Below are 144,179 nucleotides of genomic sequence, written 5' to 3'. Positions count from 1 at the left end.
TATATAAGTGCCCATAACACTATATATTTAGGTAAAACAACATTGTGTTATACCTTAGGTTTGAAGAACTTCGCAAATGCCTCAATACTACCCTAAAGAGAACAACTCTATGACAAAGATTTTAGCTTGTGCAAAATCATAAAAACGGAATTTAGCAGTACCTATCTGAAACAAAGAACAGCAGAATGAGGGTAGGTATAAAATGGTGCCTAAACAGAGAGAGACTGGGTTGTTCAAACATTTTAATAGGAAATAAATAAATAAACACAGTTGCTGTTTTTTCTTAGTGCAGTAGTAACCATAGAAACCAAACCCAGGGGTTATTTTCATTCACAAGCCATTTTCTGCAGCAAAGCAAGGAATTCTCTGAACAAATTGATGATTTTGATCCTGCAAAGTGCAGCTGCAGATCAGTTTGTTCTTGTTCCAAACGCACCATGCAGGACACATGCTAGCTCTGCATAGCTATCAAATGGCCCATGAAGGAGGAAAAAAAAGGAAGTAAAATGGTCTCCAGGTTACCAGTGTAGGAGCAGAGCTGTGAGGGTGTTCCCCAAGTCATGGAGTGCGGGGGTAGATGGCATCCTGGGGGTGGTGGAACTGCCCAGCACCATCTAGGTGCCAGAGAAAATCCTGCCCCTGCTGATGACAGCACAAACTTGCAGCTCACATTGGTCTTACACGAACTGGTGACTGCCACTCACGAAAAACATACACTGCCTTCAGGGACAGCAGAGGCTGGTGGTCATGGTCAGCACTGTCAAAGGCCAGAGGTCATGTAGGGCTGTCACTCAGAGCAATGAGGTCATGTCTTCCTCAAAAATGGGGAGTTCTAGATCACAATCCTTCATGCAGATGGAAGCAAATTACTCCAAAGAGAAAAGCTTTACTCCTGAGGGAGGAAACCTTCCTAGATCGTCAGCCTATAAGAGAAGTGAGAGTGTTGAAGGGAAGATGTAGAGATATGAGGCACACTGAATATTAGCTTTCCTAACCAGAATTAGCACTTCCATCTTAAAATAAAAGAAAAAAATAGGTAAAAAGAAGACAAACAGGTGCAATGTATTTCTGTACTTTGAGCCCTTGTTACTGAAGTAGCATTATGGAGTCAAAGAATGAAAAGCAGACAGAAAGTGGCATAACCCGGCACTTAAAAGCTGAAGATCACAGTCACATAAACAAACCAGAATGCCTTCTCTTGATCTATGCCATCTTCTTTTGTTCGTGCACTCTTTGTGACTATAAAAGAAGAGATGCTTTAGGGGTATACAGTGTGAGTGTCTGGAAATCATCAGTCACTTACCATTTTCAAAATAGAAAGCATTTTCCTTCATAATTTGAAAAGCTATTTACTTTTTTTTTATTGAAAAAGGGGAATGAGGAAATGCAATGCATAGTGCAAATGTAAGCTCATATGCTTACATTTCCTCTCCCTCTTGGCTAACTTGGCAGAATACAAAAAAAAAAAAAAAAAGAATAAGGTTGGGTTAGGTTGGTTGTAACCAACCTAAGAAGTAACCTCGCCCTATTTTTCAATCGAGAACCACCCAAACTTTGCCTAGAAAATGCTGACCTGTTCTCTAAAGATTGCTCAGCACAAAGGATGACCTAAAGTGCTCTGACATGCTAAAATACAGAGCTGGTTTGTAACAATTTATTCACCTTGTAGGAAAAATATCGTTGCAGTTAAACATACTGAATTATTAAACAAGAAATCTGAGCATATATTTGTGGTTTGAATTTATTTTTTTTCTATTTCTTTGGGAAAAACAGTTCAAAGTTTATGATCTTCAGCGTGGCTGTTATAAAAGAAGGGTAATATTTCTTCTCATTCTTGAAAAAGAAATAAATGTTATGGTTTAGCATAACCATAAGTAAGCTGTGCACCATAATGGAGTTTTACATTCTTCTGTAGTACATACACTAAACAATGTGTTTAAAAACATGTTGAATGGAAACTTTTCTTTGCTCTGCTAGCTGAAATTAAATGCTCATTTGTATCCATACACAGTCATGCAATGTCAAAATAAATTTCAAAAGGAAAAACCAATGTAAATCATACTCCAGTATATGGAAATTCCATCATTCTTACCACTCACTTGTTTATGTACCAGTTCCAAGAACTAAGGTTTTCTGGGATATCAATAGGATAACGAGATACTGCATGTTTATTCAATCATATATTGGTAATGCTGTTTATCAAAAAGTCCATAATTACCAGGAAATCTAGAAGTAACTAAAAACATGAGCTATTTAAAGTGATCTCCATGCCACACAGAATCATAGAATCATACAATAGTTAGGGTTGGAAAGGATCCTAAGATCATCTAGTTCCAATACCCCTGCCATGGGTAGGGACACCTCACACTAAACCATCTCACCCAAGGCCTCGTCCAATCTTGCCTCCACCAGGAATGGAGCATTCACAACCTCCCTGGGCAGCCTATTCCAGTGCCTCACCACCCTAACAGGAAAGAATTTCCTCCTTATATCCAATCTAAACTTCCCGTTTAAGTTTTAACCCGTTACCCCTTCTCCTGTCGCTACAGTTCCTAATGAAGAGTGCCTCTCCAGCATCCCTATAGGCCCCCTTCAGATACAAGCAATTTAATCCCTATTGCATACAGGCTGAGTTTCTTTGCCTTTTTTAATACAGTTCTGCATGTGTCAAAATACATCTTGTATGTGGAAAATAAATTCTCATCACAGGTTCATGAGAATACCAGCATATCTTAAGTCTATACCTCAAGTTGAATCTTATACACAAAATATATGGAAAACTGTGGGTTTGGCCATGAACCATGCAATTCTTTAGTTAGAATTACCTGAGTTTGCCATGAAATAAGTTAGAATTATGTAGTGCCAACTAATTTTAATATTGTAGAAGCTCACAATTAATTAGCTGAAAATCTCCTTTTATGAAACATAAATCCTCCTAGTAGTCTGTTTTATATTGCTAATAAAACATTGTTCCATCCATTTCTTTTTGATCTCTTTAAAGATGTAAAGCTGTACATTAGATGATAAAATATATTGACAAGTTTTGTCATAAAACCTACAGTCATCATTATTGACTGAGGCTTTAACTGATACTTTCATTACATTTCTATAAGATTATATTCAGAACTACAGTCCTGTATCCAGTGATTTATTCTATGCTCTTTGGTTATCTGAAAAACACTACTTTCAATAAGCCCCTGAATGTCGTTACTTGTTAACTACTAGCGTCAATGACTGAGTATATTCTAACATCTAGGAATTAGATGATTGTAATATTGGTGGATTTTTTAAGATAAATACAGAGATTTAATACAATTTTATAAGTCATTTAAAATGCATTTATGATACATAATAGAAAAAGTAAGTTATAATTGAATATGCTTTGAAAGTTTATGAAGTTATACTTTTTCTCAGGAATAGAGAAGACATTTCTTGTCTATATCTATTTATAGATCATTCTTTGTCCTTTTTGTCATATTCATTGTGCTGATAGTGATGCACATATACTTTAATAGCAATGATTGGCAATTTCCTTTTTCTCTGAAAACTGTTGTTAAGTTGCTAAAAAAATGACTTCTTTAAACTGAAAGTCTCACAAAACCATTGACTTCTTTAAGAGGAAGTGTGTAATGGGAAGAGATTATTTGGCAGTCACAACACTCTGTAATATGAATGGATAGCAAATGGAACCAAATATATTGTAATCCCAGGGACATCTAGAAAAATAAGATCCAAACATTTAAGGCAGTCCAAAACCCAAGCATACAGCAGTCCTTGCTTATACAGATATAATAGGAAACAACACTACCTATCCAATACATCCTGTGAATATGTCTTGACAAGGTGATAAATCTATATTTAGGATACTTGGTAGCGTATAAAAAAAGTTTAACAGTCACATGATAGAGAGGACAGCGTCCATCCAAACTGTTTTTTACAGCTTCAGATTCAATCAAAACTTTTTGAGAGGGTAACCTTGCCCCTTATAATGTCTACATGTCTGTTGGACTCACTAAGGCACCAGATATTACTTGCCACTCTGCAAGCATGTAAACAACTGAACTGTATGTGCTTTGGCTAGCCTAGCAGATATGTAATGTTGCCTCATAAGAGATCCACATTTAGTGTATGTTTCAGCAGGGTCTTGTACCCCACAGATTTGATATGAACAATCGTGGAATCAGAGAGGGACAATTAGAGTGTGATAACATGCTTCAGTAACCCTAGCTAAGCTAGTCTAGCTCCAGTGAAGACAGCTATGTCTAAGATAACATGGGAGAAACGCAGGATGATATAGCAACAGAGTAAATGATCTAAAACATACCGACTATTACAACTCAAGTGGCTTATGTCCAGTGTGATGTTAGAATATAGCCTTCATCTTATACCTTGATGGGACAATTCAATCCTAAAATGCCACTTAAGTCGTTATACGAATTATTTTTTGGGTGGATGCAGCTGAATTTGAGACAAATCTCAGCTACTCAGAAAGAAAAAATTTCTTTATATTTTAAAATATACTTAAATTCTACATCTTTGAACTTAAATGCAGAACAGCAGACCATTTCAGTTTATAAAATACACAGCATCTCTCCTGAGGTCATAGGCTAAATGCCAACTAACTTCAGCAGAACCAAGATTTTACCAATTTTGTCCCAAAATTTACCCTTAGCTTTGTGCATAGCTGATATCTTTAAGGGAAAACTCTTGACTTGGGAAATTTAATTGCAAAATTCCCATAAATATCAATAAATCTAATATTTAATCCTAAAGGCTCAAGCAGAAAAAGCTGGGTGACACATCAGTGAATGCCACATCAAATCCAGACTTTGGCAGATGTGTTGTTTAGTTGGAGACTATACAGAAGTGAAGGCTATTAGGGAAAAAAAAAAAGAAGTATTCATTATTTCAAACAACAGACAATCTATAGCAGATTAGTGGTAAATGTATTGAACATTCCTTTTTCCCTAGAATAGCACATTACTTTCATAATAGTATACCTTCACCTGTCCTGTAACTAGGAGTCCTTTACCCATTTATGGGAAGAAAGGTGTACTTAGAACAGCCTAGACAGTACATTTTGATTAGAATGTAACATTGCAAATTAATATCTATCTGCCTTTTATATGAGATTTGGAAGATACACTGAGCAGGTCTCTCATCATAAAATAGCTATAGCAGTGAGTACTTTCTCCCATAAGGAATGGATAATATGTTTCCCATTTAACATATTAAAAAATATTACCTGAGAAATAGCTGGAAAAATGTAGTACTTACTAGAAAGGCATATAGCTAGATGAAACATTGAACAAGGCCTTTGACAGAGGAGGGGTAGCTCTGATGAGATCATTGTAAACCCTGGTCCTTCAAAATCGTGGCAAAACCCTAATTCTTTTTTAAAAAATGAAGATTTCACATCAATCTCTATAAGCAAAGCAGGGCTAGAAAATAGCTCTCTAAAAATAACCTAGGGGAATGAGAGACAAATAGAACCTAGACCTTGTGCCCAGTCTGCTAAACTCACACGAACTGTGGAGGAAGGGACAGTGTTCTTGTCATGAACATTTATTTGCTGATAGGGGGATGGAATATCTTTGTCTTTGATCAACCTTGTAAAGGAGTTAAGCAAATACGTATACTTTCAGAAGCTTCTTGTTTGCTTGTCTTTTCATTGCCTCTGCAGTTATCTAGGGTTGTCTTGCACTGTCAGTTCAGAACATATTTCACTGTGTAATGTCTTCAGTATTATATTTGACTTGAACTCAGATTTTTTAATATACTGCATGATATAGCTGCTAAGCTAACAGACAATTTTTTTCAGGAGCTACACACTTAGATTTGTAGTTGGCGTTATTTAAACTTACTATTTTTGGTTAATGCTGTGCATTCCAGCAGATTTTAGTAGGATTCTTTTTTGTTTCTCTATTTGATCTTTATTTCTTATGACTTGCACTACAGATATAGGAATAAATGACTGAAATTTTGATCCCTACATTTGTAGGGATCATTATGCTTCCTTGTTTTCTATTCTGCTGGTGAGCTATAGTTTATCTTAATTTCCAAGTAGAGATTTAGGGAAATGCTGTTATTGTAATGTTTAAACTGTAGACAAATGAGTACAGCCCTTTATTATTTAATCCAACTGTTTAATTCTCACATAACACACTGAAAAAACAAACCAAACCACCCCCAAAACCTTTTGCGTTGGTTCTGAAAAACACTGAACTGAATATATTGCTTGTTATCTAATACGATAAGATATCCCCTAGCGGTATTAAAATCTGTAGCCTTACAACTTGCATTACTTTTAAAACAGATGTTTGAACTTCTTGATGCACACAAGTGTATGTAGAGTCACACCATTTTAAATCTAATTAGTGTTTAATAAGCCATTGGAAATGTTGTCATTCAGCTCTTACAAATTAATCCTGATCTCTTAACACATGCTGATATTTTGAAACTGTAATTATTCTGAAACAAAAAAGAGGCCTGAGTTAGTCTGAATTAACATAAACATCTCCCATGATTATTTTATGTGCTTCCAGCAGAGAGGTGTTAATAGTCTACTCATGACTTGATAGGAAAAACTCTGTAACAGGACTGAAAATTGTTCTGCATGATGGTCAGCATTTCTCACTAAGCCACAATACATCTCAACAGAAGAAAGAACTATAGACCTTTCAGAATGACAGTCTGGGCTACAGTGATGTACCTTTTTTGCTAGCAAATTGTATGCAAACTAAACCTGGAATCTACTAATAAACCTGAGTTCTTTCCAGCTCACACACAGCAGTTAAGGCTCTGTGCAGGAAATAATTGTCAATTCTGTCAGTGATGCATGTGTCAGAAGAGAATCCAGTCAGTTTCCCAGAGCTGGACTGGCAACATGCTACTAATAGCAGTAAATACATATATTCATTCACAGAGACACGTACATATGGACACACACACTCTCTTACAAATATTTATATGTATACATGCATGTGTACGTATATATATGTGCCTGTATAAAAAGCACACGTGTATTTTCACACTAAAAACAGTTGGGATACAACTGCTAGGCACCTGTGACTCCTTTTCTTTAAAGATTAGCTGCGAACAAAGCACAAAGCTTGCTCTTGTACAAAAGCCTTGTTCTCATCAGATTTGGAAAGTGCAAGGACTTCATAGTCCTACTTTCACAACCCTGATTTCATCTAAATCAGTGGGGGAAAACTGATAGAAAGGAGGATAGTAAAATTAAAAAACTCAATACTCACCATCAACAGTAAAAAAAATATTCTTTTCAATATGTACTGCACTGAGATCAGCAACCTGGATGGAAGCTAACATTTTTTTCTTTTCTTTTTTTTTTTTGTTTTGTTTTGTTTTGTTTTTTTTATATATTGTGTAATGCACATATTCTTTATGGTGCCAAAATTATCAAGAGCTGATAGGAAAATTTAGTTAAGAAAGAAATTTCAAATTTAAAATGCAGAAACAGGAACTTGTAGTACAAAAAAAATAAAATAAAATCTTTTTCTATGTTTCAACTGAGGCTTCCTTGCAAGGGATTGAGTCTGGAAAAGGTAAGGAATGCTATGTGGTGCCTAGTTTCAAATAACAAATAAAAGCTTGCCCAAATTCAATGGCAAACAGCATGAGCAAACTTTATCTGCTCACAGTAAATGACTTTAGTAGCTCACAGAAACTTCAAAGAATTTTGATACTTTGATGAGAAAAATCTTAAGACCAACAAAACACAAAAATATATTTTCAACAAAATTTGCTTTTTTAATTAAAAATTGATTGCTATCGAAATAACTGCATACTATTTTATCCTCTTCCATTGCCTTTTTAATGAGGTGAAATTCAGGATGAAAAGACTTGGAGCAACGAAACCCCCATGTCAGAAGATCAGAAATAGATGGTAAGAGACTCTGAATATGAAGACTCAAAGGAGGCCAGATATAAAGAACAAATGAATACTAGTCAAAAACAACCAGCCCATTCAAACTGCATTGAATAGTGAGTAATGACTGACAGATTCAACCAGGGTATAACCACAGCTGCCAGTAGTTCTTGACTTTCTTATCACTCTTGAATGGTCTTACAAATGGGTCTAGACGATAAAAAGATTTTTAAAGATAAGTAATGCTAGAATGTACAGTTGCTGAACTGTATGAACTAGTGGAGACCTTAGAAAATGTGTCAGATCCTCTATTTAAGGTTTTCCAATGTAGTTTCAATTAGTATCACCTGAATGGAATTGTATCTGCAGAGTAACTCAATTTTCAGCCAAGAATGTTCAACAGAAAAAAGCAATCCCTTTGAATTTCTAGATGATAATATGAAAGCTGCTTACAGCACAGATAGAACTGAGGTAATACTGAACCAAGATTTGCTTAACCTTTTGGTTAACACATACCACTACTGCACATCAAAAACTGTGAACAGAATCTGACACACTAATTTGGAATTGGAGCACTTCCATGGAAACCCCTATAAACAGAAGACAAGATTTCTGGTTCGGAACTACCAGTGTATTTGCTAAACTTCATATACAGGCCAGGCCTTGCACACGAGTAATATGAAAAGGAGTAGTTGATTCGGGAGCCCCTCTCCACAGTGTTTTTTATACACTTTTTATACTTATACTGAAGACACATCTACTGGTTTCACCACTTTGTTGGAGAAAAACCTCACCTAGTTGACCACTGTGTAAGCTCAAGTGATAACAGAAACAGTAAATATAGTCCATGAATAAAAGGCATGTATTGTATAGTTCATATAGGAAGGGATTCTATAGGTGCGTAGTGAATAAGAGACTAGGGACAACTTCTTTGCCTCAGTCTTCACTGGCAAAGGCTCTGACAACACCACCCAAGTCTTGGAAGGCAGATGCAGCGACTGTGAGGACGAAGACCCTAGTCTCACTGTAGGAGAGGAACTGGTTCGAGACCATCTTAAAAATCTGAACGTGCACAAGTCCATGGGTCCTGATGAAATCCATCCGTGGGTACTGAAGGAGCTGGCGAACAAAGTTGCTAAGCCACTGGCCATCATATTTGAAAAATCATGGCAGTCAGGTGAAGTTCCCAACAACTGGAAAAAGGGCAATATAAGCCCCATTTTCAAGAAGGGGAAAATTACAGACAAGTCAGTCTCACCTCTGTGCCTGGCAAAACCTTGGAGGAGATTCTCCTGGAAGGCATGCTAAGGCACATGAAAAACAACCAGGTGCTTGGTGACAACCAGCATGGCTTCACTAAGGGGAAATCCTGCCTGACCAATTTGGTGCCCTTCTATGATGGGGCTACAGAACTGATGGATAAGGGCAAAGCAGCTGATGTCATCTACCTGGACTTGTGCGAAGCATTCGATGCTGTCCCAGATGACATCTTTGTCTCTAAATTGGAGAGACATCAATTTGATGGATGGACCACTCGGTGGATAAAGAACTGGCTGGATGGCCGCACACAAAGAGTTGTGGTCAATGGCTCAATGTCTGGCTGGAGACCAGTAACAAGTGGTGTCCCTCAGGGATTGGTGTTGGGACCAGTCTTGTTCAACATCTTTGTCAGTAACAGGGACAGTGGGATTGAGTGTGCCTTCAGCAAGTTTGCCGATGACACTAAGCTGTGTGGTTCGGTTGATACGCTGGAGGGAAGGAATGCCATCCAGAGGGACCTTGACACGCTTGTGAGGTGGGCTGATGCCAACCTCATGAAGTTTAACTATGCCAAGTGCAAGGTCCTACAACTGGGTTGGAGCAGTCCCAGGCACAGCTACAGGCTGGGCAGAGAAGAGATTCAGAGCAGCCCTGTGGAGAAGGACTTGAGGGTGTTGGTCTATGAGAAAATGAACATGAGCTTGCTTCAGTGTGTGCCTGCAGCCCAGAAAGCCAACCGTATCCTGTGCTTCATCAAAAGGAGCATGACCAGCAAGTCGAAGGAGGTGATCCTGCCCCTTTATTCTGCTCTCGTGAGACCTCACTTGGAGTATTGTGTGCAGTTCTGGTATCCAGGGAGGTTGTGAATGCTCCATCCCTGGTGGTGTTCAAGGCCAGGTTGGACGAAGCCTTGGGTGGCACAGTTTAGTGTGAAGTGTCCCTGCCCATGGCACGGGGGTTGGAACTAGATGATCTTAAGGTCCTTTCCAACCCTAACTATTCTATGATTCTACAATTCTTCCATTTGTCATAAACAAACCCAAAGACATTTTTGTTACTTTCATGGATCACTGCTTTCATGATGTGGAAAATAAATCATGCCCATCCTCTTCCGTATCTTGTATAGCTCTAGGTATTATCAACTACAGAAGTGTTATGTGCTTCTGATTAGCACATGTAAGACTTCGTATGGAGTATTCTGAAGCTCTTGGAAGTGGCAGCAAAAAAATCCCTGTTGTAGGAACATATAAAAAAGACCTCATACCCTTGCTATGTATCATTATGTTTGGACGTTTCACTGTAATGGCAGGAAGAGTATGAAGTCTCATTGTCATTACACTGACATGGATACTTATTTAGTTTGTAATCAATTGCATAAAATGGACTTACATACATGCTCCATTTCAATATTTCTATATTTCTAATATTCCTATATTTCCCCTTCCAGGATCTGAAGGGGGCTACAGGGATGCCAAGGAGGGACTGTTCAGTAGGGACTGCAGTAATAGGACAAGGGGTAACGGGTTCAAATTTAAACAAGGGAAGTTTAGATTGGATATAAGGAGGAAATTCTTTCCTGTTAGGGTGGTGAGGCAGTGGAATAGGTTGCCCAAGGAGGTTGTGAACGCTCCATTCCTGGTTGTGTTCAAGGCCAGGTCAGACAGAGGCTTGGGTGGCATGGTTTAGTGTGAGGTGTCCCTCCCCATGGCAGGGGGGCATTGGAACTTGATGATCTTAAGGTCCTTTCCAACCCAAACTGTTCTATGATTCTATGATATCCCTCTTTCTCAGTTAGAGGTCTTTGGTTTCTTCTGAAAAGCTAAGTTAGAGAAATATGCAGCCTTTTTTTCTCTCCTATTTCCTTATTCCCTTATTTCTTGAAATAAAATGTTGTTGTATCAGGAAACAGATGTGAAGTGTTAAAAAATGAAAATATTTTTTAAATATTTGGCAGTAGACAAAGAAGTTTATAGTTTTTACTACTGTTTTGAGAGACATTTAAAGAGGAGCTCTGACATCTAGAAATTTGGAGCAAATCAAAGTGATACTTGGGTAGACTGAGCAGCTGAGAAAAGAGAATGGAGAACTTCTAAATTTGAAGTGATTGGTTCAGATACACCTGTATCAGTACTGAGCTGAAGTTACTGAAGCTCATTGACATCTATGAAATGAGCAACAGTTCCATTTTATTTCCCAGCATACCAGAATAATACTTTCCAGCCAAAACAAAAATTGAAAAAAAAAAAAAAAAAGTAATCTGTTTGCAAAACCATCTTAAATCCTACAACAGTTGTTTTTAGAATATTGGCATCCTGTGCAATGCCAATTTGAAGCCAAATTGGCCTGAGCCAAAATGAAGTCAAAAAGAAGCTTGATCACTTCATCTGCATTAGGGCTACTGACAAGATTAGTTGGTAAAGGTCATGTGGCTGTTATCTGGGACTGCACTATCCTGTAATGATCTCTAAATTAAGGTAAAAGCATACAATAGATCATTTTTTATGATCAATGAAATTTACTTTAAATACATGTAAATATCAGCATCTGTTTTCATCATGATTGTCATTACGTTCACTCATTCATGGCAGCACTGATCATAAACATAATTATGTGGTAATGCTCCATTATGTCTCAAGTGAACACTCAGAGTAGCCCTGTACCATGCAGTGCTTGCAGAAAACTGGTTTTCTGGTTGCATCTGATTCTGAACCAAACAAGCTTCTCAGCTTTTTATTCAGCAGAAACTAGTTAACGGGAACTTTGGGTGAAAACATATTATTTCTCACTGTACACTGTAAATAGGAATTGCAACAGTAGATGTGCTTCATTCATGTAGATGCTAGTAGAAATCCTACTGTAACATTTGGAGTCACCTTAGTCTCGCATTCAAATTCAGAATTGGTGTAGGGGAGAGCATCTTAATAAGAAGTGTATAAACCCTTCTGAATCAACCCTTTGGAAAAAAACATTATATTACTCATGCCTTTACAGTAGTTTTGCATGCCATTACAGTGAAGTATAGCATCACAGGGTAGCTTAGTCATGGCACTCTTCAAGGCCCAGTTCTGAAAATAATCTGATTTAATATTCTCTTCTAAGAGAGAGGTATAAAAAGGTAAGAGCACTGATGACATTTTTGTTCTGAAAAGTTTAGAGAAACATCAACCATAGAGTGAAAAATGAGGTTATTTATACAGATTAACTAGATGATTGTGAAGGTTATAATAACAGAAACATGATAAACTTTGTCAGGACAAAGTTCAATATCATGAATTTGAAGCTAATGAAAATAATTTCTCCTTCAACCAAGGGACTTGTAGCACAGGAAAATTTGTATGGACTAGCTAATCAGAAGATGACCCTGATTCCCACCATAAACCACTAACAGAAAGATAAAATCCTCTAATACACCAATAGGGACTTTTCTAATAAGCAAATAAATTAGAGGAATGGTTGTACTATTGCATGAATTACTGGCATTTTTATGTCTTAAAAGTTCTGCTCACTTCTCCTGTTGAAAAAATTAAAAATTAAACAATTTCATGTTTGCTTACAGAAAAAAACCTGAAGAATTATGCCTGTACTCCACTTATGGGACTTAACTAGCCCTGCAAAACAAAACCTAACTTTCCTTATTGAACAGTATACCAGGATTAAAGAGTCAAAATGGAAAAAATGTGTTTCATCTGGAAAAAAAAAAAGGAAAGAACACTGTTCAATAGTGGTTTTGCATGTAAACATATAGGCCAAAAAATTAAATAAAATATGGAGGTAGAAATGTGACAGTTGCTCTGAATGTTCAGCAGAATGTCCCTAACTGTCAGAAGAATGACATCTGGTGTACTTTTACAAAAGAAGTAGTACAGGCAAAACCCCTTAATGACTTGTAAGATGGAAGCTGATCCATTTATGAAAAGGAGGATTAAATGGCAGGGCTCCATGTGAAAGCAAGGACTTGGATTCAGTGACCCTGGAGGTCTTTACCAGTCCCACATTCCTATAAATCATAAGTCCTCTAATCCTATAAAACTTGTGCACACAGTGGGTAGTGCCTGTGGAAGCATACAAAGCTGCTTATGTGATAGAGGAGGTGACAGAAAACGAAGCCCTAAGTTAGTATTTTACTGAAAAACTCTGTTAACAAGATCAAGTATTAACCTCTTAACAATCTTCTTTTACGAGGTACATCCCCTATGTGAAGGATAGATATACGTTCATCCATAACCTTCACCTGCTCACTTTTCTTTCTGCAGATAAGCAGAATTGTGAGTGAGGCTATAGAACATTTTAAGCTTCTTGAACTGGTAATTGTCTGCATCCCTTCAGGGATCTTGTCCAAAGCTCTGGGTTTGACAGTTTGAAAGGTGCACAGTGTATTGAGATTTGATAAGCATTTTAAAAGTGAACATTGATCCAGTATTTTAAGCAATTGTCCCATTTATCTAGAATGACCTACATGTACCTATGGATGGATGATGGCACCTCATGGCATGACTATTAAGGAAAAAAAAAAAAACTTCTTAAAAGAAACTGAAGATAATTAATAACAATCATGATTTTATACTGCGTGGGTTCCCAGGCAATCGCTAATTGAAAAAGAAGTTAATCTTATAGAAGAATCTTTTCCTCAGCATTTTATTGGGTTTGAACTCTAAAACTGCACAATACATAGAATGATTAATGGCATGTCTCGGTTGAAGAGGGAAAAAAAGACACTTCTTCAGTCTCAGGATGATTAATTCATAAGCAGGATTCCCTAGCTGTCCCCTCACACAAAATTCTATTCTGTAATTAACCTACTGCTTAATTAACAGAGATTAGCAAATATGTCTCAGTTAAAAATTCATCTGATGAGTTTAGCCTTTTATTTCCTTTTTACAAATTGTATCAGAAGAGTCTGGGAAACATTTAAAGATGTATTTTTTTAGTTAACATTTACAGACATCTTTAGTAAATAATTGTTGTTTTGTGGTTGATGATATTTAAGTTGTTATTAGTAGTTCATATTACTTAGGTGTCTGTTTTAACCAGGATATTCATTGTTAATACATAGGTCACCATGTTGTACATAGCCAAAAGCAACAGACTGGTAATTTGGGGCATTTACCTAGCTGTAATATTCATAGTTCATAATATGACCTGTCTGACTAGATCACCAATTAAATGAACAGAAGGAAAATATTAAATAACAATCACAGTAGGAAATAATTCTGAGCAATTAACTGACAATTAATTTGAAAGTTAAGCTAAAAAGTTTGTGACTTGCTAGAATACTAGCACACACTAAATATGCATGCACTTTGTTATTCCTTGAAAGTGGATGTGGGTTCATAAACATGGCAGAAATGAAACTTGCTTTTCACTTTAAATTGGTCAGGAATCTGAAGTTTTGTTTTTTTTACCCTTGAGCTCAGTAATTTATATTTTCACTGCACCCAAAGCCCATGGAAGTGTTTGGAGAAGCTTTCACTCACCAGTATCCTTTGGATCGTACTATTAATATTAGAAAGTGCCATCCTTCTGATTTAGAGGCAATGTAATGACATATTCTAGCAATACAGACCTCAGTAATAGTAAATAGATACATGATTTCAAATAGGCTGGACTTTGATCCTGTATTTATTTTCTCACTTCCAAAGTTGTGGCTGAAAACTCACTCTCTTTCCAAGTGGTGAGTCAGTCAGCAAGTGTTCAGGACTACATGGGAATGTGTTTCATGCCTAAAGATATCGAGGTGTAACTCTACACACACATGGGGTCAGTTCTTGCCTCCCACTTAAAGGTTATGGTATGAACCCAGACTAAACCCAAAAGTAGTCAGTGCTGGTAAACACCCTGTTATACAAATAGCCAAGGCAACCTTAGTTGCAGCACTTTATTACCTGCAGGAATCAAGACTATTTCTGCAGTGAACACCTACTTACTCACAGAGTTATGCTGAGGAAACAGTTCCCTCTGTTCGAGGGTTAGCTACTATGAAGAAGGTTGGAAGGTTTCTGGAAGCAGAAAGAGCAGGGAAAAATTAATGTGATTCAAGCCTAGCAGGGATGGCATTCAAGTGACAGAAAACAGTGAAGCCTTAGGTTTCTGGTTTTGGTTCTGGAAGTGGCTGGGGTTTTCTTGTTAAATGGTTTTCCAATACATCTACACACCCAAGGGAGATAGCTAGAAACTCCACACCACTTGGCTCACAACTAAGTGTATTTATTCTAAAGCTGCAGCACATGTTCAGCAAGAGAGGTGAACATTATCAGACCTCTGAACTATTATGAGAGAAACCACAAATTTGTCCAGTGAAGTGAGTGAGAAACCAAGAAGTGGAGATGCCAGGCATTTCTCACTTGTTCACAATATTCTTAGGGGAAGAAGCTGGAAGCACATTGCCCATCCAGGTCATACAGTTAATGAAAAAAGGGCATGTAGCCTGGGTATCACTCCATGAGGAAGCTTAGTACTTTCCCTTGGTTGTAAAGGGGACGTTTTATCCATATAGAATTTTTCACTTTTGGAATATATGTGACAAATGTTTTAGAAACCATATGGGGTAAAATACACTGAAGGCAAGCAGCAAAAGTGCCTTTAAGAGTGAAAAGTCTTCAATTAATGTTTTGTTGATGAAGGAATGCAAGATAAACCCTCTTCTTTCAGTTGGCTTGGATTCTCATGCATTGCAAGAATTAGAAAAATTGTAAACTTTGGGGTGGTCTAAAAGTCATCAGTTAAATATTTCGGTAGGCACTGAGAGCAGACATACTGAGAAATATGTGTGTGGTCTGATTTTTTAAGGAACAGTCATGCTGTAATCTGAGTTTTCTGAATTATAATTTCTTTTTGCTTAGTTGCCTTATGACTCATCCTTTTTGACAGGAGATTGAAGTTATACAAAGCATGAATCATAGACTTTTCTGTCCTATAGTATTTGTCAGAACTTTCAGCTACAGTGTGCTTGCCCTGGAAAAACAAACAAACAAACAAACAAACAAACAAACAAAAACCCAACACACAAACAAACAAACCCCACCAAAAATACAGTCTTTTAAATTGATTACTGCTGTGGTTGCTAATTATATAGCTCCTGAGACAGAAATACTTATGTTTGTGTTTGCCTGTCAAAAGTTTTTTTGTTGCAAAAGGAGAGATACTTCTTAGCTTGTCTGCTCTAGAGAGCTACCAAATGTCCAGTGTTCTGGGAGAGGGATCACTGTGTACACGCAGAGCAACTTAAAAGCAGGTGTTTCAGGAGCTTGATTTTTCCATATATTTTACTCACCACATTGCACTGTAAGTCAAATATACCAGAACGCATGATCAATCATACAGTATCAGTTTCCTCACCTCTACAGCCCCAACTCCAGCAATGTTCTATGTACAAGTTCCCCATGACTATTCGTCAGTTGTTTCTCCTTGATACATCTAAAATCCAGAGACGCTAAAAGCTTTTGCTGATAGTTTTCCCTGTGCACCCTCGCATGTGCTGGGCATGCACTGGTATAAGAATTCCCCTTTCTCTGGGAAGAGCCCTTCTTTCCCTTTGTGTTTGTTCTAGGTGCCACAAGTCAAGCACAACTTTACACTCCAGGTAGGTTCAAGGAAAAGGATCAGGATACCTGAAGGCTCATTGTGCAACCCCTTAAACATATCTGCATCCCCTACATTTCCCTGCTAGTCTCACAGGCTGCTGCTTGTGAGATCTGAGATCTTATTCCCTATTCTTTTGTGCAGATAGGCATCTTCCTGATTCAAGTGAAAGGCTGTGAATCTTTTTTCCTTACCTAAATGTATGTTCTTTCTCATGCTTAGAAGCGGTGTTGTTGCTGCTAACTGATTAATTCTCCCTCAAGCATGACCAAGATTCACGCAGTAAGGTTACCCACAGGGTCTGAACCAGTATGCACCTGTACAGTTTGGACCCTCTTGAGTTTCGCTTTCCCTGTCATAAAAGATAGGGTTGTTTCATCTGACACCTCTGTGGTTTGAGAACTCAGTAACAGGATAGAATCCAATTCACTTCTTTCTACTTTAGTTATTCTTTCACCTTGGTGAGGAATCTGCAGCCTATAAGCAATCCTGGTGAGTCCCCTTAATCGTGTCCCATGTACATGGATTAAAATGCTATCATTAAAATAATATAAAATGATCATAAAAATGTAATAGCATCAAATTTCCTTAAGAAGAGGAAAAAATGACCTCAGGTCTGTTACTGCCAACATGTTAAATATGAAGCTGTTTGAGAAATGATCCAATTCCCCTGCTGTATCTAGGGAGGAGAGAAAGGGCAAGCCATTGAGATCTAAGAGTGCAGAGTCATGAAACCTCATCTTAGGTAAGCACTTTTTTGAAACCTAATGTTCTGATGCTCTTGAACCTGTTTTGCGTATACCTCAATCCAGATATTCCCTCACATTTAACTGACTCCCTGATCAGTTCCTTGATCCCATTTTACACCTGCAAAATTTCCCTTCTGTTATGCAAAGGCTGGGCTTACAGCTTGATGATTTAAAGATGCAGTGTTCTGTACTGAACTCCTCAGCTTTTGGCAGAACTAGCTGTCCTGGGTTCAGCAGTAGCAGTCATTTTTCTCCTTCTGAATATCTGGTGCAATGCTGTGGTTTTTACTTTTGGCCTGGGAACAACGCTGATAACACCAATGTTTTTAGTTGCTGCTCAGTAATGTTTACTCTGACCAAGGACTTTCAGGGTCTCATGCTCTGCCAGGGAGGAGGGGAAGTCAGGAGGAATCAGAGACAGGACACCTGACTGAAAGTAGCCGAAGAGGTAATCCATAGCACGGTACGTCATGCCTGCTCTATAAACTGGAGGCATTTACCCAGAAGGGCTAGATCACTGCTCAGGTCGGGCTGGGTATCGGTCGGCAGGTGGTGAGCAGTTGTATTCTCTTCCCTTGTTATTTCCCTTATCACTATTACTATTGGTGGTAGCAGCAGTGATTTGTGTTATACCTTAGTTACTGGACTGTTCTTACCTCAACCCGTGGGAGTTACATTCTTATGATTCTCCTCCCTGTCCCACTGGGAATGGGTGGGAGGAAGTGGGGGGGAGTGAGAGAGAGACTGTGTAGCTGAGTTTAAGCCATGACACTAGCTCAGTAGCTTTGTTTTGTGTCTGTATAACTAGTCCATAGCAGTTGCTGAGCACAGTACTGGGATCTCACACTGCATTAGAAATGCACTTTGCAGTAGGTGACAATTAAAAGGGAGTCCTAAATGTATATTCCCAGTCCAAGATCACCTCCTAGATCATCCAAAGGTTCTCTCAGGACACTTATGCCGCCACAGGAATACTAAACTCCTTTCTTTATCTCAGAACCCTAATGTGTGATATTCTGCATATTGCCATGCATGGTGTCTTAAAAGGCTTGCAGAAATTTCCTACATCTGACATTCAGCCACAAGCCACAGGAGAAACTAGAAAAAGAAACAGACTGATAATAAGAGAAGGAAACAGAAAGGGAGAGAATTTAAAATCTGCATTGTTCAATCAGATACATTTATGTAATTTTGCCAAGAAAGATTTCGCTGAATTTAATAAGAAAATCATACTAGACTTCCGAGTTTTTGAGATTCTTTGGAAGTTACATATAAAGCCAGACTCATTGGAATTAATTTAAAATGTGGAAGCAAATTTGTAAGAGATTAATAAGTTTTTAGTTGATACTAATTACATTAATGAGTTTGTAAGTAGCTCCTTTCTGGAAGAGAAATAAATATTCCTAAAAAAGTATTTTCCTTTCAAGAGATCTTATATAAATGAACTCAGTTAGTTGAAGAAGATAAAAGTGATGGAACATTACTAGTAGGGGTTTTATATTCAAAACCATTTCAAACATAAATTCTTTACAGCAGGAAGTAACCCTTAGACATTTTGAGCTGATTTTTTTGAGTCTTGCACATAGTCTAAACAATACCAGAAGACAAGCATGAAGTAGATATCTTTTTCCTGATCCAAATTAAACAAGACAGTTCTGTAAACCTTCTATGAAAGCAGAAAATAAGGACAATTTTGTGGTAAGTAATAAAAAAAAAAAATAAATCTGTATTTATTTGTGTGGTTTGGGCTGGAAATCAATACACTCCTGCTTTTCCTAGAAGATACGTTGCTAATCCAAAAGAGCATGGGTGACCAATGATACTGTTTGCCTATCAATTGTATATGTAAAAATAGAGCTATACAAAGTTACACATTTTAAAATAAACTTAATACTTTCAACTACAATTAATTATAATACTTTTTATGATATAATTAAAATTAATACTTTCTCATTACAGAAGACATGCAAAATACAAATTGTTTTTTGTCCTTCAGTCTTGATTCTTGTGTGTGTTGAAACAATCTTGAAGTCCTATCCAACACATATACTGAATTTTATTTGCACTCTACTCATGGTTCAAGATGTATGTATAACCTCTGAAATTCTTGCTGTTGGAAGGAGAGCTATGAGGAGTGGATGGGACTAAAATTATTACACAGTATCACAGTATGTTAGAGATTGGAAGGGACCTCAAAAGATCATCTAGTCCAATCCCCATGCCAGAGCAGGAACACCTAGATAAGGTTACACAGGAACGTGTCCAGGCGGGTTTTGAATGTCTCCAAAGAAGGAGACTCCACAACCTCCCTGGGCAGCCTGTTCCAGTGTTCCGTCACCCTCACTGAGAAGAAGTTTCTTCTCAAGTTTAAGTGGAACCTCTTGTGTTCCAGTTTGTACCCATTTCCCCTTGTCCTATCACTGTTTGCCACTGAGAAGAGCCTGGCTCCATCCTCGTGATACTCCCCCTTTATATATTTATATACACTAATAAGGTCACCCCTCAGTCTCCTCTTCTCCAAACTATAGAGACCCAGCTCCCTCAGTCTTTCCTTATAAGGGAGATGCTCCAATCCCTTAATCATCTTAGTTGCCCTGCGCTGGACTCTCTCCAGCAGGTCCCTGTCCTTCTTAAACTGAGGGGCCCAGAAGTGGACACAGTATTCCAGATGAGGTCTCACCAGGGCTGAGTAGAGGGGAAGGAGGACCTCTCTCGACCTACTAACCACCCCCTTTCTAATACACCCCAGGATGCCATTGGCCTTCTTGGCCACAAGGGCACAGTGTCGGCTCATGGTCACCCTGTCGTCCACTAGGACCCCCAGGTCCCTCTCCCCTACACTGCTCTCTAACAGGTCGTTCCCCAACCTATACTGGAACCTGGGGTTGTTCCTGCCCAGATGCAGGACTCTACACTTTCCCTTGTTATATTTCATCAAGTTATTCCCCACCCAACTCTCCAGCCTGTCCAGGTCCCTCTGGATGGCAGCACAGCCTTCTGGCGTGTCGGCCACTCCTCCCAGCTTAGTGTCATCAGCAAACTTGCTGATAGTACACTCAATTCCCTCATCTAAATCATTGATGAATATATTAAATAATATTGGTCCCAGTACCGACCCTTGAGGCACTCCACTAGATACAGGCCTCCAACTAGACTCCGCCCCATAGACTACAACTCTCTGGCTTCTCTCCTTCAGCCAGTTCACAGTCCACCTCACTACCCGATCATCCAGACCACACTTCCTCAATTTAGCTGCAAGGATGCTGTGGGAGACTGTGTCAAACGCTTTGCTGAAGTCAAGGTAGACCACATCCACCGCTCTGCCATCATCCATCCACCGTGTTATTTCCTCATAAAAGGCTGCGAGATTGGTCAAGCATGACTTCCCCTTGGTGAAGCCATGTTGACTGCCCCTCATAACCCTCTTATCCTTGATATGCCTTAAGATGGCACCAAGGATAAGGTGTTCCATCACTTTCCCAGGAATGGAGGCGAGGCTAACCGGTCTATAGTTACCCGGGTCCTCTTTCTTGCCCTTTTTGAAGACAGGAGTGACATTTGCTTTCCTCCAGTCCTCAGGCACCTCTCCCATTTCCCAAGACTTGGTAAAGATGATGGAGAGCGGTCTAGCAATGACCTCCGCCAGTTCCCTCAGCACCCGCAGGTGCATCCCATCTGGACCCATGGATTTATGGATGTCCAGATTGCTCAACTGGCCTTTCACACAGTATCACAGTAGGTTAGAGATTGGAAGGGACCTCAAAAGATCATCTAGTCCAATCCCCCTGCCGGAGCAGGAACACCTAGATAAGGTTACACAGGAACGTGTCCAGGCGGGTCTTGAATGTCTCCAAAGAAGGAGATTCCACAACCTCCCTGGGCAGCCTGTTCCAGTGTTCCGTCACCCTCACTGAGAAGAAGTTTCTTCTCAGGTTTAAGTGGAACCTCTTGTGCTCCAATTTGTACCCATTACCCCTTGTCCTTTCATTGTTTGCCACTGAGAAGAGCCTGGCTCCATCCTCGTGACACTCCCCCTTTATATATTTATATACACTAATAAGGTCACCCCTCAATCTCCTCTTCTCCAAACTATAGAGACCCAGCTCCCTCAGTCTTTCCTCATAAGGGAGATGCTCCACTCCCTTAATCATCTTAGTTGCCCTGCGCTGGACTCTCTCCAGCAGGTCCCTGTCCTTTTTAAACTGAGGGGCCCAGAACTGGACACAATATTCCAGATGAGGTCTCACCAGGGCAGAGTAGAGGGGAAGGAGGACCTCTCTCGACCTACTAACCACCCCCCTTCTAATACAACCCAGGATGCCATTGGCCTTCTTGGCCACAAGGGCACAGTGTCGGCTCATGGTCACCCTGTCGTCCACTAGGACCCCCAGGTCCCTCTCCCCTACACTGCTCTCTAACAGGTCGTTCCCCAGCCTATACTGGAACCTGGGGTTGTTCCTGCCCAGATGCAGGACTCTACACTTTCCCTTGTTATATTTCATCAAGTTATTCCCCGCCCAGCTCTCCAGCCTGTCCAGGTCCCTCTGGATGGCAGCACAGCCTTCTGGCGTGTCGGCCACTCCTCCCAGCTTAGTGTCATCAGCAAACTTGCTGATAGTACACTCAATTCCCTCATCTAAATCGTTGATGAATATATTAAATAATACTGGTCCCAGTACCGACCCTTGAGGCACTCCACTAGATACAGGCCTCCAACTAGACTCCGCCCCATAGACTACAACTCTCTGGCTTCTCTCCTTCAGCCAGTTCACAGTCCACCTCACTACCCGATCATCCAGACCACACTTCCTCAATTTAGCCGCAAGGATGCTGTGGGAGACCGTGTCAAACGCTTTGCTGAAGTCAAGGTAGACCACATCCACCGCTCTACCATCATCCATCCACCGTGTTATTTCCTCATAAAAGGCTACAAGATTGGTCAAGCACGACTTCCCCTTGGTGAAGCCATGTTGACTGCCCCTCATAACCCTCTTATCCTTGATATGCCTTAAGATGGCACCAAGGATAAGGTGTTCCATCACTTTCCCAGGAACGGAGGTGAGGCTGACCGGTCTATAGTTACCCGGGTCCTCCTTCTTGCCCTTTTTGAAGACAGGAGTGACATTTGCTTTCCTCCAGTCCTCAGGCACCTCTCCCGTTTCCCAAGACTTGGTAAAGATGATGGAGAGCGGTCTAGCAATGACCTCAGCCAGTTCCCTCAGCACCCGCGGGTGCATCCCATCTGGACCCATGGATTTATGGATATCCAGATTGCTCAACTGGTCTTTAACCCATTCCTCATCGACTAAGGCAGACCGCTCCGTTGACCTATCTTCATCCGGGGTCTCAGCGGTACAGGGCTCTTCAGGACTGCCTCCAGCAGAGTAGACAGAGACAAAGAAGTCATTCAGTAACTCTGCCATCTCTGTATCTTCTGTCACCAGGGCACCAGTCCCGTTCATCAGCGGGCCTACATTGCCTCTGGTGTTATTTTTACGTGCCATGTATTTGAAAAAGCTCTTTCTGCTGTCCTTGACCCCTCTCGCCAGCTTTAATTCCAAGGAGGCCTTAGCCATCCTAGCAGCTTTCCTACATCCTCTAGCAGCAGCCTTATATTCTTCCCAAGTGGCCAGCCCTTCTTTCCATGACCTGTAAACTCTCCTCTTCCACTTGAGCATACCGAGCAATTCCCTATTTAACCACGCAGGTCTCCTGACCCTCTTCCTCGACTTCCTACGTGTCGGGATGCTCCGATCTTGAGCTCGGAAAAAGCAGTCCTTGAACGTCAACCAACTATCTTGGGCCCCTTTCCCTTCAAGCAGCCTAGCCCACTGGATTTCCCCTAGCAATCGCTTGAAGAGGCCAAAGTTTGCCCTGCTAAAGTCCAGGGTTGCGATTCTACTTGCTATTCTACTGACCCTACCACACAAGATCCTGAATTCTACCATCTCGTGGTCGCTGCAACCAAGGCAGCCCTCAACCTTCACTCCTTCAACCAGACCCTCCTTGTTAGTGAGGATGAGATCCAGCAGTGCACCTCTCCTGGTTGGCTCATCCACCATTTGCATGAGGAAGTTATCATCCATACACTGGAGGAACCTCCTGGACTGCGGCTGGGTTGCCGAGTAGTCCTTCCAGCAAACATCAGGGAAGTTAAAATCCCCCACGACGACCACGGCCTGTGACCGTGAGGCCGCTGTCAGCTGCCTGTAGAAGGCCTCGTCAACTTCCTCACCCTGATCCGGTGGCCTGTAACAGACCCCCACAACAGTATCGCCCCTGCCAGCCTGCCCCTTAATTCTCACCCACAGACTCTCGACTCGCTCATCATCTGTCCCCGGACAGAACTCAACGCATTGTAGCTGCTCTCGCACGTAAAGAGCAACCCCACCACCCCGCCTGGCTGGCCTGTCTTTCCTGAAAAGAACATAGCCCTCCATGACTATATTCCAGTCATGTGAGCTGTCCCACCACGTCTCTGTAATTGCCACCAGATCCCTTTCAGTACTTCAAAATCCCAGGATTTCAACCATTATCTCCTCAATCCCAATCTATAAGGGTACACTCTGCTATTCTGTCCTGCAGAACCTTTGTCCAGTAATGGTGACACTCAGACTAGGTAAAGATGGAGTAGCAGATAAAAGTGTAATGGAGGATGAAGTGGAGATTACTGGAGATTAAGTATCACACTGATGTCTTTAGTGGTAAGCATGGATAACAGGGTAGGAAGTGCTCCCAAACAGAGTCCGGAAAGATGATTCTCATGATGGACTTACTTAATTCAGCAGGCTTTGTTTAGGAGTAGGAGCAGAGAAATAAGGTAAGGTGGAGACAGAGCTAACAAGGTCAATGCTTTGATCATCATTGTAGAAACTGGCAAGCCTTCACAGCCTGCTTGTGCACTAGACTAGAAAAGCTCCTGCAAACCAGAGACCTTGATCCAGAAGATCTCCTAGCTAGAGCTCTGGGTTTAGGTAGCATGGTATGCTAGTAAAGAGAATATATTTTTGTATGTTTTTGTCATGGTTTAAGCCCAGCCGGCAACCCAGAACCATGCAGCTGCTCACTCACTCCCACCCCTTCCTCCCACTGGGGGAGGGATGTGGAGGAGAATCGAAAGAATGTAACTCCCACAGGTTGAGATAAGAACAGTCCAGTAACTAAGGTATAACACAAATCACTGTTGCTGCCACCAATAATGATAAGGGGAATAACAAGGGAAGAGAATACAGCCACTCACCACCCACAGATCGATACCTAGCCAGACCCGAGCAGTGATCTAGCCTTTCCAAGTAACTGCCCCCAGTTTATATAGTGGGCACGATGTGCTGTGGTATGGAATATGTCTTTGGCTAGTTTGAGTCAGGTGTCCTGTCTCTGCTTCTTCCCAGTTTCTCTTTGTCCCTGGCAGAACATGAGACCCAGAAAGTCCTTGGTCAGAGTAAACATTACTGAGCAGCAGCTAAAAACATCGGTGTTAGCAACGCTGTTCCCAGGCCGACAGTGAACACTACAGCACTACACCAGCTACCAAGAAGGAGAAAAATGACTGTTATTGCTGAACCCAAGCCAGTGTTCCCACTGACTTCATTAATAATTGGTTTACTTCACATAGAATGGTAAGCTGGTTTTATATTGTTGTCCTGGAGCTTTTAAGTTACATGCAGCAAAATATAATTATCAGCCCACAAAATTTGATTAATCATTTAGTGTCATCATTTGGCTCTAACCTAGGAAGTGTAAGAGGGAAAGAAAGTTAATTTCTTTTTATCTGGCTTTCCAAATCAAACCTGTTTGCTTTAAAATCTTCAAAAAAGGGTGACTGAGTAGCCTTTGTTCAATGCACTGTGTATATACCGTATTGTATTTGTTATACAGTTCAAAGTTCACTTATGTGTAATCATCTGGACTACAGGTAATGTCTGGCTGAAGTTAATGTTATTTTTAAGTATTCCTATTCTGAGATATTTTCTTTCAGGTATGACAAAGTTCCAAACCAAGACGTTATTATAATATGGCTAAAGCAAAAATAATAAATAGGTAATGCACTTTTGTACTTAAATATTGACATTAGAATCACTCACTAAAATATATGAGGCTTCAGAATGTACTGACTATATTCCTATTAACAGCAGAAATAGAACTAACCGACTTTATGACTACATTCAACTACCATATGTGACAGAATCAAGAGAAGTTTGGAAATCTGGAACATATACCTGTTATATAGTAGACTTCATCCTGCAACATTCCATAGATATTGTCTGGAGGATTCATTGCCTTTTGATTTAAAGCAATGGGTTCTTGGAAGTATATTGACAGCTTGTGAAAGTATTGAAAATTCAGCTTAGAGAGGAACACAAGGGTCAGGCACATAGTTGGTTACTACCTTTACTTTCAGCAAGTCCACTCATAAGCTCTATCTGCTATTCAGTTATGTGCGCACTGGGGCTCTTGAAAGACTATATATATAAATATTGGTGTGAGAATTGGCCAGATATCTCATATGCAAGTTCTTGTTTTGAAAATGGGTAAAAGTTTAAGCAAACTGTCATATGAAATCCAGTGAGAAACTGATAATGAAAAATAATAGTACACTTGGTGTTTTTTTTAAAAGAAGATGAATTGTCTTCTTAAATATCATGCAAAGGACCCAAAGAACTGGAAAAACCTTATCAGAAACCTATTTATGAGGAATGCTATCTCATAGTATTAGTTGGACTATGTCCATTTTGAGACACAGGAGATCTGCTAAAAACATCCCCAAACATTTAGAAGCTTTTTACACATTTTTATTCTAATAGGATTCCATATTGAAAATCTGAGAACCTTTCTTAGTTATTTATGCAACATAAAAACATATAAACGCCTCTTGTTCTATGTGTCACATTTCTCAAAATATCTTACGTTTTTGCTTAAGTAAATCATATGGTATATCAGAAAACAAAGTTTTGTAATAGAGATATTTTTTGCTTGAAGAATGAGTTCTTTGGCAAAAGCCAACAGTGTCATATTCTTCCAAGTGATGAAGATGAGGCAAGGGGTAGAGGAATATTTCACTGTGGCCATTTTTACTAATTGTAAAATTTTAGTTTAAGGGAGGCTGCCAGAATTCATGTATTGAGGCTCAATATAATTAATCAAATAGACACATCAAAGAGCAAACAAAGACTTTCAAGGTCTTGGGTCCAAAGAAAGTGCTCTGGATACAATGAATAAAACAGGGTTTGTTTACTTACAGAAGTAATTTCAAGATAGTGCCCGCAATACCCTTCTAAGGCACATATTTGGATTGTGCTGTACGATTCATATTGAGCTATAGATTACATTTATCGGACCCAGGTTCTTGCCATCTCTGCAAAGTCACATTGTCTGTATTTCACCTGTTCTGCTACTTGTCTGGGATCAATTCACTCCCTATGCTCAGAAAGCTGGTATATGTCTCCACGTTTTTCATCTTCAGCATTCTGCATTGTCTGTCCTTCCCTGGCTTTCCTAGCTGGCAAAGTAATGAGAACACAGACACATTTCCTGCACATAGAAAGCAATCAAATTTCCATCTTTTCATGAAAATAACTGGGAAAGGCTTTCTTACAGATGTCCACTTCAGTCTGAAGGATTCATGCCACAGAAATAAAGGAGCAAGTCTCCAAACACTGCCCCTGTTTTGCTATAACTTTGTGCTGTTACTCTTGTGCCCAGAAAGTGGGTAGAATACAATACTCTTTCCTCTGCTCAAGTTAGCTTGCAATTGCACCACTTTTTAGACTGGGGTGCTAGCCTTCCAATTTGCATTTTATTTTTCAGCATATTGATAACAGCTGTTTGCTGAGTCTCAGAAAGAGTACATATTTTTCTCAGAAACTACAACCAGAGCAGCAGTGAGAATGTCAAACAGATGTAATAGATCTTTGTTTAACACTCCCACCAGAAATTTTAGGAATCTTAAATTATTTGGGTTATTAATTTACTTAATGGCTTTGGTGTTCTAATATTGGGTCAACAAATATTTGTCTTGCAGGAAATACTGAGAGCAGGATAATTATCTTCAACCCCTAAATTTTAAATAATCTTAAATTGTGTGCAAAAAATATCACTGCTTTATTGCATAACAGCATGCATTTTGACAGTAATGCTGTTCCAGTTCAAACTACTGATGAGTGGATGAGAGTGTTCTTAAAGGACCTATTCACTATTGGTGCATTTAAGGCAACTTTTTTTTTTTCTCTTTCACGGATACACCAAAAATTATTTATGCATTGTGTTTTAGAGCATTTATAAAAAAATGACATAAGACGGGAATGACTTAAAAGGAACAGGTTTTCAGACTCTTAAAGCTGTTTAAAATGGATATGCACATAGACCTTGCTTGCAAAAAGGGATTCTGGGAGTTATAAAACTAGAGCTGTGTAAGCTTGGGACTACCTGCTCTTGTATCAGGTTCAGCAAACTGACAAGGAACCTGCCAAACTTGTCAAGCGCACCGTGCCTCAAAAGCAGTTAGAAAGTATGTTTTAATTGCCTGCAAGAGCATGTAGATATTTCACTACATTACCAAAACAAGTATTCTTACTCTACTGTAAAATTACACAAAAAATGTCTCTCCTTATCCCACTTTTGCTTGCTTTCTCATTCATTATCCTGCACACATATACACAAATATAAATACCATGTTCAAACTACACAAAAAGATGTTATGGAAAGCAACCTATCTTAAGATGATAAACCACATTAGAACCATCTTAGAAAAAAACAAAATTTAAAGGTTTTGTACAAATTATAGTGTGCTGGAAATTCACATTCATTTAAATGTTTGAGTTAAAGATACAAATGCTTGCCCTTCCTTGGCTTACATAGCAAGAGATGGGGCTGCGAGTTCTGCTCTAGAGCCTACTACCCTGATGGAATGCCTCAGAGTGTCAGTGACACAACGACACTACAGTAACAAACTCTTAAATTCCTGTAGATGGAGATGAATAGAATCATAGAATCGTAGAATAGTTAGGGTTGGAAAAGACCTTAAGATTATTGAGTTCCAACCCCCATGCTATGGGCAGGGACACCTCGCTCTAAACCATATCTCCCAAGGCCTCATCCAAACTGGCCTTGAACACTGCCAGGGATGAAGCATTCACAACCTCCCTGGACAACCTATTCCAGTGCCTCACCACCCTAACAGGAAAGAATTTCCTCCTTATATCCAATCTAAACTTCCTCTGTTTAAGTTTTAACCCATTACCCCTTGTCCTACCACTACAGTCCCTAATGAAGAGTCCATCCCCAGCATCCCTATATGCCCCCTTCAGATACTGGAAGGCTGCTACGAGGTCTCCACGCAGCCTTCTCTTCTCCAGGCTGAACAGCCCCAACTTTCTCAGCCGATCTTCATATGGGAGGTGCTCCAGTCCCCTGATCATTCTCGTGACCCTCCTCTGGACTTGTTCCAACAGATCCATGTCCTTTTTATGTTGAGGATATCAGAACTGTACACGATACTGAATAGATGACTGATAGTGAGTGATATGACTATCCAATGCTCCAAGTCTGTAAATGTCATCCCTGGGAGACAGAGAATATTTTATCTCTTTAGTCACACATGTTATGAACCTGTGCTAGGTGGGCTTGAATATTTAAAATAGCTAGGAGATAACAAGTATAGCTGTTGCTGTAGGTATTTTTGTATGGCGGTAGTAAAGCTTAATTTAGTAATTTAAATGAGTAAGTAAACTTTTTTGAACACAGCAGAAGCATAAATTATTTGCGAAAACTTCTCATATTCAACAGTTGTACACAAAAAGTCACTTACCTCGGATGTAGGTCTTTTGGCACTTCTGTGAAAATTTGAACATGCAAATATATATTAATCCTTCAAGACATGAATCTATTTAGAATTAATGTTCAAGTGGCCATTTTGTTATTCTTACTTTGCTCAAAAGTTCATCAGAGTAAAAAAAAGTATTAAAATATTAACCTTTTTTAAGATAAACCTCAGCAACTGCTTTACACCACTTCAGTAATAACAGGTAAATTAAGGTGATGGAGTATTATAATTTCTATATGGATTACAAAAAATGTTTCTCAAAGAGTAAGTCAATTTATTTGGGAAGAGTCCTTCTAGAGTTTGCAAGAGGTTATTGAGAATTGTTTCTAAAAAAAAAGGCTGCATGAACTCGTAAGTCCATTATGATTTAAGTCTGTTGGGTCCTGGAGCTATCATGTGAGCAAAATAATGTACCTTTCACGAAGTGCAGCACCAAAAGGAAGTGAATTAGACAGAACAAAAGGGTTTGGGGATTCTGAAAGGCAATTCTTATTTGTGACTGAATGGATTGTGTTGATAAAACCAATTCACTTAGCATTTGGTATACCTTTGCTTTTCTTCGAGAATGGAAATTGGGCAATTTATGAAAATCCCAGACTGAAAAAAACCATGAAAGTCAATGACAGTTTTGCCTCTACCTTCGTTTGTACCATCTTTCACCACATATAATTTCATCAGGTGTAGGAAGAAAAATCAGCGGATCTTACAAATTTTTATTATGGAGCTACAGGCAGTATAATGTAACACAGAAGTTGCCTCCTAAAAATGGATATTGTTGATGTAATATGCCACCTGAAAAGCCAGCTTTTGACAGATGTATCTTGGATCATACTTTTTCTAGTTGCCATGTCAGTAATTTCTCTGATAATAGTTCACCGTATAATATAAATAGAAATATTGATTAGAATATTGGCATTCAGTAATAACATAAATAACGGTAAACTTGCCCTTTCCCTAATTTCCCTTCCTCATTAGTGCAGAAATATTTTTCATATTGCTGTCATTGCTAGAAGCTATTTCTTATAACACACCAGCTCTCACCAACTTTACATGTTGCTCAGTTGCTTGGAAATTTGTACATTTTCCTCTACAGAAAATGACTTTGTAAGGTTGTTAGAAAACCAGTGCTTGAAGAACATAATTGAAGTATCATGTGAATGTTCCATGAAAACCAAAATCTCTCCTTTTATTGGTATGATTAGAGAAGGACCAAAACCTGAATTTTATGTAACAAAACCTTGTGATAAAACTGGAAAAGGTCATTGGAAATATGAAAGCAGAAATGATTTACTCGTGATAAATATTACACTTGAAGAGCTTGTCTGTTTTTATCTACATGTAAAAATATGTATTTGTAGGTGCAGTTGTAAGAAATTTATTGAAAATTTTCCTAAAGCTGCTTTATCTATTTACATGTATGTGATATTTTATATTTTTTCAAGGTTTTAGAATGGTGTACACTAGAGGTGATTTTGTAAAACATTATTCTGTAGTAAACGAAAGTGGAAAACCAACTTTATAAAACAAGAACTTACAGCAAATATTAAGCCCCAGATTTAATTCAGCATTAAAATTTGAAATAAATCACTGATAAGTCAAAATTGGAGTATAGGTTATAGTATATAATCTATATAAAATTGGAGTATAGTATACAGGTTGAGCTGCAAGATAAAGCTATGATCAAATTTACTCCAGTAAATTAATTGGTGTAATCCTTGATAAACTGGAAAAAAAAAAAGAAGTTTTAAAAGAAAACAGAACATTCTTTCTTGTTAAAGCATGTTATGAAAACATGGAAAGCCCTCTTTCCTCTTTTCTTTTTTTTTTTTTTTTTTAACAAAATATTCTTGAGGGAACTAAGATTTTGAATTCCTTGTACATCTGTGAAGTCAGTAACTTACAGATAATTCCTGGCCCTACTGAAAGCAATGAGAGCTTTCGGCTGGTGTGATCCTGGAAGTAAGACCAGGATTTCTTTCTTTTCCCATGCACTGTTTTTTTTAAGCAACTGAATATACATCCTTTGAGTTTTTATTTTTCTGCAAAAAAAAGAATGTGTTGGTGACACTGAAAATAAAATACTAATGAAGCAGATTAAAAAGCTATCAAGCAAGTCATTTGACTGGCATACATTCTGTAAAAAATAACATTAAAATCCACCCATACTGTTTTCTGTGAACTCTTTTAGTTATAGTTTCGCTGTTCTGATTTTCACTGTACAACCCTTTAGACTCTTTGAACAAGATGTTCTTTTCTTAATATGGAAGGATATAGTAACACAAGTCGCATTGTCAATTACCCTTCTGAAATAGACCCATCGGAAATAATTTTGTAATTCTGTGGCTAACAGAGAGATTTCTTAAGGATTTTCCTCATTCTTTGAACTTTCTAAAGCTTTGATCCAGTGAGGATTTGCACCCTATAAGGGGGTGATTTTCTAGTAATTAAAGTACAAAATGTCTGAAATATCCATTCCCTGTAGCTTAAGCAAAAACCTGTTTATACTGCATAATTATTTCCTAATAAAATTGTTTACTTGTCAAAACATGGGCCAGAAGAGGGAAAAAGTAAGGGCACAAAGGCAGAAGCACAAGAAAAGAAATTTTAAGTGCAAAGAAGATACTAGAGTGAATTATATTCTGCTAGAAAAGGTTTCTTTTACGCTGTGGGCTATTCTACTTTCCTTGATCCTAACCGAAGAATAGTTAATATTTATTTAAATACTTCCATATCATCTTTTAACACTTTCTATGTATTGTCATAGAACTACTGCTACATGCATATTTGCTCGTCTGCAAATTCAGATGTACAGGTTACTTTTGCAGGGAGTAAATTTCATCTCCAAAAATTATGCATCGCCTGCATGTTCCACTGAATAGTGGGAAGTTACATTTCACATTACCTGCTTGACAGCATGTATGCATTTTTCAGGAAACAGATTGTTCTCACAAGAGCAGCCAGTACCTGAGCCTTAGGCATTTTCAAAATATGCTTCCTGAAACTTACAGTTGGGATTTTGAGAAGAAATACATGCCTGAAGAACACAAACTCCACTCATTCTGTAGGCCTATGTTCCTAATTTCCTATGCATTCTCAAAGATCTGTACATCAAATTTTCACCATTAGGCACCACAGTTATCTGACAAGCTTAAAAAAACAAACAAAAATGTGATAAAAGACCTACAAATCTTGAGAAAAAAGTGTTGTTTTTCGTTGTACTTATTTTGAGAAAAAAGCAATGTTTTTTGTTGAGCTTAGTTTGTTTATATTTCATCGTGGTTGAAACACACCCATTTATTGGAGTTTCTAGCACATCTCACACAGTGCTTAATATAATGTTATAAAAAGAAAGGACTAGTCAGAATAAAGTGGATTCATTGACATAACATTTCAGGGTTTTTTGCCACAAATGAAGTCCCAAACCTATATCAAGTACTTTTCATCAACATTTGAGTTTTCTATAAAGTTTGTTGTTTTAATGAACTCCAGGGACATATGACACAGTTTTATATATCTGAAGAACATTTGCTTGCCCCAGATTTGCTATAGCTCCACATTGCAAAAAAATTTTCTGGCATCTTTTGTCTGAAATTTAGTGCAGCAGTTTATATGAATTATTTATTTAAAAAAGGTCTTCTGAAATCAGTAAACCTTGTGTAAATTTATCCTCTGCTAAAATACATTCTCTAAAGAAATTTCTTCTGAAGTACAATGATATGTTAGAATTTGAATTTTATAAAAAACTTCTCTTGACCTGTAAGAATGATGAAAAAAGGGATGAGTATTTTTTCCTGTTGTGATGACAGGTTTACATGACAATCATTTTATGGGTGGAACAAATGGATAATGTTGCACAAAGTATGTTGATGTCAATGTAAAAATGTATTTATTTTTCTCCCTTCTTTTTTATTTTTCTTTGTTTTCTCAACCATAAAACTTTCTTGTTTTTCTTGTGTATTGGATATTCAAGAGCTTTTCTGGATGCCAGTATAAATATCTTGTTCTTTTTAAAAATGAAAAAAACGATGCTTTGTTTTGATGAAACAATGACTTGCAAAAGAGAGAATAAATATTGATAAGGGTAGGTCTGCTGCACAGGGAAAAGTCAAAACCCCACGTTTCATTGAGAAAGATGAATGAAAAACTGTGTTTGGTGAAAGTCTTATGTTCATTGATTTAAGGGTGAGGAAATGTTAGCCATGCTAATTCCAATTCTGCCATGGGATCAGGATGTTGAAGAAGTGTTGAAGAGATTCAGAGTAAAACTGACACTAAACACAGTTTCTTCAAAGTGTGAAAAGGGAGAAACATTATTTTCTAAAGTTTTAGAGTAGTTATGCAAGGATCATAGACTTACACCACCATTTGGTAACACATTTTGGAAATGCAGACAAAATGTATAAGCTGCTAACTCTTGAAGAAGTGGTAACGTACAGTGAACATTTAATGAACTGTTATGTGAAAGATTTCACCCTTTTATCACGTGGCATTAAATAAGTAAAAATAACCCTTTGCATATAATGGCCATTCTGTCCTTCAGAAGGGACATGGATGTTACCAGTTCTAATAAGTTTTCCTTATTTTGTGAGTGGTAGAGGAGCTGACAAAAAGAGGTGCCATGCTTGACCTCAAGCTCGCCAACAGGGAGGAGCTGGTGGGGAATGATGCTCCAAGGCAGCCTTGGCTGCGGTGATCATGAAATGGAGGAGTTCAAGATCTTCAGGCCAGTGAGAGGGGCGCACACCAAGCTCACTGCCTTGCATTACAAGAGAGGAGACTGGCCTCTTCAGGAACCTGCTCAGTAAGGTTCCATGAGATAAAGCCCTAGAGGGCAGGAAAAGGCAAGACTGATGGTTGGTATTCAAGGAACACCTTCTCCAAGTTCAGGGATGTTGTGTCCTGACAAGAAGGAAATGGGGAAAGAAGGCCAGGAGGCTTCCATGGATGGATAAAGAACTGCTGAGAAGACTCAGAAGGCAAAAATAAGCTTCTAAAATGTGGAAGCGAAGATGGGAGGCCTGGGAAGAATACAAGGATGTTGTCTGGGAAGCTGGGCATCTGGTCAGGAAAGCTAAGGCCCAGTTAGAACTGAGTTTGGCAATGGATGTGAAAGATAACACGAAGGGCTTCTGTGGTATGTTGCAAGCAAAAGACAGACTAGGGATAATGTGGGCCCTCTCTGGAAGCTGTCAGGAGAGCTGGCTAGCCTGGACATAGAGAAGGCTGAGGCTCTCAATGGCTTCTTTGTCTTCATCAGCAAGTGCTCTGACCATGCCACTCAAGTCTTGGAAGACTAATTGAGGGACTGTGAGAATGAAGACAATAGGACCACTGTAGGAGAGAACCAGGTTTGAGATCATCTTAGGAACCTGAATGTGCACAAGTCCATGGGACCTGATGAAATCCATACTGATTTGGTATGGTCCTGAAGGAGCTGGCAAATGAAGTTGCTAAGCCACTGGCCATCATATCTGAAAAATCATGGCAGTCAGGTGAAGTTCCCGACGACTGGAAAAAGGGAAATATAACCCCCATTTTCAAGAAGGGGAAAATGGATGACCCAGGGAACTACAGACCAGTCAGTCTCTCCTCCTTGCCTGGCAAAATCTTGGAGCAGATTCTCCTGGAAAACATGCTAAGGTACATGAAAAGCAACAAAGTGGTTGGTGCCAGCCAGCATGGCTTCACTAAGGGGAAATCCTGTCTCACCAATGTGGTGGCTTACTATGATGGGGCTATGGAACTCATGGATAAGGGCAAAGCAGTCAATGTCATCTACCTGGACTTGTGCAGTGTTCAACACTGTCCCACACGACATTTTTGTCTCTAAATTGGAGGGACATCAATTTGATAGATGGACCTCTCGGATAACGATTTGGCTGGATGGCCGTATGCAAAGAGTTCTGGTTAACAGCTCACTCTCCCGTGGGAGACCAGAAACAAGTAGGGTCTCTCAGGGGCTGGTATAGGGACCAATCTTGTCCAACATTTTTGTCAGCAACATGGACAGTGGGATTGAGTGCGCCCTCAACAAGTTTGCAATGACACTAAGCTATGTGGTTCGGTTGTGTCATTTAAGCCCAGCCAGTAACTCAGAACCACGCAACTGCTTGCTCACTCCTCCCCCTTCTGCCTCCTGCCACTCCCAGAAGGATGGGGAGGAGAATCAAAAGAATGTAACTCCCACGGGTTGAGATAAGAACAGTCCAGTAACTAAGGTATAACACAAATCACTACTGCTACCATCAATAATAATAATGATAAGAGAAATAACAAGGGAAGAGAATACAACTGCTCACCACCCACTGACTGATACCCAGCCAGATCTGAGCAGTGATATAGCCCTTCTGGGTAACTACCGCGAGTTTATACCCTGGGCATGACGTGATGTGGTATGGGATACTTCTTTGGTCAGTTTGGGGCAGGTGTCCTGTCTCTGCTTCCTCCTGGCTTCCCCTCCTCCCTGGCAGAGCATGAGACCCTGAAAGTCCTTGGTCAGAGTAAACATTACTGAGCAACATCTAAAAATATTGGTGTTATCAGCGCTGTTCCCAGGCCGACAGTGAAAACCACAGCACTGCACCAGCTACTAAGAAGGGGCAAAATGACTGCTACTGGTAAGCCCAGGATAGGTTGATACGCTCAAGGGAAGGAATGCCATCCACCTTGACAGGCTTGAGAAGTGGGCTGATGCCAACCTTATGAAGTTTAACCATGACAAGTGCAAGGTCCTACACTTGGGTTGGGGCAATCCCAGGCACAGCTACAGATTGAGCGGAGAAGTGATTCAGAGCTGCCCCTGTAGAGAGGGACTTGGGGGTGTTGGTTGGTCAGAAACTGAACATGAGCCAGCTGCATGTGCTTACAGCCTAGAAAGCCAACTGTATCCTGGGCTGCATCAAAAGAAGCAGTGACCAAAATCGTGGCCAGCAAGTCAAAGGAGATGATCCTGCCCCTCTACTCTCATGAGACCCCACTTGGAGTATTGTGTGCGGTTCTGGTGTCCTCAACATTAGAAGGACGTGGAGCTATTGAAGCTAGTCCAGAGGAGGGCCATGAGGATGATAAGGGGGCTGGAGCATCTCTCGTATGAAAACAGGCTTAGAAAGTTGGGGCTGTTCAGCCTGGAGAACAGAAGGCTGTGTGGAGACTTCATGGTAACTTTCCAGTATCTGAAGGAAGGCAATAAGAATGCTGGAGAAGGACTCTTCACCAAGGATTGTAACAAGAAGATAAGAGGTGATGGGTTTATACTTAAACAGGGGAAGTTCAGGTTAGGTATAAGTAGTTCTTGACTCTGAGAGTGATGAGACACTGGAACAGGCTGCTCAAAGAAATGGTAAATGCTTCATCCCTGGCAGTGTTCAAGGCCGCGCTGTACAGAGCCATGGGCTACATGGTCTAGGGTTAGGCATGCCTACCCATGGCAGGGGGTGTTAGAACTAGATGATCTTAAGGTCCTTTCCAACCCTAACTATTCTATGATTCTATGATTTTAAGTGAGGAAATAAACCAAATTAATAGGTTCCCTAAGAAAACAATAATTTTTACAAGGATACAACAGTAGCATAATTACATTGACATAAAAATATACCCCAAAGTGCCTTTTTGTATTGATTATTTTTAGTTCTATTTTCAAATCAAACAAAAATCACTTCTTCTATAAGCCTATTTTTCCTGAAAAATTATCAATTAGTATTAAAATAAGTGTGCATTAAGACAAGAAACCACGTGTTCATATTTGTGATGCTGAAATGAAGTCCCTTCTCTCATCCTGGAAATCTTCCATCTGATTTTATGTTCTACAAGAATATTTAATCTGCTTCATGTTCCTGCTTAACTTATAACGAGTTTGTCAAGCTTCCACAAAACCAGCCCTGCTTTGCATTCTTGTTTTCCATTCAACAATATTGTGACTAGAACCTTTAGCTTAAACTATTGGTTAACAGTTTGCTTTTCATGATTTATGTGCATGATTTAGCACATGGAAAAGTACTTTTTGGGAACCTTACTGGTTCTGAAGTATACTCAATTTTTCTAGGGTAACATAGCTTTAAAAATGGCAAAGGTGTATATGCCTAAGTGTGGGTGTGTAAAGAATCATACTGAACTTCTCATATATCATTCAAGAAGTATTTTAACTTTGTCTTCAGAAGCCAGTATCAGAGCTCTGACTTCTATTTTAGTTATAAAAGCTTCTCAAGTTCTGGCAAACTTTTGAACTTTCAAGTGCTGGCATATGAGTGATATTCATCTACTCAAACCTTTTGATGGAGCTCATATTCATTTATCTTCTTTTTATTTCAAAGCAATAGTGAACAATTAAATCTGGTCTATTACCTTACATGTAATTTGGCACAATCTGATAGTTTTAAACATCCCAGGGTGATACACATTTCGTGTTTCTGGATATCCACTTCCTAAGCCCTGTGAAAATTTGAATTTGCAATGCTTGGTTGCCTAATTTAATAGGGTTTCCCTGAGGAACAAATATCTTTCTGGGTTTCCATTTTGGCCCTGAGATTACTCAAATTTGCTTTCATTTCTGAAGTAGGAGCAGCTTTCCACAGGAAAGGTGCCTCTGGCTGAAGCCTCTTTCATCTCATCCCACAGTTTCTATATGCCAGCAATTAAAACCTCTTCAGGTAATGTACTTTTAAATCTTGGGGCTTTATCCGTAGCAATAAACACTTTTGCTGCTTAAAGGGACTGTTCTTACTTGTCAAGATGGTGCCAAAGGCCTATTAGCCAAAAGCATCTCCTTGAGAATTTTTGGGGAGAACATGAGGGTAATTTCCAATATTGATATCTTATATCTTAATTTCCCAGCGTCTGCAGAATTACTGCTTTTGAATGCAGTGCTCCAAATTTTTTCCTACAAAACCTCTGGTAGGAATCAAATAAGCTATAAGATATGCACCTATACAGCTTTTTCTATGAGGTACCAGATTTTCCTCATCTTTAATACTGCACAAAGATTCTTTTGCAGATTCTCTGATTTTCCACTGCATATTTCATGGGTTTCCCAGCCTCTTTAGTTTTATATGCTGCATCTATAACACCACTTATGCTTATGAACCATCAGGCAATAGGTAGTGAAAGACATATAACACAGGGTAAGTGAGAAGAGTTCAATATTTCAGAATTTTATCTGAATATATTAAAATAATTTTTCTTTGTACTGTAGGAAAGCTCTGTTTGAGTTTAATATCAACTATGTTGCATCTACTTATTTTTTAAATTTAATTTATTTTAGTGAGGAATCTTTCTATTTATTATCTTTTTAAGTTAAGAAGCATTGATCTACAAAATTTTAGTATAGGTGTCATTAAACTGGAACAAAAATGATCCAAGTGTTATTAGGTAAGTTCATTGATTCAACATGCATTTGTTTCAAGGCTTACATATACTGTACATTTAAATATGATTCTTCCACCTCCTTATTACCTTTAAAATGGCTCCTTCATTATGGGTGCTTACATTTAAAAGGAAACATTGTACCTTAGCATTATTAATTAATTTTAAAATCGTAGTTCAAATGCATCATAGCTTAGTATTAGACGCCATATCAAATATTCAGCCAAAAAAATATTCTTTACATCAGAAATGTACAAAGAGAATCTTGAGATTCTGAATCTGGGTTTGAACAAAACCTGATAGGTTTCATGGTAATTTTCTTGAACAATAATCCTTTCACATCTTCCATGGATTGTGCCATCACTCCCATGGAATATTATCTGACAGACCTGGAGACTGAAATTGGCTTGGGACTTTCACCTAAAAATAGATTTTAACCTGATACCTGGGGTGCTTTCAAGATAAGTAGACTGTGTGTTTTAAATTCCTTCACGCAGTGGAAGGAACTGGAGCCCAGGCTGTCCACCTTGCATGAGCATCTTGCTATTAGTGTGTTGGATAAAAGGGTGCAATGACAACAGTCTGAAAGAAATATCTCCTCTGTTTTCCAAGATTCAATAACTAACTTCACAAGTTAACAAAGGACATGGGAATCAGCCCTTAAAAAGGGAAGATGTTTCACTACATGACTGAGTAAGATACCACCCTGGAATAAGATATCTAGTCCCTGAAATGAAGTTGGCCAGTATTTCTTATCGACAATCACAGACAACTTGTTTTGGCTAAAGGTAACATAGCTTCTCACTAGTAAGAAAAAAAATATCCTTTATGTATACATATAACATAGGTCTGCTTCTTTGTTTTGGCTAAAGGTAACATAGCTTCTCATTAGCAAGAAAAAAGCTATCCTTTATGTATACATATAACATAGGTCTGCTTCTTTGAAGTATATCACATGTGGTTGCTCAGAGCAGAAAAATACTCTGTATCTTAAGCACACACTACTTCACAGTATCACAGTATGTTAGAGATTGGAAGGGACCTCAAAAGATCATCTAGTCCAATCCCCCTGCCGGAGCAGGAACACCTAGATAAGGTTACACAGGAACGTGTCCAGGCGGGTTTTGAATGTCTCCAGAGGAGACTCCACAACCTCCCTGGGCAGCCTGTTCCAGCGTTCTGTCACCCACACTGAGAAGAAGTTTCTTCTCAAGTTAAGTGGAACCTCTTGTGTTCCAGTTTGTACCCATTGCCCCTTGTCCTATCACTGTTTGCCACTGAGAAGAGCCTGGCTCCATCCTCGTGATACTCCCCCTTTATATATTTATATACACTAATAAGGTCACCCCTCAGTCTCCTCTTCTCCAAACTATAGAGACCCAGCTCCCTCAGTCTTTCCTCATAAGGGAGATGCTCCACTCCCTTAATCATCTTAGTTGCCCTGTGCTGGACTCTCTCCAGCAGGTCCCTGTCCTTCTTAGACTGAGGGGCCCAGAAGTGGACACAATATTCCAGATGAGGTCTCACCAGGGCAGAGTAGAGGGGAAGGAGGACCTCTCTCGACCTACTAACCACCCCCCTTCTAATACAACCCAGGATGCCATTGGCCTTCTTGGCCACAAGGGCACAGTGTCGGCTCATGGTCACCCTGTTGTCCACTAGGACCCCCAGGTCCCTCTCCCCTACACTGCTCTCTAACAGGTCGTTCCCCAACCTATACTGGAACCTGGGGTTGTTCCTGCCCAGATGCAGGACTCTACACTTTCCCTTGTTATATTTCACCAAGTTATTCCCCGCCCAAATCTCCAGCCTGTCCAGGTCTCGCTGGATGGCAGCACAGCCTTCTGGCGTGTCAGCCACCCCTCCCAGCTTAATGTCATCAGCAGACTTGCTGATAGTACTCTCAATTCCCTCACCTAAATCGTTGATGAATATATTAAATAATACTGGTCCCAGTACCGACCCTTGAGGCACTCCACTAGATACAGGCCTCCAACTAGACTCTGCCCCATAGACTACAACTCTCTGGCTTCTCTCCTTCAGCCAGTTCACGGTCCACCTCACTGCCCGATCATCCAGACCACACTTCCTCAATTTAGCTGCGAGGATGCTGTGGGAGACTGTGTCAAACGCTTTGCTGAAGTCAAGGTAGACCACGTCCACCGCTCTACCATCATCCATCCACCGTGTTATTTCCTCATAAAAGGCTACGAGATTGGTCAAGCATGACTTCCCCTTGGTGAAACCATGTTGACTGCCCCTCATAACCCTCTTATCCTTGATATGCCTTAAGATGGCACCAAGGGTAAGGTGTTCCATCACTTTCCCAGGAATGGAGGTGAGGCTGACCGGTCTATAGTTACCCGGGTCCTCCTTCTTGCCCTTTTTGAAGACAGGAGTGACATTTGCTTTCCTCCAGTCCTCAGGCACCTCTCCCATTTCCCAAGACTTGGTAAAGATGATGGAGAGCGGTCTAGCAATGACCTCAGCCAGTTCCCTCAGCACCCGCGGGTGCATCCCATCTGGACCCATGGATTTATGGATGTCCAGATTGCTCAACTGGTCTCTAACCCATTCCTCATCAACTAAGGCAGACCGCTCCGTTGACCTGTCTTCATCTGAGGTCTCAGCGGTACAGGGCTCTTCAGGACTGCCTCCGGCAGAGTAGACAGAGACAAAGAAGGCATTCAGTAACTCTGCCATCTCTGTATCTTCTGTCACCAGGGCACCCGTCCCGTTCATCAGTGGGCCTACATTGCCTCTGGTGTTAGTTTTATCTGCCATGTATTTGAAAAAGCTCTTTCTGCTGTCCTTGACCCCTCTCGCCAGCTTTAATTCCAAGGAGGCCTTAGTCATCCTAGCAGCTTTCCTACATCCTCTAGCAGCAGCCTTATATTCCTCCCAAGTGGCCAGCCCTTCCTTCCATGACCTGTAAACTCTCCTCTTCCACTTGAGCATACCCAGCAATTCCCTATTTAGCCACGCAGGTCTCCTGACCCTCTTCCTTGACTTCCTACGTGTTGGGATGCTCTGATCTTGAGCTCGGAAAAAGCAGTCCTTGAACGTCAACCAACTATCTTGGGCCCCTTTACCTTCAAGCAGCCTAGCCCATGGGATTTCCCCTAGCAATTGCTTGAAGAGGCCAAAGTTTGCCCTGCTAAAGTCCAGGGTTGCAATTCTACTTGCTATTCTACTGGCCCTACCACACAAGATCCTGAATTCCACCATCTCGTGGTCGCTGCAACCAAGGCAGCCCTCAACCTTCACTCCTTCAACCAGACCCTCCTTGTTAGTGAGGATGAGATCCAGCAGCGCACCTCTCCTGGTTGGCTCATCCACCATTTGCATGAGGAAGTTATCATCCATACACTGGAAGAACCTCCTGGACTGCAGCTGGGTTGCTGAGTAGTCCTTCCAGCAAACATCAGGGAAGTTAAAATCCCCCACGACGACCACGGCCTGTGACTGTGAGGCCGCTCTCAGCTGCCTATAGAAGGCCTCGTCAACTTCCTCACCCTGATCCGGTGGCCTGTAACAGACCCCCACAACAGTATCGCCCTGCCAGCCTGCCCCTTAATTCTCAGCCACAGACTCTCAACTCGCTCATCATCTGTCCCCGGACAGAACTCAACGCATTGTAGCTGCTCTCGCACATAAAGAGCAACCCCACCACCCCGCCTGGCTGGCCTGTCTTTCCTGAAAAGGACATAGCCCTCCATGACTATATTCCAGTCATGTGAGCTGTCCCACCACGTCTCTGTAATTGCCACCAGATCATAATCTCCTGACTTAACACAGGTTTCTAGCTCCTCCTGCTTGTTTCCCATGCTGCGCGCATTGGTGTGCAGACATTTCAGGGAGTGAGCTGAGCACACCGATTTCACCCTAGGATTACAGGAGGCCTCCCAGTCTTCATCAATTCCGGAGCGCTGTCCCACTGAGGCAAGCCCAGCTACAACCCCATCCCCCTTCGAATCTAGTTTAAAGCTCTCCAAATGAGCCCTGCTAATTCGTGCCCCAGCATCCTTTTGCCTCTGTGCGATAAACCTTTCCCACAGGCCATTGTCCAGACTGGTGCCCTATAAAACCAGCTGTTATCAAAGAATCCAAAGCCCTGCCTGCAGCACCAGCCTCGAAGCCAATCGTTTATGGACTGAATTTTCCAATTCAGTCCCACATCATCAATGAAAGATGGAAGGAGTGAGGAGAAGATCACTCGAGGCCCAGAGTCTTTCACCATCCGCCCCAAGGCCCTGTACTCTTTCTTCATCCCCCTCAGACTGCGGGAAGCAGCTTCCCCCTCACCTGTCTGGAAGACCAGCAGCGGGTAGTAGTCTGTCGGGTGCACCAGGTTGGGGAGCCCCTGATCCGGGGTCCAGGCAGGCTACATACTTCCCTATGATGAGAGTCAACTCTGCATATCGGACCCTCTGTTCCTTTCAGAATGGAATCCCCTACTACAGTGACCCTTCTTTCTTTCTTATTAGTGGCAGTCTTGAGGTGTGAAGTCGACCACTTTTTCCTATGTGGCCTTGTAGGCGGGCCTTGCACCACATCCTCACCTACCTCTCCTTCAAGATCCAGGGCCTCAGACCTATTATGGAGGGACACCTGGGGAAGCAGGGCAGGAAAGGAGGAGGGCTGCCCATGACGCCGAACCGGAACTCGCTTCCAACCCTCATCATCTTTTTGGTCCCCTACCTCTGGGCGACAGCTACAGGGCAGGGGCTGTCTCGGGCCATCCCCTTCTGTCTGAGAGGGCAGGGGGTCCATCCCCTTTTGGGGGGTATCTCCCTGGAGCCATTCCAACTGGCCCGCCAGGGAGTTACTCCAGCAGTCGATCTCCCTTTCACACTCCCTGATGATCCTCAGCATCTCAACCTCCTCCTTAAGTTTAGCCACCAAGCTAAGCAGATCTTCTACCTGCTCACACCTCACACAGGTGGAATGCTGTCCTCCCTCCCCCGGCAGTAGCAGGCTCTGGCACTCCCTGCATCCAGAGACCTGAACAGCCACTGTTAGGACCGGGGTCTCTGTCTGAGTTGCTACAGTCCTCTTACTGCTAGCTCTCTTTCTGTAGACGACCATATTGGTCAGCAAAACGACCTACCTGTTCTTCCCTATACCTGGTGGGCAGTCGCTGCCCTCTCAAAGGCTCTTTAAAGTCAAGGGGCAGGGGGGTGGTCGCCGTCACCGTGGGAACGCCCCCCACCACGTCAGCCGCTCTCTCGCAAGGGCTGCTGGGACTTCAGGAATCAGGAAATGTCGGGAAATGTCGGGAATCGCGATGCCTCTGTGCTATCCCCTCTGATTTTCCTAATATCAGTAGAACTTTGCGGTCGCTGTAACGTGCCGCCTGCGGCTCTAGCTGGGCTAGCTCCAATCAGCTTTCACCACTTTCAGAAAGCATCATTTGCTAAACTTAGCCTTCAGTGTTCTTACACTACATATAACCTTCAGGAGACTTGGTGTTATATTCAGGGGTTATCATCTCTACAATACACAGTTACACATCTATGACTGTTCAAGTTCTAATGGCTCTGTGGCTAAAAATATGGTTTTATGCATAGCCAGTCATATGGCACAGTTTATCTTTGGCAACAAAAGTGTGGACTTTTTTGCTGGTTTTGTTTTTCCTTGTACAGAGGAAATGTGGACTTCAGTAAAGCATTTTTCCACTCTGTGCTGCATAAGTTATTGCTTAGAACAATGTTAGTTGTTTCAATAATTATAAAATGAGTTAAAATTTAGTTTTGGGAGTTCAATAGTGATATTACTCATGACACAGTTCATCCTAGATAAGGTTTTCATTGCTGGCCCTCTCAAAAATTAGGAGCGCTCCTTCTCTGATATTATGAAATATCATTGGTAGAGAGAAAGAGGCACAAACAGTAAGAACTGGATGAGAAGAATTTCATGACTAGTTGACTATGATTAAAGTCTTTCTATCCTATACTTTTTGCCCAGCCTTGTGGAATCTGGAATCTGCTGGCAAACATACACTAAAAAGTAAAAACTATATTGCCAAAAGTCACCTTTTAAAAAATGGTTTGTTTTATTTCCACCGGCAATATAAACTGTGAAAGACTAATCTGGTAGAAAAGATCAAAGTATGCAAGAAGTACTTTGCCAAATCAAAGTGATACAATACTCAGTTCATTGTTTATGAAAAGGTATGACCCATATAACCATGCTGAGTTGCAATTTCTAGGTAAGTAAAAAGAAGGCTGGTATCCAGTTAAAAAAGTGGAAGATTTTTTTTCAATAATGGGTTCATAAACTTTAAATGGGATTAATTTGGATTACACATTAGTTCCATGCATTTTCCAAGGTTCTATTATCACAATCAGTGTAAAGTTCTGAGGGAATTACATGGTAAATCTGCTAATTATGTGCCTTTTTAATCCTTTACAGAGGTGAAGTTTCAACAGAATGCCATTAAACAGATGAGATAAAAATAAGCCAATTTTTAAGGTATTTATTTTTCATTGGAATTTATTTTTTCTGAACTACTCTGATATCTGAATTCATACCCAAGTGACATTTCTAACTCTTTTTTTCTGATGCCAATTATGTATTTGAAAGGGCCCAACTTCATTCTAGTTTATATCTGCATGTGAATAACTTCTTTGATTTAACCTGAGTTGTTGCAGATTTATTCTGGCAGAGGAAAAAATTGCTGTGTCCAATATACTAGTTTGCTTTGTGTGCTTAAAGTTTGAGTGCCATTTCAAGCAGATAATAGAGTTTATATATTTATTCTTTTTTCCTGGTTCAAGGATCTGTAAACGCCCTGAAAATCTAATATGCACTCTTTCTTTTCTTGGTCAAAATTTCTTTTCTCATGTGTGAATCGAATTGAGCTTGTGTTTAACTCTGAATCACAATAAACTCCCTCTGGTGTCAGAAACCTTTTGTTCACACTTACATAGACATAAAGTAAGTGAAATTCCACTTAATCAAATGAAGTTCTGTGATACCTCACCCATAATAACAAGAGGTGAATATGTTTTGGTTGGAGATCAGACTGATTACCATAGGATACAGCTGTGCTTGGATTCAGACAAAACCAATTAGATGCAATCCGAAATTGATACTTGGGGATACCTAAGTCCATAAAATTTTCAGTAAGAATGTCATTCACTTTGGGTTTTCAGTTACCCACATGTAACTACCTAACGTTATTGGTAATGCCTGGGGGTATTTTACCTGGAATCCGATCAGTGGTTATAACTTTGAAACATGGGATGTAATATCTGCAGCTCCTCATGGATGTCTCAGATCTCCTTGTCATATTAAAAGTAAATATCAGTGTGTAGGAAAGAGCATCAGGCCATGTGTTTGTATCTGGCAACATTTTACATTTGGAAAGAAAAAATGCCAAAGGAAAATCTGCTGTAGACTGAACACAGTAGTGTAGCAAAAGTAAGATGCACCTTAGAAAGCATTTAACATTTTTATTAAAAGTGTATGGGGTGGGAAATAGCTACAGTTAGACTTGAAGATTTAAAATGGCCATTTAAGATGTGTAGATGGAGATGGACTGCAGATAATATGGGTAATAACACTGTGAAGAATTTATTTTTAACCATTTTCATAGCTAATATATTCTCTATTCAAGTAGCAAGTGTATATTGGACCTGAGTGTGCTTTCCACTGTGGTGACATGCAGTAACTAACTCTGCTTGATTAATCTTGGGTTCTACCAGCATAAAACTGATGCAAAACCATAGTCAGGACCATTTCGTCCTCTGGCTGTAAGCCAAATATGCATTTGGTTTTTCTTGTGAGAATTCCAGTAGGATTATTAAAAAAAAAAAAAGGGGGGGGAGGGGGAGAGAAGAAACAAGAAAAAAAAACTAAATACCACTCACACACATAATGCACTACAGAAATCAATCAAAACCCCTTGGCACATTCTCATCTTCCCTCTGTTCAGTATGTTTTCAGAAATAAAACCTCATCAGTAAAATCATTGTTTGTTTTAGTCTGTTGACTGTATTCTTGCATTCCTGAATTAATGCTCCAGTAGTCCAGCTGCTTAAAGACTTTTGAGATGTTAGATAGCTTACAACAAAGAGAGAATATACAAAATAACCAAGCAGCAATATAAAAGGTGAAATAAATAATCAGATTTAGTCTTAAACGTACCTCTTAAGGAGTAGTCTGGTTAAATTGTTGTAGGGCAGAGAGCAGGGCACACAGCAAGCTCACTACTCTGGACTTCAGAACAGACTTTGGCCTCTTTAGGGATCTGCTTGGTAAAGTTCCATGGGACAAAGCCCTGGGGAGAAGAGGGGCCCAAGAAAAGTGGTTAATATTCAGGGATCACCTCCTTGAAGCTCAGGGGCAACACATCCCACCAAAGAGGAAGTCAGGCAAAAAAACTAGGAGGCCTGCATGGATGAAAAAGGTGCTCCTGAACAAACTCCAACATAGAAAGGAATCCTGTAAAGGGTAGAAGCAATTACAGATAACCTGGGAGAAGTACAGAGAAACTGAGCAGGCAGGGATCAGGTTAGGAAAGCCAAACCCTTGACAGGATTAAATCTGTTCAGGGACATCCAGATTTAGGTATGGCAGTGATAAAAGGAAGAAGGAAAATGTAGGACCTTATTGGAAGGAAAAAAGAGACCAACATATGAAGAAGGCTGAGATAATCAATGACTCTTTTACCCTGTTCTTCACTCACAAGTGCTCCAGCCACACTGCCCATGTCACAGAAGGCAAATGTAGGGACTGGGAGAATGAATAACCACCTGCTGTAGGAGAAGATCAGGTTCAAGAACATTTAAAGAACCTGAAGGTGCACAAGTCCATGGGATACTTGATAAGATCATCTGCAGGTGTTGAGGGAACTGGTAAATGAAGTGGCTGAGCCACTATCCATCATATTTGAGTTGTGGCAGTCTGCTGAAGTTCCAACTGACTGGAAATGGGGAAACATAAATCGCAGTTTTAAAAAGGGCAAAAAAGGAAGATCCGGAGTACTACAGGCTGGCCAGCCTCACCTTGGTGCCTGGAAAGATCATGAAACAAATCCTCCTTGAAGCTATGTTAAGACACATGGCAAATAAGGAGGTGACTGGTGACAGCCAACACAGCTTCACTAAGGGCAAATCGTGCCTGAAAAATGTGGTGGTCTATTACAACAAGGTTTGAGTTGGAAGAGCAATCGATGTTATCTACCTGGACTTGTGTAAAGCGTCTGGTATTGCACCAAATTACAGATTTATATCTAAACTGGAGAGAGGTGAATTTGATGGATGGACCACTCAGTGGATAAGGAGCTGGCTGGGCAGTTGCACTCAGAGTTGTGGTCAACAGCTCAATGTCCAAGTGGAGACCAGTAACAGGGGTCTGTACTGGAACCTCATGAAGTCCAACAAGGCCAAGTGCAATGTCATGCACCTTGGTGGGGACAATCCTAAGCACAAATACAAGCTGGGTGGAGAAGTGATGAGAAGCTGATGAGCAGCTCCACATTATGCAGCAGAGTGCTCTTGCAGTCCAGAAAGCCAACTGTATCCTAGACTGCATCAACAGAAGCATGTCCAGGAGGTTGAGTGATGTGATTCTCCCCCTCTAATCCACTCTTGTGAGTACTCCCACTTGAACTACTTTGTTCAGTTCTTGGGTTCCCAACATAAGAATGACTTGGACCTGTTGGAGCGAGTCCAGAGGAGGACCACAAAGATGATCAGAGTGCTGGAGTGCCTCTCCTATGAAGACAGGCTGAAAGAGTTGGGCTTGTTCAGCCTGGAGAAGAGAACGCTCAGGGGAGAACGTATAATAGTCATCCAGTACCTAGAAGGTGTCTAAAAGAAAGCTGGAGAGGGATGTTTTACAAGGGCATATAGGGATAGGACAAAGGTTAGTGTCTTTAAACTTAAATAGGTTAGATCTAAATTAGATGTTAGGAAGAAATTCTTTACTGTGAGGGTAATGAGGCATTGTAACAGGTTTCCCAGAGAAGCTGTGGATGCCCCATCCCTTGAAAGGCTCAAGGCCAGGTTGGATGAGGCTTCGAGAAACCTGGTCTAGTTCAAGGTGTCTCAGCCCACTGCGGGGTGTTGTAACTAGATGACCTTTAAAGTCCCTTCCAACCCAAACCATTCTGTGATTTGGAACTCTGTAAGCAGGACTCAGTGTGATTTATGAATACAGAGCGTTTCACAGCTAATACACTGATACATGCAATACATGTTTGCAATTAAGTGCACGGGCTAGGTACTAGCATACTCATCACTGCTGATTGTTAGTCAGGAAATGAGGTATTAGTCACGTTGAGCTTTCTTATGAGCTGAACCTTATCTTGCCTGGTTTGATCCTTGAGTTCCATTTCTTAATTAATTTTCATGATGGTGTTTGTTTCTCCAGACCCCAAGTTGCTAACTGTTGTCAACTCTTTAATTTCAGGTTTTGTTCCTAAATTTCTGATCTCATGTGGCATTCATTTACAGACTCTTGCAGGTCAATACTACTCTTCAGAAAAGCTAAATGAAGGTCACATAGCTGTGCCACACAAAGCTGGGCTGTGCATCATATCCAGGGGTTACATAGAAAACTGCCAGCATCTTTGCTTTCAGTGATTATGGGCAAGATTCATCCCATCTACTTTCAGCCAACTTAAGTAAAAAATAAATTAGGTGGAGGGAACAGGCCAGGTGGGATGAATCACATCCAGCCGTTCCTTTGTCATTTCACCTCCTGCAAAAGGAGCTTAAGTTAGTAGTTTTGGCCAAAAAAAATCTATGTGTGCTGTGGGTGGGGGAGGGCAAGGGTGACTATTATCTCCCTACTTGATCAAAAAGATGTTGTTGTCCCGATAGGGATATAGAATTCCAGGAAACTGCAAACAGCTGCGTTACTACCTGTGATAATTTGAAAGAGAACAAACAATTTATAAAAGATTTTACATGAAATCACCAAGAAGGCAGATTTCAGTTTATTCTGAATACTTCTTTTTTTGTCTTTCTCTCATGCCTACAGATCTGCCTTTTAAAAAGACTTGAAAAAAAAATGTGATCAAATACTTTGCTTAATCCATACTCATTTGTGAGGTTCAGGAAAGCACAGGCCAGTACTTTTTCTGAGTATAAAAGCAGATGACAAAAAGTGAATGATATGTAAAGAATTAAATCATCAGAGTGAAAAAATGTCATCTCATTTACTCAAAAAAGCTAATTGAATCAAAAGAACCTCTACAAACAAACATTTATAAAGTTGTTTGATAGATTTCATTTCAAATCAAGGATTAATTCTGTGAACCGGATTAGAAAGACTCCTTTGCAAATAGATGTCATTCACTTCATAAAATTGGATTTATTTGCAGGTGTTGGCTAATTATAAGTAAAGAATGGCTCTTTGCACTGCAGACCAAAAAAAATATAATTTACTCTAATCCATATTCAAACTCAAATTACTCATGACAACAGTGCACAGAGTTAAACCACTATGCAATAGTGCTGCAATCTGCCCTGTCCTGTAGAGACCTGACTTTAAGATCAAACAGGAATTTTGCTTTGTAGACTGATGGAGGCTGGAAGTCTGTTGAGATCTAATAAAAACATTTTTCTCTGGGAGGTTTCTGTTCATGTGCAAAGTCTAACACCCACTGTGAGCTAATTCAGTGGCGTGAAGGAGTAGCTTCATATACACAGAGACTGCTGCTTGGTGAGCACTGATGCTGGAACATTGCAAAGGAGGTATCACCTTACTACATTACAGGATATAACAGAAGCTTTTTTTAAGAAGGAGCATAATTACACATAACTGATCTAAAGAAAAAAAAAGGAAGAAGAAATACATGGAAAGCATTTAGGCACAGGAAAAAAAATCTCCATTCAGTGTTACAATATACATTTCTCATGCTTCCAAGATGTGGAAAGGTCCTATCGTGATGAGACACAGCAATCTGTAAATAAGTTTTCTCTAGAAACAATGCTAAGTTTATTCAAAGGAAACAAAGTCTTACCAAAGCTGCGCATGTTGTAATGTGATATAGCAAGCTATTCTTGGAGTGTGTCTAATAATTCTCCTCAACCAGGTTATGTGACAGAAGAAAGGGGTATAGATATGCAACTTCCCATTTTCTCATCTATCCCTTTTCTTCTCCTGAAACATGGCACTGCTCCTACCACTCCTAACAATAATAAAATGTAGGCAAGGATAAGGATGAATGTCAAAGTCTGAATGCCCAGTTAACACTCTCACAATTGGCAACTATACCTGGCAGTAGCAAACAGCTACACTTTCTGGTTTATTTTCTTGCTCTTGGCTCCTTTATTTCTCTGTTTTAGGTAAGTCAAACCCTGATTAGCTCTCTTTTCTCCCCTGTTCCTCATTCTTTTCTCAGTTCTTCACTCTGCATTCAGGAGGATCCAAAACAATGGTCCAAGTACTGTGTCCAGAGGGGATAAAAAGAAGTATTCCTTCATTCTGACTTTACTTGCCCACTATTTGCTTTTCTAAAAACAACCCTGTTTAAAAAGGAAAGAACTCTGTCTTACCTATCAAAAGGGTTGCTCAAGAGAGTCCTAGCCAGCTCCATGCTTCTGCAGTTTCTGCACACAAGACATTATTTCAGCTATCCCACTTCCAGCACTTTCTTCTTTTCTTCCCACACACTATAAGTGCACATGTGCCATCCTCTGGCAGGAAGGCCAGGCTGGGAATGCTGGCTGGGGTAGAAAGGAAAGTCTCAGAACAAACCATTTATGTTGCGAATCAAAGAACTGTTGAATCCAGTGAGTATTAGCGAAATTATCTATTTTTCAGATTTTTAAAGTACTGTAAAATTACTTCAAAGTTTTTGTCTTCAAAAATCTCACTTCTGTATAGCAAATAATGCAGTAAAATCTTCCTAAAACCTTTACCTGAAAAACTGGTTAAGGTTTGAATAGGAAAATTGCCCACTGAAACTAATTGGTCTAATTTGCTGGCTGCGAGTTACTACTAATGATAACACCTTCTGCCAAAAGGGTGAAAAATGTTTGGACTTCATATGTTTCTTTTCCCTTATTTCCAGAGTTCACCCCATACTAGGGAATTCAGTTTCTTTTCTACATTTTTTTTAGAACTTGAGTTTTGCTATAAATGTGCTCTAGCTTTTACAGTATACCCATATTTCTGAGCTGGAAGTTGATATGATGTGTTCTAATATAGCTCTTTAAATAAAAATTAAATTTGAGAGTAACCCAGTTGCCTGAGGCTACTGTGCACAACAGCTAAACAAGAGACTGAAGCAGATCCCTGGGCTTTGAATAATTTTGCTGTAAAAATTTTCTGTCTATTACAGTGAAAAATATTTAGAAAAAGTGAAGAGATTATTTTTTTATCTATTCTTTGTGTTTCCATTTAATCTCTATAACACTCACAAGAAAAACATATATTAGGGAAATTTAATTTCTCCTGTGATTCCTGTAAGAACTAAGTTCCATTTCAAGGTTTAATTTTCATACTTTTGGTTAATATGCTATACTTTTCATCACCAGAGTTGCTATGGGCATGAAGCTGCAAGGGTATTTTAAAAATTTGGATTTTTGGAACTGCCTGTTGGCAAACAACCACTTGAGTTTCAGGAAACCAAGTTTTGGTTCCCAATTCTGTTGTTTTGTTGGACAGACTTGATCAATTCATTTCACCTCTTTCTGTGCCCTAATTCCACACTCTGAACCTCAATTGTAATGAGACTGAGACAACAGAAGGTTTATTAAGATTAACATGTCTTGTTATTTGATTAGCTATAGCTTTGGCTACTTCAAGCATAAGGTTTCTCCCTTCCTGAAGGGTATCCTCTTTTTGCTAATGTTTTGGCTTGTGATTCAAAGACCTAACTGGACATAAGAAATGGTCAGGTGTTTACTGACCAAACCAAACAAAAAAATATTAAGTCCCGCAGCTAAGATACTTTTTTGTTCATTTCTTCCTTTTTCAGTTTTGTAAAAATGTAAAGTAAAATATTATTCCCAATATCATGCCATAGAAGATTGCCTGAAAATGTAAACAAGAAAGGATAGATATGTTAACTAGAGTGCTAAAATGACTTGTTACAAAGCAATGAGAGGTTTATGACATTTGTCAAAGCTCCATCTCCCAAGTGTACATTGGTGTCAGTGATTAGGTAGAATGGTTAGTAACTGTAAGAATACTCTTAAACTGATAAAGTAAATAATGTTCAATATTAGAGATCATATAGTATACATTCTGAGTAATCTGTTCACAGAAATAGTTACCTAAGGAAAAAAGATCATCATAGAATCATAGAACAGTTTGGGATGAAAGAGGCTTTTAGCGGTCATTTAATCCAACCCCCCTGCCATGGCCAAGGACATCTTTAACTAGATAAGGTTTCTCAAAACCCCAGCCAACCTGACTTTGAACACTTCCAGTGATGGGGCATCCACAACTGATAGGACAACTTGTTCCAGTGTCTCATCACCCTCATCATAAAAAATGTCTTCCTTATATCCAATCTAAATCTACCTTCTTTAATTTGCTCTTTGTCCTTTCTACGTCTTTCTTATAAGCCCCCTTTAGATATTGAAAGGCCACAGTAAAGTCTCCCTGGAGCCACCTTTTCTCCAGGCTTGACAAGACCAACTCTCTCAGCCTTATTTCACAGGAGAGGGCTCTGAACCCTTTCACAGCCCTCCCCTGGATATGCTCTAAGAGGTTCATATCTTTCTTGTACAGGTGATCTTAGAGGTGTGTGCAGCACTCTATGTGAGGTCTAATGAGGGCAGAGTAGAGAAGGAAGAATCTCTTCCCTGGACCTGTTGAGCATGCTTCTTTTTGTGAGGCATAGGATACTAGTAGCTTTCTGGTCTGTGAGCGCACATTGTCAGCTCATATCTATTTTTTTCATTCACCAGTATCCCTAAGTCCTTCTCTACCAGGCTGCTCTCAATCAGTTCATTCCGCAGTCTGTGCTATGATATGGGGGATTGCCCTGACCCAAGTGCAGGACCTCAGCATGTGGTCATTTGCAACCTTGATAAGGGTACACTCAATTTTGCTAGCTATGGCATAGATGAAGATTTTAAATAATATTCATTCTAAAATGGACCCATGAAAGACACCACTTATTACTGGTTTCCATTTGAATATTGAGCCACTGACTGTAACTCTTTGTATGTGACTATCCAGTTATTTTCTTATCCTTCTAATAGTCCATCCATCAAATCCATCTCTCATCTAGAGGTAAAAAATTTGTGGGAGACTGTATCAGAGGTCTTACAGAAGTCCAGGGAGATGACAACTGTACCTCTTCCCTTGTCCACTAAAGCAGTCACTCCATCAGAGAAGGCCACTGTAGTGCTAACCAGACATTGCCTTTAGTGAATCCCTGTTGGCTTTCTCTAATCACCTGTTCCTTGTGTTCTGTATGCTTCACCATAAATTCCAGGATGAACTGTTCCATGATCTTACTTGTCACAGGCTGCCTGGTCAGTAGTTCCTAGGGTTCTCTTCATTACCCCTTTTAAAAATGGTTGTGATACTCTTTTCTCTAAGTCACTGGGGACTTTGCCTGACTGCCATGACTTTTCAACTATGATGCAAACCATCTCAGTGACTGCATCTGCCAATTTGCTTGAGATCCTTGGATGCACCTTGTTGGGTCCAATGGACTTGTGGAAGTTCAGGTTTCTCAGATCATCCTGAACCTGCTTTTTGTCTATAATGGGAGGGACTTCATTCCTTCAGTCACTGCCTTGAAGTTCAGGGACTTGGAAGATGTTGGAAGAGTGACTGCCAGTTAAAGCTGAAACAAAAAATAATTGTTAAATGCCAGTTCATGTTGCTGTATAATGGATAGAGAGGGTTACACTAAGTCGCATGTCACATTAACATTTGGGAAAATATGTATGTTGATTCAAGTTTGTCACTGGTCACCTCAGCATTGCTTCTCATCAGCAGAGACTGCATATATCCTTAGATAGTTATCATTTCCCCTATGGGCACAAAAAAACTCCACAAATGATCCTCACCTAAGATAAATAAATAAGGCTTTCATCTTTGCCCTAGCATATTCAGCAGTGCAATTATATAGCACTTCAACCAAATACAGGAAATGCGAGCAGCCTGTGTTCTTGGCAATATGTAAGTTAGGAGAAAAAAAAATAAAATAAAATAGCAAGCTTCCTCCTTTTGTATAGTAAAGACAAAAGGGGCATAATAAGCTGTCTAAGGGAGAAGCTTGGATTGCATTTTATGTTGAAGTAATGGTTGCCCTGCAAACACGCATGTAGCCTTCAACAGAACAGTTAAATGTCTATTATTTGTTCTTTGCAATCTTCTTATCTATTTCAGGTGAACAGGCTTTTTACTCAAGGTCCAAAATTCTGCTGTTGATGAATTCTTAAAAATGCTTCACTTAATGATTTTCTCTTATTAGCTGTCCTTCCTGGCAACTTTGTGTAAGAGGGTTCTGGACCTGGGTAGCATAACATCATCAGTATTGAACATAGCATTAGCTTCCTAACTTTAACATGATCAGGATGTTATGATCAGTTAGAGGGCAGTCATCTGGTCTACTGGTATACTGGTCTGCTAATGGGTGTCTGAATTAAAATTTTCTAGAGTAAATATCCTTATATGCTGTTGTAGTATTTTACCTGAAGCTCTCCGATTCAAGCCTTCAACCTTGTTAGGTCCTACATTCAATGAGTATTGTTAATGAAACCAATCAGATTTGAAAAAGCATGAAGTGGACCACAGAATTAAATATACTGTATTGGGGAAAAAGTGTCTGTTTGGAATATGCTGTAAAATCTTGTTTCTACATACACTTAGCCATGATTTTTTTTATATACTACTACATGAATTGTAAGAACAGACAGCTAATACATCAATTACCAAATACTTACATTCTCAGTATGAGGATCTGATTGCCCTGATGTAGCTTGGCCCTTTCAAGCTAAAAGCAAGTTTTTATTAGGCCAAGGAGTTTCTTTGAAAAAGAAATCTCATTGTATCTGTACCTGTGGATACATAGATGGTGTTATAATCAGTTGAGTGATGCAAATGCATATAGGACACTCATGGTAAAAGAAATGGAATAAAGAGAGAAAGAATAATAATTTGCAACTACTAGCTCTGCATGACCTTGAAAATGGAAGATCACAAAGGATTCAAATATATGGTGCAACATAGAAATGATTTAAAATACTCTTAAAAGAAACAGCTGTAGCAAGATGAGAAGAAAACAGATAATTGACACCAGATGTCCCTCTCAGACAGTGATGAAAGAGTAATTACAGAGGGAGAGATAGCATCCTGCAGAGAGCAGATGAGCTTTACCAGCAGCTCTACAAGAATGCACAGAGACAAACATGACAACTTTCACCACCTCCTATGACATAAAAACAGACGTGAAGAAAAAAAAAATTACCTTATGCATGCAAAAGAAGATAGAGAAAGTCATGAAGCCTGTAAGAGGAAAAATACCTGGGACAGATGGCATCACTAGTGATATCATAAAAGTTGGAGGAAACCCAGAAGCTCATCCAGAAAAGCTAATCAACTTGAACTACAGTGAGCAAAGTGTCAAAGGACTGGAATTATACTATAATCACTCTTCCGCATTGTAAAAATGCCAAAGGTGCTAAGAGACATACAGCCTTCTTATAGACTTCCAGCCATTTCTTATGTTGTGGAGCACATTAGCTGAGCAATTGACTTTTGTAACAGCTACAGTTCAACTACCCAAAAATAGATAAGAACACTTTATAAAGCGTATTTCATGTTAGTCTAGTAAACTACTAAATGCACATCATTTCAAGAGACAGGTAATGACTCTGACAGTCTCTATCTATATGCCTAAGTAATGATATAGCAATATGTGAAAAATAAATTCCCCCAAATCAAACCCTAACAAAATGACATTTCTCTACATACACTCCCTAGGGATAGGATGAGAGGGATCATGAACTGTATGTGACAGATGTTAGTCAGAGTGCTTAAAGCTCTACTGGGAAGCAATTACATTTTAGTGATGAGGGTGGCTTCAGAATCTACACAGAGCAGAAACTTATGAGCAAAAAGTAACCTCTGAATATGTGAATATGCCTGCACATCCCTTCAGAATAAATGTTAATATTGATAGGAACATTTTCAATCTATAATAGACATTTTCCAAAGTATGTGTCTAATATTAATATTAATTTTTTTAGCATTTTTAGTGACTTTAGACAACTTGTTCAGAACGTGTCTGATCAGGTTTGTTCAGTACCTGAACTTCAATTAAGATCCGTAATCACTGGGCACCTAACAATATGTCTTTAACAAACTAATATGTGTTTCAGAGCTGCTGAACAACACTGTTCCTTTTGTTTATGTATCTGTACTTTGTATTACTTTTTGGATATCAGAGAAATTATATTTTTAAATTAACTTTTACTTTATGTTGGTTTTCATTCTCTAATTTGATTCTAGTTTGCTACTGTTGTATTAGTCCAACAAACCAAATTAGTTTTGAAGAACCTTTTCATGACAAAGGTGCTCTTTTATTTCCTAGGGAAAGTTTTAACCAATTTTTTCTAATCAGCTAATGTAAGTTGGAACACAGTAAGGTGAAAGCACGCTGGAGTTTTTTATTCTACTGTTAAAATGCTTCCTGAAGAACTCTAATTAGATAGGTCTTTGGTAACACTATAATTCTAAGGTATTCTAGGGGTTTTGTAAGAATATTCATTGATGGGACAGTGAGTGAAAAATTTAAATGTAAACTCTGGTTAACTTCCTAGCAGGTTATAAATATGGGAACTTTTTCCTCATGGGACAGTGGAAACATTATTAAATTACTTGAAAGGAATGATTCAGTCATTACTAAGATTGCATTTATGATTTAATATAAAAATATTGGATTTAGAAGCATATCTTCATCAGCTGACAAGAGCTGTACAGTGCTCTTATCAGTACGAATAGTGTCTTTGTTGGTAGATCAAGGCATAATTACATCTATTCAATGAGCTTTCAGTCAGAGCTGTGGTGAAGTACACTAGTTCTTATTCTCTCAAAAAAAAATAAAACACTGGTAAAATAATTTGGATGTCAGCCTAAGAATTATGCTTTTTCAAACACTTGTACATGCAAAAATTCTTCCGTGCACTCAAGAAAAGCTCTATAGTATTGGAGTATTTATGATTTCCAACAGTGGAATTTTCAGAGGGAAAATTAAAAACCTACAAAAACTGTTTGCAACAAGGGCATAAATGTTTTATATAGTGAGCTCATGTTCTTCAAATTGCTTTAGGCATGGATTTTAAATAAGCAGGTTTCCACTCTTCAATAGCACCATTGAGTGTACTTCATCAAGACAACTGGCAGTCCAAACAAAGAACATTATCAAACATGTGTGAAATGGTAATTATGCAACCATCATTAGTCAAATCAGCAGCTGTTAGAAGAAAACTCTAAGTGACAGATGGAAACATTCTTTTTCTTTTCCTTCCTCTGTTGCCATCTCCCTCCCTCTCTCTGCCTAGATGAGACCTTTTGAAACTGAAACTTCCTGGGAAAGTGGGTCATTAAAGATAAAGATGAATCGCTTTCTCTTAACTTATGTTCAACAGTGTTTTGTGAATTTGTCAAAAACAGGTAAATAATGAACAACATTACCCTCTGATGGACTCTGTTTCGCTCTCTTGAAAGTAAATATGTATTAAATAATTCAGTTTCTGATTTTGTGGGGATAAAGACAAAATTAATTTAAAAAGTAGAATCAAGCTGTATTTTTAATAGCATTATCTGATTTTATAAAAGACTTGCCGAAGTAAAACTCTCTTCTTAGATGACCGTCTAGCTAAGTTACAATGTATATTTCTTTTAAATCATGTAACATATTCCTTTTTTAGAGGTAATAATAATTTCAATGGGACCAGTTACATGTAAGCACACATTTAAGTGTTTTGCTAGACCAGGGTGTACAGTTCTGGTGTCCTCAACATAAAAAGGACATGGATCTGTTGGAACAAGTCCAGAGGAGGGCCACAAGAATGATCAGGGGACTGGAGCACCTCCCATATGAAGATTGGCTGAGAAAGTTGGGGCTGTTCAGCCTGGAGAAGGCTGAGTGGAGACCTCCTAGTAGCCTTCCAGTATCTGAAGGGGGCATATAGGAATGCTGGGGAGGGACTCTTCATTAGGGACTGTAGTGATAGGACAAGGGGTAATGGGTTAAAACATAAACAGGGGAAGTTTAGATTGGATATAAGGAGGAAATTCTTTCCTGTTAGGGTGGTGAGGCAGTGGAATAGGTTGCCCAAGGAGGTTGTGAATGCTCCATCCCTGGCAGTGTTCAAGGCCAGTTTGGATGAGGCCTTGGGTAATATGGTTTAGAGCGAGGTGTCCCTGCCCATGTCAGGGGGGTTGGAACTTGATGATCTTAAGGTCCTTTCCAACCCTAACTATTCTATGATTATGTGATTCTATGATTCTGTAATAATATTGATTTGCTTTTAGCTACTAAGTGGATGGGAGAAACCATGGGACTTGACTAAATCAGAGCCAGAAAATCATAAATTTAAAGCAAGTATTTCCAAATTTTGTTGTCCCCAGAAGGATTGAAACAGAAATATCAAAATAAATTTTGAAATGCTGTCCTTGGTACTTTCTTGACCTTTCATAATTATTAGATTTCCAAGAATCCAAAGGAAAAGAAATAAGTTCAAAATGACTGAGGGCTTTTATAACATGTGCTCCCTTTCCCAAAACCAGTAACCTGCAGATAGGCTCCAAGAGATTTGAAGATTTGGGTATACCAAAACTAAAACCTCAAACTAACAGCTTGTTTTCCAGAACAGTTTTTTATCAGAACTAGTTTCCAGTACTTAAACTTGAGTTCCCCCATTATGAAAAATCAATGTTAACAGTGGTTGCCAGTATAAACTAAATTTCTGGGTTTCTCTCTTTCTCCCATTTATCCATATCTGACACCACTTCAAGTAGTGTCATAAAATTATGAAATATATTAATTTTCTTTATTATTATTATTCACAAGCTGCGTTATAGAATGAAGCAAATGATGCTCAGGAGAAATATTAAGTAAATAGTACTTAGATTAAAACTGCCACTGGAAATGTTTACTTTTGGTTCAGAGGACACACCTCTTATGTGCAACACTGAGCCAAACTAGGGTAATAGACCTAGCTTACCTCTGAAGTCAGCCTTGCTATTTCCAGCCTTACTAAACTTGACTCAGTAATTGAAGTTAACAGTGTAATTTCAGCCTTACTGAAGTTCATGGCAAAGTTTTTAATTGATTCCAGTAGGTAAGTACTTCACACTGCTTAGCAAGCATGGCTTGAAGTCTCTGTGTGAGAAAAGTCAGAACCTAAAGAAGTTATGAGCAAATCACTTTTCTAAGTTTTTTACTCTTTTTTAAGCTTCTTTTCAATGTCCAACACATGTTGTAGTCCAAAAGCAGCAAGGCCGAAACTGACTCAGAATAGGTAATGAAATAATGTCTCTTGTTTGCATCATGCCTATTTGAAAAAAATATGAGCCACACACAGATATACTGTATGAAGAAGACAAATAAAATAGATTCAGTTTCAGTTCTCCATGCTGATGAGCACTAGAAATGTTTAAAATCGGGACCATTTTTAAAGGGTTCACTGTGAATGTTCATTTTGCGTTGGTCTAGTTTATTATATATATCCTTCTTCTCAAAAGTAATTCTTTGCATAAAAACTCATCATAAAATCTCTGTATAGTTATTTGTATGTGTCCTGTGGGTAGACACAAATGCACAACTGCAGATTTATATGCTGAATGTGGATTATTTTCCCTTTTTCAGCCTTTACATTTATTTGGGAATTTAATGTATTGATAGATAATTGATTTTTAGTTATTTTTAAACATATTCTTTCTAATCCACTCTTAAAGTTGTTTGTGAGGGTTTTATTGAAAAGTAACATGAATGATTATTTATTCAATTTTTAAACTATCCACAGCATGCAATGGTTTTAGATTTCAATAACTGATTTCTAATGCTTCTTTTGTGTTACTTGCTGATTCCTAGAAGCTGTGTCTTGCTTTAAGAACAAAAATCATCTAATGGTCTGACACTATTTTAGATATATAAATTTAATGTTGAATTAATTCATTTTTCTGATACTCTTAAGAGGCTACTCTTTGAGACTTGAAAAAAAACCCAAAAAAACTACTAATTCAGGAGCTTAAAAAAAGGAATATATTCCATTGCAAATTATAATTGTTGCCTGACTTTTTTTTCTTTTTTAAACATATAAATATGCCAGCATACAAGTAAACATTTTCTAAGATGCCCTGGAATATTAGATTATATAATGTTTCAGGTAACATGACTGATCTCTGTATTATTGCAGCATAACAATGTTTATCCTAATTCTTAATTCATGTTTAATGAAGAAGTAGACCAGTTGCACAACTTGCGTGAATACTTGGCTGATTTGATTGATGGCTATCAAGAGAGTTGCTATTATTTTTGTAATTTGAACCTCAAAGAACTGCTTAACACTGTGTAAGAAATCGGGGTGTCAGGACAGAAACTAGTGTTGACATAACAATCTATCTTCTGTCCTCATTTACCTACTCAAATTTTGAAGCAACCTGATAATAATACGAAATTATTATAATTTTGATTTGTATTATTTCAGTTAGTCTCCTAGTTAATTAGCTAGAACTTTAGCGTGATTTAATTCTTAGTTTTTTGCCACACATTTTTTATGTTCCAAAGTATAAAGTGGCAGTAAGCACCTTCATGAAGATGTAGGTGTCTTGTCAATGAATCAGCTCAATATTTCATTTCTCCATTATAAGGTTACACTCAAAATCTTTTATATCTGCCCTTTCACAAATTTATTTTGGAGTCAGGTCTGCTGTCTTACACAGCAAGAGCTCTTTATGCTAGATTTATATTTAGTTCCTTTGGGGTGTAGAATGTCAAGTAAACTTAACACATGACGGGCTGTTTAGGTCATGGTCTTGTTGCAAAAAATGCTCTTTGAATTATTTTTGACAGTGTTATAAGCCGTCTTATATTAAAGCCATTGATGAAGCATGCCTCATTAATTGAGAGAACATCTATTGCCCTTCATGTAAAAGCCTCAAAATAAGAATTCAGATCTTTCCTTCCTGCACAGGCATGAAGATGCTTGTCTTTCTAACAAGTGTTGCTCCAAAAACATATGATTTATACCTTTTCAAAACTTTCTGAGAACTATATCTCATTAAAAAATAAAAATAAAAATATATAACTTTATTCATTAAGAAGAAAAACTGGGAAGAAACCTGACAATTATTCATCAGATTAAAAAGAAAGGCTGAAACACAGTTTGTGCCTTCGGAACGTGTTTGTCCTGTCAAATAAAGTGTGCAGGCCCAGCTTCAGAAGGCAAGTCCAAGCCTTATCTTCCTGTGGAACAGGACAAACAGGTTACAGACGCAGGTTAGCTGATTCTCCTAGATCCCAATCAAGGCTGGGAAGAGAGCAGGAGTAAGTGCACTCTCTCTAAATATCAAGGGAAGATAAGGATGTTCAAAGGACTTTAAAATTCTTTCTATTTCTTCTGTCACAAGGCTTATTAACACATTAAACTTACCAGTTACAAAAAAGGAACTAGCATGTCTGAATTTCTTTGAACCTGTCCAATTTGCGCATGCTAAAGTTTTCTAGTAGTATAGAATATAAGCATAACTGCTTCCAAGGAAACTTGGAAAATTTGTTTATCAAAGTCAAGTTTCAAATAGGTATGTTGACAGTGTTACAATAGAACTACAAATAGTAGTAACTTGTCATAATTATTCCTGATGCAATGCAAGGCATACAGGCAGTAGGACAATAGGAAGTTGAGAGAAGAAAGAAAGGAAGTCCCTTTTACTTATGTCACTTTTTGGAGTGGTGTTTTTTTTTTCCAAAAGTTGTGGTTTACATGTCGATTTGGAGCATTTTTACAGGGGGGCATTAGGAGTCCTTTCCTGACAAAATGGTGTGTCAAGCTGATATCTCTGCATGGGACTGAGTGACTAAAGGGCATGACATGCAAGTGTAAAGAAGATGTTCCATGACTGCTGTGCTTCAGATATATCTGGTAAAAGTCACAGGAGGGAATCAATACAAGAAAAAATAAAACCACATTTTTTTCCATAAGCACTGTTTCAGGCCACCTTGGTTTATTACCCCTTTCCACTGCTTTTCGTGATCCATCCTGGTCCAGACACTCTCACCAAAGAATCATGCTAATGTAGTTATCCCTAGGCATTTCTAAAATTTCAAAACTTAGCACATTTTATGTGTGAAGATCAGTCTTGAGTTTGCACCCAGTCTTCAAAAGTTAGGTTCACTTTTAAAAGGTTTAAATGAAGACTACACCCCCCCTAAGCATTTGAAAGATCAGTATAGTTAGAAAATGAAATATTAGGTTTTCTCAGTAGTGATTTTGGATAGCCTTCTTAAGAATTAAGAAGAAATACAGCATAATATATTGAAATATAGTATAATATAAATATAATCTCTAAGGATGAGGAAATGTATAAGAAAGTACTATCAGTTTAATAAGTCATTTAAAAAAATATTTGAAATATAAAAACAAAACAATTTTTTCTCACTGATTTTTAATAAAACATGCAATAACATAAACCCAGAGGAATAGCTAGTAAGCCTCTCTCACTTGTAAATGCAATCAAAAACCTCATATTCCAGTAAGTTAAATTGGATTGCATAGAAACAACAAATAGTGACACTAATAATGACTGAATTTCTATATTAATAAAAACTTGTGACTTCATAAATATCAGCGTCCTAATCCGTATACAGTGTATGTTAGTTTTCAATAATTTCAGTGATTATGTCCACATCTCCAGTATATACTTAGATTTGTAAGTAAAAATAAACAGAAAAGCTGCAAATATTTATTTGAACTGAAAGGATTGTGAAAATATAACATTTATTTATAGTGAAGGAGTTGAACTGATTATACTGCACATTTTGCTTCTTCAGATAGGCATTCAGTTGTTTTTGCATCTTGTATTTGAGACAGGAGGTAACAGAAAACATATTTGTTTTTAGTGAATCTATATGCAAGTAATCCCACAATTCTTTTCACATCTAAGAGTGGTATATTTGAAATGAAACTTTATACACAAAAGCATATTATAAGTGTTAACATTTTCAGTGAAAGTAAAAAGGATTGTCTGGTTGAAAACAAAAGTCTTCAGTATTACGGAATAAATGTAAGACCATATATCAGTCATTTAATATAAAAGTAGGTGAAATAAAACAGAATGGTAAAACTGGAAAACAAAAAAATCTGGGTTAACATGTAATGCAGGGCAAAAAGTTGCTATTTATACAAGTTATCTGTAGATCCTTTTTTATTTGTAGTATTTGTTTAGTGTGATTAATGTAAAATAAGGCTTGAAGGCCTTTCCCAGGCTTTTAAAAAAATGAGGCGGGAGGCTATGGTTATCAATAGCTACTTAACAACTAATGGGAATAGGTTTTACACTGAATTTTGACTGAATGGCAGATCTGTCTTCCTCCATGCTTTCCAAAATATCTCACTAAACTAAAACAAATAGATGACAAAGTGATGTGCTGAAGAGGCACTCAAAGCCTGCCCTGAAATCTGCTGTTTTGCTGGGTTTTGAAATATGGAGTTTCCCATTTAAAGACTGCTCAAGTGGAAGGTGTTGTCAAAAGGTATTACAGTTTCAAATGATCAAAATGTGGAGGGATGGCACTGAGTACTGAAACCTTTACAGAATCACAGAATTATAGACTGGTTTGGGTTGGAAGGCACCTTAAAAACCATTTAGCTGCAATCCCCCTGCCATCGGCATGGACACCCTCCACTAGATCAGGTTGCTCAAAGCCCCATCCAGCCTGAGCTTTGAGACAATTGTTTCTGTAAGGAACTCAGCGTTTCTATGCTCACTGAGAGGGAAAGTATTTTAGAAACAAGTATAACTGGTGGTTTTCCTTTTCACATTAATTGAGACTAACTTCTCATCTGGGCAAGCCTGGAGAAAGTAAACAGACGGTAATCAAATTATTTCTTTATTTTTTTTCGGTATGTTTTCCTTTAAGGAATTGGTACATTTTGTTCGTACTTCAAGAGGATGATCACCTGGCAGAAAACAATCCTATTGCCTCACGAAGGAAGTGCAGCAAGGATTTAGGGTGTCCAGATCACACACTCTCATTCAAAATGTATGTACATGAAGGCAGCTTGTGGCTTTTGTAAAACAAGTTAAACTTCGGAACGAAATATAAATTGAAGGCTGGTGGAGTCAGAGGCTGATATTATTAAAATGGATGTTTAGTACTGGAGTGGGTTTGGGTTTTTCTTCAGTATTTGAGTAACGTAAGTATTTTTATATCTATGAAGAATACGGTTGTAGTGTCTTACTACTCAGAAGAAGCACTTACAGATGTAACAAAATACTATAAGCCAAGACAATTTTCTGATAAACACTATGGAAACAGACCACGGAAAATAAAAAACAGTAGCTCTTCATAGAGTGTTTGCTTGAACTCTGGTAGCTTCACCTCTGTAATGGAGTACTCATCAAATATATTAAAAGAATTTCATGGAAAGCATTCTTTTTCCTCATAGATGGCTGCAAATCCATTTTGCTTTAATGTCAAAGACAGATGAGATTAACAATTTCGAACCAACAGTAAATGCTGGCATGATGTTATTGTGAAGTTTTTATTCAAGATAAAAAACAGTATGCAAGCAAGGAATGCTTTTTCATTAAATGCCCCTGTCTTTAACCAGGATAGTTCAAACTAAAAAAATAACAATTGGTGGTGAGTATAGGGAACTAGTATCACTCTGAACATTGATTTTTCTATCACTTTCTTTTTGTGATATTCACTTCCAAGTTTCCAGCTATTAAGCAATGTCCAGTTGTTATCCTGGCTTACCACAACGTTTTAACTTGCTTAATGCATAAAATAGAGTTCTAGAGCTGTATTAGACTTGATGGAAGAAACAAGTGCTTCTGAGTGACCACAGTTTTAGCTCCATTACGAGCACAAGAAAAAACAGAGAAGTTCTTCTGATTCAGTGTCTAAATTTATACATTTTTAATCTGGGGGCATACTTAATGGAATATACAAATATAAAAAACCTGTTGGGTTTGGACTGACTGATGAAAAGGCAGGGTAGGTCTATGAATATGATAAAGTCCTTGAGTTTGATCATTTAAGTGTCTCATAGACACTTGGCACATCAAATTCTTAATAAAAAAACAGAACAGAATTAAGTGGGAAAGTGCTATTCCACATTTAATTGGAAACTAATGCTTTATAGTGTTGGCTTAGTGAAAAATAAGAGACAAATGTATGGATTAACTAGCAGGTAAATGCTCCCATGACCCTGTAATGAACACATTGCAGTCCTAAGCCTGGTCTCTTACAGACATCAAGAATATCTGCAGGTCAGCTTTCAGTCACTAATTCAAAGTGAGGATGCTCAATTGTGTATGTATGTATTGAAATGTATTCAGATGAAAAATACATCTGAGAGACAGGGTTCTTTACATGATGCAGTACTGCAGAAACTAACTGAGGAATACTGTATTGCTTGTAAATTATTCACTCAAACGTAGTCAATATGACATAGTGTTGCAACAGCCATTGTGCTGATACCCCACAAGTCATTGAAGAAGTATTGTACTTAAGATAGGAAATGGTAACTAAACATACTGTTTACAGCTACTGAAAAAAAACCCCAGGTACTGTCCAAAGCTATCTAGTTCAATTAAATTTTAACAGAAGAAAAACATTTTGTTTGGTGTTTACCTGAAAAAAATACTTTTCTCTGTAATGGCTGAATGGCATCTCTTATTGAAAAGAATAAGGTTCTTACTGAACCAAAAATAAAGTAGAATATTGGAAAAGAATTACATTTTTAATTATTCTCCTCCAGGAAATTATGCATTATGTAAATTTGTTAGAGAAACTTGCTTAAACTTTCTTGCAGATATTAAACTTTCCTGTATTTCCACCACACTAAGTGTAACTACATTTTATGATGCTAACAGTATGTCTAAACCACAGAAGATCACATTGTAAATTTTTCTTACTCATATGACATCCTATACATTACATAAGAGTTACTTTTCATCAGTATGTCATCTACTCTCCTTAACTTGTTTGGAGGAGATATCTTTCTGCCATTCCACCATTAAAATGCAATTCCTTACATGACTGAAAATCTGCTTTTGAAATATACCAGATGGAGCTTGTTCTGTACCCATGACTCTCTGTCTTCCCATCTATATTAACACTCAAAGCTTATGTGATGCTCATAATATCATTTGAATATCTGCATTAATCCTCCTAGCTTTGTAATGACATTTACAAGAAAATCATATCACTCCTAGTTTCAGTGCTGAAACTAAGATCTTTCCCTCTCATAAGGCCCCACAGGAAGCCAAGATTAGAAATTAGTAAAAATATTGTTTCCCATCTACTGCCAGTCTTTCAGATGCAAGAACATCCAAGTCTATAAATGCTATAGAGCTAACTAAAACAATTAGGAGCTCTCAAAGTTATACTTTCTTTGATCTGGTATAGCCCTTCAAAGCTGCATTTTTTAATAAAACAAATTTATATGAAAACACAAAAATCTGCCTTGAACACGTAGGCACTAATTAGGCATTCTGATGGAGAAAATTTCACCTTAATGCAAAGCTCAGCCTCAGGTTTGGCTAGTCCAGGAGCTCTGTATGAAAACATTTGATGAACCAGCAGCCACTGATATGACTAGGGGTAATTTCTGGTCATGGTAGAACCAAGGAATTTGAGGCTTTCATTACTTTGCGGTGACAAGGTATTAATTTGAAGATAATGTCAGCAGAGGATATCTAAATACAGGAATTTGTTTTGCTTTATTTTAGCTCTCAGCTTTGCAACAGAATGGTTAAATTATATCAGATGAAAGTTGAAGTTAGATTGCTAACCTACTGAATATTTTATTTCTTTTGTGACATTCTTGATGTCCTCTTTTTCTTATATGTACTTAGAACATCAAATATTTACAATTCTGAAAAAGTATTTCAATTTACATTTCCTGAGGTGTTGGGATTTCCTCTTCATTTTTACTGCTTTAGCAAGACAGACTTTTTAAAATATTCCTTCTAATAATATATATCTCATCTGTGAGGACAAAAAACTTGAACAACAGTGGCAGGTTGGCTATTCATTATCAAAGCAGAGTTCCGACATGACTGATCAAATACAATGTTAGTCTATATGTAGCAATGATGTAATGTGTCACATTGTATTAATATACCATAAAGTAAGCAATCGTTTCGTGTGATACATGTGGAAAAAAATGTGATTGCCTCAGCCTCAGATTGTATGGTGAACGTAATACTAAATACATCAGAATTTCCAAATTGGCTACACATCAACTAATCTAATACATCTGTGAGATCAGCATATACTCATTTCCTCTATCTTATACCCCACACAGTCAGAAAAATTAGACAGGTACTTGCAAGATAATACTTTCAAAAGACCTGATCGCAGAATCAAAGGATTGGGAACAAAATCCCCTTGATTACCATAGGTTTTAGTTCTAACATTAGAAATTGAAAATTACTGCCTACAACCACATACTACAAGCCATTTGTTATTTGCTTTGTACACAGATCAAGCTCTATACACAGAGAAAAACAACCGAACTTACAGCTATAGAAATAACTTTATATCATTAGTTACATAACATCAGCTTGTTTATATGTTGTGGTGCACCTTCATTCTATTAGTTCACTAATTTTTTTTGTAAGGGGTTTTCTAGTTTATAACTCTTGCAGATGAAATCACTTAACTCCTTAACTTGAATGTGAACACAGTTCCTCACCTGATGCTTTGTAATTCCCTTCTCTTTACTCCTGTAGTTTTTTTCTTGATGAAAAAGAAAAAGCAAACAAACTATTTTCTAAATATATTCTGAAATTTACGCTGACATTATATAACAGATATTTTTCTGGGTTTAGCCATCCAACAAAAAGCACAAAAAGAGTGAGACAATATGTGTTGTCAAAACAGGTTTAAAAAAAAAAACAAACCAAAAAAACCACCCTCCCAAAAAAAAAAATGACCACAAAAAAAGGCAAACCAAACTAAACCAAAGACCCAAAACAAAACCAAACAACAAAAAAAAAACCCACACAAACCAAAACAAAACAAAAAACACCCTTAGAAGCGGAGCAAAAGAGAAACAAGCAAATATGAGAAACAAGCAAATGGTTAGTAAAACAGAGTATAGAAGTTATCTCATGAAAATGCATCAGTACCTTTATAGAGTCATAGAATAGTTAGGATTGGAAAGGACCTTAAGCTCATCTAGTTCCAACCCCCCTGCCATGGGCAGGGACACCTGTATACACCTTACTCTGTATAAGTTATACATCATTGTTTTTGTCTAGTACAAAAGAAAACCCCTCTCAGAAAAGTGTTCAATATTGTATGAAAGACAAGAGACAAAAGTGCCCATTAATGTGTGCTCATATGATCTCCATACTGTAAAGTGAACACGGAAATTCAAATACATTCTCTTCTTGGAAAAGGGAAGACAAAGATGGTTGAAAACGTTCTAGATATTGTCTGTTAGTCACAGCCTATGCCCTTTTTGCTAACCTGTCTTGCCCTAGTACTTAATTCTGTTCTAGCTCAGTTTGCAACATAGAAACTTGCAGAAAATAAATATACCAAGGTCATGATCTCTGGAGGGCTGTCTGTTGGCTGGATGACTGTGACGCTTAAGGAATACTAATGTTGTTTCTTCCCTCAACGCCATTTTTTTTTCACACAATTCTTTGTTTACTTCTTCACCAACTGTTGGTGTTGAGAGTGCAGGCACTGAAAACGGTGATCTAGACAACTGCCATAAAAGTGTATAAAAGAGGAATTACATTTGGGTTCCTTTTGGTTTCCATCTGGTGTTTAGATTTTCAGGATAGACCAGGGATTTTTCCATTTGCAGAAAGTGGTACTTCAGAAAATGGTTTTGTACAGTATTTATGAATTACATTACCTTCAGCTTATTTGTGCAAATCTTTCTCTTGTTATTGTTGTTAGAATTGGCAAGTTGAATTCTTTTCTTTAAATATTCATGAGAAGTTACTACTAAAAAATGTCCAGGCACCTTCAATGCAGCCAGAGCTTCCACAGTTGTCCTGGTTTCATTGAGCTGAAACATCACAAACCCAAAGACAGTGAGGGAAGTTCTAAGGCACTCTCACACACATCCATCCATGAAGCACTAGTGTGAAACTGAAATAGGTATGAAAAGCGAGTTCAAGGTTACAGCCCGTTTTTCCTTGAGCAAAGTACTGGAGAACTCCTTCTGTCCTGGTCATTCCCTGATCCTACCCCACAGGTAAGCTGTATATCATTCTTCATACTTCTAGAAAGTGACCCTTATACTGTACCGGAAAAATCTTTTTGATGATTTTGCATATATGATCCAACAGACAATACGAAGCTCATTAAAATGAGAGCTATCATGGATGTATGTAGGAGAATTAGAAAACAGAAATAATAGACGCATTTTCTTCACTGTGATTTCTCTTACCATTTTCTTCATACAGTATACTGCTCTCTTTTTTTTTTTTTTTTTTTTCCTTTGTCCTTCAGAATGTACTTGGAAAACAGGAATGAAACATTCTTGTAGTGATTATCTGGTAACCAGATAAAATAGCTGATAAAAGTTATTTAAAATATCTTCTGATCTCCTGCATCTCTGTTCTTGAGATCAAATGTAATATTCCTCAGAGTACCATGCTTTTAGAATCTTGAACACTTCTTCTCATAAAAAGCCCTTAATGTGGATATCGGATGCCCTCAAGGTGCTTTTATTTGTGCATGAGGAAATGAAAGCATCCAAAATCAGAGAGAGCAAAGATTAAACTGTGACCTTCAGAGTTGTCATTTGATTGCCACTTCTGTTTGCCCAACTGGAGAAGGATGCAGTGGCAGTGATTTTTCTAATATGTTTTTCTTTCCTTCTGTTCATCTCTGTTAGATGTGTTGGTTACCGTAAATACAGAATCTGTTTGTACTTATGATTTTGTTGCCTTCATTTCAGGGGAATTAATGATCTGGTGTTGAGAGATTTTAACAGCTAAGTATCTGTTTTCAATACCCCTCACTGGTTTGCTGTGGAAGAATGTACACCAGGTCAAATATAATCTGTTGTGTACTGATCTGAATTAGGACTTCCGTAAATATTATTATACACTGCGAAGCAATTTAAATTGTGAGTGATACATGAAAACATTTTTTCTTGTAAATAAAAGATATATTTCTCATAATTACATCTGTCAGAAATTTACAGTTCTATATTAATAAGCACTTAATTATTCTGAAACAAGAGAAGCAAAATTTGCATTTTATGAGCAAAAAGCCTTAGAGTTACTGGACCAGATTATGAACCTTTTGCTAATACTGCAAAGTACTTATTTCTAAAAATTGATAGGTCTTCTCACCTGAGTAGGTGCACACAGAGGTAGAACCTATGTTGTTTAAGTAATGTCAGTCTGCCCCTGCAATTTTAAAGGTTGTTATACAGCTAATGAAGACTATCAAGTCATGATGTGACAGAAGTCTTTTGCTCTGCAGATGACACTAACTTGCCAAAAGGGACTTGATTAATTATGTCATTGTGAAATAACACATTGTGAGCCCATACCAGGCAAATTATTCTTCACGGAGCACTGACAGTGTGTCTCTCTTCCACCTATGTAATTTATGCTAAGTGTAACAGTGACTGGAAACACACAACCCCTGAAAATTAAAGATACAAAACAACAAACACAAAGCAAGCGTGACTGCAAGCTGGAAACCGTTTCTGATGGGTTGTAATTATAATCACATGTCAATCCTTCAGGCTAGATCACAGCCTCTAGAAGAAAAAACATATCATGAAAAATCCAGAGCAAAACTTCATTGTCTGTCACCCAAACATGCTTCGACCTATCTGATTGCCATTCTTTCCTTTCTCATATATTTGACACACACAGTAGTGCATACCTTGCAGCAGTCTATGTTGCAATGTATGATATGCCTGCACGGGTTTTCAACAGCCTTCTATTGTAAAGCTCCCACTTTAAAAATAATGTATAATGGTAACTCCTGTAATTTCATAAGTAATAACGTAAGTTTCTGTAATTCGACATTAAAAAAAAAACAAGCATAAAATCCCAGGAAATATATTGTTACGATATCTTATTATCATCTATTATTCTATCAAGCCAGAATGGCCTGACAAATGCAACAAAGAGGGAAGCCCAATATATTCAAAGCTGCTAAACTAACATTAAAGCCTCTAGAAACTAGAAAGAATCAGACATTCCTTATTTCCCTATTAGGAAACATTTTTTTTAAGGTGTCCAAAGCAGGAGTAGACCCTTGGGGTGAAGCTAAAAAGTACTAAAGTATTTTGGTAATGAATTGTTTTCCTTCAAGAAATGTGTCTGTATACCCAGAATTATACTGTTACTAGTCATAGGTAATTATTTGCTCATGGTGAGGTGTCTGGAATATCTCAGATCTTAAGACACTGGCAAAATTCTTTGACATGAAAATTAAAGAACTACACTGCATGTAAAACCTTTCTGAACTCATCTCAATGAGTCCCCTAGACTGTTTTGTGTTCTAGTGATAACATTGTTCTAACTTTGAGGTCTTCCTAGAAGGTGTAATTGCCCATAGTATTACTAAGAAGGAGAATCCAATGGAAATATTTGAGTGGATTAAATAACTACGCTTAGTATTAAAAACCAAACAAGCAGTGAACAAAGGCAAATTTGAGAGAAATGTAAATGAAATGCATGTCTAACCACTGCATAGAGATGAATTTCATGAACTATTCAACCCTTGCAGAGAAATGACTCTGTTCTAGAGATTACAACACGGCAGTGGACTTATACTCCTGTGCTCATTATGCTTAGGTTACAGTCTCCAGTTAATATATCACTGGAGATAAAGTGTGTAATATTATCAGTTGAAGATCACATTAGCACAACTATGTTTTTGCTAATGTAGACTGTTCCCAGAAATCCAGAGAAATTATCCCAGGAAAAGCACAAGGATTAAGTGCTATGTGTGTATAGTATGCAGGTTTTTCTTAACTGATATAGCAGTGTTGGCAAAGTTTGGCATTAAAACCCCACCTCACCTATTTTTAACCTTGTGGAGGACAACCGTTAATGGGGCTGAAATTTCCTACATTTTTTTCCCTGCAGGAATTTCAACACATATGATTCATAATAAAAATGGATAAATAAAAGAAATAACTCTATTTAAAGCTATGCATGATTTCCTGGAACTGCCATGGTCTGGCAGCTGAAATTCTTCAAAGGCATGAACCTCTCTGAATAATAATCCAGAGTCTTCTTTTAGTAAGAAAGTGTTTTTGTCAAGGACTGAGAATCCGAGAACTGTGGTCTATGCATACACATGATAATTGTGTTTTACTGTGCTTTAAGTGAAAACGACTGCCTCAGAAACAATGTTAGCCTAAGAATACAACAAGAAAGATGGCTAGAGAGAAATTTTCACATGGCTGAAGTTAAGGAGAATTTCTTTTCAGATGTTAGACGTGTATTTGGAGCAAGTGTGGACATCCTTTTTTTTTTTTTTTTTTTCAGAACTATGTAGCAAAGTTTTCCTGCAGACTTTTTGTCATTGTATGTGGAGTTACGGATGTGGCCATGTACTGGTCTGACCCACAAGAAGAAATTAATTGCTTTTAATTTTGTTTAAGAAGGTCACTGATAAGAAGTTATGTCTGTGATTATGTGACCAGGTCATGCAAGAGTGTGCTACTCAAGAATAGCTAAAAGTAATTACCAAATTTCTGCTCATATACTTTCTCCATGTTTCTCTCTTTTCTGTCAGCTCAGGGGCTGCGATTTGAAAGTAGGAAGACAACATCTGGAGGAACAGGATAAGACATCCAGTTTCTGTATTCTTAGAAAGGATATCTTAGCTGCCTCTAGAAGGTATGGAAATGGAGATCCCCTGTGTATATGTGTATGCATTTCTCAAGAAGGGACTTGTATTTGCAAGCTGCACAAAAGGCACCTTTGATGGCACCTTTGACTCATATTTTTTTTTTAAGAGAGAAAGCCAAAAAGACTTTTAGCACAAGTTCAATAAAGCAATCAAGATTTTGTGAAGAAGAAAAGGGAGTCACAGAAATAACAAGTTATTCACAAAGATGCCATGAATCTCGGGGAAAAACTATTCTGTTTACATGCTTTAAATCCATTTAACATCAGAACTTGATTTCTTGATTTATGAATAGCACATAATTAACAAGCAATCAGTGAACAATATTTTCAAGATTAATATCTGCAATGAAACAGATAAACCACACCACAGGACTCTTACAAAATGTTAGTAAACACAGTTTTCTAAGTACACTTCTAGATGAGTCTCGTCAGGCTTTAATCCTACAGACACACTCAAAGTTGTGCATTCCCTCCACACACACACAGCCCCACGGCAAGTACGGGTCACAGGCCCCCATCCCTTCTCTAGGGTGGGCAGGTTGTTCCATTTATTCTGCTTTCAAGGAATACACGTTCTCTCCAGCCTGTCATGCACCCCTGCTTCTCTCCAGATTACAATAATACAAGTGTTGGTAAGAAAGCCACTGTACCCTCAAGCACTGCAAGGGTGGATGTCCCATAGGCTGCTCCACACTGTTGTCAGCTGACGGTCATCTTCATATACTTTCATTATTGATAACTTCTTGAGAGGGATATCAGCTCTGGGGCAAAATCCTCAGTTGGTGAGAGTTTTAGGTGCTGCAGCCAGGATGAGGGGCTGTCCTCCTTTTCCTGACATACTGGCTGCCATTTCCCAGTTCCTGCCACCCAGTGGAGGTGACAATGGGCAATGCCTGATGCTGTGTGAGTCTCCTGGGCTGCTTGCATAGCCATTGGGAAATTGTGGGCATTAGAGAAAGACCAGAGGAAAGGGGCAAGAACAGGTCATTTTGAGTGAAACTGTCCACTCCCAAGGCAGAGGAAAAACAGTATCAGGAAAAGAATGAGTCCATAAACCTTCAAATTTTTATTTGCCAAGCAGGCTACTCCCCTGCTATGGGTTTTCATTATCATCTCCATCCTTGCCATGAGACATCAGTTGATAATACTGTAAATATAAGTAAATATGCTGTTAAACTTGAGTAATGTTGGTAGGAACTCAACTGCTTACAACTTGTCTTTTGGGACAGGGTGCAAATGCTTGCCATGTGCATTTGGTAAGAGATATATGCTGTCAGCATGACAGTGATATTTTAAAAAAGGAATAATAAATATAATCTCATTATTAATGCTGCATGACTATCCTGATTTGCAGCAACATTAATTAAAATTGCTGTGTAAGTTACAAAGCTTTAAAGCCCATCTCTTATGCACTGTCATGAAGTAAACATAGGCCATTTACAAAAGAAGCGTACTCTGATTTGGGAGTTTCATCATAGATACTGCAGGCAGATGGAGGCCATAGCTAGAAAGAATTTTCACAGCCTCTCTTTCCAATTACTTTCAAATCTTAGATAACAGGAACAACAAAAGGAAGACACAGAAACTGTCCACATTAGTTACAAGGCTGGATTAACTCTGTCTCTCTGATGTACCTTATCGTAAAGTTTTTAAAATAATATCTTTTTAGTAAGACATGTCACCCCCCCCCAAAAAAAAAAAAGACAGCTGGCAATCTCTGTCTTTTTATAATACAGGATTTTATATTTTTTTAAATAATCTAGTTTTATTTAAATAAGTTAGTATGTATAATTGTCTGTTCCTGGGAGTTTTCTGCCTTTAACTGAAAAAAAGATCCACACATGTGAATATCCTTGTTTCAGCTGTAATTGTTGTTTTTCTTCCTAGCAGCTGATGCAGTGCTGTGTTTCAGCTTTAGTCTGGAAACAATGCTGATAACACACTGATGTTTTTAGTTGTTGTTAAGTAATCTTAGTCCAATCAAGGACTTTTCAGTCCCATGCTATGCCAGTGAGGAGGGGCATGGGAAGCTGGGAGGAGGCACAGACAGGGCACCTGACCAAGCTAGCCAAAGGCATATTCCATACCATAGCATATCATGCCCAGTATATAAACTGGGGAGTGGTGAACAATTGTATTGTGCAGCACTTGGGATTTCTGGGCTTTCATTACATTTGTTTGTTTGTTTGCTTTTTTGTTTGTTTCCTATTATTATTACTGCTATTAATTGGTATCTTTCTGATATCACTATATTGTACTTTTAGTTGTTGAATTTTTTTCATCCCAACCTGTGGGTTTTACATTCTTTTGATTCTCCTCCCCATCCTTCCTGAAGTGGGGTGAAGTGGGGTTGACTGAGTGGCTGTGTGATACTTAGTTACCAGCTGTGTTTAAGCCATGACAAACAAATAGAGAATTGGTGATGAAATCACATACAAAAAAAAAGTTGAATAGCCTGTTCACAGTGACAAAGCAACAAGATGTTTGCTGTTTCCATCTACTGGCTAATATGTCACAAACATAGGGATATATTCTGGATAATGTAACAAATGTATAAATTATACATAATAAATGTGTCATGCTAATAAGGCACTATAAAATATTTTCACTTCACTATCTTTAATAAATATTAAAACAAATCAAGCAAATTGAAATATCCCAAGAAATTACACATCAGTGCAAGGATGCATTACCAACTCATCTTATGATAATTACATCTAGTGACAACAAAAGTGCTGAGAGAAACTTCACATTAATTACAAGTTTTTTACATGTTTTCAAGAATCCATTTCCAGCTTGCTTCGAATCATAAGAGTAAGCTAATACATAAGCTGTTATTTTTTAAATGTCAGTTGACTCTTGTTGAAAAGGAAACTTTATAAAATAAAATTAAGCACAAGAAATCATTAGGAAATGCATAATGACCATTATGCCTGGCAGATTATAATACTAACTGTTTTCCATGCTGCTTCTTTGAAACATGGTCAACAGATTCTGCAATTAAAGACCTTCGAAGAAAAGTTCAAGCTTTTGTCTGTTACTTCAGATGCTGAATAAGAAAAAAAGAAGAGACATAAAAGGGTCTGTCTGGGTTATTTTCCTACGGTACTGTAAATTTGTTTTATAGAAACTACAATATAGTCTTGTTTGAGTAGTGCAGCTCACTTTTACATAAGTAAACACAATTCTATTATGTCAGTCTCCATAAATCATCTGGATAACTTTTCTTCTATCTAACAAATTCCATTTGGATTTTTTATATTTTCTCAGGGAAACAGAGGCTGTTTAAACAGGCTTGCCTTTTTTTTTACCTTTTGGTTATAGTTCTCTTGCCTTAAATCTACACAAAAGTTGCCTCTTATTCATTAGTGTCCTTGTAGTCTTTGCCCCTTCATTCATTTATTCAGGTAATAGTTTTGTTCTCTTTGTATATGGCATCAGGTTTTTTGGCTTGTTCTTCTTGCTGGTCGATGAGAAAATGAACATGAGCCGGCAGTGTGTGCTTGCAGCCCAGAAAGCCAACCGTATCCTGGGCTGCATCAAAAGGAGTGTGACCAGTAGGTCGAAGGAGGTGATCCTGCCCCTTTATTCTGCTCTCGTGAGACCTCACTTGGAGTATTGTGTACAGTTCTGGTGTCCTCAACATGAAAAGGACATGGAACTCTTGGAACAAGTCCAGAGGAGGGCCATGAGGATGATCAGGGGACTGGAGCACCTCCCGTATGAAGATAGGCTGAGAAAGTTGGGGCTGTTCAGCCTGGAGAAGAGAAGTCTGCATGGAGACCTCATAGCAGCCTTCCAGTATTTGAAGGGGGCTTATAAGGATACTCGGGAGGGACTCTTCATTAGGGACTGTAGGGACAGGACAAGGGGTAACGGATTAAAACTTAAACAGAGGAAGTTTAGATTGAATATAAGGAAGAAATTCTTTACTGTGAGGGTGGTGAGGCACTGGAATGGCTGCCCAGGGAGGTTGTGAATGCTCCATCCCTGGCAGTGTTCAAGGCCATGTTGGCTGAGACCTTGGGTGATGTGGTTTAGTGCAAAGTGTCCCTGCCCATGGCAGTGGGGGTGGAACTTGATGATCTTAAGGTCCTTTCCAACCCTAACTATTCTATGATTCTATGATTCTATGTAGCAAGTATACTTATGATTTCATAGTCTATACCAAGGCCATTTGTAGACATACAGTAACATCTCACAGTCATATAAATAGATCATACATACATCTCAAAGTCTTTTGTATTCATTCCAAGACCTCCTGGGAAGCCCTCTTTGGCACATGCATCTGTCAGTTTAATACTGTAGAATTGCACAGGTTTGTTTGCAGATACTTTTCTTGAATTAAGAAAGTCTCCTGTTCTCTCCAAAAGCTTTCTAGCAGTTGCATGATGGTTGCAAAATGTCTTTCTGCCAGCCCAAAGTTCCTCCAGGGGTACATGCTCAGTACAGTTTCCTAAGGAAGAGCATTTTATCTTCTCCTGCGTCTGCCAGACCCAAGGTGTGCCAGCTGTGACGATTGCAGATCATATGAAGCTGAACTGCAAAATGGTGTCTTGGAGTGCCCTTACTGTTCTGATGTTCTCAGCACTGGTCTTCTGGGACCATCAGTGTAAATCCTGCAGCTGTGTGCGGTGTGGGATCCTCTGTGCTGACTTCTTTGGTTTACATGTTTTCACTCCTTTCTAATGTACACATAGCCACATTGAAATATACAGTACTACTTAAGAAATGGTGAATAAGCAAGTTAAAACAGTTATGCCATCATAACACTGAATAGAAGAAAGAAACATATTTTCTGCTAATACCATTATGTTTTCACTCACAGTCTCCCTCTGATCTGTCTGTTTATTCTTCCATTCTAGTTTGCTTTCTTTGAGCTTCAAAATACCTTTGCAGTTCTTTTGTCTTTTGTATGTACTAACACTAATATATTGCGCTTTTAATCTATATGGTAAGCCAAAATATGTCTCTGACTTTAGAACTGTTAGATGTATATTTTTTCCTCTGGCTTTGACATGGGTCTGCTCCTGAAGGTACACTGTCATTATCAGATCCTGGAGTTGTGGATGTGATTTGGAGAAGAGCTTTCTCCAGAGGCTTTCCCTTCTCTCTTTCAGACTATAGGATCTTTTAAAATGGCAGCGCATGGTAGATCATCTGTGTCAGTCAAAGTCCACCCTTCACTTCAGGGATACGGAGTGTTTCCTCTAACCTGCTTATAAATAACTTTGTTTATGAGTTAAGTCTCAGGATGCTTCTATACCATTGCAATTTACAGAATATATTTTCTAATCCAATATTAGGAAATAAGTAAAGTACTAGATATGTCTTAGTAATACATCCCTTAAAAGGGAAATTTCAAAAGAATCCATAAATTAGAAGGTGTCTCCTCACCTATATATCTACTTATTGCTAGTCAAGGCTAGACAGTATGCTTGTCACTCAACAGACATGATTTTGGATTATTGTCTGTTCAGAATAATTTTATCCATTTGTATTTCTTTCTCTTCTGGCGATAAACACAAAACTCTAGAATATGCTCCATAATATACATAATTCACTGAGTACTTCGCAAAACATTTTTTACTGCACAGTACATTAAAATAAAATTGCAGTCATTAGTACCACATGTGCAATTAAGACTGCCTAAATTTATATTTTATATAAGAAAATTGCATTGCCTTTTCTTGCAATATTCCCAGTTCACAATCTTGATTGGCTAATGTGAGATAAATATAATCTAGAAGGAAATAAAAAGCTACCTAGTCTGTGGGATTGTCAAATTGCCAATTTTACAAATCAATATAAAAGGTGAAATTATCGTAGAAGCAATATATGTGCATGTTGGTTGCTACTCTTGAGTAAACCAACAGCAGTTGAAAGTTTATGGGAGGAAAAAGATAATATAGACTATTCAAAATGTTTTTTTAAGTTGGAAATGAAAACAATTTTTTTATTTATTTATTTTTTTGCAGTTCAGTTCTCCTGAATTGCCTGTATGCAATATTTATTATGCTTCTTACACAAGTGGGTGAGCTGAAGCAAAGATCTCTTTGCAGGATTACGCATAAATCCTTAGCACTGCTGGGAAAAGAAATTCTGCATTTCTCTTATTTCTAACTAGACATAATGAAGAAATGTGCTAAGTGAAAATGCAGGTACATCTATTAAAGAATAAATTTAAGTATCAGATTATCAAAACGAGTAAGAAGGTAATGGATAAATTAGCACACAGGTGTGATAAAACTTGCAAGCAAAACTTCACTGCAGAGTGCAACAAAGAGCCCATTCCTTCTGCAGACATGCAAAACTGCAGCATCTTATATGTCATGTCGTTAGGAGAATTAACAGTTATTTCACAACTGACCGGATCTTCATATGAGTAATGAAGATCAAACAGTGCTTCAGACCTCTTATAAATTATTTTTGTTAGAGTATTGAACATTTGTATTTTTAATTGTCATCTGAATATGATAATCTGATAACACCCTTTGCTTTATTAATGTAGGGTGGTCATTTGCTGTATGATTTAAATAAAGATTTTTTTATTCTCTCTTTTTGATTTGGTTTATTGCAGTATAGAATACTACTTGGACTATCTTCGTGTTCATATGAAAAACTTCTCATCTTAAATTCTTAAATGACCACATAAGTCCTTAGCCAGTGTGGTGGGGTAGGAGGTAGAAGAAAGATTTGACCAAAACCAACAAGAAAAATGAACACAAAGCACTTTTCAAAATTCATTTATTTTAAAATCTATTCCTGAGTTGAAAAAGAGCAAATACTTACCTAGCTTTATTAACTTTGAGTATTTCTGAAATCATCATGCGAAAAAAAAGCATGAAACTGCATCTTAAAGTTTTATGATATCTGAGTTATTAAATGATTGAAAAATATGCTTTATAATGAAAGCAGCACCACAGCCCAGCCTTCAGCAACATGCATACGGCTGATGTAATATCTATCAAATTACTGAAAATTGTTATGGTTTAATTTTCTTGGTATTATGAAATAGAAGTAATCTGCAAATGTATTTTCAATATCACCCATGCTCTTGATGTTTCATCTTTTCATTATACATGAGATCTAAGCTGGAAAATACTAGGACAAGATATTTATTAGTATTTTAATTATATTTTGTGAAGATGTGTGGTATCAAGAGAGGAGCAATGCCTGTTTCCACTGCCAGCATCCCTAAAAGTGTCAAGTTTCTTAGAACTTCTGTAATACATATCAACAGGACCACAAAGAGAAAAAGAGTTGTCATGCAGTTTTGCTTTCATCATTGCTTCCTCACTTCTCTTTCCAGATCTCTAGTGTAAAGATGTTCTAATGTACTGACACTTGACACACACACAAAAAAAAATGATTACGTACAAAAATCAGATTGGAAATATATAAAGATGGATGATAGAAGATAAATGTAATAACTATGTCCCCAGTGCTTGAAAGCTAACAAATGTCATATCAAATATAAGAAAGCCTTTTATTATGCTAACTCATGCTTCCATTTCACCATTTTGGTATTTTTCCTTCTTTTTCTACCATTTTACATTTGTTGTGGGTTTCTTTCGAAGTTCCTCTCTTTATAAACTTTTTGAACATGAGATGGGGAGACAATTATTCTTTTGAATTTATGAAATGGGAAAAATGTGTTGATAAAGTACTGCTAATATTAACCTACTAGAAGTTATACAGGCTGTTCTCATGTTGAAGCTAATAGGTTGAAGAAAATCAGATATGTTACCAGATAGCAAGGGATCTCTAGGAATACAGAAGGATATTAGAGCTCAAAATCTTTAAAAAACTTAATTTTCAAAAATTATTAAAAATAATCAGCGTGAATGCATGAAAAGTAGATTATGCAAAAGTAGGTCAACACACAGTTGCTATGCTAATAATAGCATGCCGGGCTAATGCTGCTGTGATTTAGGTAGCTATACCCTGCTCTAGCCCCTCAGTCATTCTACAGTTTTGTAGACCAGGCAGTGCAGTCTGTGATAAGAAAAAGCTGAATAAAGACCCCACTTAAATTCAAAAGGATGCTAGCTCTTTAGGGAAACTTCATTAGCTTTAACTGTATTATTTTTTGCTTTGGGCTGGCTTCTAATTCTTATTCTGTTCTCCGTTCATACTATCTTCCTTATGATTATACTCATCTCTTTCCTGTCCTTTCCATCTCCTTCCCTATAGCATCTGTGCCTCTACTATTGCCTCTCCTTTTCTGTGGCACACTCTAATTAGACTTTTCTTCCTTCACCAAAAGTTTAGAAAGTGCTCACAAAAAGGTAGCATCTCTTCCCTAACACTGTCCTGCTCCTGTCTACATGGATAGCAAGCTATGTGACACAACGCTTGTCCATTACTTGACTACCACAGGGGAGGTGATGTCATAATAAACCTGATTACTACCTCCACAGCAGCAATAAGTTGGCTCTTTGCTTCTACAATATATATGAAGGACAGAAAAGCTAAACAGGTGACTGAGGAAATATACTAGAAAATGTAATTAGGAGAAATTGGAAAGAAAAAACACACACCCCCAAAACTCCCAAACCCCAAACAAAATGCCGAAAGCATGACAAAACCGAGATCGTTACAATTCATTTTGTGTTATACCATATTTAATGAGATTTTATGGTTGAGACTGATTAAGAAGATTCAGACACATAAATAAATCCTAAGGAAAAAAAAAAAAACCACAACAAACACCTCGACCTTGAATTACTTCTGTATTGTTTCTGCTTTGAATAGGTGTATGTTCTTTCATCAAACTAGCTATGCTTACATGGACCTTCTTGAAATCACCACATTCTTTTCTTCCGCAGGACAAATCAAAACTTTTTTTGATATATGTTGCAAGTATTTATGAAAACACAAAAAAGATTATGCTTTCATTCTAGAATCATAGAATAGTTAGGGTTGGAAAGGACCTTAAGATCAAGTTCCAACCCTCCTGCCATGGGCAGGCACACCTCACACTAAAACATGCCACTCAAGGCTCTGTCCGGCCTGGGCATGAAAGCTGCCAGGGATGGAGAAAGTATGCTTGGGACATGTTTCTTTTCTTTCTACTCAGTTACATTAATGAAAAAAAAAACCACCCCTTTCATCAATCCGGATATTAATTTTTAATTAATCCTGTTTGAAATTCTGTGTATAAGAAACCAATTTTTGAAGACCACAGGCTTGTTATTAATTACAATTGTTTCTCTAGAATGGTAAAAATTTTTATTTTTTTTATTTCAGGGGAATAATTTTTTAAAAACAGTCTTTGAAAATATTTTACAAACAATATAATGGAAAAAGAAAAGTCACAATATGTATAACAGAAGCATTACAGATGGCATTGTGCTCTCTATTAACATCAGGTTAAACCAAGTTAATTCAAGACATTTTTTTGAGAGTAAACTGGAAAATGGAGAAATTTAAATTAATATATGTTCATGAAAATTTTTGTCAGTAGATTTTTGGTTTTCATTTGCAGCATAAGGAGCAGTTCTTTCTCCCCAGTTCCTTCATTTCTTCTGAATTTTCTCAGTGAAACACTTATTGTCAGACTGTGCAGTGTACAGGCTGGGCAACAAACTGAGCCACAAAAAGTTATGGAGAGGTTATCAGCAATGAGGCAACATCAAGTAGCCACCAGTATTCCAGGCATTAGTCACTTGAGCTGTTGATTAGCATTGTTTGTACATCTCCTATCAAAAAGTAATAATCTCACATTCTTTTCCACTTTAATTTGTCCTCATGTTCTAGTTATTTTTCTCCAGTATGTGCCAGAGAAACACTTTTTCCTTTTCTCTGACATTTTCTTGCCATCTCATTTGTTTCTGTCTTTGATATTAAAGCTATTGCAGTAGCCAAGAGTTCTACATTATAAAGCCAAGTTCTATAGGATGAACACTTCAGGCAAACCAAGTGGGTGACCTGAGAAAACTAAATAATACAGTATCAAGTAAATTTATTTTGTGTTTCATTACTGAGCAAACAACAGAACAGTAAGTTTTATTCTAGCACCTGAGACCCCACTGGTAACAGAGCTATTATGCAAAGCTATTGGAAGTCATTTACAGTCCTCACAGGGGGTCTTATCAACAGCCTTAATTTCAGATCTGGGGCTCACAGTATCAGTTTGTGCCTCTTAAATGATCCTTTGATAAAACAAAGAAAATTTTGTACAAAGATAAGTTGTGACATATTTTTTTGAAAGATTGGTTTTGCTAGGGTTTTTGTTTTAGGGTGCTTTAGGGGGAAACTACAGTTGTTATGTTATCTACATATTGTACAGGTAAAATTTGACTGAAAATTTAACTAGTATTTGGATCACTGGTCTTTCAACATGGTTGTAGGTGTTCTTTCACAATCTGTCTAAAGACAGACTTTTGAGTTTTAACAGCAGAAACAAATGTATTCACATAAAAATCCTCAGCACAGCTGAAAAAAACCTCGCTTTGTGGGGTCTTTTCCCCTGAACAATATCCCTTCTTCCTTTTAAACTAACTTTGCTACAAAGAAAAAACATTACACATTGTTTTGTTTGGTCCTTTCTTAATATTATGGTGTTGTTATTTGTATCATGTTTATACCTAATAGCCAGTTCAGAGTGGATGTTTCAATTCAGAATAGCTCATCGTTCTTCTTTAAAGAGCTTACAAAATAAAAAACCTGAAGAGGGAGAACTTAGTACAACCAGCCAGCACATGTCTGCAAACAGGTTCACAATGATTTTAATGGTACCGAATGCATTCATCAACGTATTTAGCAGGTACAAGGTGACATGAAAAACAGGAAAAAAGCAACTCAGACACACACACGATGTAATTAAAGCTGTAATGGGAAAGAATAAATCTATTAGTCTTGCTTTCTTTTATGCAAAAAATAAAAAATAGTTTTATCCTGAACCAATTCTTTGAGACAAGTGACTATACATAGACATTAAAAACCACATTTCTAGTAGGTTTACATCAATACCTGGATTTTTTTTCTCTTTTTCTTTCACTTTATTTTAAACCTCAAGTCTCTAGGTGAGTATATTTAGACATTCTGTTTTTAGATGGTGTATTTAAATTAATCTTTAACTCCAAACCTAAGTATGTATGTTATATACAAATATGAACTGTTTTTTCCATTCAAAATGATGGCTGAATTTGAATAAGGTAGTCAAGACTTAGTTTCCGTGTGCATCTCCAAGTGGAGTCATGTACTATGGCTGAAGATGTCAGAGAGCTGTTATAGCTTTGCTAAAGATAACATTTGTTAGTTGTGATACCGTAACACTTTGATTTAGTGTTCTAGCAAGTTGTTTGTTCTTGGCTGCAGGTGGAGGATTTTGTGGCAGCTCTGTGGCAGAAGCCCTTCTGTTCTGGGTTATCATAGGGCTACCTGTATATATAGTGACGCACCATGACTCCTCGACTTGCACATATACCTTATGCCATGCATGCCTGTCTCTCCCTGATATTCAACAGTACTGTTTGTTCCCTGTCCAACACAGAGGTCACATTCACAGTGCTCAAGTTCAGGTTTCAAATTTAAGAGTTGCTTTTGCTACTGACTACTTCATGTGCCTACATAACTTTCAGGAGTCAAAATAGGTAATGTATTTCTCTTACTTAGCTCTTTGCCTTTCAAAGAAGTTTTTTGCTGGCATTTCTAAGAACATGGATTTCAAGCTCAGCAAAAAGCATTTGGTTTCTTCCTCTTGCTCACTTCTTTAGAGGAAGCAAATTTGTCTTCTGAATTTTTTGAGCAGAACCTAGAATTTCCAATAACAGCAATGGGAAACTAGACCCAGATGGTGGTAAGTTAACAAAATTGTTTGACTTCTATAATATACTGTTTATTGCATACATAATTGCATACATATTGAATACCTCCTACTAATCTTTCTGCTATTTTGACAGTGGTAACCCTAAAGCTCCAGACAGACTCCAGCAGATAGTGGATATAATTTTTCTAATTTTAAGTCAATACAATTCATCCAAGACTTAAATTGTCATGATAAATCAGAAGATGACAGAGGACTAAAACATATTCTTTTCAGGAGTTATAATTCAGAACAACTTTCCCTAAAGCACACTTAACATTAAAATTGACCATTTTTCAATTAAGCTGACAGCAGATTATAAAGGTTCATTAGGCATAACAGGAATTTTTGTTTAAACCCTGCATAAGTGGAAAAGAAACCTTTGAAGAATAATTTACACATTAAAACAATGGACTTAAGGAGATTGCCTGACATTAATTAGAAAAAGAACAGTCAAGTATAAGACCAAAAGATGGTTTTAGGAGAGGAAACTAAAAGATTTTTTTTTCAGTGGAGTCAGAGTGGTCCATAACTCCAAAGCTTCACGTACCCTTTGTAGTGATACTTGCCAAGAACCTGTGCATTCAAAGATGAAACAAAATTTATTTGTTTCTGTACAGCTTCTATTAATTTATACAATAAAAATTAAGCTCAGTGCAAAATTATAGAGCTCTGTTAGGAGAAAGAAAAAACTCTAGGCATTATGTATTGTATTGAAACTCCATGTTTCTCTACATCTTTCTAATGCGTAATGCTGCAACTTTTATTCGTCATCACACATGATCAACAAGTTTACACTGAAAATATTAAAAACCCCTCACTTTGCCTAATTGTTAATTTTAATGAAAAAAAAAAGTACTAATTAAAAACATTTCCAATTCTCATACAAGAATTCTGGGACTACAGCTCACCATGCAAAGTACCCAAAGCTTTTGTTTTATTATATATAAACAATTCAGCATATCAGCGTGACATATATGCTGTTCAGAGTTTTTCCAAGTTTTTGTTCCCTTTTCATCTACTTCTGAGCAATAAGTATGACAGCAGCATTTTCTTGCCTCCTGAACTTGCTGATGTTGACTATCTCTTGTAATGCCTTGAAAGGTTTTTGGGTAAGGCTTGTGGGAAAGTTTGGGAAAGTTTATTTGGTTCCAGTTTGGTACTTCAAGTTTTATCATTACAGTGATGCTATGAACATGAAACTCTCATACTGCTATGGCACATCCCACAGCTTGTTGTGCTCAGCATGCTTTTTGTAAGGGGAAATTTTGACTGACAGATTGATCAGATCCATTACAAAACCAGATACTCTTAAACTATATGTGTTTTCAGTTTGTTCATACATTTTTCATTTGTCCCATGCCAATACAGAGTTGTAAAAAAAAAAAAACTGGCTTTACAATTTGTAATTTCGATTTTGACATTTGGGAAAGTTGTTGAGTTTTCATTTTTCTTCCTTGCCCTATTCCAGGACTACAATTTGGTAAGTCTGTATTTCCCAATGGATAGATAAAGAGATAGTTACTGTCCATCATTGTTACAGTGCAATACCACTGTCAGCCAGAAGTGTTATGAAGTGGAAAATATTTATCTAAACTGCAAGGAAAGTATCAGTTTTAGTGTAACATTTGCCAGAATTAAGATGATTACATTCCCAGGTATTTTCTAAAATATATTTTCAGATGGAGATCTTTTAAAAAAATACTATTTATTGCTTTTTTGACTCGCTTCTGTGAACTAGAGTTTAGACAGCCAACAATAAAAAGTGTTTGGTTAACAGCTATTATTTTACTGAGAAGGATTATACTATTTATGTCATTTTCCCAAACCAATAAATTTTAATCAGATTAGCCTAATTCTTCTCACTAAAAACTGTTATCTTTCTACTACTGGCATGTATTGTTTTTAGAATTACAGGCTACTGAAGTACAACCTTTCATCTAGTTTTTAAAATGAAACTCATATCTGTGATCACATAATTCCATTTTGACACTATACAATAAAATATCATTTGAACAGATGTAGACTCTGAAAGATTAACCTATATACAAGGCCTTTTGGAGAGATAAAGAAATAACCCAATACCATTTTAGAATGGATATTAGGAAAAATATCTTTACCCAGAGGATTATCAGGCCATTAGGACAACTGGCTGTCCAGGAAAGTGGCGGAGTCACCGTCCATGGAGGTGTCTAAAAGATGAATAGATGTGCCACTGAGGGACATGGTTTCTTAGTGATCTGGGCAGTGTTGGATTAACAGTTGGACTCGATGATGTGAAGGGTCTTTTCCAACCTAAATGAGTCTATATTTTTTTTAGGCTTTTCTAATACATCTGAAACCTGGTGGGAAGAAGCTCACAACTGAATGGATTGCTATTGTGCATCCAGGTTTTAGAGATGTTTAAGTATATTATTATAAACATAACAAATTTGGTTTCTCCAGAATATGTATGGATGAGACACATAGTTATAACACAGGGCCTTGAATTCTTCAGCTAAAAATACACCTCTCACTGGCACATCTGCTAAGTTTGTCTTTGCTCCCAGAAGCGTTACGACCAGGGTAAAGTGTTTCAGTGCTAAATTTGCTTTAAAATCCCTACAGTTTAAAAGAGGATACAGAGATGCAACAAGCAGTTTCAGAACCAAGTGTGACTTCTCAGAGTCCCCTCCCTTTGCATCTGCATTTGAATCATTGGAGGGCAGATCCAATGAGTGAGGGGTGCCATGGGAGCCCCTAGCTGTGCAGTCATGGATTTACTTATCCTGGGAGCATATGTGAAGCCCTGGGTGAAGAAAGCAAAGCCTGTTAGGAAGCAGAGATTACTTCTACTGAATGCTTAACTTACTTAAGTTCATAGCAGCAGAGACCAGAGAGCTACTTTGCCTCCTGAAGTCAATAGCTTTCCTTACCTCTCTTGTATATGTCTGTCCTGTAACATTTTATAACCGCTATCTATATCTATTCCTTCCTCGGAAGATTTGCAGGCATTAATGGACCCTCAAGGACTAATTAAATCTGGCTGTCTCATAGCCTGAGTGAATAAACCGAGTGAAAAAAAAAGTCATTGCAGGGAGAAACAAGCCAAACAAACAAACCAACAGACAGATTGTCTTAATGTTTTAAACAATGGCTTTAAAAGAGTGAACTAAAAAATAATAATAGTTAAAAAAAGGATCGCTGCCAGACCCCTTCTGTGAGGACTGGAAAGACTGGAAACAAGACTCCTCAGAAAGCTTTTTCTGCTTCATTCTCAATTGAGGCAGGTTTACATATTCAAGAATAACAAGATTCAAAGTAGCTAGCAGACCTCAACGCTGAATACTTGCTTGCTTACCTGCCCAACATCCTGGCTCAGTGGATCCTTTTTGGAAGGGGCAAATTTCCTTAAACACAGTGTGCCTGGGCACGTTGTAAAAGTTCTGGGCTCCTAGGACTGGGGACTGCAGTGCAGTAGTTAAGGGTTAGGGCAATTTATGGGTAAGGCTTTCAGCACAGAAAAGTAGCTTGTCTTTCTAGCAATCCTACTAGATTGAATCCCAAACTACACACTCTTGGCCTTGACAAGTTCCAGTCGATTGAAAATTACATGCTGACACTATTCACTGCTTTAAGATTCTTTTTGAGCTTATTGATCAAGGGTACAGTGAAGTTTACCTGTTTCTTTCCATTGCTTTGATACAGGCACCCAGTAGGAACAAGTAAATGAGCTTGGACTTGAAGTACAGGTAAGGATAGGTGTTTTTTTCAGGCTTTTTTTTTTAAATAAGGTTTTTCATTAAACCACTCTTTAGGCAGACAGATAATCAAAGATGATTCTGCCTTGGCCTTGAGAACTTGTTTTCTTTCTGTTCCCAGGCAGTTCAGAAATTACAGTGGAATTTTATTGTTACGAACCTCACCTCTATGAGATGAGGTAGCTGAAACCTCTTCTAATCGGTTGCCATCTTTACTGTTCCTGCTGCTGTTCGCTGATTACAGTTATTGTCATGTTTAGCATATACACATTAAAGGTTTAGGGCTTTTTAATGTTCTGTTAAATTACTCATTTTTGGTAAAGAAATGTAAACCGATGACTTGCTGTATTTGAGGAATACACAACTGTACGAAGAGTTACCTCACTGGGGCTATGTAAACTATGACAGGGTACAACAGAGCTGCAGTAAGGGATGAATACTGTGAGTAGATTTTTGGGTGCCCACCTTGCCCACGTGGCCTTAGTACCAGTAAATGGTAAGACAGGAACATGAAAATAACCTCTGCATGTGACTGGAGAAACAAAATTGCCATATATATGGGGGTGTATGCCTCAAAACTGACAGTGCTGAAGAGGAACACAGCCGTCAGCAGGATTAAATATTTACAAGGGATTTACTAATGTGAAGGGGCCTGGACCCACATCTGCTGTGTGTGTGGGTATGTGCAGATGTGCATAGGTCTAATCGTGCCTATGGCATTAGAGATTCTGGGGATTAGATACAGGAGATATTCAGAAATTTGTAACAGGTTACTAATGATTTGTAAGTGTTTTGTAGAGTGGTTTATATTGCAGATACTGATTTTGAAAGTATTGTACATTGATTGCTTATTAATTATGTGCTACCAATAATTAAAGAAACTGTTTTTCACAACATCACAGAATCACAGAATGGTTGAAGTTGGAAGAAAACTCTAGAAGTTATCTGGTCAAACCCTTTGTTCAAGGAGGGCCACCTGGAGCAGGTTGCCCAGGACTACATCATGATGACTTCTGAGTATCTCCAAGGATGAAGATTCCACAACTTCTCTGGGCAACTTGTGCCAGTGCTCTGTCACCCTCACCTATGTACTCAACACTGCACCTTGGATGTTGTGCTCAGTTCTGGGCCCTTCACTCTAGAAATGACATTTGAGGTGCTGTAGCATGTCCAAAGAAGGGCAATGAAGTTGGTGAAGGGTTAAGAGCACAAGTCTTATGAGGAACAGCTAAAAGAACTGGGGATGTTTAGTATGGCGAAAAGGAGTCTGAGGGGACACTATCACTCCCTAAAAGTACTTGAAAGGAAGTTCTAGCAAGGTGGATGTCACTCTCCCAAGTAACAAGCAATAAGAAACAGCCTCAAATTGTGCCACAGGAAGTCTATGTTGGATATTAAGAAAAATTTATTCATTGAAAGGGTTGTCAAGCATCAGAACAGGCTGTCCAGGGATGTGGTTGAGTCACCATTGCTGGAGTTATAAAAGATGTGTAGACATGGCACTTAGGGATATGATTTCTTGGTGGGCTTGGTAATTTTAGGTTAACACTTGGACTTGATAATCCTTCTTCACCTAAATGAGCCTATGATTCTATGATCAAGTAGATCAAGTATGACTTCCCCTTGATGAAGACATGCTGACTACTCCTCATCAACTGCTTGTCCTTTATGCACCTGAAAACAGATTCCAGGATTAGCTGCTCTGTCACCTATCCATGGATCAAGATGAGGCTGACCCTTTTGTAGTTCCCTGAGTTGTCCTTCCTGCCTTTCTATAAGATAGGAGTGACATTTGCTCTCCTCTAGTCCACAGGCACCTCTCCCCATCACCATGATCATTCGAAGATTATAGAAGATGTTCTCATTATGACATCAGCCAGTTTCATCAGAAATTCTTGATACATCCCATTAAAGCCCATAGACTTATGTCTAATGTCCTTAAACCCATTTTGCCTGTTTGGTTTAAACCATATGCATGTGGCAGGTTTCCCTTGCAAAATATAATTTCCTACGTATTTAGGACATGAATCTCAATTATTTACTTTTTTTCCTGACCACTGTTATAAGTCAGTGTTCAACATAGAATGTAGGATACCATTGTTCTTTCCCAGAAAACCATGAAAAGTTCTGTTTATTTGTTAAAGAAATTTACTTTTGAAAGAAAAGCACATAGGGATGTCTTTTAAAAATGTTATTCAATATTAAATTCAAGGCATTCCCAGGCTTCTGTCTTAGTTAATCAGTACTTATTTAAGATATTTCAATGTGAACTGGTTTGTCCTAGGAGGTGCATATTGTACCATGTTAATTAGATAAATAAATAAAATTATATGAATTCACTCCCTAGATTAAAAAGAAGAAAAGAAGAAAAAAAAAACTGAAACAAACCAACCAAACAAAAAAAAACCCCGAAACAACTTACCCACCCACCCACTTCTCCCCCCCCCCGCAAAAAAAGTCTAAACATCCACCCCCAAAAAAACAACCACAAACCACCTACCTACACAATGTGATTTTACATTATAGCTTTCCAGAACAAGTTTGGAAATGCACATAATTTTGAATGCAATATTCAGTAAATTGAATTCATAAGTACTAAGCATCATGAATGTTCTCTAAATTATTTGAATTTCATTGCCATTAATGTCAAGAAATAATGATTTCTTTTGCATTTCATCTATGGTGTTAATAAGATCTGCACAGTTTAATATCTTATAAATCATGCAAAGCTGATTGATGGTGGAGTAGTGTTCATCTATGTGAACACAGTCACAGCTAGTCACCATTAATAATTAGGAAAGTGTTAAATATTTTTTTGTCCTTTTGAAATGTATCTTTAAATTAGTTTTGGGTTTGCCTTTCTGTGTCTATGTGCATGTTCTTTTTCTCCACATTTGATGTTCACATCCTTTGCATGCTAAGGAAACAGCACTTGCACTCAGTTATTTTCCTACTAGTCATGTTTCTTTAGATGCAGAAACAGTAGGTGAAACCTCGACCATGGAAACAATTGGAAATAGAGGCTGTAACTTTGTTAATTAGTAAGAATAAATCACCCAGAAATCCTCAGTATTGTTGCGCCAGTATTGATTTTTCAGTATAGGAGTGAAGAGTCTTAAGGTCCCCAACAGGTCCTTCCTAAATCACTAATATCGTCTGCCAGAATTACAACACTGAAACATAAATCTCCTAGATAAGCCCTGTGCATGTCAAGAACACGACAGAAAAAGGCCACCCAGCATATTGCAATAATGTCTTCTGGCGAAAGTTTGTTTCAAAACCTAGCACAGTGATCCATTGAACTCCTTGTGACAATCCAGTACGTGTGATTTAAAGAGGGGTTGAAAGACAGACCCAGGGATGAATGTGACTGTCCTCTCCGAAGAAGCTGCCAACATTTACCCTGCATATTACAAGAACAGTAATCAGTCCCAAAAATTGCCACTTATTTCCTCACCTTACTTTTAGTCTATGATATAGTTGCATCTGTGGGTGCAGAGAAAACTTGGGTGTCACCTATAAATAAAATTCATCATTAGACAGAGAAATACAACAGAAGCCCCAGACAGTTTTCTGTCTTAATTTCCTCTTTCCAATATATATTTCCATTCAGTGACACTCCTTTTAAGCTAGCCAATCAAGCATTTCTTTTGGGACATTTTTCTATTTTTTTTTAGAAGATGTGAAGATCAAGTTCTTCTTATGATATCTCTGTCTTAAAAATTATGAAAACAGGCCCAAGGGAGAGTTCCTTTTAATTTTATTTTTTTTAAGGATACCACTGTATTACACAATATTCCTTATTCATTTTGTGATGACCTTTCAGCTCTTACAACCACTATAGTAGGGTACTAAGGACTCTCTAATGCATTAGCTTTCTTTCATATATTCAGTTCTTGACGATTTTCCTGGTTTGCTTCATGACTAGATTTCTTCTCTCTATTAACTTTCCTGCTCCTTCTGGAAGAAGAAGCATTTCAGGAGGACAAATAAGCTTCTTGAGGTTGCAATAACTACTCATGGAGCTATCATTAAGTTGTAGAATTAATATAACTTAAAAAAGTCCTAAGTAGTTCTAATATTATATCTGTATTGGTAAGCCACGTACTAAAAATGCATAATATGTCATGTTACTGAGTGGTCAAATTTATGAGCTACTAAATATCTGAGTACCGTCTTGAAATCTTAGAAGCTGCTTCTTTTGCAAAAAACAGGAGTATCTACAGAAGAAGCACAATTTGCTCAGAAATGCAATACACATACATTTTCCCTTTTCAGATCAGGATACTCAGAAAGTCTTCACTTCCAATTAGGTTATCTGAGAAAGAAAAAATATGTGTCTCCACTTTACAGGACAAGTATATGAAAATCCATCTATTTCTACGTATAGGATAGCTTACAAATATGAAGGTCATTCTTTTGCTTTGATTACCTGCTCAGTTACTTCCAGCCACTAGGGAAATAAGTTGAATCTGCTCATCTCATACTTCTGGTTTACATTTCTTGTCAAAACCAATACACTGTGTTTTCTAGGCACTTATTTTTTTTTCTTACAGATTAGGTTTTATGTTTCATATCTGACTCTTGAATAGTCATGTACACAGAATAGAAAAATAAAACAGCAACAAAATACAAATCAAAACCTATTCATGTAAGTGGTGCTCCAAAAAGGAACTGTAAGCTTGGGAACCAGAAAAGTTCTCCCTTCATATATATTTAATTCAAAGAGACTGGCACTTTATTCCACAAAGAATAACATTTTGTTATAATGAATTATCCGTACCCATGCACAAAAAGACTGACACCATAAGGCAGAGATGGGGTTACAAATAGGGCACCAGCATTTCATACAGCTGTGTAATAAAACCGCTGAATCTTAGTACTGCATTCATCATTTTGTTACATGTATTGTCTAAGAAACACAGATTTTGTCTGTTTGATTGTTCCTTTTGAAGCAAAAGTAAACAAAGATAGAAGACTGTGGAGGTTATTGTGTGTCATATGATCCATTATGTTTCACTTGGCTGTGGTAATCCTGGGAAATAATTGCAAGGGCATGAGTTTATATTTATGAAATCTCTGACATAAGTTTGCGGATCCGTTAGCCTTACTTAAAGAATGAGATTCTGTTATTTTGGAAAACAAGAAAATCAAGAGGTACACCCATGACACAAGGAAAATCTTTTACTCCCTTAAGTCTTGCTATGTGGCTTTTGAAGCTGAACACACGTAACCTGAAATTTCGTTTCTGTTATATTGAGGGGACAAAATATCTCCTCAAAGCTATCGATCCACTTACAGACTTCAAAGCTACAGGTTCCCCATTTTATGTGGTTGTCCTGACATTTTTTCCAGTAGCACAGACATTGTGCATTCTTCCTGCTTTACATCTGTTTTGCAATCTGCTCTGCACTTCCAGCTCCCTTTCTTCCCCTGCCTTTAATGTGTATCTCTTCTGGCACCTGTGTGCTGCTCATGTAACTAGCTTCATTAACCTCTCATCATGATTTCACTCGTTCTAGGTTAGTAGTCCTCTATCCTACAGCATTTTCTACTAAGGATTCTTATTCATTTCCAAAAATCTAGATTTTATAAACGTACCTTGGCAATGTAAGGTAACTTGCAGCAAAAAAGGGATAAAAATCCTACTTAATCTTCTTTTTGCAGAGTAACTGCAGTTCTCTCTCTTGTACAGATGAGCCTATAGGGAAGAAAGTAACTTTTTTTCCAGTTGAAGTAATGCCCAAGGTAGAACCAAATGGCTAGATCAAGTGTTGCAAGACTTCTTGTTCCCCCAGTTCAGCAAAATGGATCTACATTATTCATGTTTTCTGAATAATTACATTGAGCCCTTTCTATATACTAAGCTTTTCTTTTCATCCCTGCTTAGGTTTCTGAAAAATATATGGTTCGTAATGTGGATAATTCTCAACTTAGTACTCTTTAGAGTCGATATTTAACAGATCTAAACTGTAAACTCTTAACCTCAGTAGGGGAAGATTGTAGTAATTCCATTTATAACTGTTGCTACATTTATTTCTTTAGAAACTGATTATCAGGGAAATAATGCCTTTTATTGCCTTGATTCACTTTATTGAAACAAGGATTTTGAATATAAATGAAACTTTCCTGACTCATTGCTTTAATAAGTTTAACATCAGTTTCAGCTTTTAATTTATTTTTTTATTCTGAGTTAATATCTTTTTCCCAAACTTGCTTAAAAGTTTACTGTTGTTTTTCCAGCTTTCTCTTCTTTGTTTTTTGTATAGTATATAATGAAGAATAGGATTTAAGGATATACCATCCCATTTCCTTTCATCTCTTTAAGCTAAATAAATAAATCATTGCTTGTAATTGCTGTTTGAATTAAATTTTGGATAATTTGTCTCATACCCTTTACTGGATTTTTTTTTCAGTCCAAGCTACTACTTGATAAATATAACTAGATCAATACTACAGGAAATTAATTTCTCTAACCAACTTCTCAAGATGAGGGAAAGAAATAAATAATGTTTCTGAGTCAGGTACCAAAGGAAAGAAGCCACAGCATAAACTCCTTTCAAAATTACTCCAGTAATTTCTAGGGTCGAATAGGTTGAGATGTTATTTTATGGTGTACTGCAAAATGTGCTAGAAAGAAATGATGGAGGTTCGCTATTGGTCAAAAAAGTAGATTACAGATAATTGCCATTTATTATGTGGTTAGTCAAAGTACAGAAGATGATGCAGTTATCTCTGATATCTCTGGTATCTCTGATATCTGATGTCACAGTTATCTGTTTTAATAATAATTACAAGTCACCCAATTTTAGTTCGGCTGACATACATCAATAGTTATTATTTTTTTCAGTTGGTAAACCACAGAACTTTTCCCATTCATACGATCCAGTTCATTATGTCATAACTTCAAACACTCGAAATCTAAGTGTCTACTCTAAGGTGTCATCTAATCACAATACTCTTTAGCCAATGAGCAAGCAAACCCTCCAGAAAGTAAGTTACTTCATTGTTTTCAGAACCTTGTCTAAAGCCAGGTAAATCTCTCCACACTGATGATAAATAAACCAAATGACTGGTTTAGATTAACATTAATTCAGAGGCTTTTCGGTAATTTAAGCAGGATAAATAACTTCTAAAATCAGAAAAATTTCCCTCCACCTGCTAGAATCAGGAAAATCCTCTTTCTCCCCCACCAACTTAAAGACATTTGGAACAAAAGACCAAACATGTAGAATCATCATAAATATGCCATCAGAAGAGAGCAGAAGAGATAAAACACAGACAATCTTATAAATCTTGGAAAAGCAGAGAATGTGTCTGGTGAACTCATCCACATGATCTTAAGAAGTCATGGAAACTGTACTGAGTAAGGCTGCTGGGGCTCTGTTTTTTTTCCAGATTCTTTACTTCTTCCTAGTGAGAAATATGTGTTTCACCTGTTAGTAACAGTGCTGAGACTGATTTCCTAGAGACTCTACCTTTCAGTCCATTCCTTCAGTAGTCCACTGTTATACCGCTATCTAGACAGTTTCCTTTTTACTGTCTTGCTTTGTGATTTCCCTTTCTGTCTAGAAGACAGGTTTACTCCAAGCATTCCCTAAATATGAATTATCTTCTCAGTGTTGCTTACTCAGATGTGTGAACTATTTTGACTGTAGGTCATATTTGCTATTTTCTGGCCTTGTAGTGCATTCCATATATTCAGTCCTCTATTTAAGTACCTCATTACTTTTTAAAAACTTTTAGACTACACATCTGTTTATTTCCACCCACAGGAGTGTGATCTGAGTAAAGTTTTCAGTTATCTGGGTATTTCCATGGGTGCTATCACAGAAAGTTATTTCACACCTCTTGTAGAAAAGTAATCTCTTCTTTAGAGGTGAGGAAAACTGAGGTATAAGGAAATGAAGCTATTTGTGCATTGTTATATTGAAGTTTGTTTCAATAACAAGTGGCAAGAAAATCAAACTTGTTGAGTTAGAAGTTCAAAAGTTATTCTTTGTTCTCAGCAGTCATGAACACTGGCACGTATATCTTCTTTGACAGAAAATGCCTAAAGATTAAAATATGCCTTAGAAATGTTCTGTACATTTTTGCACAGAAAGAATGTGAACACTTGCTTGAACGTTTTCTAAGGACTACAGTTAAACCTGAATCTCTAGCAATCAGTACAAGGAAACTTTCTTGTTTATATTTGAAATAAATTATTTAATGTAATTGATCAGTGTTCACAGTCTGATGCTACCAAGCATCTTTAACTGTGCACTGTCATGACACAATTACCTTTTCTGATATTAAACTTTCCTCAGAAAACCTAGGCTTAAAACCCCTAAAAATCTTACTCATAAATTTATGGTTATTGCATGGCATGCCTAGAGAACACTTTTATTCCTCCTTACTAGATAAAAAACATTTCAAAACTCTTCCCTTTATTTGCTTTGGGCAGTGTATAAGTTTAACTCAAAAAAATGAAATATTCAGCACTTTATGATATGAACATGTTAAAAGAAAATTTTATAATGAAAGTGTTCTTGCAAGCTTATTTTAACGTGGTAACATTTTCTTACTAAAATACATTGTACTAAGAGTGTGAAGACAGTAGCTGAATTAAAATTTTTTTTGTATAAAAATATATCACATTTTGGATAATTGTCGTATTCCTTCCATATGAATGTATCCAGCATGAGAAATATAAATTTATGTGCTTAACGTAATCCTCTGGTTGGTCCATTGGATAGCTTTTGTGCATAAAACAAAGTACATTTGCAAATAAACTGTAGACAAGATACTCCTATAAACTTAATGTTAAATCGTGTAATAACTTTACATCTCTTTTCTGTAAGTAATAAAAATAAAATTCTGCAAAAACTACCGACCCCCCAAACCCCTCCAAAAAAACCTCAACAGAACAACAAAACCTAATGCAACCAAAACCAGCAGCTTTGGGACAAGACTAATCTTAGATGTAGCTGTATAAGGATCACAGTAACAGAAATCTGTAAAAATTATTTTACTTTTGGATACTATCTATATTGGCAGTGGAAAATACAGATCGCATCCTTGATATCTACAGAGACAAAATGTTGTAAACACAATGAAATGAGGAAAGCAAACCCCTCAAGATGATCAATTTTTACATTTAACAAAATAAGGTTTTATATCAAAAAGCAGCAACTGTTCATGCAACCAATAATTAAAACAATAGCTTTAATACTATGATAGTACAGAGACATGACACAGCCTATGATGGATACAAACCTCACTGTCTTAGTTTTGATCATGTAACTTTTCCAAACGCAGTTTATAAATCTGTAATTTTTTCAACATTAATATTACTGTCAGGAATGTAGGTTTCAAATCCTGTATACAGAAATCCATCATAAACTTTAAGTACAGCTTAAATCATCCTTTCATACTGACACTGTATTTTTGGATTGGTCCTATTATATCAGTACAATAAGGTATGATATTGTTCCTAAGAGGGACTTTAACAGCTGAGAGGGCCATACTATCGAGCTCACAAAAGATATCTCTTCTTAGCTAGGTTTTTGACATTTACTCCAATGTATTTTATATTCATTTTGAAGTAAGTAAAAACCATTTTAAAAGGCTAATTTCACATTATTTTGAAATATTTTTCTTCATTTAAATTTATTTCTTTTTTTTCAAATGTCACTTGCTTATCTCAGTTTACAGTGGTCTTTCTTGTCTTGTTTCTATAGAAATACAAATTGCACTCCTGGAAATAAAGAAAGTAATAAATCTCCCTTCTCGCCCAACCTTCCCAATCCCCCAGACCAAACCCAAGAACTATATTAAAAAAAAGTATTTTTTACATAATCTTATTTTATCTGTTTCTCTTTAACGGGGGGTTGAGAACATTAGTTCTCAGCTGTACTCAGCCAAAGCTCTGAATCACGTCTGCTATCTATTTATTTGTACCTTTTTTAAAAATCCGAAAGCTTATGATTGAATATGGAGGAATAGAAAAATCTTGCCCATCAAAACTCAAATCAAAGCATTATATCACTGTACACCCAAACTCATACAGTCAGTACAGAACCCTGACATAAGGGTGAAAGGAAAAGTAGACAAAAAAATAGGAAAAGCTAGTAGCGGCAGGTTTTATACATAGTTTCTTCCAAAAGTTAAAATTGAGCTACTTTTGCAGCATCCCTTTATATCTTTACGTGAAATACATTTCTCAATATGTGATTTAAAGTATTACCTGTTGAAATTTAAGCTCCATACTGATAGCCTTTGAGAAGCACTCAGTGAAAAATCATTGCTCTGGTCAAATTCTCTCTTGAGGATTTTAGCTAGGTACTACAAATCTGTTTCCAAAACTAGTCTGAAGCATTGTTCCTAAATCTTAGTGTAAGATTGTTTGATGAGTAGGAATAGTTGCATTTTTACTAGTAACACCGTAGCAGAGATTTATTTTCATAAAAGGGGATTGGAATGACTGATGTTTCATAGCTGTAATGTTTATGTGTTTCTCCAAAGTTCCCACATCTCCTGGTACACTTACAGCTTCTTGGAAGTTACAGTGTCAGGACACCTCTGCTTTACATTCAGAGACTCAGGCCAATATCCCTGTAATTGTCCTCAGTCTGCCTTCCTTCTTTCATTCTCATTTCCAACCCTAGGAGTAATTATTACTTGAAAAATTATCTGATAGAAAGAATAAACCAAGTGGCTTGCAAAAGCTGTCATTATCAAACCCAACATCTTAAATACAGAAATAAGGAAAGCTACACCCTAACTGCTCTGATGTTGCAAAGAAAATAAATATTTAAAAAAAAAAGTCAAAACCAAAACCAAACCTACAAAAAATTACCTCTCTCCTCCCCACCCCACCCCACCCCAAACAATAGATAACACAACCTTTGGAGCTAAATGAGAAGGGAGTATCTCAAATTATTCTTCAGATAGGTTTTTTGATGACTAGCAAAATATTTTGAGGTTCTCACAGGAAAACATTTGCCCTCTTGGAAGGACACCTCTACTTTAACTGTCAGTAGATTTAAACCTCAGTTCACTTATCTGACCCATCTCTATTGCAGACATCAGAACAGTTGTATTAAACAAAAATCACCTTTCTGTTTTTATTGAGCCTGGCATATCTCCACCACGCTGTCTTCTTGCCTAGCAGTCTTGATCTAGATATTTACAGCTTTTAAAATGGATTGCTGCAGTACATCCAGGAATGGGACTCACTCATCAAAAAAAAGAAAAACAAAAAAAACAAAACCTGAAAAAAACCTATCAGCATCAGAATTAGGGGTTTAGTGGCAGTATATCACTCCCCTTTTTCAAATTTTATTCAGGCTCCATAGGTAATTTCTTCTGCAAATAAAGCTTTTGTACAGACCAGTTAGTGTTAAACCCTTCAAAATCATGAGGCCATTATCATATTATTACCGTTGAAATATAACTCATTTAAATTTAGAAAATCAGTTTACAGGAAAAAACATAATCGCAGAAAGCTTGCACAGTGCTGAAAGGAAGGATTTCATAATAACCCTACATCATTCCCAAGGTTGAACTAGACTTGATGCTGAGCATGTAGATAATATATTGCAAGCTTCTATTTCATTTAAGATGATTCAGTGTTTTCAGAGAGCAATGAGCTAGCGTATATTTTCCTAGAGAAAATAATCAAAAGGCTCAGAAGAAAGGGTTTACTTTCCTCTGTCCCTCATTGTCCCTCACCCTTTTGACCACAGATCCATGTGTTAATATGCATGTGTGAACACGTACACCCAAAAAACCCACTTGAAGGTATGTCCTACCACTATAAAATGTAGTACAGCTGATGATATATATTAGGGGAAAGCCCTCTTAAATCTCTACTTAAACATGGAGATGATTAATATGATCCATTATTTTGCAGATAAAAATTCTTAGCAAACCAGTTATCACTCTTCTACAGATGTAGCTAATCATTTACCATTCCCATCTTCCCAGCTGCAATATTGTCTGTAAAATACAATGCACCTTTGAGATCATGGGATATAAATCTTTTTGTGATAAGAAACTCCACAGCTTACAGGACACTGTCAGTGTAATACATCTTCAGTGTCTTAAAATGTCTTTTTTTTTCTTTTTTAAATAAATTGTAAGTTTTCATGCTTACAAAAGATCCAGGATAAGAATATCAGAAAATTGTTTATTACTAGAAATTTCTTTGTCTGCATCAGAGAGATGGTGCAAGCAATGCAGTTTAAAATTCCTTACACTGATCCAACAATGTATCTTGAGGATCTTTGGTAGATCAATGTAGAAAAGCTTACAGTGCTCATCTGAAGAGATTACTTGTAAAAAGAAGGGAAAAATCGGTTTGAATCCTGTATAGCCTATTGTAGGAATCAGGAGAAAAAAACTGTTGCATGTTTTAGCTGGTTCTATTTTGTGTAAACAATGACCACCAAAAAAACTCAGAACTTAGGTGAGGCTTTGTAATGTAGCATTTATGGTACTCAAATATTTCTGTTCTGAACATGTAGGAACGTTTTTCAAGTACAGAATTTTTTTTTTTTTTTTTTTTTTGTGGATGCCAATCTATTAAGATTTTCGAGAGAAAACTCTGATAAACCTTTTTCAGGATGTGTAAATGAAAAACTCATGGGCAGAGGGAAGTTTTTAAGCAGCATTCTACAACATTATAGACAAAGGAAAGGTGCTAGCTGGCAGTCTATGAGTAATTCAACAGGACCTGTTAAAGAAACTAGTCTGGTGCTGTTTGCCTAAAGCTTAGAGGCATGTCCACTGAACTTTGCACTTCGTGTAATGAAAGCAGTATGTATTTCAACAGGCCTCAATTCACAAAGAACTTACATGTCTTTCTTTTACAGGCAAAGTTTTGCTAATCAAGAAAATCTCTATCCTGTGTTAACGCTGAGAGCTGCCTTCAGTTTCTGTCTGCCTTGATGATAGCAGTTGGCTGAGTTATAACCCACAAATACCTGTCCTGTTACATTCTTCGTATTGACTGTATTTGCTGACTATATTTAATTTTGTAGTATTACTGACTATGGGAAGTATGAAGAGAGAAGTCAGTTGTTAGGTTTCATAACTGGTTGACTAGATAGGCCTTGATCTTAATAACTAAACAAAAAAGAGAATGCCAAAACATGACTCTTTCTGACAATTTAAGGTACCATAAATTCCTTGATAAAATACTTCTGACACCAATGAGAAGCAAGAGAAATGGAAGCTATAATTTGGCAGAGGGATGGATGTAAGAATGTTTATTTCCTGTGTCACCCAAGCCAAGCAGAAACACTACACTACACTAGATTAAAATGGAAATGGAATGGATTATGCTGTGTGATGCCTACAGTTCTGCATGGTGGTGCCCTACGTCTAACGAGTCCACCCAGGAGAGCAGCTCTCTGCAGAGCAGGTCCCAGACCCATCCGGGAGACTGGGACAGGCTCAGCTACAACATAGCTCAGGCAGTGACTGAAGGCCCAAGGCTGAGCTGAGGCATGTCTCCTGTGCCCTTGGCAGGAGGCAGTGGGGTGGGAATCCCAGTGGAGATGTAGCCTGGCAAAAGTAGAACTGCTCTGCTCATAGGCTCTCCTTTAGATATTGATGCTTGGCCTCTTTGGAAACCGAGTGTTTGGCAGATGGACCTTCTCTCTGATGTGGTACTATTCCTCCTAAGCTCTCATACTGTGTCTCAGTATGTTTTCCAAAGGGAAACAGCTCAGGCATTTCTAAAAATGAGGAAACAAAAACAAACCCACAGGGAACTGAACAGGCATTTCTCACTCAAAAAGATTAGCGGCCATTTGGTTGAGGAGCATGTCCTGCTTCATACTGAGGCTTCCAGCATTGTTGGTGCTAGTGATGTGGAAACCCAGCTTAACTGCATGAATATAGAAGACTTCCATGATACCAAACACTTCTTCTACTCTGGGGCCTCTGGGGAGATTTAGATTAGACATTAAAAAGAAATACTTTCCTGTGAAGGTGGTGAGACGCTGGCACAGGTTGCCCAGAAGTGCTGTAGCTGCCCCGTTCTTGGCAGTGCTCAGGGCCAGGTCGGATGGGGCTTTTAGCAACTTGGTCTAACAGAAGGTGTCCCTGCCCAGGGCAGGTATTCGGAACTGAATGATCATTAAGGTACTTTCAAGTCCAAACCATTCTATGATTAACAGCCTGTTTGTTTAGGAATAAATACAAGCAGATGCTTAATTAAATTGTAGAGTACTGTAAATAACATTGCAACTGCCAATAACCAGGTTCCTATAGACGTAATAGTATCTGCTGGCCATTACCAATGGATTTGTGTCAACAACTTGCCACATTCAGCAGATACGTTCACTTTGTCTTAGAATGAAGCTGTAGGGAAAAAACGCATAGGTTCCAGAATTTAATCACTGTCAGAGCAATATGTGGAGGCAGATTTTTCCACTCTCCTTGGCTCTCTTCCTGCCTATCAGAGAGATGTACACCATTTTTTTTTAAATACACTGTTTTGTCCTACAAGTATTTCAAAGAGACCTCTGGCAGCACATTATGCCCAGTATATAAACTGGGGGCAATTACCCGGGAAGGCTAGATCGCTGCTTGGGGTAGGGCTGGGTATCAGTCGGAGGATGGTGAGCAGCTGTATTCTCTCCCCTTGTTATTTCTCTTATAATTATTATTATTGGTGGCAGCAGTAGTGGTTTGTGTTATACCTTAGTTACTGGACTGTTCTTATCTCAATCCGTGGAAGTTACATTCTTTTGACTCTCCTACCCATCCCTCTGGGAGCAGCAGGAGAAGAGTGGGAGAGTGAGTGGGCAGCTGCATGGCTCTGAGTTACCTGCTGGGTTTCAACGATGGCAGTTATGTTCCTTTTGATGCAGCCCAGGATACGGTTGGCTTTCTGGGCTGTGAGAACACACTGCCAGTTCATATTCAGTTTCTCATTGACCAACAACCCCAAGTCCTTCTCCACAGGGCTGCTCTGAATCTGTTCTCCTCCCAACCTGTAGCTGTGCCTGGGATTGCCTTGACTCAGGTGTAGTCCCATTCACTTGGCTTGGTTGAACTTCATGAGGTTGGCAATGGCCCACCTCTCAAGTGTGTCAATGTCCATCTGGATGGCATCTAGTCATTCCAGCGTGTTGACTGCACCACACAACTTGGTGTCATCAGCAGACTTGCTGAGGGCTCACTTATTCCCACTATCCATGTCACCAATAAAGATGTTGTACAGGTTCGGTCTGCATACCAGTTCCTGAGGGACAGTTCTAGACTTTATCAGATTTGATATGCACAAATGGCCTATGCCGTTGATATGTATTTTGATTATACTTTTATGCAAATATTCAGCTCTTGCAAGTTTGCTTGAGTCAAGCTATGAGAATTACAAACACCTGAAGATGTATTCCCAGATGACTGTAGAGAACTGGTACCTGCATCTAATTATTTGAAAGCTTAAAAATGTTTTATCCAGATACAAATGAGAATGCAAAACACTTATTTTTGCTACCTCAACATGACTTTTTTTTTCTACTTCCCCTAAGTCAAAGTGATTTTAGGAGGTTCAAGTACAAGTGAAAATACTAAAACCTAACAGGTTTTCCAGGATCAATTTATAGATGCATTATGGATAGAAAAATAGCACCCAAATCCTCTTACCAAACTGTGAACATTTCAAACATACGTGTGTCTTTCAGGTGAGCATTTATATAAAAATATGTAGGAGTTGTAACTTTGCTATGTATTATGAGACATTTTAGATGTTTTCTCACCTAGAAATCACACTTTCTCTTCTGAGCTATGGCTGCACTTATTTCAGATGAGTACTATATAAGTTTATTTCCTGTCTTTCTAAAAGCTTTTTCCTTACAGCTGTTATTTTTCTCTGACACATTGTAGATTGTCTCTTTTTCCTCATTCTATGTGTAAACCTTCCTTCTTGATAGTCAATAAAGTTCAGCAAGAATAAGTGATATTTTAGTCCATTTTTCACTATTATAGTTTCTTGGAGTATTCCCTGCTGTCAGCAATTCATTTTCAGTCATCTCAGTCCAATCCTGGGACTGTTGCTGGCATTTATATAGTATTAATCATCCATTGAATTTTTTCACTAGCATCAGCAAGTGTCACATGTTTAATTGTGTAAATACTGGGTGAACATACTCAGTTATATCAGGCTGATGAATCATAATTGGTGATGCTGTAATATTCCACAGAATTTTTTACATTTGGGAATTGAATAACATAATAATTCTGAAACTACTCATTGAGAAACAGAAAATGAACATTCTGTTTACCACTGAATAAGGCTGTTTACCTTGAATTGCCATTTTCAAAATCTTCAGGCAGAACTATGATGCATAATAAAAAAACAATATCTAATTGTATCTGAAACGTACTCTGAAAATAGGCAAGATGATACTCTTAATTTAAAAAAATACAGCACCACATCTGTATTGTTCGTGATAATTATCATTACTCAAAGACTCATTTTTCCATAAATAACATATTCTGAAGTATTGTTTTAAAAGAGATATAAAACATATTTACTTTTGTTGGAATATTAATTGACCACACTCGATGTGATGCAGCTTAAATCAACTATTAATACTTTCTTAGAACTAGTGTCTTCCTAATGGCCTATGTGTATTATAAATGTACTTTCACTCTCAAAAAGAATGAAGTATTCTTAAAATTACTAACATTTTAAACTCTAACTTCAGCATAGATTGCTGCTTATTTTGCTGTGGGTTGTTAAATATTTATAAGAATATCCTTTATTAAATTAAAAGTTTAGTGCATGAAATGAAGGTGTCTATTTTGAAAATATGAGTTGTCCTATACTGAAGTATTATTGTCAGCAAGGGAATTTTCTTTTTGTTGAATCAAGTTCTCAGCATGAATTTGAGAATTCAGTAGCTTAACTTATGTGTCCACACTGTTTACAAAGGCAGTCAGTTTGCTGTCAGGCTGCCTGCACATTACAGTTGTCCAGGGTTGTCCACTGGTCCCACAATGGGAGATTATGGCTTATGTGGCTAATATACACCAACTGTGCAGTGCCTAAAGGCAGTCCATACTGCAAAATAATGTGCATTTATGCTAAAAGTCAGAAAAAGCCTAAATAGTTGGATAATCCATCCCATATACAGAAAGATAAGGATCATAATGTTGTGGGTACCAGAATAATATTCCATTCTTTGAATTCCCTTGAGCCTTGGCATGTTTGTGCTATTCATGGTAACACTGGGGACTAGAGTGAAGAAAGGGTTAGCATTACAGATGTTCCATGTGCAAAGGATGCAAAACTTTCTATGTGTTAGGACCTAGCTAGGGTTTGCTTCCATCCTTCCATCATTTTCCTTAAGTAGGGATGAATGTTTTAGGTTAACTCAATGATGCCTTGCAGCTCTGATTTCTCTAACAGCAGTTGTAAAGGTTTCAAGATATAAAAGTGGTTCTCCAGCATGGTCCATTGGCAAATTTGAAGTACACCCACCCTGAAAAGATTTTATACAATGCTTTCAGTGATTGCTCATTTTTGATCAAGAACACATTCACTCACAGGGCAGGAAGAAGTCTTTCTGATTGAATGAACTTGTCAATTTAAAAGTTAGAGGGTCTAAACAAAAAAAGCCTTATAAGATTCTGCAGAATTACACTTAGGATGAAAATTTCTGCTGCCTGTAGTGTGAACTGAGTGATTGAAAACTGAGTGCTGTAAATAGACCTTTCTTATTCCTTTTGTGTAGGCAAAAGTCACCAGCTATACGTGCCTCAGACTGATTAAACGTATCTTGTAGGAAATGGTTTAGTTCCTTATACTGTGAGAAACAGACAAAACAAATACAGACATTAATTTTTCTCCAAGAACAAGGACTCAGGAAAAGGCCAAAAAATAATGTACATCATGATTGTTTAATTTACATGCAGGCTTTTGATTTACATGCTAATCATCTTATTTATGACAAATGGGGCTCGTATCAAGTCCATTCCTTCTTTCTTGTTTTAAAGGGCTACCATAATAAAAAAAAAATAAAAAAAAAAAAATCCATGGTATAAAAAAGTTCAGAATTATTTTGGTTACAAAAGTGAGAAATTAGTCTAAGTTTTTGTGGTGGTTTAAGCTCTGCCATAAATCAACCACGCAGTCCTGGCTCACTCCCCACCCTTTCATCCCCCAGTTCCTGGAGGGATGGGGAGAACAATTGAAAGAATGTAACTCCGACAGGTTGAGATAAGAGCAGTCCAGCAACTAAGGTATAACACAAACCACTACTGCTATCACCAATAATAATAATGATAAGGGAAATAACAAGGGAAGAGAATACAGCCGCTCACCACCTGCCAACCAATACCCAGCCTGACCCAAGCAGTGATCTAGCCCTTCCAGGTAACTACCAGTTTACATCCTGGGCATGACATGCTGTGGTATGGAATACCTATTTGGCTAGTTTGGGTCAGGTGTCCTGTCTCTGCTTCCTCCCGGCTTCCCCTCCTCCCTGGCAGAGCACAAGACTCAGAAAGTCCTTGGTCAGACTAAACATTTGAGCAGTAACTAAAAACATCGGTGTTATCAGTGCTGCTCCCAGACCGAAAGTCAAAAACACAGCACAGCACCAGCTACTAAGGAGGAGATAAAAATGACTGCTACTGCTGAACTGAGGACACTTTAGAATGCTAAAAGTTTTACATGAGTTGCCTATGGTGAGGTTTTCTTCCTATATGATGTAATAAGGGGCATAAGATCTTGAAAAGCAATTCTGTGTAATGTAACTCACGTTATTTATGGTGCTGTGAATGAAAAATAATGGAAGTGCTATGCCGGTGGTCTAGTTTATACAAAAGTAGCTCTGGGTTACTGTTTCTCTAATGTATCTGTACTGACAGGACAAGGGGTAACATGTTCAAACTTAAACAGGGGAAGTTTAGATTGGATATAAGGAGGAAATTCTTTCCTGTGAGTGTGGTGAGGCACTGGAATGGATTGCCCAGGGAGGCTGTGAATGCTCCATCCCTGGCAGTGTTTAAGGCCAGGTTGGATGAGGCCTTGGCTGAGATGGTTTAGTATGAGGTGTCCCTGCTCATGGCAGGGGGGTTGGAACTTGATGATCTTAAGGTGCTTTCCAACCCTAACTTTATATGATTATATGATTTTTTTGGCTGTGTAAGGTTAAATAAATAAAAAGTGCACAGCAGAATCACCAGAGAATTCATTAGTATTATAATCTCTATATTTTCTTTTAAAATAAATATTTAGAATTTAGCATTCTTACAATTTCTTATTGCTTCTTCTTCAAACAAACAAGATTGATGCACAAGAGAGTACTTCTATGTACTCAGTAGAGAATAATTAGGTAAAGATGACAGAACGTTACTCAGAGGTTGTTTTGATTCCCCCCTCAATTTACTCTTTTCAGAATGCTTCCCACAGTTATTCAATCCCATTATCCACATTCAAAAAACAGGGCAAACCAGGACAAGAGAAGGCAAAAGGGTAATATTTTAAAAAATGGTTGCCTAAATTTATGGTAGACAACTACATCCTTTTCTGTGCAAGAAGAAATGCAAGTGCCTTGTAGCCTATTTCTCTGTAATACTACTATTTTATTTTATTATTTTTTCTTTTGAGGTCCTCTCACTATTAAATAAATCACAGAATCATAGAATCAATTAGGTTGGAAAAGACCTTTCAGATCATAAAGTCCAACCACTACCTCAGAACTGCCAAGACCACCACTAAACCACGTCACTGAGGGCCTCATGTACACGATTTTTGAACACTTCCAGGGACGGTGATTCCACCACTTCTCTGGGCAGCCTCTTCCAATGCCTGATCACCTTCTCTGTGAAATTTTTTTTCCTAATATCCAGTCTAAACCTCCCCTGGTGAAGCTCGAGGCCATTACCTCCTGTCTGTCGCTTTTTACCTGGGAGAAGAGACTGAGTCTCACCTCACTACAAGCTACTGAAACGTAGCTGTAGAAAGTGATGAGATCCCTCCTGAGCCTTCTCTTCTCCAGACTAAACAATCCCAGTTCCCTCAGCCATTCCTCATAAGACTTTCTCTCCAGACCCTTTACCAGCTTTGTTGCCCTTTTCTGGACCCGCTCCAGAACCTCAGTGTCTTTCTCATAGCGAGGAGCCCAGAACTTAACACAGTATTTCAGGTGCAATTATATGAGATATAATGTATTTCCTCTGATGCTCCTACTATTTCCTACAGTCCACTAACAACCTGGAAAAAGAGAATTCAGTCATCAGTACACCTTAATCATCTGTTAGAACTACAGATCTCTATCAGTTAAGGCATAAGCCATAGAAAAAACAGGCTGTTTCTGACATTCAGAGACAGTTGGACAGGCCAGAAAAATGAGCAGAGAAACTCATAAAGTCCAATAAAAGGAAGGGCAAAGTCCTGTATCTGCAAAAGAGTAACCTCAGGCATCAATGCATGATGCAGGATTACACGGAACTGAAAAGTAAATATTTAGTTCTTTTATCTTCTATGATGCAGTGTAATGTACCCCAATGAGCTTCAATTGCTTGCAAATTTATAACTCTGTAGTGAATTAAACAAATAAACAAACCACCAAAACTTTTGTTAACAATTTTTTTAACATTCTTGTTAAAAAGGTATAAACAAAACTCTGACATTTCACCTTTATTGATAAATTATTTGCACAGCTTTCTTATTTCTAATTACCCAAAGATGACCTTCCCAAATGTGTGATGATTGCAGCAGCTAATTCTATAATGAGACTTTATTGATTTGGCAGAAGAAAAGCATGGATTTATTCCCTGCATGTTTATTTAAAAAAAAAAAAAAAAAAGAAAGAAAAGCTTCGCCTACATTTGTTGCTAATATTACCTACAAAATCTTTTGTGTCATTAGAGATTTCACTGAATGTCTTGTACTCTGAGTGACCACGGGGTAGTTTTGTGGAGGAAATGGTCAATGCTTTCTGACCTAGTCTGTGTTAAATACTGAAACAAATGTACATTAGTAATATTAATTATCTATTTATTTCACCTTGCCAAATGTCACTTGAATTATTACTCTGGTCCCCAAAGTAAAGAATTTTAACTTGAGGTTTCAAAAAAGAATAATAAATCTATTCTTTGTTCGGCCTCCACAAATAGGAGCATGGCATTTGTCTTTTCATTGGTAACATTAAGTCTGTCTGATCTGAGTGATAAAAAGCAGAGATTATCTATTCCTGTCTGTCATTTTTGGCAAACTTGTGAACTTTTCATAAAAACAGAAAGATAAATCACAGGAGCTATTATTGCCTTTGTCTTAATCTTTATAATGGATCAGCGTAATTTTTGGCATGCTCTAGTAGGTCAGGGAGGTCACCACTGTAGAACAGCCTTGCCTACTGACTGAATGCTAAATACTGGTCTCCCGTAAAAATCCAGATTAAAACTTTGCACAGGGGATTAAACTACTGGTAAAGCAGTGGAGTCCTATGGTTCTACTCAGATATTGCTAACAGACTTCTCTGACATTTAACAGTCACTTCAAGGTGGAAAGTGAGGGTATATAACTTATGGAAAGCACTCCTGATCCTAATTCTAAAAGTATTCAATGTGAATTTACAAATGCTTAATTACAAAAATGGCATGCAGACACAAACACTGAATTACCTCACCATCACAATGCATGTAGTTTCTGATCAGTATGGACTGTTAAAGGAAACAACAAAGTTACAAATTGTATTTCAGGCAACAGATGCTACAATATAGGAAATAAATAGCCATTATTTAAAGATTAGCTATGTAATCTATGTCAATGATTTTTTCCTCCTTTCAAATAAGAAAAAAAACCTCCAAATGATTTTTCTAATGAAAGTGAAGAATTAATTTCGTTATATAGCGATGAACCACTGCAGAAATAACCAACAAATGAAGATAAAACAGTGGAAAAATACTGAAACTTGCAAAGAACAAACAGGGGGAAGATGTCTTTCCTGTCCTTAAAGGGAAAACTATTACCCTGAATGGGAAAACTGCTAGGATAGTATTTTTTACTAAATCAAAATATGTTTTTGATATTAGTGATCAGAGAAAAGTCCAAAACAAAATCCCCAAGAACTTAAATTTCCAGAAGGTTTCTGTTTAGGCAGGAGGAGTATGGTACCTTACTCAATTTTCTTTCCTTTCAAAATGACACAGATTTTGACATAAAGATATAAATAATGCGGCTATAGAAGGAAGACAGAGAAAGAAATGCTGGAATACTTATGAAGACAGCTATAAGCAATAACCAATCTTTGTGGAGAAAAAGGAAATGAACAAAACACAAAATTAAAATCCTAGCATGTTGCGACTAACTGGTCTGACCAGCTGTCTTTAATTCTGTCATTTCTATCCCTCTTTTTTTCTTTTCTTTCTTTCCCTCTGCATCCCCTCCAATACCTCAGCTTTTTTTAACCTTGCATTTGCTCTGCATATCTTAAAATCACCATCATCATAGTCCAAGCTCTTTTCTGCTTCTCACAAAGCCTTTTCTTTGCATTTCCTCATAACAACAAATCTACTACCCTCTTCATTCCATATGCATGTCATTCTTTCTAAACAAAATCTCTGTCAAAGGGATTTAATGTAAGAGATTATAAACATCAGATGGAGAAATAGGAGCCTATTTTATCCTGGCCTTTCAGACCAAATCTGACAACACTGCAGCCTGACTGAATAGGTTTTAATCAGCTTTATCAGTGTTGAAGTTTAAGTTCTTATGTAATTAAATACCATTTCAATTGTTTTAAAACCAAAAAAGAATATTACTATGTAGCCAATGACTTTTTTTTTTTTTAATTTGCTGCAAGTCCAAAGGAATTTTAAAGCATAAAGCCGACATAGTCATTTTTTATGCTATTTAAAGTGTATGGTGTTCATCTATTATAATAAATAGAAAAATCATTTAAGCATGAAATATTAAAATAATTTTCTACTCACCTGCAAATAATTTTTTAGAAACATACACAGTATCAATTTGAGGAAAAGTAAATAGATAGATTACTTAACTCTAAATTTTAAAATATATATCAGTACATTTTCTCAATTGCCTAAAAGTTGCACAGTATTTGTAAGATTCATAAATCTATACAGAAACACAGTCTGTATAACTAGTGTTTGCATACTATAGTTTGAGAATTATTTGATGGATAAGTCTGACAGATAAGCTATTAATCGAAATGGACACTAAGAAAACATGAATATAGTTCTTCAGGCATAACTGCACACAAACAACCAAAAAACTGTCACTTATTTCAGGGGTCAAACACCATTAGGAAAAAATATTCCCATGGTGATTTCCAAGATACATTTTCTTCACTGTGCACTGCAAACATACTGAAAGAGTTTAAGGCAATGGCAACTTTCCTGAAGATTCTTATGCAGGTAGAATTTTTACACTAAGAAGAGAAATGATGTCTTCTAGACTTGAAGCTATGGAAATTTTATTATTGGGAATATATTCAGGGACTAAAAGACATTTCTGTTCACTGGGGTAAGATAATAATGAAAATCTGCCATATAATACACACACACATATATCCTCCAGGTAAATCAAGTCTGATGACTTATCTATATTTTCATATTATTGCATAAACTTTGTATTTCAAGAAAACCCAAATCAATTCATTCTCTTTACTTTGATTATAATGACTTGTCCTGTTTCATCTCATAAATGTAGGGGATTTTTTCTTTTTTTCTTTTTTAAACAATTAGCTGGAGGATCATGTTATTGTGAAAAGTGCTGGGAAAATGAGCCAATGCTTTTCTTGTATGCATTTTTTTCCATAATTTCCCATTCTGCAGTATACTTTTTAAGAAGGCTTCAGTTTTATTTTTAGAAAATTATAAAATGAGAAAACAATTCCATTGTTTGGTTTAAAATTCTAGTCCATTTCCTCAATATTTTTTAGTCAAAAACCCTGAAAATCAGAAAATAATTTTTCTTAAAATACAGCTGAAAAAGAAAAATATTTCAAGATTATTACTAAATAGCTTGGGTGAAGGATGCAGACATTATTTTTACTCCAAATAAAACAAGTTTGTTTAGAACATTTCTATTTCTCCTTATATTTATGAATTCCATGTAAAACTATCAATGTAATTTTTTTTAATAAGTTGTCTTTAATAAGACATAACTGTTAAGTCTTCTCTTACAGAGTACTAAATTCAGAAGTCAACAATGTGTTATGCAGCAGAAATTATTGTTTTTTTTTTTTACCTAGTGTGAAAAACAGAAAGGTATTTGGTGTCATTGACTAAAGTACACCAGGCAGGATAAAGAGCTGAAATGGGCATCCTAATTACTGAGTCTTAATTCCTGCAGTTGCAGGCTAACCTCTAAGACAAAATGATTCTAAGTCAGAAACTATGCTATGCTTTCAGCTATGTAGCTCCAGGAAATTCTATGTCTTTCTGCTTTGTCTATAGGTAAGTTTTAAAAGACAGAAACAGTGTTCCTATCAAGTTTTGCAGCAATGAACCCTGCATATGTAAAAAAAAAAAAACAAAAAACAACTAAAAAAAAATTAGTTTCTTCTCTTTTTATACATTTTCCAGGGACAGGTTCCTTCAAGAAAATCACATTCTATACCCTCACTATGTGTTTTCTGCCTCTTGTGCAGCCAGTAAGTCAAAAAGCCTTCTATAGCCCTTAGTGTTTCTTGAGGATGAATCTTCCAATTAAGAAAATACAGTATCTACAAAAGGAAAGTCTGAGGTTTATGTTTTTATTTTCTAAATTCTGCCTCCTAGCACAGAAATAGGCAGGGGGTTGGTGTCATCCGTCAGTTCGTGGGGCAGAGTAGGAGCAACAGGAAAAGGTTTTCTACCATGCTAGTGGAGCACTCATTTGCATGTGACTAAGGTTAATGTATAACTGACAAAATTGATATAGTTAAATCCTCATCAAATAGTACCTTTATAATGTGGTCACAGTATGACGAGAATATTTAAGTACAAATCAATGATAACTGAAGCTCAGTCAAAGCAGCAGAAATGGTGATATTTGTGGTTTTCCTTGGTCATATTAAAATCCTGTCATTTTTTATCTGTCAAACATAAGTAGATTGGAAATGTTTGAACAATATGAAATAGCCAGTGTGTGTATGGCTAAAACCCAAACAACTATGTTTTCATGCCCAGGAAAGCAAAATGAAATCAAACAATATCAAACCAGATTTGACTCACCTAGTCACAGAATCATAGAATAGTTAGGGTTCCAACCCCACGGCACCTCACACTAAACCATCTCTTTGTCCAACCTTGCCTTGAACATTACCAGGAATGAAGCCTTCACAACCTCTCTGGGCAACCCATTCCAGTGCCTCACCACCTTAACAGGAAAGAATTTCTTCCTTATATCCAATCTAAACTTCCCCTGTTTAACTTTGAACCCATTATCCCTTGTCCTACCACTACAGTCCCTAATGAAGAGTCCATCCCCAGCATCCCTATAGGCCCCCTTCAGATACTGGAAGGCTGCTATGAGGTCTCCACACAGCCTTCTCTTCTCCAGGCTGAACAGTCCCAACTTTCTCAGCCTATTTTCATACGGGAGATGCTCCAGCCTCATGGCCCTTCTCTGGACTTGTACTCCAACAGTTCCATGTCTTTTTTATGTTGAGGACACCAGACCTGCACACAATACTCCAAGTGAGGTCTCACAAGAGCAGAGTGGAGGGGCAGGATCACCTCCTTCGACCTGCTGGTCACGCTCCTTTTGATGCAGCTCAGGATACGGTTGGCTTTCTGGGCTGCAAGTGCACAGTGAAGCCGGCTCATGTTTATTTTCTCATCGACCAGCACCCCCAAGTCCCTCTCCACAGGGCTGCTCTGAACCTTTTCTTTGCCCATCCTGTAGCTGTGTCTGGGATTGAGCCAACCCAGGTGTAGGACCTTGCACTTGTCATGGTTAAACTTCATGAGGTTGGCATCAGTCCACCTCACAAGCATGTCTGATTTCCTCTGGATGGCATTCCTTCCCCCCAGCTCCTTCCCTTCTTCCCCACAGCTTTGGTGTCATTGGCAAACTTCTGAGGTCACACTCAATCGCATTGTCCATGTCAACAACAAAGATGTTGAACAAGACCGTTCCCAACACCGATTCCTGAGGGACACCATTCGTTACTGGTATCCAGCTGGACATTGAGCCATTGACCACAACTCTGTGTGTGGCCATCCAGCCAGTCCTTTATCCACCAAGTGGTCCATCTATCAGATTGATGTCTCTCCAATTTAGAAACAAGGATGTGTGGGACAGTGTCAAATGCTTTGCACAAGTCCAGATAATTAAAATTACAATGGATTGTTCTCACTTTAATTTATCAACTTTTTGTTTCCTCTTTGAAATTCTCTAAACACTACTTCACTCTCCATCTTTGTCTCTACTTCTAAAAGTAGCAGCTAATCTTTAAGTTGTAAAAAACATTTTATGTAAGTTTTTTCTTCAAAACAGAAGAAGACTTTGTGCTGCAGATCAGATTTGAGTTCAGCATGCTATTGCTATTTAGAACCACTGCCAGATAGTTTTATTTCTGTACTTCACTCATCAAATATAAAATGCAGAGAATAATACTTTTTCTCACTCAGACAAGTGTCACGAGCTTCCATTTCAGATAATAATAAAAGAAGTTTCCTTCTTTCTTTCAAAACAGTTCTGGCTTCTTAACCACATTATGCCATGTTTCCTTTAGGAAAATAAAAAAGAAAAAAATAAAGCCATTAAAAGAAAATAATCTTAATTCTGTCTAAATTTCAGTTGAAAGTCTTGTGTTTGCATAAAGGGTACTACAATAATAATAATTGAAAAATAATAGCACACTAAAGCGGGCACTTATTGTGTAATTACCTATTCAGTACCTACAAGTCTGTCCTTCTGTTTATGCACAGATGTAACTCATTTATTAGTGTTTTAATTTCCCACCTTCTCCAGTTGATAGTAGGACTGCTGTTGACTTAGTTTTGTTCTTCAGCCCAAGTTGCAGTGACTCATGCTGTAGGTAAAATAAGCAGTCATTACACAAATCTGAATACCAAGATCAACCTGTGTTCTTGTCAGTCTTGCAGGTGCAAATTAGAAGATTTAGAAAATATAAATTTGTATGTGAAGCTACAAAGCACTATAAAAATCACAGCTTTCTTGTAGGTATCTTGGGATCTCCTGTTTCAGTGTTATTTTCAATATTTCCCCCAAGTTGCCCAAAGAAGTGGCAAATGCTCCATTCCTGGCGGTGTTCAGTGGTCTAGCATGAAGCATCCCTGCCAAAGACAGGGAGGGTTGGAACTAGATGATCTTAAGGTCCTTTCCAGCCCAAACTATTCTATGATTCTATGAATTAATTTCTGCATATTTTTAACATCTGAAAACATTGCCTCTATTTTATTCCTTTATTTGAAAATGCCTTTTTTTTTCAGTTATGTGTATACACACCTCATTTAGATTATGCTTAATGCAGAAATACCTCACTTGAGAGAACAAAAAATAAATATATTAGGATGAACAGTGTGGTTGTATGTACAACACATTAAAGTTTTATGGACAATTGGTTTCTAAATACCCCATGTGGTTCATTAACATTAAAGCTGCAGTCTGTGCAATTCACATAGGTAGACCAAAATATAATTTCAAGCTGGCTTTTGCCCTTAAATGTGCAAATAACTGGGACAAATGTATCTTTTAACGGTAGACCTATTTTTTGTTAATCACAGACTAAGATATCACGATTACTAAGTTACTAGGAAGATTCCTAGACATCTTAGCAAATGTTCAGTAAGTTATTGACAATCAGACCTTGAAAATTAATATACTGTAATTTTCATAATATAAAAGTGCAATTTCAATTTTCAATTTATTTTTGTTTAAAAAATAGTACAAAACTCAGTAATACATAATAAGCATAATTTACTCTTTTTTTTCACTTCTACTATATTCTCACAAGAGGAGAAAGAAGTGTGACATGCCTTGAAGATGTCTGCAGAGAGAATGGAGAACTGTAATGAAATGGGAAACCAGACACTCAGAATGATCAGTGGACAAACTTACAGACGTCTTTTGTTAAGAGAATAGAGGAAACAAAATAACATAAAAAGAATTATTATTAAAAAAAAACACACAAGAAGATTAATACTTCATAGTGTGGAGCAGTGTGCAAGAGAATAAAATCTATTTTCGTCCAATACAATTGTGGGTTTTCTTCCAGATTTTTTTTTTCAATCTGTCATATTTGTATATTATCAAATCATAGTCAGGCAATTTACAAACACTGCAAGTCTTACTCCAGGGTGGAAGAAATGTAGTTGCTTAGGTATCAGCCCTTTGGAATAGGTACCAATGAATTTAAAATATTCTCTTGTACTTACTTTTATGAAGTGCATAACTACAAAAATAGATCAGAGTACAGTAAGTTCTTCATGGCTGCATAATTTAACATCAGACCAAATTCTTTAATGTCAGTTTTGTAAAAGATACCAGAATACAACTCCTGCACATAAAAAGGACATTTTCACTTTATTTTTGAATGCTTTAGTGAATGTGTATTAGCAGTATTATTTGAGGAGAAAAAATAACTCTTCACCTACTATGACTCCAATGCTATGTCCAAGTATTACTTGAAGACCATAGTCTCTATAATAAAGTAGATGGAAAACAAGGAGGTCATTGGTGATGGCTCACATGGCTTCACTAAGATTAGGTATAAGGAAGAAGTTCTTTATTGTGAGGGTGGTGAGGAACTGAAACAGGTTGACTACAGTGATAAATGCTCCATCCCAGGCAGTGTTCAAGGCCAGGTTGGAGAGAGTCTTAGGTGAAATGATCTAGCGTGTGGTGTCCCTGCCCATGGCATGGGGGTTAGAACATCATGATCTTAAGGTCCTTTCCAACCCTAACTATTCTATGATTCTATGATTTTATGATTAGTGTTTCTGACCACTGCTCTAAGGAGCAATCCCTTAAGTTCATTTGCAAGGCTTGCACTGTCCGCATATTTGGATACAGATATATCTATATACTTATAGATAACCTTATGCAATAAAGGTTAGCTCTGCATATACCCCTTCCAACCCAAACTATTCTATAATTCTATGACTTTGGTGTCTGTGCTTGTAAAGCCATGAAATCACCACCAAAAATTTAAGAAGAATCTGTTATATTATTTATAGAGAACTCCTATTTGAACCTCAGAAAATAGCTTGCATTTTATATTCACTATGTATACAGATGAGCACAGTTTAAAAAAATTAATGTGTTCCAAACATCTACAGCCCTCTAAAATCACTTATATTGTGGTTTGAGCCCAGCCAGTAACTCAGAACCATGCAGCTGCTCTCTCACTTCCCCCTCTTCTTTCACCTGTGTTCCTGGAGGGATAGGGAGGAGAATCAAAAGAATGCAAATCCCACTAGCTGAGATAAGAACAGTCCTATAACTAAGGTGTGATACAAAACTACTACTACTACCACTGATAATAATAATGATAAAGGAAATAACAAGGTGAGAGAATATAAAACCAAAACAGGAAAAGAAAATGATAGACTCAAGTGATGCACAATGCAAATGCTCACTACCAGCCAATCGATACCCAGCCCAACCCGAGCAGTGATCTGGGCCTTCCGGGTACCTCCCCTAGTTTATATACTGGGCATGACATGCTGTGGTATGGAATACCCCTTTGGCTAGTTTGGGTCATGTGTCCAGTCTCTGCTTCCTCATGGCTTCCCATGCCCCTCCTCACTGGCAGACCATGAGACTGAAAAGTCATTGGTTGGAGTAAGCATTACTTAGCAACAACTAAAAACATCAGTGTGTTATCAGCATTGTTATTAGACTAAAGCCAAAACACAGCACTGCACCAGCTACTAATAAAAATAACTGTTACAGCAGAACCCACAACAAATTATCTGCTCAGAAAGAAGATATTTAGCTACCTAACAGAAGTTTTCATGCTTAAATATGAACTGGATAAAACCTAAAACTGAAACACATGTAGCAATATTTCTATTCATGAGACCAACCCAATTTTGACATGATCCAATTGACAGAAACTATCAGCTTCAATAGCTCTGAACTGCTTTAACACTGTTGTTAATATAAGTGAGAGGATTAATAAAAAGATAGAGGGAAAAATTAAGTGAGTTCTGTTTCAACAGTCATAAACCCTTGGCTTCACCACAGGTATGAATTATTATAGGCTCACAGGGAGATGGAGCAATGTAAACTATCCTTGGATCAACCTCTAGTACAAAATAGAGAACAAGGAGACTGTGGAGAAGCCATCTACCCCAACGTGTAAAATTCTGATGAGATACTAAGAAAAAGTTTTCATAAAGTGATTCCTCAAATACCAGGGAAGGCTGACCAGATGTTTTGGAATCTCCATCCTTGAAGACATTCAGAACTCAACTGAACACGATCTTCAGAAAGTTGATCTAAACTGGCCACACTTGGTGCTGTAACGGACAACATAGATTATTTCCTCCCAACTTAAACTACTCTACCACATCTTTGAACCACGTGAGACTTTAACTTTTTTTCTTTCCCCAATATGTTTCAACAAACAGCTTATTTCAAGAAAAAACTTCTAACTGCAAGTAAGAATGGTCCGAGTTCCTGTATGTTGTCATTTGAAAACAAATAAAATGTACTCTAGGGAGTACAGAGAGCATGCTGTATAAGTATCTTGGTTGCTGGAGCTTTTTGTTGTCGTTGCTTTTCCTTGAATTTTCCACCTTTATTGACTGAAACAAATGGCATAAAAACTGACCACTAGATTCAAGTAAGGAACTTCAAAAGACACTTTCACAGATTTACAACCAAAACGTACCTTTAGGATCATATAGTCAGCTTAATTGCCCATTACATGCTGCAGCAGCTTATCAAGCAGATTCTATATGAAGCTTATAATTGTTTTAAGCTGTAGTTCATGAAATAGTCTTTAAAAAACATCTATAGTGTGTTCTAGGGCAATTGCTCCAGTGGTTAATTGTCCTGTCTCCCAAATATCTCTGCTTTATATCTATTTAAACGGTATTTTACTTCCATTTTTTCCAACCTGTTGATATCACTGAGCCTTTTCTCTAGATTAAAGACTTATCCACCATCAGAAACATTTTTCTTAGTAATATCTCTGGGGACCATGATCAAAACAGATGTGATAGTGATATTACTGGGTGAAAAATAAAGCAGCTGGGCTCTTTTATTCTCTCATTTTCACACAAGTTTCCCTGACTTTGAAATTTTACTGTAGTATTCAGCCTCTGGTCTGCAGGGTGGATTCTGGTAACAGTGTTGCAGTAACTGCCTGACTCATACTCACATATAGGTAACACAATTCTACTGCTCTGACTTGATACTCCTCTTGATTCAACATGCTTGGAACTCCTTTGTTTTGCATGACAGCAAAGCAGGTAACTATTTATGCCTACAAGTATGAAATTGTATTTAGGTCTTCCCAAGTGTTTAAACTCTTTTGATGTGAGCCTATCCAATTAAATATTTTGAGCTACCTCAGAAACTGATCTCTCAGTTATGGTTCCACCATGTTTAGAAGCCATAATCCCCTATTTTCTCCTAGATCACTGAGGAAGACATCAAATATAAACAATATATTTCCAAGTGAAATTGCACTGAAATAGTAAATTAGATGTAATCTGTCAGTTAAAGTGCTTTGTAGTACTCCCTCCAATAGAGGCTGCACTGATAAGCCAAATAGTTTACAAATGTATAAGAGTATTTCACCAATATGACTGTCTTCATTCAAACATTTCACTTCAGTGAATAATATGAAACTTGTGTAATAAGACTTGTATTCCATTATGCCTGATTTTGGTTCTATTACCATCTTTCAATTCATTAGCAATCTCAAATCATCTTAGGGATTTCATGAGCAAGGATCTAAATTTAGGATCTAAATCTTGCATTACAGCCTGTTTGGATTTCATTCATGCTCAAATGCTTGAGGGTCCTGAAGTTCGTGGACACCTCGGGGTTTTTATGCTAACATTCTGAGACACTTAAAATTCTCCTACTGGGCATACTCAGAAAAACACCAGGCTTGACAGTGGTGAGCTACTCACTTGCTATCATATGTCTAAGCCTCAAGGATGTACACAAATTGTGCATTGCTTTTATACCACAGGGATTTGACGCCACCAACATGTGCTAAGTAAGAATGGCTACCAGATTTGTCATTAGAAGTAGTCAGTAGCAAATAATCTCTTGAAAGCAAAGAGAGGTGGTAAAAGAGACAGTCATATCATTCAAGCCTATTAATCTAAGTTTTAACAAGTACAACTTTAAAACTTCAAATAAAATATGCATATCTATAGTGCTAAACCGTACAATTCCAGTGAGTGAATTCTAGGACTGAATTCTTGATCGTCCACACTGAAAGACTAGCACAACATAGCTTTATCTAAGGGCTCTTCACCAGCTTTCTCCAAGACAAATCCTATGAATTATCTGAAGGGATTCTGCTCAGGAAACCATTCACCATAGACTGTATTAATGACTAAATGCTTTTTTTTTTTTTTTTTTGTGACTGACTTGGTCTCTTGTACTAGTATAGCACACATTATAACTCCCCAACCCTCCTCCACCACATGCCCTATCCTTGGCAAATGGAAGAGGGATTAGATATGTGTCATATCTTAGAAGCAGATCTACAATGTGCTGCTTACCCTGGAAAAAATTAATTGATACTAGATGACCAGTCCTCTTTACAAGCAAAAGCTTTACACTACACCAAAGGAGCAACAAAGACGAATTACGCTTGAATAGTACTGTAGTAAATCATGTAACAAGTCACTAGTCCTTCAGCAAACACTGCAATGACAATCAAAACAGCAGCTTTCAGAACCCTCCCTCCAGTCAGGAATATTCCTGCCATACATGGCCCCAAAAGAGTGTGTGATACTCTCTGGATCTGAGAGCATATAAGCTGCTGCACAGAAGAGAAAAATCTTCTTCCATGCACTTTTGGAAAATGCATCTACCATGTAATAGTTTGTTGTAGTTTAAGCCCAGGCCATAAATCAGAGCCACGCTGCCTACTCATCCGGGGGGGGGGGCCCCCCCCCAACCCCCCACCTTTCTTCCCCTCTCTCCCAGAGAGATGGTAAGGAGAATTGAAAGAATGTAACTCCCATCTCACGGGTTGGGATAAGAACAGTTTAATAACTAAGGTATAACACAAATCACTACTACAACAACTACTACTACTACTACTAATGGTAAAGCAAATAACAAGTGAAGAGAATAAAACACCTCACCACCAGCCGACCAATAATAGCCAGCCTCCAACAGTGCACTCACCCTTCCGGGTAACTGCCCCCAGGTCTACATCCTGGGCATGACGTGCTGTGGTATGGAATACCTCTTTGGTCAGTTTGGGTCAGGTGTCCTGTCTCTGCTTCCTCCTGGCTTCCCCCCCTCCATGGCAGAGCATGACACTCACAAAGCCCTTGGTCAGACTACACATCTGAGCACTAACTAAAAACATTGGTGTTATCAGCGCTGTTCCCAGGCTGAAAGTCAAAACCACAGTGCTGCACCAGCTACTAAGGAGGAGAAAAAAATCACTGCTACTGCTGAACCCAGGACACAGTTCCTTTTTTTCTCCCTCCTCATGAACCAGATGTGTTAATTTACATATTTCCTCTCTCATTTTAATCAGTGAAGATTTGACTGGATACTTATTGTTAATGCTTATGATGCTAATGTCTGGGCTGGTCCTCCAATATCCAGATGCAAAAGGTCTATGAGCAGGCCAGGTATAGCATCCAAAGCTGTCACTGTCATATTAGCAGCAAATAATAAAGGTGATGAAAATGACAGAAGTGATAAAAATAACAGAAGTACCAACACTAATCCACTATAGGAGGAGCTAAATGGAGAATAACAAGACACTATCTTTTGGGGGGATCCTGAATACTCTCTGCATGCTGCACAAAAGCTGCATATGATGCAGTCTTGTGCCCATATAGATACAAAGCCCATATGCTGTCCATTGAGACACAAACACATCCAGTCTGCTGTGGACGAACCGAAGGTAAAAGAGATCTTGTGGATGTGAGTTTAAGACACTTACAGGGCCTTGGGTGCCACGTATCCTTTTTCGAGCTTATTTTATTAAGTAATATAGGCCCAGCCAAAGCTTCCTTTGCTAGAAACAGTTAACAAAGGTATCCTTCCGTAAGGAATAAGCCTTTATGATTGCTATAGAAATTACTCTGAAGTAAAGTTGTCTGCCTCATCTTTGAATAAAGTAATGACAGGACAATTGGGCAATTGGAAGAGAAAAATTTACATAAAACGGTATCTTAATAATTAGGACTTTCAACCAAAATGAGAAGACACCTAATCCAAACTTCTTTACAAAAGTAATTTGTAACTTTGTCACACCACTGTCATTACATAAAACAACACACAGTTCGGGAAGTAGTCATACATCACCATCCAACTCTTGTCATAGTCACTTCTCCTCCAACCATAATTTAAAAACAAAACTCCACTTTCCCAGGTCTTGAAAAACAGTCAAAACCCACCCTAAAATCATAAGTCACTATTTTAGTGAAATTTGAAGAGTTTTTCTGACAGTGTTGAGTAGAACCTTGATGTGCCATGGGACTTAAGACATGTTCCTGAGATAAACAGTTCCTATAAGCTGATTTTAGGCATCTAATAATTCAGAATTAAAGTTTTTGTGTTGTCTATTCTGAGGTGACTGACCTGTACTTTTGCTCTAAATAGAGCTTAGTTGCCTTATTCAGAGGTACTAGAGTCATGAGGTGACCCAGGTGCCTACATACTTAATGAATAGAAGCATGTGTCTCGTTCCCTTCATATTTCTGGGTATAAACTTTTTCAGCTGTAGGTGTTACACCTGTTTTTAGCACTGGCACTATAGCTTTTAATTTTCTGCATGCTTTTAGATACCAAAATAGAATATTTACATAATGTATTCCTATGGTTTTTGCATTTTGTTTAGTCATGTTAGTACTTTTAGCTAGTATTACATTTTCCTTTGCAGATTTTACATTTCATTTGCTCTGAGTATAAAATTCCTTCTAAATGGCACAAGCTGTGGTGCTACTACAATGTTCTTGAGCAGTTCTTCCCTTCCAGAATTTTTGTTCTCTTCTGTTTGCTTCTTCATTTTCTGTGTATTGTACATTTAAGTTTTGAAAAATTATTTTTATTGCTGTTTTCACATCTGCTTTTCACTAAGGTGATTATTTTACTTGCTTTACTATTTTACATGCTTTTATTTTTCAGTGTTTCCTCGCATTTGGCTTTGCCCATAACTATTTTCAACTGTGTGAAATTGCTCTTTTCAAAGAATCAGGTCTATGTTTAGACTGGTCAGGATGTTGCCTTGATACTATTTATTTTCAGTCTGAACTCAGCCCATTGTCTCAAATACTGCCTTTTAACAGAGATTGAAGCTGTAGAGAGTCAGTATAGTCAATATAAGTACTCTTTATAATGATATAATGTGTAATATTTCATATTCTCTGATCATAGCGCACGTCAGTTCTTAGGGGCATTTTCTTTCATTCACCACAGAATCATCAGTTAAAAATTTGGGGTAACTGTAGTGGCAAAAGGCATGGATTCTGAACATGTAAGCATAAAATATACACTTTGGAGGCACTTTAACTGATGTCTAACTCATACAGTTGATTATGGGGCCTTAATTAGGAAATCCCGAACGCCTTGCATTGGCTTATGAAACTTAATTGTGTGTGGTTTTTTAAATCCACTGTGTCCTGAGGTTTTATGGAGACTAGGAAGTGGGAAATATATGTGCATAAGACAAAATTAAGTAACTCATTCATACAAGTGTTTACATTTCCTTTGCCTAAGGTGCTTTCTACTTTAAAATCTTACCTTATAGCTTAAATAAGAAATAATTTGAGTATCTGACCTCTTTATGTCCATTCACCTCCTGCTTTTTTGGTTCTTGAAGAGTGTTAATGCAAATCTGAACCCTTCTGTTTCTGCTTTTTCCTTATTCTGGAGTCACTTAAAACTAGATTTTTAACCTTTTGCATTAAAGTGTTTGCTCAAAAAGAAACCTATGGACCTATAGATATTGTCACAGGGTTGTTCTTTCTTGCTCACACAGGTGAATTTCCTTTCTTTTCTATACCTTCTTCCTGTTCATTATGCTCATGCTTGTGTTTCACAAGTCCTCTGTACTGCAGCAGTGCATAGGGCATGCGGAGTACTTATCAGAAAGTAGTGAACCATCTTAGTAAAACCTCCTATTAGATGGTCAGCAAAGGAATGGGTCTATCCTGCTATACTATGGTCAAAGCAGAGACTTATGACACCTACAAATTATGAGTAAACTTAGTAGGCTACACATAATATTACCTGGCCTTGAACCCAAATATAAGCATACTAGAATAGCGTAACCAACAAGTAATGTTCTGCTGGCATAGGCAAATACAATCATAGAATCATAGAATGTTTTGGGTTAGAAAGGACTTTAAGATCATCTAGTTCCAAACACCCTGTCTGGGCAGAAGCATCTCACACTAGACCAGTTTGCTCAAGAGTCCATCCAACCTGGTCTTGAGCACTGCCAGGGATCAGGTACCCACAGCTTTCCTGGGCAACCTGTAGCAATGTCTCACCACTCTTACAGTAAAGAACTTCTTAGAATCATAGAACCATAGAATAGTTAGGGTTGGAAATGACCTTAAGATCATCAAGTTCCAACCCCCCTGCCATGGGCAGGGACAATTCTTCCTAATATCTAACCTCTAACCTTGCTCAAGACTGCTTTGCTTTTCTGTGTTGTTTACCTTGCATATGCAGGAGTTCTACATTAAATGAAACCTAATTCTGGCACCAGTTTTGAAAAGTAGCTGAGCAGCTAAATTTCAAATCAAAATTAAACGCTGAGCTTTTCTCCTCTAAAAATCGTAAGTCTTTTCAAAAAGCTGAAGAAAATAGGTATTTCAGATACATGAGTAGGAATTTTAATCAGAACAATGACAAACAAAAAAAATATCCATTACACAGACTTCGGAATAGCTACAGATGAGTCGGATTCTATGACAGCAACTGACATGAAAAGGCGGAAAGGAAGAAGGAAAAGAGAAAAAAGACTTTCTAAAGCTCATTCTAATTGAAGTTGTAGAAGGCGGCTTTTGTACAAAGGTATTACAGAGAGTAAACACTACTGAACTGCATAAGAAATTAAAATTTGAAATAATTGTTTTGCATGTTAAAATGCTAATTGAAATGTCAATGCAGAGTTATATGTTGATTGTGTTTCAGTAATGGCAAATTCTTACATTGTTTTTTCTATAGAAGAAAAATAAATAAAAGCCAGTTACAAAATCTGAACATGGAATTCTAATTCAAAATAGGTTATTGTTAGATAATTTAGCATACCAAGAATGAAGGAATTAAATCAGCAACTGTTTGCAATGTATGAACTGGTAAAGAACATAGTTTTATTCTCCTGCTGTTCTGAAGTAGTAAAAAGTATTGAAAGTGGTAAACACATATTTGTACCACTAACAGAGTATGGCAGAATATACATATATGAATAGCTCAATTGACTAGGAAAATTATATTTAATATAGTCACAACTTGAAAGTTTAATTCTTGCTTTTTTGAGTGACAGCTTCTTACAATAACTTATTTACAAGTCTACATTTCAGTATATCTGGAAGCAATAAACTTAACTTGTGTTCCTTTGCAGATTACTAGTATTTATTGTAAGCATAAGAAATCTCTTATTAGAAAAATAAACCACAGTCTTCATTCCAAATAAGTTTGCATGTTTCTGATATGCCTACCTCTAAATTCTCATAATTTTGATGCAGACTGGTCCACATTTGAAATTAATGGATGACGATGAGTAACTGTTTATATATGGAATAGGATAGGGTCTGTTAAATAGCTCTTGTGTTAAAGATGAGACACTCAGGATGGAATTTATAGTTTGGTGATCTACCTCAGGCTAAGAGGCAAAGGCATCTGTTCAAATAGAAGCTTCCTTCTCGTTACTCTCTAAGGCTATCCTAGCTGTGTACCAGCCCAACCAAAATGACTGGTTCCTCCAATTCTATCTAACCCTATCTGTGTGGATATGCCCTCCCTGTGTGAGGAAGACAAATGGCTTGTTTAAAGTGAAGACCACTTTGAGAAGACAGTTGAAGTAAGAGATATTTTGTTTTCTTAACCATCAACTAAGGATGTCTGGCAGACTCTTAAACTGGTTAGCAGGGACCAGAATGTAGCCTAAAACCTGACAGTTATCAAAAACATATTAAATTGCTCTTTTCTGAGAGAAAATTGTTTCAAATATTGTCAAATGTCAGTTGTTGAACAGGTACTAGAGCCAGAATAACACTAGAAGGGTGCTGTTTGAGATTAGTGATACAGTTAATATGAGCAGATTTCCTAATAATTAGCTTGCTGAAAAGTCTTTAGTGGGACTGGTGGAGCAGATGATGCATACTGACTGACAGCTATTTTTCAGGGATATGTATACATACGGTATGTAGACACACACATATATATGCATATAGGCACAGTATTCTGTTTTCTTTTTTTCTGTTTTTTTTCTCTGGTAAAGGTTTTGCAAAAAAAAAAAAAGTGAGCAAAAACTGACTAGTACGTGTACAGATATAGTCTTGTAGCTGTTGCTGATGTATCCCATATACTTTGAATGGTGGATTTACTGTTACCACCAGTGCAGTGCAGAGGAATTCCAGTTTTATTGCTGTAAAGGCAAACATAATTTTAAATTAGGATCCAACCTCCCAAAAGGACCCTAACCCGGCATCTCAAAGTAGATGTGTACAGTGTTTGCATATTGTCAATTTGCAAACAGAAAGCAGTCGCTGATGTAAGAAAATAGCCACTGGTAACTGAGTATTCTGAATAGTGCCTCTTTTAGTCCTCTTTGTGGAAAAAAAAAAGTAAAAAAATATATAGGTATTAAACATCTTAATGTTACTTTCTGGTAGTAAGTTACCCAGTTATTTGTATGCTCCTTTTACTCAAATCCCTACAAGTAATGTGTACCACTCTCATTCCTAATTACATTCATAATTGTTATTCAATTTATATATACAAAATGTGAATGCATAAAGTGTTTCTAAGAAAAAAGAATGAGAAGGGGAAGAAGAAGTGAAGGGGGGAGAAGAGTGAGGGGGAGAATATAGAGAGAGCAGGAGGTGGGAGAGAGATAAAGAGAGACAGCTGGTGATGTGATGCTGCTGAATAGATCTTGAAGTCTATTTGACAGAAAGCAAAACACTAGACCTATATTCTGGAAGCTTTGCAGTTGCCCTGAGGCCGCAGATCCTAATTATTATATGCAGACATCAGCATGTTCACTTCTTTCATGGTCTGATTACTTAGCAAGAAAGAATTATAGTGCTAACAACTTTTTTTCTCTTGGTACCCAGTAAAATGCACATCCTGCATTTGTACTGTCTGACAAGGGTAACTTTATGCCATGTTATATGACAGTCATCTTTGTTTTTTCTCATCCATGATTGTTTCTGACCTAGTAGGTAAACAGCACCATTTCTGTAGGGTAGAAATACACTAGGTAAGAGAGAAGGCTTTATAAATTAATGGGGTTTGAATGGCTTGGTTCTTGTCATGCAAGCTGAATCTGTGTAAGCAGGCCTGTCTTTGAGGGAACAGATACTCAGAATCTTCTTTGCAATACTTTCTTTAATATAAAATAAAAAAAAAATAAATAGATGTGTCTTAAGTAATGAAATTCAAAACTAAGGTTCAAAACAATGATTGTTGAAGATAGAGAGAAGAGCAAATTCTTGCATGCTAGGAGCTACTCTGTTATCTCTTCCTCCTGGCTATAGTGTGTAAAAAACACTTGACTTTTTTTGGCCAGTCCTGTGGTACCGTGCATTCCCTGATTTCTTGCACAGAAGTGTCAAACATGCTGCTTGCCTTCCCTGTTTTCCCATTCAACAGCCCTGGCTCATCTGGGAGGACAACTGCAAACTTCTAGACAGCCGTGGGACCCTCAGTTGATGACACAATTCTACTTTTCTCAGAATTCCTACAGAAGTTACACCAAACCACACTGAGTCACCATGGCCGACAAGACTCATGCCTGCTCCCTCTGCTGCTCTGGGGGTATTTCTTCATTTTGTCATTAAGCTCACAGGTCCTAGAGCCTTGATGGTGTACCTCTTTCCTTTATCTCACTGCTCCTTTCAGAGCATACTCACCTGGGTCTTTGATTCCTTACTTAAAGATACTACAGATTTCAGGTTTAAAAAAAAGTCTATCCTCATGATTCACTCACATGTTATCTCATCTGCCTCCTATCTCCAGCAACCCAAAGGGGAAGGATACTACTGGTAATATGCAGTGCTGACTTCTGACATGACTCCTTCCGTCCTTTCCCCCTAACTAGAGAAGGCAATCTATGAATCCCTGGCTACACTGTTCAAGTCCATCATTTGACCATCATTCTGTTGAATAAGTTATTTCAGTGTGTTGAAGAGATCATTTTAGCAAACTGAAATTGTTCCACAGAATTTTTATCTCTGCCCCTCATACTGATAAAACAATTCTCTTGACATAGGAACCCTTTTGGAAACACAGTTACATTCCCCATGAGGAAAACAAACAAGCAAACAAATAAATAAATAAATACATAAATAAAAGCATTGAAAATATGGATCTAATTTATCATGTTTTATGGTTATTATTCATCTGGAGAAAATAAAATTAAAAATAAGGGGAAAAAGGCAATTAAAAGGAAGACCATAAAAAAGCTTTACAAAACAACAGACTTCAAAGCCTTCATGTTTATTAGAAGCCATATTGTCCTAGTGCTTAGTCAATAAAGATAATTGGTTAGAAAATTTGCATTCCCAGTCATCTTCCCACTTTTCAAACTGTTATAGATGAAACTCAGAGAAGGGGAATTTTGTTTTCATTCACTTTCCAAAACTTTATGATGGATATGAAGCTTTGCTTGAGATTAGCATTTCATTTTTCAATTTGTATGAAAGGCTGAGAGATAGGATTTACTGACAATCAGCCAAATGTAAATTGTTAACTGGATTCAGACACTTGGAATGAAATACTCTCATACTAAATGACTTCAGAATCATATTGGATCAAGATTAAATAAAATTATTACAAAAGAGCTTTTAATTGTGATAGAAGAGGCTTACTTCATTTTACATTTATCTAAAAAAAAAAAAGAATTACAATTGAAATTAGTCCCAACAACAGCTTATAAACAAATGTTTTGTTTTTCTATGCATATTATGTCCATTCCTCCAGTGTCATGATTTTTAATGAAGAAAATGGTTAGTGCAGCATAGACTAAGTGAAAAGGGAGCTCATGTTAGAATTTTCCCCTGCAATTAGTATATCAGTGGTTTGGTTTTGACACAGGATGTTTTTAAGTTGATGAGGTTATTTTCCTACAAACTCAAGGGGTTTTATCTAATTTGGAACATATTTCATAAGACAAACTTTACTATATTAGTTTATAACACAATTTTAAGCTAGTTCATAATTATTTGTAAAGGATCAGAACTTCAAAAGATGTGGAAACTTGCATGAAATTATGGGGAATTCACAGTATAAATTATTAAAAGCACTGAATGCCACTAGCTAGTGACTGTTTCAAAGTCATATTTTCAAAGAAACAGAAGCAATATTCCAAGTGCAAATTCAGTCAATTAGATCAAAATAAGTTCATTTATTAAAAAAAAAAAAACATGTTTATCTAATGAAACATTTTAGTACTTTAATAAGTTCCCATGGTTTGGCTTACTATGTCTACTAGCGGGAAGTGTCTTACATCTGCCACAGAGTTTCATATTAGTATTTACATTAAAAACATTTCTTAATTAAATGAAAGATTTCTAAATACCCCTAATTAACAATTAACAACTAAAAGCATAAATTTCATATTTACTACCATCAGTGGTCCACCTTGGCCTCCAATCAGACTTGGAGACACACCGTACACACACCGAGACAATGCTGTTGTCTCCTCTGAGAACACATGCAGAACTAGTCTTGAGGGAAAAGACAACGTCGAAAGAATCACACCCCCCCTATATCACCCAAGGAGACCTTTCGCTGTGCTTTTTGCAACCGGATTTGCCTATCTTACATTGGCCTTTTTAGTCATCAGAGCACTTGTAGTAAGTGTGGGTAAAGCCCTTCCCATTTTTCGTTTGTGAAGTCAAGCCACGATGATGTACAAAATCTCAAACGCATTAATTTTAAAGAAGAAATGAACTACAGCATCTTAGACCAAAACTTGTCAGATAGAAGAAAAAAAGCTTTATTTTCCATAAGATATTAGTGAGAATTTTTGGCACAGAGGTGCTTATTTTGAATTTAGAAAAGAACTGCAATCCTGCCTGTGTTTCTAGGCTCTTTTTTTTCATGTACAGTCAAATTGTTTCAGTATTTCCATGAATATTATTGTTTGCCTCATAACTCAGCAGTGCTGTTTTGCTTCTGGTAAGGGTGCCCACAGCTTTGTCTTGCCACATAAATGCTGAGCCTAAAGGTGCTCTTTCACAGTCACTTATGCAGATGTCATTTCCCTCACTTAAGCCCTGGCAATCTGCAAGCAAGAGGAGGGCCAGAGTACAGTGTACTTCAGGAAGGGAGTCCTTCTTTACACTTCCTCTGCATGCATTCATGACCTTATTAAGCCTACTTTAGATTTTTATTTACTTGTATCAAGGGCACAAATTTTCCACCAGGGACATAGAAAGCTATCAAGGCAACTCTTATGATAGCAATGCAAGCGAAAAGGTAAATAAAGCACCTGCTTTCATGGGGGGATCTTCCTACCAGCTGTGAACTGCGATGTACATTAATGAAAGCACTTTCATTTGATTGTGTGATCATTTCAAAGGAACTCATTAAGTGGGATTTAGCTTCATTTAAGCTTTCTTTCAAATTTCAGTGACTACTAAAGACAAAGAATTTGAGCTATTATATTTAATTGTGACTTTAAACCAGTTATGGAAAAGGACGGCAGAGGTATAGAAGTGAACTTTGTAAACTTCATACTAAGGTTACTGTAAAATAAGCTATATAGAAAGTGTCATTAATGCACTTATGAAAAGGGAGAGAAAAGGCAATAAGAAATTACTACTTTTTTACTGATGGTCTTGACTAGTGTGATATAATATATAAATTTCTGTTTGGGTATGCAATCATCTGCTTGAGAATTTCTTTTTCCTTCTATTATAATCGATGGCCTAAATATCTAGCCCTAGAAATCTATGATATCTAACCCTCTGCCCAGCTTAATTTCCAGGTGAGTCAATCAACACTGGGACCTCTGTCTTCCTCTTGAATCTTCTAGCTGTGGCACAAATGTTACCCCAAGTTGCTTCTGCTCTGCTGTTTCTACTTTGCCAGCAAATACTAAGACACAGAGATGAGTTTTCTGCAGCAGCATATTATTGCCCATTCTGGCACTGGGCTACTCTGCTTGATTGCTATACGACAGCTGAGCAGCCTTCGGGCCTGAGTCTTATTGAAGAAATACCCTTAGAAGTTAAATCCCAATTGATTAATAATCATAAAACTAATAAGCTAAACGGCAATCTGTTGCTGCGTTTTGCGGCCTATACATCCAATCCATTGGTCTGGGACATTAACACAGCTGAATGAAACAAGTATCTTGTAGAACACGATTGTGAGTCAATTTGTAATTTATTGAAGCTCCCTTTGGGCAGGACAGGTAGATAAGCATACTAATCCCCCATGCTCTTTTTCAGGCCATAGTTCCAACTAGGAGACTTGCAGATCCTTAGCTGGTCACATCCTAAATGTACCGTGTAGCTAAGTTGCTTAGTATATTTTGATGCGCTGTTTCCTGAAGACTTGAGACTGATTTTTGTTTCTGCACAACAAACCAAGGTTTTGAATGCCTTCTGAGTAAATTGAAGATATGTTTAATAAACTAATAAACATGTTGCACCTTGTATCCTATGGAAGACTTTTGTCTTGTTCCCAAGAGCAAACAAGCTGAGGAAGTAGCTATAGCTTTTCAGACATCTGTCTTGAGGGTGGCAATTTTTCCTTGCCATCCTGAATGGCTCTGCTTGCTCTTCATTCCCACCATCATGCCAAGATAAATGTTCATTCCTCTGCATCTGGAATAGCAGGAAATAAATGTATAGAGGGTTCTGAAGACACAGTCTTTTGCGAAAATTGTAGTGTATATATAGAGATTATATATGTCATATATCTGTGTGTGTACGTGTATGTACATATATATGAAGGTGAAGAGCTCTTCTCCCCAGGATGTTATTTTGTGAAGTAGTTCCTGCAGTTTTTAATCCATGTCTATAATTTTGTAACACTGGTGACTAGCACCAACCATCCCTTACCCAAATCTTTTATTGAATTTCTACCAGTCCTATTCCTGAAAAACATACTGTGGTCCTCTTCTGAATCTGTATTTCAAAACCAGTCATGTTTTTCTGTCACTGCTGCATGAAAGCTGAAAGCAGTCAGCAAATCATGAAGGAAACCAGCCCGCTACATGATCTCATTTCAGGAACAATTTATCCTAGAGAGCAATGGCAAAGGGCTATTTCTTCCCCAGCAGTGAAACTATTTCTATATGTTTCTGCTCCAAATCCTGGACTTGCTGGCATGGTGACACTGAAGCCAGGGTCTGCCTTCATTAATGCCTCCCAGGCTGTGCAATTTCAGGGCACGGGAGTAAGGAAGCCCACATCTGACAGGAACAAGGTCTGTGAGTCACAAGTTGCTCATTCCTCTCCATATCTTCATTAAGTATCTGCTGCTTCCAAACCATCATAGAATCATAGAATAGTTAGGGTTGGAAAGGACCTTAAGATCATCAAGTTCCAACCCCCCTGCCATGGGGAGGGACACCTTGCTCTAAACCATATCAACCAAGGCCTCGTCCAACCTTACCTTGAACTCTGCCAGGGATGGAGCATTCACAGCCTCCCTGGGTAACCTATTCCACTGCCTCACCATCCTAACAGGAAAGAATTTCTTCCTTATATCCAATCTAAACATCCCCTCTTTAAGTTTTAACCTATTACCCCTTGTCCTATCACTACAGTCCCTAATGAAGAGTCCATCCCCAGCATCCCTATAGGCCCCCTTTGGATACTGAAAGAGCGCTATGAGGTCTCCACGCAGCCTTCTCTTCTCCAGGTTGAACAGCCCCAACTTTCTCAGCCTGTCCTCATACGGGAGGTGCTCCAGTCCCCTGATCATCCTCATGGCCCTTCTCTGGACTTGTTCCAAAAGTTCCATGTCCTTTTTATGCTGAGGACACCAGAACTGCACACAATACTCCAGGTGAGGTCTCACGAGAGCAGAGTAGAGGGGCAGGATCGCCTCCTTCGACCTGCTGGTCATACTCCTTTTGATGCAGCCCAGGATACGGTTGGCTTTCTGGGCTGCGAGCACACACTGCTGGCTCATGTTCATTTTCTCATTGACCAGCACCCCCAAGTCCTTCTTCGAATCTTCAGTTTCTTCTTAACCTCCATCTGTGACCCCATGGATATAACTGCCACCCTCTTACACCAAGGGAGAAAGAAAAACTATTTCAAGGGAAAAGAACAAATGCAATCAGATAGGCACAGGTGCTTTAAACCAGAAATTCTGACCCTTAAATGCAGTCAGTGATAAGAGTCTGTGGCTATGTTATTGCAATGATCTTAATTGCAAATGAAGACCTTACTTGTGAAATAAAACAGCTAAATAAAAATAGTTAAAAATTTTTTTTTTACTGTTTTTATTTACTCCTTTCTTTTCCTCACCTTCTACCATGTCTTCATGGCTTAATGACATCTGCATATGGCCATCTTCACAAGTTATCTTCTCACTTTAATGTATGAAATCTCTACTTGCTTCCAGCTACTTCCCACCAAAGAAGATATGTGAGTAATGCTACAATATGAGTAAATGAGAGCAGGAAATAAAACATCCCAGCAGAATTGAGAAGAACCAAGAAATTTTACGTAAGTGGCAAAGCTCGTTTGTGCAAGAAATTCAGGCAATATTTTTAGAGTCTATGGTAAAAACAAGTTAATTTAATAACATTTTCAGTACCACATCTTAAGATTACCAGGTTTATGGATGTACAGTTATATATTGTGTCTTCAAGTCCCACAGTTTATTGTAAAAGTTTTTCTTCATATATTTTGACAATTTCTGTCCATAAGACAAAGCTAATACAGTTCTCTCTTAATGAAGCATTCAGTCCAAAACAGTTCCAAATTGCGCAGCATAACTCGAAAGAACCTTTATTTCCAGTAAGAAGTTTTTAATCACCGCATCAGCTAGTGAAATGAATTCACAATTCCTCAGAAAGTCTCAGAAAGGATTTTCATCTTGAATTAATAAAGCAGACAAAAAAGAAAAAGAAAACCAACACATTTGAATGTAGTAAGTTGTGTCAATAAAAGTAAAGTTATAAAAATCCACCTTTAAATATTATTGTCAAACTCAAGAATTTTTTTTTTTTTTTCCCCAGAAAAGGAAAAGGAAAATAACCCCTTTGCTTCTTTAGGAAGCAGTACTAACTAGTAGCTTAATTTCTGCGTAACTTAACATACAAAACAAAAGCAGATTTATTTTCTTACCTTAAACCTAGAAAAAAACCCTATTAATGCAATATACCTTCATTTTAAAGAGTTAAAATGTTTAAATACAAAAAGTGAAGTACTGAAGGTGCACATTAATACCACAAGTGAGATCTTTCTAGTTGCATGGAATATATTTACACTTATTCTGTCATTGAGAAAGGACTTGTATTGAGGGAAGAAAAACCCATCCATTTTCCTTTGTCTTTTTTTTCCTTATTATTTCCTGAAATTCAAAATAAACAACCATTAAACAAAGAGAGATTAATCTTCTTTTCAGGTATCAGTATCTTCTCATTTTGTAGTATTTCATTTCATCTTTCCAGCTATCCTCCAAATGCACAAATCCACAGTATATATTAGAAAGAAGAAAAAAAAAAAAGAAGACCCAAGGACAAAATTTGCAAATTTTTAACTTTCTGAAATACCTTTAAATAAGAGGAGAAACTTAGGCTATGAAACCTGTGAAAATGTCATGGGAGAAGAGTTTCAAATGATGTTTTGTTCAATCTACTGAGGCTGTTCAATGTACTGTATTTTTCTGCACCTTGTATTAAACTTCTGAGAGTATTGCATGAAACACTGCAACTGAAGGAAAATAGAACTTAAACTTTTAATGTACCTTCCCATATCAAAAGAACTTGTTATAACTGGTAGGAAGAATTCTGTCAGCTGTTTTAAACTAAATTTAAATAGTTTGAATGCCTTCTCCTGATGTTCTCAGTAGACATTCCCTCTCCTGAGCTTCAAAAGGAGTCATTCTGAGCACTAGTTAATTGTAATGATCTGCTTGCAGAATATTCCTCTTTTTAAGTGCCATTTTTGTTGCAAAGAAAAATACAATTGAAATCCCTTTCTCCCCAAAGAGGTATGCCATTCTAAACTTCTTGGATGATTATTTCAGTATCATTTTCACAGAGAATAAGTGATCACTGTATGAACAACAAAATCTTATGTGACAATGACGGCATATTTCATAAACAATTAGTGGCAGGACTGTAAACCAGGCAGGATAGTGAGTCCGAAATAAAGCAGAGCCTTTGTCACATACTGAATAGCAGTATATCTAAATGCATTCTGAAAAAGGGATGGTAAGAATCTACCTGCAAATTTGTAATGTGTAATTATATGTCAGAAATATGATTGCTCCTTCACATTGAATACTTCTATAATTTCTCAAATTGACTGTGCAGAAGCATTCAATGAGCATTGCCCACACATAGATGTTTGAAAATGGAAAAATAAAAGCTTAAGTGGACATGAGTTGATCATTGAAAAAAAAAGCAAACAACAAACCAAAAACCAAAACAGCTCCTAATTCCACATATGAAAAGAAATACATAAAATTGATGCTCTAGCAATAAGAATTTCTACTTGTGACATACTGTTTTGATATCTACAGCATCTCCAGAAATAACCTTTTTCCAAGTGCCTGGAAACACAATATATCTGAAGATGGTTTGACAGATCATGATGATGAGTGTCTACACATTCTCAAGGTAAGAACGGCCAATACCGCAGTCTGTGATAAAAATTGTTTCAATACTACTTGCACAAATATTCATGACATCAGAAGCTGCTGAGATTGCTTCAGCTTTGGTGATGATGATGAAGCACAGCAAGTAAGGTATGGCAGCTTCTCACAAATATCTGCAGCTCAGATCTGCTGTTCAAGGCTGTCCCTCACCACAAGTTGCAGATTTATCTTTCCCTCATTTACAGGGCTATTGTACTGCTTGAACTTGAAGAAAGTATGATACCAGTGAGAAATGATGTGGGCATTTCTGGAAGATTTCATATCATGGTGAATGTCCATTCTCTGCACAATATAGACAGTTGAGAGATGTCAACAGAGATCCTATAATAAGGTTCCCCATGTCTACACAAGTCTGTGGATATATTAGTCATAAATATAGAATGACCTGTCTATTTTACAGATGGTCCAGTTCAAGGCTGCTACTGACTTTGAGCTGAGAACTCTTTCTGTCTTACAAGTTATTTTTTTGCACACTGGTTGGCCCATGAAACCTAGAGTTGTTGTTAGCACAGAGATACTTGTTTGTTTTGGAATGTGCCAGTAACTATTGAAAAAGCTTTCTGCAACATGTATAACTGTGTTCAAGAGGTGAGTGTTGTCAAATTATTTCTTCCCATAAGTGTTCATTTTTCTTGAACTTGCACTGTTTTGAGCTTAGTTATTCATTTAGTAAAATCAAGCAAATCTTTGCTGCAGCTGAGTTCATAATAGTTGTGATTACTTTTCTATATAATGGCTATCTAAAGGTACTCTTTCTAATAAAGCAAATAATGATATTTATCATTAGAAGAAGCACACTCTTTCGACTCTGGTCCTTGCTGCACTATGCACAACTAGATAAGAACTGCTCATTTCTTTTGTAAGGGCCACTGTATCGGAGCCACTTTTTAAGGCAGTGAAGACATACACATCTTCAGGACTGGAAACCCCAGGGACAAAAGATTAACACCTCCTTGAGAGAAAGTAAAAATTTTGAGAAATGCTGGAGACATAATTTTTCTGCTACTTTCTCACATTTAGACCCAGTTTACCGGTCGCCAGTATTTATGGTGGTGTTCAATGCCGTCCAGGTTTCCCAAAAAGTAAGACTCATCTCTGCAACTCTTAAGTCTGACTCAAGATCTCACAACTTATTTGAATGGAAGTGCATTTGGTTCATTTGCCAAATGGCAAGACAGAAAGGCAACTGAAATGCTTGCTTATGGGGAATATCTTTGGTCCACCTAAGTCCTAAACTGCCCTGTGTCTACCCATGATACAATATTATATGTATGTATCATACCATATTGCAAAATTCAGTGAAACATTTCCAGCAGCCAGAGAATTACCTGGTTTTGTCTTTTGGTAAAATTAAGTAAAAACACAGAATGTCAAATTCCAGTAGAAAATGTACTAGGGGGAAATACCAACGACTGAAGCTTCCTAGTTCTCTGCTTTTTGGAATTCAACATGCCAGAATAACTAGAGTTTAGATGAAACATGGAAAATTTAGGGCTACCAAGTTTTCCCAAGGACTGACTGCAATAATTTTTGTTACCTGATTGAATTACAGGCATTTTTTTCAAACTCTGCAAAACGAAAATGCCAAAAAGAAAGCAAGTTTGAATTACACTTTCTGTGCCAGCAGCATTACATAATGTGATAAACATTGGTAATTGTGTTTAGTTCAATAACACTTTTAATTATAGTTGAGATCTCCTTTAAAGTGTATGGATTTTACTGATGCAAAGTAAACAGCTGAAAGCCAAATGAAAGCAGTCTACTGTCTAATTAAAGTACAGAAACATTGCTTAACCAATTCAGTCATTTAGAGGGAAAGTAAAAAATAAAAAAACTCTGTTTGCACATTCAATATACAATTTAATTATTGTAAGATCTTAGGTAATAAAATTTATTCTACATCAAAACAAAATATCTGTAATCTGGGAATGTAACCTCTCTTTCTTATTAAGATGGGCAAACAAGTCATGAACAGCCTACTATAGTTGTATGTGTAAAGACAGATAAGGAAAGAAGTCCCATCATATCACCTCCAGCTCTGGTTCAGCAGTATACTAATGCACACTCCAAACTTTAATCCTGTCAGCAATCCTACTAAACTGTAAAAAATCTACCTACACACATTTTTTGTTGAATTAAGATTCAATTTCTGATAATCAAATTGCTGAAGGGAGGCAGAATTCTCATCTTCTTACTCTAAGTGTGAAATTTCATGTGGCTTCTTTGCTATGGTGAAGAGATTCTGCAGTAATTAGCATCCAGAATTATCATGTCTGGTGCCATACTCAGTTTACGTACCAATCTGGGCTTCAAAATGACAAATTGCTTATAAAAATATTATGAGCCTTTTACACAAAGGGGAAAAGTAATATCCAAAGGTATTCATTAGCATCATAAATATTCACAAAACACATTTTAAATTCAAACCAACATGTAGGTCTTGTTTTTAGAAGGTGAAAAGACATTTAATCCATGATACCATATGATTTGTTTCACCACTTAAATATTCAGAAAGAATTGCACGTAATCAAATACCTCTGGCTCTTCCTGAACTAGTAAATTAAACAGTGTTCAATTCCTGGCCTTTAGAAAGGCAATTGTCTGTAAATTTAAATGGCTAGAAGAATTTCTGTCTCTAGTTTGACACAATGGAATGCTCCAAGACAACACCCAGCCACATTCCAAAAAGTATTTGCATTTAGCAGTTTAGCTAATGCTGTATATATTTGCAAGGCTCATCTGGCCCAGTCCCCCCAGCAGTCTCATGTCAATATTATTCCTTCACCACTTTCCAGTCTATGGCTTTCACTATCTGTTGCCACATAGTAAGAAAAATGGCATTAGTGGAGACCACAGAGGCCTGTTGATTTGACAGCAGAGTGAGATACAGCATGTTTGCAGCAAGAAGAGACCAAGAGGTCCTCATAACCTAATTTTGGGGATCATAAATTCAGCCTAACTAAAAAGACAGAACATGTAGAGTTTATAAAATGGGAAAACTTATAAAAAGGCCAAGATTTATAAAAAAGCTTTTTTCTGATGTTGTTCTAAACAGCCACACAAGCCAGTTTTCATCATCTCCCAACCTTCAAGGCTGTAGCTGAACTATTAAGTGTGTGTTTTCATCGTCTGCTCCCTAAGCTTTCTATATTCTCAGTGCAATGGTCTGTTATGGATGCCTTCAGGGCAGTTGCTTTCAGTTATGTCTTTTAAAAGGATTCTGTGTAGCAAATTGCTCTATCACGTCTTTGTCCATTCCGGGTGCCTTCAGTGGATGTAGTCAGAGTTTGCTTGAATCAATATTTGTCCTAGCTCTGTGTAAATTTCATCACTGCATTCTTTTCAATGGAGCTTCAATGTGGTTGAATGGAAATCCTTGCTATTGGTAATAATGCCCACAATGCTGCTGGAGCTAAATATGCCATTTTTTTTTCCTCTTACTACTTTGCATATAATTGCACATAGACTGCTGTTCTATTTCATAGGTATGGTCAAGGATAGGTAGGAATGATCACGGGATCAAACCACATTGCAGCTTCTGTTGCACTACAAACATGAAGACTACAAAAGAATGAATTCCACATTTTCATTATTGCTTAATGTATTTGACATTGGTTATAATGTCAAATACAGACAGTAATTTTTAAGAACAATCTTAGGATTGTTAAAAGGGGGAGTTGTAAAGAGAAGCTGATTCTACACTGGATTCACAGGGGAGTTCTTAATCAACAGTGCCACACTGAGAAATGTAAAAACACCTTGGGGGTGAAAAATGAAGGAGCAGTGAGAACGGAATAAACCTCAGGGAAACTAAAGCTCTGTTAAAAGGAGCTGGGATTCTCAGTGAAACTCTATAGGACTCCACTAGTGTCAGGACCCTTTTTCCTACTTTCACACTCGGCAGTGAGCTCAGGGACATATAAACTTGTTCTGTAATCACCTGTGACTGTCAAAAAGCACACTGACATCTTTGGCAAGGGAAGCAGCGTGTTGTGCCTCTTCCCTCAAGAAATTTCCACGTGGCCAGCTGTTCTTTATTTGGAGATTAATTCCTCAGTTCAGATTTCCCTCGCCTCCTTTCCCCTTACTGCACTCACCTGATGTATTAGCCTGCAACTCTAAGCAGACACCAGGAACCAGAGACATGTCTTTAGCCATCCAGTTGTGGATGAGGATATGTTCATAACACACAAAAAAAGAAATTTAGGACTGCAGGTTGCTACACTCAAGGCTTAAGGTAAAACCAGCACAAGCTGCACAAAGAAGATGGTACGGTATGGGAGGCAGTGTGGTCTATAAGAAAAATAATCTGTTGAGACTAATAGGAAAAGATGAAGGGAGATAGTTTTAATTATTCCTTCTGAAAGGAGCCACCTGTGAGCTGAGCACAGTGTGTCCCCATTAGAGAGAGAGCGCAGTGAGAGCAGGGCACCCTCTCCACTGCCATCTGAAACCAGATTGTTTTTCTCCTGCCAAGACTAAGACCTGAAACAGTATGGAGCAGCTGGGGACAGCAGAGGAATTTGAATCAATCTAGTTCCAGATGAAGCTGCTAGGTTAGGCATGGAGCACTAACAGAGCAGCAAACAACAATAAATCATGAACATTGGCATAGTCCATCAGAGCTGAGCTGTGCACTCAGCCACTCTTCAGGCTCTAAACATCAATGTGTCTTTCCAAGGTTTTGCAATTGCTTAACCTTTGATGCCAGTCAGTCTTTGTACTATAGGACTATAGGTACACTTGATGCTGTCAGTGGCAGCTGAGCGGGGGAGGATGTGCAAGCATGACCATGACACAGCTTTATTAGCATTAAAGCAAAAAGAAGACAGAACCAGGATTTGGGATTTATGAATGTTAGCTTCACCCTATCCAGGGAGTTGATTAATGCCCTAATTATCTTAACACAGCAGGATTCTTCTAGGTTTCTCCCTCCTGCAGCTGAATAACTTTCACAGTATTTCAAGTTTTCCTGTTTATTGCTAGAATTTATTTTTTTTCCTTCTGTCAAGGAGAAGGGCAAAAGCCTAAAATGCTTGATGAATACACAAGCTTCCTAAGAGGATCTCTGCATATGTTCCATGATTCTTCTAATTGTTTTTCCACTGAGATCTGAGATGGATAACAGAGATTTCCCTGAAATGCCTGTACTATTTTTTGCCTCCTTTAAAAAACAGGTGGGTTTTCCTTCCAATACATTTTGCTAGTTTCTTAGTAGTCTTCAGAATCAGCTTGAAGATCTGAGTACTCTTTTTTTGCATCAGCAGTGGAATTATACACCAAAATACTTATCAAATATAGGAAGCAGCTGGTCTGGGCTTTCATTCATACTGGAATGTGTGGTATTCAATTCTTGTGACATTTAGCTTCCACATTCACACTATTGTTTTGACATTACAAAGATTTTTCCTAAAGTTTTCATTGTATTTTCCTGGATAGGGCACAGGAAAAAACAGTTCTTTAAAAAAATGTGATGGAGTATACCAGTTTGGATTACAGGAGTAATAAAAACATCCAACTTCACTTTTTAAGGAGGGCATATTATTATGATAATTTTTGTTTATTTTAAGAAACTCAGCTCTGGGCATATCTTCAGGGTTTTTGTTTTTGTTTAGAATGAAATAAAGTGAGAATCCAGATATCAGATTTTCCTCTGTTGTAGATGTACAATCCTGCAGAGAACTGAATGTGACTGTAAGCCTTTCATGTTTCAGAGTGGTTGCTCTGAACCACTTACGTTTTCTGAAAACAGCTAGTGTAGACACGGAGTTCTTGAAGTATTTTTAAATACTGGTAAAGTTTTTCACCAAGTTGTGAGGTTGGGTTGTTTTTTTGTTGTTTTGTTTTTGTTTGGGGTTTTTTGTTTGTTTTGAGGTTTTTTTTGTTTGGTTTGTTTTGTTTTCATTTTTTAATTTGAAATATCAAAACGACCCCTCCAATTTTTTTTTTTTTTTTTCTATGAAGAGGTTCAGAATTATGGTTATTCATCTTGAGGTATTTGGCCCACATTTTTTCCTGAAATCTGGTTTTACTGAGTACAATAATCACTTTAACATTTAACAATCACTTTAACATTACTAACCACTGATCTTTGCTAATCACTGATACTTATTTTAATTTTAAAAAGTGCTTGACTGACAAATATTTTTCTCCCCCCTTGACTTTACCCTTCTCATAGCAGAATGATTGAAGGAACACAGAAAATCACGAGGGAAACTTGAGAAGCTGATCAGGGGAATATTGCAATAGTTACTGATGGGAAAACCCATCTAGATCTTAGGTCTGTGATTACTTCTAAAGTTAATAGTACTGGGTGCTTGAATAGCCAGAGGCATCTGGTCACTGTAGTTTATCTTTCAGCTACTTCTCTTTCTTGAGCAGTGCCCTGTAAGGCATGGAGGGTGGTCTATTGGCAGCACACTTAAAAGAAGGCGCTTGTGTAGATGAGGTGTGCCTCGAAAACTGGGTAGAAGTGAAAAGATAGAGGAAAGTCAGTATCTGAATAGGAGGCAAAAATCCCAAGCCACAGTGTGATATGGGGAATGATGGCATAAAGGAAGGTGGCTGTTGAAGGCTGTGAAAGGAGTAAGCAGAGGCAAAGTGGGAGCAACAGTGACTATGAAGAAAAGAGCTCTTAACATTGTGGTGAGAGGAGAAGAATTAGAAGGAAGTCAGAATTCCTGAATTTAACAGAACAACTTTTAAATTTTTTTTTTCTATAATTCAGAAATTCTCACCTGACATCTTTAATTTAAACATCCCTGCTTTGTC

Source organism: Neopsephotus bourkii, unplaced genomic scaffold, assembly GCF_033783945.1.
Source record: "Neopsephotus bourkii isolate Nb327-2 ecotype Australia unplaced genomic scaffold, CSIRO-AGI_Nbou_v1 NB_1508, whole genome shotgun sequence".
NCBI classification, from domain to species: Eukaryota; Metazoa; Chordata; class Aves; order Psittaciformes; family Psittacidae; genus Neopsephotus; species Neopsephotus bourkii.
The sequence above is the reverse complement of the archived record's forward strand: the minus strand, read 5'-3'. Positions refer to the sequence as shown.